A 133,663-nucleotide genomic window follows, 5' to 3' on the forward strand; every position below is an offset into this window, starting at 1 on the left:
GGAGGGAGGGCAGAATGTTTATTTGAACAAATTACAGCTGGGAACTTCCCTAATCTGGGGAAGGAAATAGGCATTCAATCCAGGAGGGACAGAGACACCCCCTCAAAATCAATAAAAAGATTGAGGTAATGATAAATGGTTCTCTAACCCCTTACTCTCAGTTTGGAGTTGTGTTTGGACATACAATAAAGAAGCTTGCAAATTTCAGATAAAGAGAAAAACCTGAAAGCAGCTTAGGACAAGAGGTCCATAACCTACAATGGTAGAAACATAAAGCTGACAGCGGACTTGCCCAGAGACCTGGAAGGCCAGTAAGGACTGGCATGATATATTCAGGGTACCAAATGAGAAAAATATGCAACCAAGAATACTTTTATCCAGCAAGGTTGTCATTCAGAATAGAAGGAGAGATAAAGAGTTTCCAGGTTAGACAAAAACTAAAGGAATTTTTGACCACTACACTAGCCCTGTAAGAAATATTAAAGGGGATCCTTTGAGGGAAGAGAACCCAAAAGTAACAAACAGCAGAAAGGAACAGTGACAATCTACAGAAACAGTGACTTTACTGAAAATACAATGGTATAACTTCGTACGTAATTACTTTGAATGTAAATGGACTAAATGTTCCAATCAAAAGACACATGATATCAGAGTGGATAAAAAACAAGACCCATTGATATGCTGTCTATAAGAGACTCATTTTAGACCCAAAGATACCTCCAAATTGAGCATGAGGGGGTGGAGAACCATTTATCATGTTAATGAATATCAAAAGAAAGCTGGAGTAGCCATCCTTACATCAAACTAGACTTTTTAAACCAAAGACTATAATAGGAGATGAAAAGGACACAGTATCATAATAAAAGGGTCTACCCAACAAGAAGATCTAACAACTGTAAATATTTATGCCCCTAACTTGGGAGCAGCCAATTGTACAAACCAATTAATAAAATTAAAGAAACACACTGATAATAATACAATCATAGTTGGAGACTTCAACACCCCACTCACTGCAATGGACAGATCATCTAAGCAGATGAAAAAGGAAACAAGGGCTTTGAATGACACACCAGACCAGATGGACTTAAGAGATATATTTAGAGCATTTCATCTTTTTTTTTTTTTTTTTAAAGATTTTATTTATTTATTTGATAGAGAACACAAGTAGGCAGAGAGGCAGGCAGAGAGAGAGAGAGAAGCAGGCTCTTCACTGAGCAGAGATCCTGATGCGGGGCTCGATCCCAGGACCCTGGGATCATGACCTGGGCCGAAGGCAGAGGCTTTAACCCGCTGAGCCACCCAGGCGCCCCTAGAGCATTTGATCTTAAAGCAACAGAATACACATTCTTCTTGAGTGTACATGGAACATTCCCCTGAACAGATCACATACTGCATCAAAAATCAGGCCTCAACTGGTACAGAAAGACTGAGATCATACCATTCAAATTTTTAGAACACCATGCTTTAAAACCTGAACTCAATCACAAGAGAAAAATTGGAAGGAACACAAATACATGTTGGTTAAAGAGCACCTTATTAAAGAATCAATCAGGAAATTAGAGAAGAACTCAAAATATACATGGAAACAAATGTGAAAACAGGATAGTTCTGAACCTTTGGGATACAGCAAAGATGGTCCTAAGAGGGAAGTATATAGTAACGTAAGCCTTTCTCAAGAAATAAGAGAAGTAGGGTGCCTGGGTGGCTCAGTGGGTTAAACCCTCTGCCTTCGGCTTGGGTCATGATCACAGGGTCCTGGGATCAAGCCCCACATCAGGTTCTCTGCTCAGTGGGGAGTCTGCTTCCCCCTCTCTCTGCCTGCCTCTCTGCCTACTTGTAATCTCTCTCTCTCTCTCTCTGTCAGATAAATAAAGAAAATCTTAAAAAAAAAAAAAAGAAAGAAAGAAACAAGAGAAGTCCCAAATACACAACCTAACCTTAGACCTAAAGGAGCTGGGAAAAGACCAGCAAATAAAGCCAAAATCTACTACAAAGCTGTAATCAGCAACACAGCATGGTACTGGCACAAAAACAGACACATAGATCAATGGAACAGAACAGAGAGCAGATATGGACCCTCAACTCTATGGTCAACTAATCTTCAACAAAGCAGGAAAGAATGTCCAATGGAAAGAAGACAGTGTCTTCAACAAATGGTGCTGAAAAATTAGACTGCCACATGCAGAAGAATGAAACCGGACCATTTCCTTACACCATCACAAAAATAGACTCAAAATGGATGAAAGACCTAAACGTGAGATAGGAATCTGTCAAAATCCTAGAAGAAAATATAGGCAGCAACCTTACCTCAGCTGCAACAACTTCTTGCTAGATATGTCTCCAAAGACAAGGGAAACAAATGGATAAAGATGAGGTATATATACACAGTAGTATTTTTATTCAGAAAGAATTAAATCTTATCATTTTCAACAATGTGGATGGAATTAGAGTATTATGCTAAGCAAAATAAGTAAGTCAGAGAAAGACAAATACCATATGATTTCATTCATATGTGGAATTTAAGAAATAAAAGAGATGAACACAGGAGAAGGTAAAAAAAAATAAAATAAGATGAAAATTGACAGGAAGGCAAACTGTTAAGAGACATTGAACTCTAGGAAACACACTGAGGGTTGCTGAAGGGGAGGTAGGTGGGGTGATGAGGTAACTGGGGGATGGGTATTAAAAAGGGAAACCGATGGAATGAGCACTGGGTATGTTATATGCAACTGATGAATCACTAAACTAATAATAATCACTAAGCCTCTGAAACTAATAAAAAAAATCTGAAATGTGTAAAAACGTTTTTTTTTTTTAGCATTTTCAAATTTATATAAAGTGAGATAATTATAAAATTATATCATGGAGATTTTAAATCAAGGAGATTTTTAAAAATCATAAAATAAAAATTAAATCAAGGAGATTTTTCTAAATAAATCACATTAGATTTATAGTTTCTTCACTGATTCTTTGTACTGAGAAGGGTATTTTCATTGTCCCCTTCATTCTTAAGACTAACAACAGACTTTTTGTACTCTTCAACTTCTTTCGTAGCAAGGAGCTCTTCTTTATTTACATCCAGATTTTTCTCAGCAGCTTTGATTTGGAGAAGTGTTTCCAGAATATTTTTTTCAGAGGAGCTATTGTTCCATACATACTCTTCCATGTCTGCTTCAGTCTTATCTTTCTCCCATTCTTCAGTTTTCTGAAAGGAAAAAAATGAGTTCTGAAATCTGAGAAATACGATCCAAAAACAAAGTTTTGTTTTTGTTTTAGGGAAAGAGAATCTGCAAAATGTGGAGTCCCTATGGATACTTTGTATGTGAACTTTGATTTCCCTCCCTTACAGCACTGCTATCCACCTGCACCAACTGTTTCAGGACCCCACACTCTATAATGTGACTACTACATTACCACTCACTAACTCTACAGAATTTATCTGGCTTGCAAATTCCACTCACAAAGCAACACTACTTCCCAAAAGAGACAGAAAACTCATTTTTTGCAGCTTTCTAATCCCTAAACTCTTAACACATCAACACTTCACATTTCTGAGGTTAATAATAAAGAGTTGAGAAAAGACTGTATTTATCTTTGTAACATGCCTGTGGGGATGACAAGGAATACCAATCATTACAATAAAATAAAAAATATAAAATACATGTGTAATACATGATTTTTAGTCCTAATGGCTTCATATATTCTGGAATTTTATTTTGTTATTATCTTTATTTTCTGTTCCTCTAAGGGAAACAATTTTTGTCACTACTTGTTTTCTCTTTTCTTTCTTTCTTTTTCTTTTTTTTTATTTAAAGATTTTATTTATTTATTTGATAGAGAGAGACACAGTGAGAGAGGGGAAGCAGGGGGGAGCGGGTGAGGGAAAAGCAGGCTTCCCTTGGAGCAGGGAGCCCGATACAGGGCTCAATCCCAGGACTCTGGGATCATGACCTGAGCTGAAGGCAGATGCTTAACAACTGAACCACCCAGGCTCCCCACTAATATGTTTTTTCTTACAAAAGTTACTACTATGCTATCTTAGGGAACACTGTTAGGTTTTATAGTAATATAATTCAGATTCGTGATTTAGATGAAGATGTAACAATCTGTGAAAAATCAAGGAACGCAGCTGATAAATAATAAGCCCTGGTTCAATGAAGTGCTGAATGCCAGCCACATTCTTTTCAAACTAACATATTCTAACATAATATAACATATTAACAATATTTATTTCCAAAATAAAATATTCTGAGCTATATACTATTATAGAATCATCCAATATTCTTAAAGCTTTTGAAGGTGGTAAACCCCGCAAATTAGAACATTTCTGAAGTATTAAAAGAAAGATTTGTAAGGCTGTCAAAATTATTTTATCTCTGAAAACTCCTCTTGAAAAAGACCCCAACTTGAGCAGACAGAGCTCCAAGTCTGTTCAGAATTAAGTGAGTACCAAGGAGTCGGTTTCCACTTCTGCCTCCCTCCTGTCCCCAACCTCACTATTCGAGTCCATGAAAAAAGAAAAAGCACAAGAGGGGTGCCTGGGTGGCTCAGTGGGTTAAAGCCTCTGCCTTCAGCTCAGGTCATGATCCCAGGGTCCTGGGGCATTAGGCTCTCTGCTCAGCAGGGAGCCTGCTTCCTCCTCTCTCTCTCTCTGTTTGCCTCTCTGCCTACTTGTGATCTCTGTCTATCAAATAAATAAAAATTTTAAAAAATCTTAAGAAACAAAAAAGGAAAAGAGAAAAAGCACAGGAAATGCATCCCTCAAAAGGTAAAGAGCAGGGACGCCTGGGTGGCTCAGTTGGTTGAGCAGCTGCCTTCGGCTCAGGTCATGATCCCAGCGTCCTGGGATCGAGTCCCACATCGGGCTCCTTGCTCCGCAGGGGCCTGCTTCTCCCTCTGACTCTGCCTGCCATTCTGTCTGCCTGTGCTCGCTCTCGCTTGCTCTTTCTCTGACAAATAAATAAATAAAATCTTTATAAAAAAAAAAAAAAAAAAGGTAAAGAGGAGCCCCACCAACTGCAAATAGGCCCCTGGATATGCCATGGACTCAGCTAACCCCATTTGGGTTAACTGAAGGCAAGGAAAGAGTCTCCTCCACAAAGAACCACAAGAAAAAGAAATCCTGTTTATATCCTTCAAACTAAATAACCTTTCCTTCAAGATAAACCAATAGGATGTGGAGTGTCTCCCTGACCCTCAAATTCCTTAGCCAAAAGGGCTATACTCACAACTCCCTATATACTGTTTGCCCCACCTCCCTATCCTGAATTTATAGCTGAGGAAAACATCTCAACTAACATTCTAGAAACATATTATCTGGTTGAGAATTAACTCTACACTCCTTTTTTAATCTGGCTGTGATTCACCCCATAGACTTGGCAAAGGGGCGGGATGGGTGAATAATGTGAAACAACTTCTTGTATCCTGTGCATACAAGCCTGTTGCAAATAACTTCTAACAGCTAAACTCTGAATTTTACATTACAAAGAAAACTGACAAAATCATCCTACCCTACCTACATTTTACTGTAATATTTGGGGAAAAAATAAATGTCAGACCCTTAAAAAAAACAAATGCCCTAAATTAAATGTATCTTTGGTCCTATCTACTCTTAGAAGTGCTTTAAATGATGAAACAGTGTCATAGTTTCTTCATAATTCTAACTTACAAATGAATATCCTTAAGATTCCAACAAATACATTATATAAAGCACTATGTAAAACAGTCAATCTACCTCTTACTTTAAAAAAAAAATTCTAACCTACTTCATTCTTGACTGCTAGAAGACAATTAAGAGATGAACAATTTAAAAAATTATAACTTTCACCTAGTTTTATGTGGATTTTTTCACCTATTCTGAAATAGATACTTAAAGAGGTAACAAAAGTAAATTCACTGTAATCTTCATCATTTCATTTATCTTCCGCTAATGTTTGGTGTACACAATTCTAGGCTGCTTTGTCAAAGTGTTACAGTGTGCCATGCTATTGATTCCCTCGGCCCTCAGGAGACCCTGGAGCAGCGGTGCACAAGCACCCTCTTCCTTCACTGATCTCAGGAAAGACTTTTCTCTGTGTGCAGCGACACAAAAAAGGTTAGGAAATACTGCACTAAGGGATAACAAACACTTACAGGAGAAAATCATACTGTGTTAAATAGCCAGTGGTAAGTCAAAGTGACTACAATGTGTAGAAGGCATAGATTCCTACTAATCCTACACAGACACAAAGCAGTGTTGGGCTTCAGCTGCAAGCTAAACAAAACTCATGTTTTCAACAATTCTAATAACTTTAGGATCCAAACTCTGCACAGTTGAATATAAATTCCAAGATAATGATAGTAACAATACCAATAAATTAAATACTTATATGCCACGGACCTTAAATGCTTACATACGTTAATTATTTCATATAATTCTTATTAAAACCTACTGGGTTTGATGTTAACATCTCTACAGAAAGAAAATAAAGTAATATGGAAGTTAAATAGGGGCCATAGCCACCTGGGAATGTTTCTGATTTCAGAATTTTTTACATTTTAGAAAATTAATACAGTGCATACACCATATATTTTGTTAACATTTCCAGAGAAGATCAACCACAGGATACCCTAAATCAAATACATCACCATTTTTGCAGCAACGTGTATTCAGTCACACTAAATGGGATAAACAAAGGCTGTAAATGTTTTTCATCCATTCAAGTCTCATTTTGCCACCAAATAAGTTATGAAAAAACTAGCAATTTCCAAAGCTTTGGGGGTTACAGAGTTAGGGTGTGTGGGTGTGTGATTTGCTCAGGATCGCACAGGGAGGTGGTATGACACAATATTTAATATGGGCTTTGGTGTTTTACGAACTCAGTTTACATCCTAGCTTCATCACTTACTACTGTGACAGACTTGTGTTACAGAAGAAGTGATTCCAAGGGCTGTTCTGTGAATTAAAAGAGGTAAGGAATAAAAATAAAATAAAATAGGTAAGGAATATCCATGCACTTAGAGCAACTGGCTCAGAGTAAACACTAAATAAATGCTTGCTACGAATAAAACATAGCTTATGAAGATGAATGAAAGAGAGTGGGATTCAAATCCTTGTTAGCCTACCTACAAAATGTGTTTCTATGTCAAGGGCATCACTGCCCCCATCAAACAATAAATAGAAACTTTCAGTGTAAATATAAACACAAACCAAATTGTTCGAATGTTCTGCAATTATTCCCACTCACAAAATTGTATCATTATTTTTATAATGTTTAGATAAAATAGTTAAAGAAACAAGAGGTCTTTATTTCTTATCCCTGATATAAAGGTAATGTTTTTCGTGATTCTTGTAACTTCATGTCTTCTTGATAAATGCTATCACTGATTAAATTTTCCCAATTAATTGCCTATTCTTACTAAGTTATCTCCAGTTTTCCTGCAGTCTCCTTTGGATATAGGCATTTTATGTCTAATCAGATGTAGATTAGAAAACACAGACACACACACACGCACACAAAATAGCATTCTTGTCAAGAAAAAGAAATTTACTTTTTTGAAGTCCTGAGTTAAATGGAAGAAAATATCTTTACAGCATCTTTAGAATGTCTCTGTTTTACAAGCAGGAAAAGTAAAAGCTAATTATTATCAATATATTTACTTTTTGCGGGAAATCTTTACTACTCATTAATGTATAAGCTTTCACAGATGAGTAACAACCAAATAGAGCTTGTCAGTGAAGAGAGAACAGAACTAACTAAAAGAGATGCTGTTCTATAAATGATATATTAGGAAGCTATTCTAAAACATCTTAATCTTTGTCAATGATATAAAGGCAGTAATACTGTCCATACTACTTGTCACGTTAGAATATTTTTCATTTCTAAGAGGTATAAATATAAAATCCTTGGGGCACCTGGGTGACTCAGTCAGTTAAACACCCAACTCTTGATTTCAACTCAGGTGATGATCTTAGGGTCCTGGGATGGAGCCCCCAGTAGGGCTTCCTCCTCAGCAGGGAGTCTACTTGGGAATCCCTCTCTTTCTGCCCCTCCCCCACTCTCACTCTTTCTCTAAAATAAATTTTAAAATCTTAAAAAAAAAAGATATCAGAGTTACAGAATCAGTGATGACTAGACGAATGTGAATTCCAGGCTGCAAGGATGTGAGAAGGATCCTTTTGAAAATCCTTAAACATTTTCTTTCCTGAGGGCATTTTCCAATTCTGTAAAAGACTGGCACTTGGCAAATGCAGGATTCTTCTTGGGTATAGAGGAATACGTGAAATTTGAGCTGTTACACAGGGCTCTATAAAACAGACTGGAAGTGAAGAATCCCAAACATGACTGGTTTTAGTTCTGGGGTTACTTATGGAGAAGCTGGGAAATCATAATCACACCTCTAAAAAGCAAAGTAAAATCCCCCATAATCTCAGAATGTTTAGGAGACAAAGTCGCACTAGAAGGAAGAAGTGTGTTTTAAATGCACAACCAATCACCCTTTTTTTTTTAAGATTTTATTTATTTATTTGACAGAGATCAAAAGTAGGCAGAGAGGCAGGCAGAGAGAGAGAAGGGGAAACAGACTCCCTGCCAAGCAGACAGCCCGATGTGGGACTTGATCACAGGACCCTGAGATCATGACCTGAGCTGAAGGCAGAGGCTTAACCCTCTGAGCCACCCAGGCACCCCCTACCCCAATCACCCTTTTAAAACATCTACCAGATTCTGTTTCAAGGTTAGAGGTTACCAAGCTAAGCTCAAAACTTCTGAAAAGTACAAATGACTCTACAGCAGATATAGAAGTTGATTAACCAAGTTCCCAATCAAAAGCCTTGAAGGCTATGCCTAAGGAAGAGCTGGATGGGATTAATAACAGTCTAGATAGAGCAGAAGTCAGAATTAATGAATGCCAAAACAGACCAACACAAAACTACATTGCTATACATATCAGATCTGTACTATGGGATTATAACTATGAGATTCTGAAATCCTTTTAGATTTTATGATATAACTCCAAGATTCCCAATGATTCTACTTAACAAGTTCCAACAAATCTTAACATATTTCTTATAGACTGAATGCTTGGGTCTCCGCCCCCCCAATGCCCACCCTAAATTCTTGTAGGAATGGAACTCCCAAATGGTGGCATTGGAGGCGGGGTCTTTGGGAGATGCATAGGTCATGAGGTGGAGCCCTCATGAATGAGATTAACACCCTTGTGAAAGAGCTTCCAGAGAAAACCCTTGCCCCTTCTGCCATGTGAGGAGACAGCAAAACGATAGCTGTTTATGAAACAGGAAGTGAGCCCTCACTAGACACCCAACCTGCCAATGATTTGATCTTAGATATCTCAAACTTCAAAAAAACAAGAAACAAATTTCTTTTGTTTATAAACAGACCAGTCTGTGGTACTGTGTTATAGCAACCTAAATGGAATAAGACAATGTCTTATACAAATAAAAATCAAAACTTATTTTTTAAGTTTGCAATAACAAATTTTGGGAAATTTAGTCTGGATCAATTTTCTTAAATAAGTTTATTTATTTATTTATTATTTTTTAAAAGATTTATTTATTTATTTGACAGATCACAAGCAGGCAGAGAGGCAGACAGAGAGAGAGGAGGAAGCAGGCTCCCCGCTGAGCAGAGAGCCCGATGCGGGGCTCGATCCCAGGACTCTGGGATCATGACCTGAGCCGAAGGCAGAGGCTTTAACCCACTGAGCCACCCAGGCACCCCCAATAAGTTTATTCAAAAGCGTATAATTTTCACCATCTAAAACATAATTTTTCTATAACTTCAAACTTAAAGAACTAATAGTGTTAAATTTCACAAAAATAATCTGATACCATAGACTTCCTGATGGAAGAGCACAATACTAATTACACAGTAGTTTTTAAAAAGTCAAAATAGAATCTGATGAAGCTCTAGATACAACTATCAACTTAAAAAATTATAGTATGTTGATACAATCAGCAGAATTCAAATGATGGGAAAGCCCACAGCAAACAAGAGCCCAAGATTTCTTCAACAAATAAATTGCAATGAAAGAGCTCAACAGACAAAACTCCCTTTCGGTCTGTGACTGCTCCTGCATACTCTTTCACAAAACATTTCCTGAGAACCCACCATGTGCTAGGCAGTACGGGGAGAAACAGGATGTCTCTAGGTACCCTGGCTAAAAATGAATGTTTTCATATCCAAGTATTTTAGAAAAAGGGTACCTATGCTTGTTCGTATTAGGCATCTGCTGATGAAATAAAAAACAGAAAAAAAAATCCTCATTATTCAAATACAATAATAATGTAGTGGAACAAAATCCAATTTTTTAAAAAAGATTTTATTTATTTATTTGACAGACAGAGATCACAGGTAGGCAGAGGCAGGCAGAGAGAGAAGCAGGTCCCCGCCGAGCAAGGAGCCTGTTGCAGGGCTTGATCCCAGGATCCTGAGATCATGACCTAAGCCGAAGGAAGAGGTTTTAACCCACTGAGCCACCCAGGCGCCCCCAAAATCCAATTTATAAGCTAATTCTTTTCTTTTCTTTTTTTCCTAATTCTTTCTTTCTTTTTTTAGAGAGAAAGGGCACATGCTAGCAGGGGGAGGAGCAGAGGAAGAGGGACAAGCCAACTTAGTGCTATGCACGGAGCCCAACTGGGGGCTTGATCCTATGACCCTGAAATCATGACCTGAGCCAAAAATCAAGAGTCCAACACTCAATTGACTGAACCACCCAGGCACCTCTAAATTAATCATTTTCTATGAGGCTAAATACATTTTGTTTTTGTGATTTAAAGGAGTCTATTACAGAGAATTTCAAACACATACAAAAGAGATAGCACTATATAAACTCTCACGTACTCATCAACCAGTCTCTCTCCACCGCACCCCCAAAGATTTTGTTTATTTATTTGAAAGACAGCAAGAGAAAGAGCAAAAGAGATAGAGAGCATGAGTGGGGTAAGGGGCAGGGAGAGAAGCAGACTCCTGGCTGAGCAGGGAACCCAATGCAGGGCTTGATCCCAGGACTCCGGGATCATGACCTGAGCTGAAGGGAGATGCTTAACCAACTGAGCCACCCAGGCGCCCCAAGAGTTTCTTCTTTTGAAGTGTAGCTGCAATATATTAATTTTAAAGTATAAATAATATCATCTTCAAATTACTGGGTGGCAATTAAAAATATCACTAAGCTTAAATTGATCACCATTTAGGCAGAGTTTGATTAACCTATAGACTCCTATTTTAATACTTCAACCACTAAACATTTATAATTTTAGCATTTAATTTGTATGAGTGTGTATATAATACATATACACATATCTGGGCTCTCTTTTTTCTTCCCTGCCTACAACGAGAGAACCTGCTCTGACTACAACCCTAGAGGAAGCAACCTTTCATTCTACACGATCTGTTCTCCTTTCTACAAAGCCTCAATTATTCATTTGCTCAATAAATCTTTATTGCACAACTACCCTGCCAGGCACACACTGTGCTGTCCTGCAATTGCCAGTCTAGTAGGAAACCTGGAGTTGAGTAGGAGCCAATCAAATGGAAGACTGCAACCCCAGCAGAGAAAAGAGCATCCAGAAAGACCTGGAGATAGCAAAGACCTCAGTATAATCACGGAACTGAATGGAGGCCAAGGTGAGGAAAGCAGCATGGGATGAATATAGCTATTAGAATACTTACTTTAGAATACTTACTACGTATGTCAGCACCATACATACAATAATTCACTTAACTTCCACAACAACCCTATGAGGTAGTACTATTACTATCTGCTTTATAGACCAAAAACTGAAGCCCAGACCCATTAAATAATTTGCCAAATCATACTGCTTTTTAGTGGCAGAACAACATATTCCAAGGAACACAGATACACTGTAAAAAAGAATATAAAGAACAAAAGAATAATTTAATTGCATCTATCACCTTTTTGTCCTCTTGTAAGCATAAATTCAATACAAAGAAAAACACTGCATTCCATGCATTGGTCAGTGTATTCTGATGTAACAGAAGGCAAAGAAATAGCTGTTCCACTGAACACACAAAGTTGTCACCTTTTACCATCTTAATTACAGCTCCCTTTGCCTAGAACATGAATCACAGTAATATTCCACTTCTCATGATTATAAGTAAGGCATTGTGCTACATGAGGAAAAAACAGTTTAAGCATTAGAAGAAAATTCAAGTTATTTGAAAATCATAAAAAATAAGAAGAGGTAAATATCCATAGTGGATTTTTTCAAAAAAGAAAGACTACTGCCAATTCTTTCAGGTACCATGGCCAAATGTTTAACTGAGTATGTCAAGGAACTCGATTTAATTCAGATTGGTTTTTTAAAAATTTACTGAATGCTATTTTGTCAGACATTGTACTCGGGGTTGGGAATGCAACAATAAATGAAAGATACGTCCTTCTCCTCAGTAATCTCACAGTCTAACAGGGTCAGTCAGACAATTACCATAGAAGCAATAAGAAGAATGCTAACAGGAGGAGGAGGAAAGGATACACTGATAACTTCTAGGACGGGCTACATCTGAAGTGTATTAAAAGATTCATATGAATCGGCAAGGCTGATCAATTTGAAAAAAAAATCATAAGCAGAAAGAACAGCATATGTAAAGTTATAAAAGAACACATTATGTTCATTACGGCTGAGATACAGAACTGGTAATGAGGTGGCAAACTGTTGTGAACAGACAGGCTATGTAGGTTAGATTTTATCCTGGGTAATAGGGAACCACTCACTGAAGGACTTTATAAAGCAATATGACACAATAGATTTGCTTTTTAGAAACAATTACTTTAACAGAAATCCAGAAGATAGACGGGATGGGAAAATCAATAAGGCTATTATAGTTAAAAGATGATGAAGACTCAGGGTGGTAGCAGTAGGCAACAGGAAGAGAAAATATTTTTAAAGGATGTAATATGATGTTTTCCCTGACAGCAAAGAGAAGTGTTACCTTAATTGTGCCATCATCCAAGAATACAGAACAGCTGCCTATTGCCTAACACATCAAGTCAAAAAAGTCTGTATCATGGACAAATTTTTTTGCCCTTCTTCTTTTTTTTTTTTTTAATGATCTTATTTATTTATTTGAGAGAGAGAGCAAGTAAGAGAGAGCATGAGAGGGTAGATGGTCAGAGGAAGAAGCGGACTCCCTGTGGAGCTGGGAGCCCAATGCGGGACTCAATCCTGGGACTCCAGGATCATGACCTGAGCTGAAGGCGGTCACTCAACTAACTGATACTAGACACATATACAAAAACCATCTTAAAAGAGATATACCAGCCTTCTGTGTAGTTTCTTTATTAAGAAGACTCAAAGATTGGGGAAATTATTCACAATCAGAACTTATATCAGACTCCTCTGTGGAGACTTTAAAATGAAACCTTCCTGAGTTTCACCACTAGAGATGTTAATTATGTAGAGTTCATGGATCCGTAATTTAAAAAAAGCTTCCCAGGTGAGTCTAATGCAACCACTACCTGAAAACAGGTTAGGGGGATAAATTTTCTTTCCTTTTTCTTTTTTTAAAAAGATTTTATTTATTTGAGAGAAAGAGCACAAGCAGGGGGAGAGGCCAAGGGGGAGGGAAAAGTAGGCTCCCCCCTGAGCAGGGCGCCTAATAGAGGGCTTTCCATCCCAGGACACTGGGATCATGACCTGAGCTGAAGCCAGAAGCTTAACCAACTGAGCCACCCAGGTGCCCTGGAAATAAATTTTCAACTGTCAATTGTTCAGTTTGAGAACATAGTAAGCTAGCAGCTAAAGTGCAGATTTGATTTCATCTCCTATTTAATAATCTGTTTTAATAGAAGTCAAAGTTGAATAACACTAAATATGATACCATGCGAAGAATATGAACTTTGAAGCTGCAGTTCAAGTCTCAAGTCCCTCAGCCAACAAACTCTGTAAACTTGAGAAAAACTATGTATCTCTCTAAATCTTGATTTCTCAATTTATATCATGAAGAGGTTGTAACAGATAAATCTGATTCCTGATCTTCAAAGTCAGTACTAATTTAAAATGGATGGACACACTAAACACTATTGTGTTCAGAAAAAAGACACCATTTTAAAGCACTTTTTAAAAATGGAGCTCCTCAGAGCACCTGGGCAGCTCAATCAGATAAGCGTCTGCCTTCGGCTCAAGTCATGATCCCAGGATCCTGGTATGGAGACCTGCATGCGGCTCCCTGCTCAGCGGGAAACTGCTTCTCCCTCTCTCCCCTGCTCATCATGCTCATCTCTCACTATTTCTCTCTGTCAAATAAATAAATAAAATCTTAAAAAAAAAAAATGGAGCTCCTCTCTCACTCCTCATCCCCTTTTTGGTTTCCTTTTTATTTTTATCTAGGGTGATCATTTGGAAAGCAAAGGTAAAAAAGAAAGAGACACAGGTGACTCCTGGAGCAAGACTAAAAATTTCTTTTAAAACGAAAGCCAAGGGGAGCCTAGGTGACTCAGTCAGTTAAGTGTCGAACTCTTGATTTTGGCTCAGGTCATGATCTCAGGACTGTGCTACCAAGCCCCACATCTGGCTGGGTGCTAGATTTGGAGCCTGCTTAAGATTCTTTCTTTCCGGGGCGCCTGGGTGGCTCAGTGGATTGAAGCCGCTGCCTTCAGCTCAGGTCATGATCTCAGGGTCCTGGGATCGAGCCCCGCATCGGGCCCTCTGCTCAGCAGGGAGCCTGCTTCCCTCTCTGTCTCTGCCTGCCTCTCTTCCTACTTGTGATCTCTCTCTCTCCGTCAAATAAAATAAATAAAATCTTAGGAAAAAAAAAAAAAGATTCTTTCTTTCCTAGAATGAATGAAACAAGATGGGATTGGGAGGGAGACAAACCATAAGTGACTCTTAATCTCACAAAACAAACTGAAGGTTGCTGGGGGGAGGAGGTTTCCGAAAGGGGGGTGGGATTATGGACATTGGGGAGGGTATATGCTATGGTGAGTGCTGTGAACTGTGTAAACCTGGCGATTCACAACCTGTACCCCTGGGGATAAAAATACATTATATGTTTATGAAAAAGAAAAAAAAAGATTCTTTCTCTCCTCTCTGCTCCCTCTCTAAAAATAACAATAACAATAATAAAAATAAAAATAAATAAAGGCCAGATGTGCTATTTGCCTGGAATCAAGGAAAAGGTAGCAAGTAAGCACTCTTTATTGTTACTGCTCTACAACAATGCTCAGACTCATCATGGGAATCCAATTAATGTATTTAGTTATTTTTTCTTTAATAAACACTGTAATATTAGTTTATGCATAATTAGATTACTCAGAAGTTTATGCATAAATACATTTCACATTGAAGAGATGTACCCTGTTACAGCAGCCATTATTTTTCTATAATACAGAGGATACTACCATAGTCAAATATAAATTAGCATCAGGAAATAAACTCATAGAAGCAAATGTTTGTGGAAAACTTCCAAAACAATAAGGAATTAAGAATACTTTGTAAATATTTGAGAAAACATAATCAAATGAAAAGCAAACCTAATCTACACATAAATCATACATCCATGAAAATTAAGTATCTCAAACTGTTGCAAAGATATTTTTTATAAACTGGGCACAATTATGATTGCTGATTATTAATAATTTTCTCAATAGATCATTAAGCTAGAACAGTAAGCTAATCATTGCTAACATCTAACAAGTATGCTACGTTTTTACTAAAAAGGGAGTTTGATATTTTGTCACCTTACTTTTGAAGACTTGTACTTCAAAAGGTTATGGAAATCGGGCACCTGGATGGCTCAGTGGGTTAAAGCCTCTGCCTTCGGCTCAGGTCATGATCCCAGGGTCCTGGGATCTAGCCCTGCATTGGGCTCTCTGCTCTGCAGGGAGCCTGCTTCCTCCTCTCTCTCTCTGCTTGCCTCTCTGCCTACTTGTGATCTCTGCCTGTCAAATAAATAAATAAAATCTTTAAAAAAAAAAAAAAAGGTCTATGGAAATCTAAAAGAATGGACGACTATTATTAAACATTCAGTGTTCTTACATAGCACTGACCTAGATACTATGAAGAACAAAATACAGTAAGGTTGGATATATGCTAATGAGGACCTTATGATCAGTCAGAAAGAGAAAACATATATGGAATAACAAAAACACACATGGGAAACAGTCAACTGTTTCCAGTCATACATGGCACAACTGTCTGTGGTCAAGGGCCCTATTAACCAATATAGATGAGACAGTATAACTTGCTATTTATGTGAGATAGGAGTTATGCAAAGAATAAAAGGCTCAAATTCATCTGCTGAATTAATATCCAAAATATATGAAGAACTCATAACAACTCAAGCAGAAAAACAATTTGAGAATGAGAAGATCTAAATACCCACTTTTCCAAAGACATACAGATGGCCTAAAAGACACATGAAAAGATGTTCCACATCAGTCACCAGTGAAATGCAAATCAAAAGGACAATGAAAGACAATGAAAGAACACTTCACACCTGTTACAATGGTTATTCTCAAAAAGACAAGAAATAACAAGTATTGATAAGGATACGGAGAAAACAGAACTCTGTGCACTGCTGGTGGGAATGTAAATTAGTACAGCCACTGTGGAAAACAGTACAGAAGTTCCTCAAGAAATTAAAAATATAACTATCACAAGATCAAGCAACTCCACTTCTGGGTATACATCCAAAGAAAAGGAACATTAACTTGAAAAAATACCTGCACCCTCAAGTTCACTGCAACATTATTTACAATAGCCAAGACATGGAAACAATCTCTGTGTCCAATGATGGATAAACCGATAAAGAGTTAAGTGTGTATGTATGCAAGCATACATACATATACACTATGGACTATTATTCAGCCAAAAAAAGGAACTCCTACCATCTGTGACAACATGAATGGCTCTTGAAGGCATTAAGCTAAGTGAAAAAAAGTCAGAGAAAGATATATAACATATGATCTCATTTATGTGTGGAATCTAAAACACCTCAACGTATAGCAACAGAACAAACTGGTGGCTGCTAGAGGCTAGGGTTGAGCAAAGTGAGTGAAGATGGTTAATAGGTACAAACTTCCAGTTAGAAAGCAAATCATGGGGATGTCATGTACACCATGGTGACTACAGTTAATAATACTGTACTGCATATTTGAAAGTTACTAAGAGTAAATTTCAAAAGTTCTCATCACAAGAAAAAAACATTTGTAACTATATGCAGTGATGAGTGGATGAATGTTAACTAGACATAATGTGATCATTTCATAACATATGTTATGGAAGCATTACACTTTACCACCTGAAACAAATATAATATTATACATCAATTATATCATAAAAAATAGGCTCAAAGCAGGTATCAACTGAAGTGTTGAAGGATATACAATAAGTAGAAAAAATTAAAAATTAAATAGTAACCTATACAACATCGTAAACTATATAACAACACTTTTGTAATATTTACTACTAAACCTTGTTTCTACTAGTGTTCCTCAATGGAAAAGACAAAGTCTTCCTCCTTATATATTAAACCCCATATGCAACAACACCAAGCAAGTAATAGGCAACCAGTAAACTTTTACCCCATCAATCAATAAACAGTTCATTTTAATGAAAGCACACCTGACATTTGCTATACGGATGGTTTACTATTTCATAAACATTAAAAAAGTGAAAGGGGTACTTTCTTAAACAACTAGTAAAATGCTACCTCAGCTCAATTTTGCCCTCTGGATACAATTTTACACTCTGTAAATAAGCCATACAACCTGTTCACAACCTGGCTCTGACTTGTTTTTCTGGTCTCAACTCCTTACCTCTGCCCTATCAGCCTTACACCCCGGCCACACCCAACTTCCGCCGGCTCTCTACATCCACAAGGCCAGAGTCCTTCACCCACTGCTCTACTGCATCTTCCTATTTATCTTCCAGAACCAGTCACCAGTTCTTGTGAAGCTTCCAGGGAGAATTAATACTCATCAGTGGCTCTCACAGCACCGTGTTCCTACCTCCGTTACTGAGTGAAACAGACTACGTTATAACTTACTGGTTCTCTCCAGAAATAAAGGTACCTAAAGGCAGAGCTCTTTCACTTTCATAGTCTGAGCAATACCTAGCACTGTACGTGGTACACAAGACAAAATTACTGCTGAATGCAGGAAAGAGTACACAACATTACAAACATCATTCAAGAGTTCTTTACTGGGGCGCCTGGGTGGCTCAGTGGGTTAAGCCACTGCCTTCGGCTCAGGTCATGATCTCAGGGTCCTGGGATCGAGTCCCGCATCGGGCTCTCTGCACAGCAGGGAGCCTGCTTCCCTCTCTCTCTCTGGCTGCCTCTCCATCTACTTGTGATTTCTCTCTGTCAAATTAATAAATAAAATCTTTAAAAAAAAAAAAAAAGAGTTCTTTACTATCACCTGGAAATATACGTGCATTCCATGTATTCCACACATCATAAGGAACTCACAGACCAAACATTAAATGGTGATGATGGAGCTGCAAAAGGACTCTTCATTATCAGATACATCTGCAATAAGGTCTGCTTTAAAAATGAACTTTTTTTTTTTAAACGATTTTATTATTTGAGATAGAGAGAAAGGGAGAAGCAGGATCTCCACAGAGCAGGGAGCCTAACATGGGGCTCAATCCCAGGATCCTGGGATCATGACCTGAGCTGAAAAGAGATGCTTAACCAACTGAGCCACCCCACTGCCCCTGAACTTCTTACTTTGACATGAACTCTTTACTTCAAAAATGAACTCTGAGGGGCGCCTGGGTGGCTCAGTGGGTTAAAGCCTCTGCCTTCGGCTCAGGTCATGATCCCACGGTCCTGGGGTTGAGCCCCACATTGGGCTCTCTGCTCAGTGGGAAGCCTGCTTCCTCCTCTCTCTCTCTGCCTGTCTCTCTGCCTGCTTGTGATCTTTCTCTGTCAAATAAATAAATAAAATCTTAAAAAAAAAAAAAATGAACTCTGAGTCTGAAATTACCCGACTCAGAAGTTTGTTATGTGGCTTTCCAGAACCAATTTAGTATAAAGCTAGATGTATTTTTGACTAGCAATAAGACTATCATGGAATCCACATAAGACAGTTGAAAATTCAAATTTAAAAAAGGAACTATTAGTAATTAAATATCAAATTATTCAAGAATCCTTGGAATTTGATTTCAGATCTCTATAAAGTAAGTGTTTTTTTCTTCCCCCAGTGTCTACCTTTTGTGCAAATCATTTTACAATGTTTCATCTGATCATTTCTTAACTTAAAGCTTGTGGAAGCTTTAAAGAATATCATGGCACGAAGTTAAAATCTAGGAAGTTTTGTTATTATCAGCATGTCAGAATGCTGAGAAGGATACCTTAGGTATTAAATACTCTGAAACTAGTTAAAAAATAAAGAAACAGATTAAAAGGGGGTTCTCTAAATATTTGATTAAATACCAGTTTGCTAACATCAATTTTAAGTCTGAATTCCAGAAAGGAAGGAAAGAGAAGGAAAAAAGAACTTCAATTCAATAAAAATTCTGTTCCACCAGCTCTGCAAAATTTCACGGCTCATCTGCATTCTCTTAAAGCTTCTTCATTGATGGTACTTATTTAGAAAGGATTAAGAGCCAAGTTTAATACAGAAATTATTTAATTATATCTGTTTAGGACAGATGTATGTGGCCACTTATTCTGGCATCAAAGTAATTAGCATTAAAGATCAAAGGCTACTTGTGTGAATCCAGAATACAAACTTGTTTGGATTCTATGTCATGGAACCACAGAAAGAATCCAGTAAGTCAACTTTCACTGAATTTATTTATGCCTGTCATTTCCTTTGGGGCAAATTCAATTTACAGGCTGCTGGCAAAAGAGACTCAAAAGTGGTCAGTTTTTATTGTTCGGTATTAACTCTTTCAGGATCAGCCATAGAGCTATAGCTAATTCAACCATGTTGCTGGTTCAAAAGAGAACTTAATTATATTAAGCCAAAGGCATTTATAAAATCAACTGACAGGAAAGAGAGATTAACTGCTATTATGATGTTGCTCCTGAAGCCAGGAACTAGAAAATCCGGATAAATTATGATAATTAGAATACCTCAGAAGAGAAAAGCTACCAGCTACTTTTTGTTCTTTAGTAACCTGGCAACAAAATTTCCTTTTCTTTTATTTTCCACTTAAGCTCTTGTGCTACAGTTTTACTGTTATTATGAAGAGAATGCTGTGAGCAGTCTGGAGAATGGTTGCATGTGTTTACTCAATTACAACAACTCAGGGATGGCAGGAGATTCCCAAGGGCATCTAATCCAACTATCTATCCAAAGAGAGTGATCCTTTCACCACCATATCTCCATTAAGTAGCCAAAGGATGGAACGTTCTCTACCAATTAAAAGTAGCACACTCCATCTTTAGAGGACTCTCTTAGAAAGTTTGTACTCAGTGACAAAGTCTGTTTCTCTATTACTTTTACCTTGTTGTATACCTAAAAGTCATGAAAAACAAATCTAACCTTTCTTTAATATGAAGTCCTTCAAACATCTAAAGAGAGTGACACTCTCCTATCTCCATTCCTTCATATGTTCCTAATAGAAAATACTACTGAATCCCATGTCTGTTAGGCAAGCTGCAAAAAAATTAATTTATGCATATTTTAAATTATTTTAATTTTTAAAAATAATATTTAAAACTTTGAGTTACCCAAACATATTAGATACCAACTTTAAATTAGTAAGTTGATGCTCAAGCAAAAACTTCCTTATAAATAAATGTGTATGCCTGTATTAAATCTCAAAAAACTCAGACACAAGACTATTTTTAATACTAAAATTAAATAAATAATTGCCCTTAATTGTCCCTGATGTAAACTAGGGAAATGTTCACACAAAAGGCTATGTGTTAACTAAAAATTTTAATAAATATTTAAAATACCTTTCTATAAAGTTTTGGGGCTTTGTTATGAAGTTTATTTGAACAGCAGGATGCATTCTAAATTCTTGAGTTATACAGATGAACTCCCTTCTATAACTTTGATAACTTTCAGCCAAAGTCAAACAAAAGAAAAAAAAAATTCAGATCTTCTAAACGAAGACAGAAACTCTGAATTTTAAAGGCATTTAGTATTTGGTCATCTGATTTCTGTAAGATGGAACTGAGATGGACTGCATAATCTATTTCAAGGTCCTCAATTTCAATGTCAGTAGAAATTATTTATAACATTTCATCTGTAGTTTAGTGGTTCATTAAATCCTCAACTGACTAACTGTCACAGACTGTTTTGAAATGTTAACACCATCTAAATTATCCTGACAAAATTATTAAACATTCACACACAATCACTTACCCAAGACTCATGGTATAAAACTGTTAGCAGATAGAGTGCATAATCATAATACTGTCTCTTTAAAGGGCACCTGTAAGAGAAAGAGACAGAAGAAGTCAAAATTTTAAAAATTCAGTACATAAAATAATTTGCAAAATATACAAACACTAAATACAAAGGATAACTTAGATTCAGGTATTCTCTATATTCAGGGAATATCCTACCTTTTATTTCTCTTTGTTTTCATCACTAATGGGAGTTATTTGTATCTGATAATAGTTTTACACTATTTTTTAATATGACTGTGTCCAATCTAAGTGCGCTTCACAATCTTGGGGCTAAGAGTCTGCTGGACAGTGTGATTGTATCTACAGAGTTCATTTTAAAAACAGAGATAGATTAAAGACAGTGGCTAATCAAAACGTTCATTTTGATTTCTCCAGAGCCAAGTTTTAAAAAAATGAGCTACACTATTCAATGCTATACTGAAGTTGTTGTATTTAAAATAGAATTAATGGGGACGCCTGGGTGGCTCAGTTGGTTAAGCAGCTGTCTTCGGCTCAGGTCATGATCCCAGGGTTCTGGGATCGAGTCCCACATTGGGCTCCTTGCTCGGCAGGGAGCCTGCTTATCTCTCTGCCTCTGCTGCTCCCCTCCCTACTGTTCATGCTCTCTGTCAACCACTCTCTCTCAAATAAATAAATAAAATCTTAAAAAAAAAAAAAATAGAATTAATGACCAAATACTACATAAAACTTCTATATATATAGGAGATAACAAATTAAGCTTTTAGAAATCATTAATTCCAATTTCTTGAAATATAAAATAAAATCATCATTTGACAGGAGCACATGGGTGGCTCAGTAAGTTAAGCATCTGCCTTTGGCTCAAGTCATGATCCCAGGGTCCTGGGATGGAGTCCCATGTTGGACTCTGCTCAGTGGGGAGCCTGCTTCTCCCTCTGCCTGCTGCTCCCCCTGCTTGGACTCACTCTCTCCCTCTTTCTGTCAATTAAATAAATAAAATCTTAAAAAAAAAAAAACAAAACCCATCACATGACAAGTCACTTTAACAGTACTCTGTTTATTCTATATATTTAGGTTTAATAGTTCTCTAAATAGTTGCTACCATAAACACACACACACACCCACCAACACTGGAAAACTTAGGGAAAAACTCTGTCAGATACTTACAGAATTTCAAAGAGCAACACTTTAAAAGTAATTTTTTAAGCTGCACAAACTAAAAACTCAACCTTATTTTACATTTTCTAAAGACAGTAAAAAAGAATATTACTAATATATCTCAAATCTATTTTCCCCCATACTATAATACTCTAAAACCAGGGTTCCCAAGTTTTTTCCACCCCACATTATTGCCTTCATTTATATATGCCATACTACTTCTTCTCACCATTAAGAAGGAGGACATAAAACTTAAATGACTTCCAAGAGCTTTGAAACTAGAATGGGAAGGGAGAGAAGATATCTGCCCACTTGCTTTTCTCTAAAGGCAGGTCTTTATATTTTGACATAATTCAGAAACAGCCAAATATGGTAAGATAAAAATAAAATAATCCTGGGGCACCTGGGGGCTCAGTCAGTTAAGTGTCTGACTCTTGATTTTGCTCAGGTCACGATCTTGGGGTCACAAGATCATGCCCCGTGTTGGGCTCGGTGGTGGGCATGGAGCCTGTTTAAGATTCTCTCTCTCCCCCTTTCCTTCTACCCTTCCCCGCCTTCCAGAAACAGAAATAAAATAACCCTTTTGTAAAAACATACCAATAACCCTTCTTCACCTCAAATAACACAATTTATAAATTCATAGGAGGTAAATTTAATACTGTTTTTATGAAGCAAATTCACTAAAATTCATATTTACAAAATTGCCTGGGTAAATTAAATTTCTGTATTTAATCATTTAAATTTTGAACTGAAAGATCTTTGACTTTGTAAAAATCAGTTTAAACCTTAATCACTAGCAAATCACTTTTATTCTCTTCTAACATCTTCCCTGAGTCTTATTCACATGGATGTATTAGAATCCAGACTGAAAAATAACAATAATAATTTAACTAGGCAGTTAGGCAAGCTTCTCCATGTCCATAAAGAGGACAGCAACAGTAGACTAGTGTGAAGATATTAAACACATGAAATGTAGGTGGCTGGGTGGCTCAGTTGTTAAGTGTTTGCCTTTGGCTCAGGTGATGATCCCAGGGTCCTAGGATGGAGCCCTGCATCGGGCTCCCTACTTGGTGGGAAGCCTGCTTCTCCCTCTTCCACTCCCCCTGCTTGTGTTCCCTCTCTCACTGTGTCTCTCTCTGTCAAATAAATAAAATCTTTAAGAAAAAAATAAAATAAATAAACACATGAATGGGACAACTTCACTGACCTAATACGTTAGTTTATGTTGATGTATAAGGCTACCCCGATTTTTTTTTATTGTTTTAATTTCTTTTCAGTGTACCAGAATTCATTGTTTATGTATACCCTGATTTTCAATGTCATTTCTTAAGGAAAGGACTGCCAGAAGACTGGAAGATAATAAAACAACACAATGACCAATAAAACAACACAATGACTGTCGGGAGCCGGTACAGGAGGCCTACTCTAAGAGCCGTAAGGGACTGAATATGATTGGCTGTTCATTTAGGTCCACTCTGGCAGGAGGTGCATGAGCACTGCATTGTGATTGGGTAACACTGCCTATATAAAAACGCATGCGCCAAGGGTAAAAGAGGGAGGAAAAAAAAAGCGATTAAAGAAGAAGGTTCGCCGCTACGTGAGTCTCCGAGTCGTTCTTGCGGGCCGAGAGCGACAGGTGGTGCTGAAACCCGGGATTCTCATCGTGAGAGACGCACGGAGTCGGCGACGATCAGGTAAAGAGTGCACCTATTTCTGTCTAGTGACAGGGAAAGTTCCTCAAGTCGAGGACGAGCGTAGAAAGCTTTCCGGGATGGGAAACGAGATGGCTGCATATAAAATGCTGGGGCCGCTAACTGACATTCTTAAAGCAAATGGGACCCCTTTGAAAAATAAGAAGGCTCGCTTATTTCTAAAAGAAGTGGGTCAAACCGCTCCGTGGTTCTTAGAGGAGGGATTGCTTAATATTCCCCAATGGGAATATCTAGGGGAGGACCTCAGGCGCGACCCGCGCACTACGCCGGGAACTCTCGCTGTTTGGTCCTTAGTGAAGGTCTGCTTACAATCATCCCGCGAACCCATATGCAAGGCGGTTCTACAGGGAGGAGAGATCTTAGAACAGGTAAAAGAGGAGTCTTGCAAAGGATCCTGGAGAGATTCCAGTTCTGAAAGTGAAAGCTCAGAAGAAACCTCAGACGAGGAAAACGCCCGTCTGGGTGATAAGAGAAAAGTGACGGGAGGGGGTCCCTCCGATGATCAGAGAGTGGAAGAAATGAAAAGAGAGCTTGCAAAAAAGGAGGAGGAACTAAAAAAGGCTATGGCGCAGCTCAAAATGCAGGGGGAAGTTATGGCGCAGCTGAAATTAAAAGTGAAAGAAGGAGCTATGGCGCAGTTACAAACAGAGACGGAAGTGGTAGATAACTTAGATCCTATGCCCACGCGCCCAGCCCCAACAGCGCCACCTTACGAGGGGCCTCCTCCGTATAAACCTTGCTGCGCCAAGGCCTGCTATTGTGCGAGCTGCACCGCACAGAATTGGAGAGAAGTATTAGGGCCAGAAAAAGGGTTTTTCCCCGTCATGGAAGATCAACATCAGCAAAGATATCATCAGCCCCTAGATTTTAAACTCGTAAAGCAGCTGAAGGAAGCAGTTATGTCCTATGGGCCTCAGGCTGCTTTTACGGTTTCTTTGGTTGAAACACTAGGTAGCCTTTACCTCACTCCTGAAGACTGGAGTAACTTGGCTAGAGCAGTTTTATCTGGTGGGCAATATTTAGAATGGAAGATTCAGAATCAGGACAATTGCCAGGACACGGCGCGAAGAAATGCAGCAGCAGGTAACCCACAGTGGAACCTAGACATGTTAACAGGTGCGGGACAATATTTTGGGTCACAGGCACAAAGTAATTATCCGCCAGGGGTATATCACCAGATAGCAACCGCAGCTTTGAGGGCATGGAAGACGTTAAGGGGTGCTGGAGATTTGCAAGGACAGTTATCCAAAGTGCTACAAGGGCCGAATGAGCCCTATGCAGATTTTGTGGACAGGTTGATACAAACCACTGGTAGGATGTTTGGGGACGTAGACCAGGCTATGCCCCTAGTTAAACAATTGGCTTTTGAAAATGCCAACAAATGGTGCCGAGAAGCCATTAGACCCTGGAAAGCGAAAGACTTGTCAGGTCTTATCAAGGTCTGCAGGGATATCACAGGACCTCTAGTTCAGGGCCAGGTCATGGCTGCTGCTTTTGCACAAGCGTTGCAAGGGGCAAATGGGGCTAGGACCAAAGGGTGTTTCTTATGTGGGCAAGAAGGTCATATGAAAAAGGACTGCCCACAGCGCAACAGCCAGGCACGAGGAGGAAGACAGAGTCAACCAGTCCAATTTGTGAAGGTGGAAGAGGCGCATCCAAATAAAGGTTATGGAGGACCGAAACCACAGCTATGCCCCAGATGTAGAAAGGGGAATCACTGGGCTAGCGATTGCCGCTCAGTCACTGATATGGACGGAAATCGGCTGCCACCAAATAATTGGGGGAGTTCAAAAAACGGGAAGCAGGGCCTTTCCCCCCGGGGCCCGAACGAAATGTACGGGGCGGTCATGGCGCTGCCGCAGAAGGCGAGACAGATGTTTCCCCCTGCAGACCCAGAAGAGCCACCACAGGCTCAGCCGGACTTGACCTGCGTGCCACCACCCGAATGGTCTTAACCCCTGAAATGGGTGTGCAGGCGGTGCCCTCGGATTTCCATGGGGGCCCGCCAGAGGGTACTGTGGGATTACTTCTGGGTAGAAGTTCCACCACTCTTAGAGGTCTCGTTATCCACCCAGGGGTTATTGACCCAGATTTTTCAGGGGAAGTAAAAATGTTAGTTTCCTCTCCAAGAGGCATCACCATTATCAACCCTGGGGATAGGATTGCTCAACTCCTAATCCTGCCCAGCCACCATGACAGATATAAGTCTACAGGAAGGTTGCGAGATGGAGGGCTTGGATCAACAGGAAATGACTTGATGTGTCTGACTATGGATATGAGCAACAGGCCCATGACAGTCTTAAAAATAAGAGGAAAACCCTTCTGGGGGCTGTTAGATACAGGGGCAGACAAAAGTATTATAAATTTAGCTGATTGGCCAAAGCAATGGCCCCTTGTCAAGGCCAATCAAACATTAAGAGGACTAGGAATTGCTCACAGCCCAGATGTCAGCGCAGCATCTTTAGATTGGGAAGATGATGAGGGTCATAAAGGAGTCTTTCAGCCATATGTTTGTTCTCTCCCTGTAACCCTTTGGGGACGAGATGTGTTAGAGCAAATGAATATAGTATTAACTACTGAGAATCATTATAGTGAAAATGCAAGAAACATGATGAAAGCCATGGGATATGTTCCAGGCCAAGGTCTCGGGCCCAAGGGGCAAGGGACCCCTAACCCAACACCCATGGGAGGTCAGGGTTTTCCCCAGCGGCCACTGAGGCAATAAAAATAGATTGGAAGGAAAGTACTCCACGGTGGGTGCCTCAGTGGCCGTTAACTACAGAAAAACTGAGGGCTGCTAGACAATTAGTTAGAGAGCAAGTTGAGGCAGGGCATTTACGTGAATCAAGATCCCCATGGAACACCCCTATATTTGTGGTAAAGAAAAAGTCAGGAAAATGGAGATTATTACATGATCTGAGACAGATAAATGATCAGATGCAAATAATGGGGCCTGTTCAGCTGGGTCTCCCCGTTGTTACTGCCCTGCCCAGAGATTGGCCTTCTATTGTTATAGATATTAAAGATTGCTTTTTCTCTATCCCGATCCATCCGGACGACATGAAGAGGTTTGCTTTTACCTTGCCAGCTGTTAATCATTCCGAGCCTGACCAACGGTATGAATGGACAGTGCTCCCTCAGGGTATGGCTAATAGTCCCACTATGTGTCAGCTCTATGTGGGCAAGGCTCTTTTGCCAGTACGGAATAAGTTCTCAGATGTTTGCTGCTACCATTATATGGATGATATCCTAATCTGTCATAGCAATACATCGGTTCTCACCTCAGCATTCACCTTTCTGCAGCAACAGTTAGCGATGTGGGGGCTAATTGTTGCTTCTGAGAAAATACAAACAGCAAATTTAAAGGACTATCTGGGCCTACAACTCACTGACTCCACAGTAAAGCCGCAAAAGGTTCAAATTCGCAGAGATCATTTAAAGACCTTAAATGATTTCCAAAAACTCCTGGGGGATATCAATTGGATTCGTCCCTATCTGAAACTGACAAATGCAGAATTAAAACCATTATTTGATATTTTGCCAGGAGACTCCAAATTGGACTCTCCACGGGCGCTCACGCCCGAGGCTATAAAGGCACTACAATTGGTTGAGGAAAGATTGGCTTCGACTACAGCAGATAGGTGCGATCTAGACAAACCAATTTATGCCGTTGTTGTACCATCCCCAGGTTCACCCACAGGAGTACTATGGCAAGGTGGGCCTCTTCAGTGGGTGTATTTACATAATAGTCTTGCCCGAATCATCACCCCTTATCCCATTGCTGTGGCAATAACGGCAGGCAAAGTTATCAAGACTGGCATACGAGTTCTCGGGAAGCTACCCGACTCATGCATAGTCCCCTATGACAAGAGCCAGCTATCCACCCTTGTGAACACTATAGATGAGTGGTCCATCCTGGCGACATCCTATCCCATATCATTTGACAATCATTATCCATCACATCCATTGATTGAGTTCTGTAAAGATACACATCTTATCTGGCCAAAAATTTGCAAATCAGAGCCCTTGGCCAATGCCATCACTATATTCACTGATGCCAGTAAGAAAGGAACAGGCGCTTATGTGGTTGAGGGAAAAGTCATAACAGCGGTAGTACCAGGTGAATCGGCACAGCGAACAGAACTATTAATCATTATGCTGGTTCTACAAAGGTTTCACAATCAAAACATCAATATATATTCAGATAGTAAGTATGCAGTACTAGCCGTTAGGCAGATAGAGACAGCAATTTTTTCAGCAAGCCAATCACCTATCGCCTCCCTACTAAAAAACCTCCAAGAAACGGTGCTGGCAAGGCCAGCCCCCTTTTATATTGGGCATGTAAGGGCTCATTCTGAGCTACCTGGACCAGTAGCATCTGGAAATAGAATAGCTGATAATAATGCAAGGTTTGAATTCTGTGGAGCAATAGAAGAAGCAAAAGATTATCACAGGAAATGGCATGTGAATTCATTAACGCTAAAAACAAGATTCAATATATCAAGAGCAGAGGCCCGTGACATTGTAAAAAGCTGTGGCAACTGTTGTGTTCATCTTCCGACGCCTTCCTTGGGTGTAAACCCTAAAGGCCTTATGCCCAACCATCTTTGGCAAATGGATGTAACTCATGTGCCCTCGTTTGGTCAACAACAATACTTACACCTTACCATTGATACTTGCTCCGGAATCATCATGGCTACCCCTTTAAGGGGTGAAAATGTAAAAAATGTAATGAGCCACTGCCTACGCAGCTTTGCGTGCTGGGGAATACCTAAAAGTCTGAAAACAGATAATGCCCCGGCCTATACCTCAAATACCTTTAAAAATTTTCTAGCATGCTATAATATCCAACACAGCACTGGCATACCATATAATCCCCTAGGTCAAGGAATTGTAGAACGAGCACACCTAACATGGAAAACTACCCTACAAAAAATTAAAAAAGGGGGAATAGGGGAGAGCTACTCAACACCTAATGACCTCACAAACCTTGTAAATTTTATTTTAAATTTTTTAACGCTAGATCAAGATGGTCTCTCTGCAGCAGAGCGACACTGGGGGCAACAAAAGCATACGCAAGCAATGGTAAAATGGAAAGATATACTTACGGGCCTATGGAAAGGCCCAGACCCGGTGCTTCGATGGCACCGAGGATCTCTTTGTGTTTTCCCACAGGATGCGCCATCACCCATCTGGGTGCCAGAGAGGCTCACGAGATTGGTGGCCATGGAGCCCATGGATCCTGTGGATGACATCATCTAGTCTCTCTTGTGAACCCCGACAACCTGCCGGTGCTGCTTCGACATAAACAAGACTTTGGAATAACAGCAGCCATTATTGCAGCTATCGCATCCGCCGCCGCTGCTACTGCTGCCGCGGTAGCGTTGACAACCTCGGTACAGACAGCCGCCATGCTCAACAACGTCACAGGAATGGTCGCTGAAGCATTGGCTACGCAAGAACAAATTAACGGACATTTGCATGCTGGGATCCTTATTGTAAATCAAAGGGTTGATCTTGTACAGGAACAACTTGATATCCTAGAGTCAATTGTGTCAATTAGGATGCATACATAATATGGCCGGACTTTGTATCACCCCTATAGCTCATAACAACTTATCCTTAGCAACTAACCTCTCTAGACAATTGGGAAGAATGCTTAATGGTACCTGGAACCGTCAATTTCAAAATTTAACTAAGCAATTACGAGCTCAAATTATATCCATATTCTACCAAAGTAACTATTGCACCTGTTAGTGAGTGGAAAAAATGTTACAGCAATCTGTTTCGTTCCTCAAACAGTGGGCCGGACTTGGTGCCATGGCTGTTCTCTTAATCACAGCTAACATACTAATGTTACGTTGGGTGTGTGGCTGTGTCCGTCGCAATCAATGACAATAACACCTCATGGTTCAAGCCATGATGGCTCCTGAAGCTGGTACCTCCCCCCAGATATGGCTAAGTATGCTAGATCGGTAGTCAAAGACGGGTAAGACTGATCCCACACCATAGCAACCTAAGACAGGGGCTCTTCGACCAGGGAGAGTACCCGATGACGGGTAAGCATGTGTGCTGAGGATTGGCAACCTAAGACAGGCACGATCTCAGCCATTATAAATAAATAAAAAAGGGGGAGATGTCGGGAGCCGGTACAGGAGGCCTACTCTAAGAGCCGTAAGGGACTGAATATGATTGGCTGTTCATTTAGGTCCACTCTGGCAGGAGGTGCATGAGCACTGCATTGTGATTGGGTAACACTGCCTGTATAAAAACGCATGCGCCGAGGGTAAAAGAGGGAGGAAAAAAAAAGCGATTAAAGAAGAAGGTTCGCCGCTACGTGAGTCTCCGAGTCGTTCTTGCGGGCCGAGAGCGACAATGACCAATTGGCTGAAGTTTTCTTTACCTGTCTGTTTTGATGGTAAGTACATCTGTAGTCTTGCAGCATCGCTCTTCCACAAGTTTAATGAGTTTCTTCTTTGCATGATCATCTAAATTCAAACTGGAAAGTTTAACATTAAAAATACAAGAAAAAATTATTTGAAAAGAATTATTTCAGATACTTTGTTTAGTGAAAAGAAAACCCCAAAACCCAGTAACAATATCATTTAATGTTAAACTAACCAAAAAGAAACTTTTGCAACCTGTACTGTTGTCTATGTAGAGTTAGCAAACGGCATGCATTATGAAGCCTGATCTTACTCATGGGGAAAAAAAAAAAAGGAGGAGGAGGAAACTGTTTTGAGTTGAAAGTTCTGGGCATTAGCACCTTTCCTGTTAAAACCAATAAGTCTCTTAAATAAATGATATTACAGCTTATGAGTAGCACTAAGAATTAAACTCAATTAGTATTAGTAAAGCTGGAATATAAGAATACTGGGATAAAACAAAAATGCTTTAAGATATTTCTACCACGCAATTATGAGACTTTTATCATTGCAACTTGCTTAGGGGTATTTATTTTAAAAGGTACAGGTATCTCATGGAAGATGGTATAGAGCATTCATGAAGGATCAAGACATTTGAAATTCAGCTCAACATTTCTCAAAATGTTAATACTAGTCCCAGAGGCTGTTAAGTAGAATTATTTCTCGGGGCGCCTGGGTGGCTCAGTGGGTTAAAGCCTCTGCCTTCTGCTCAGGTCATGATCCCAGGGTCCTGGGATCGAGCCCCACATCGGGCTCTCTGCTCAGCAGGGAGCCTGCTTCCTCCTCTCTCTCTGCCTGCCTCTCTGCCTACTTGTGTTCTCTGGCTGTTAAATAAATAAATAAAATATTAAAAAAAAAGAATTATTTCTCTAAAAAGGCTATTTTTGTTGAATATATTCAGATAATACAGAGTTAAACTGGGTTCTTTATAGAAGGACTTCTTAGAAGTGGTAATATGCTAATGAGCATTCTGAAATTTCAAGACGCAGGGTTCTTATGTAACAATTTCCAGATTTATCTGACCTCATATTCTATTTTTCAAGGGACAGTTCATGGAATTAGTCTTCCTTAAAACATATTTTGGGAAACACTGGACTACATGAACAGTTTTTAATTTGGAGAGAATTATGGCATGGATTGAAGGTATCTAAAAGAAAACTAGACTTGACATAGAAAAATAGGTTAGATATGAGAATACAGTTAAGTAAGGTAAGCCACACACTGTTTTTCCATGGACGGCATTAAGAATAAGAAAAATCCATAACTATATGAAGAGAAAAAAAGGCTCAATAAGATTTTACAATCACATCTACTTCTCGTTAGCTTCAATAACCCTGCACTTCCCTCAAGCCTTTATAGCAGAAGAGCTTATTTATTTTTCCATTTTTCCCACTAGCCTGCAAACTCTCCAGGGTAAGAACGGTATCAGTCCCATTTTTGGTGATGGCCTAGCACTTAAAGAACATATGACATGTATTTGTTGAATGAACACATAAATGAAAAAAAGAAAGGATACATGTTTTTTTTAAGCACTGTGAATTTTTATTTGAACTAAGAAAATATAGGAAATAAATAAATAAAAATATACTTTTAAAGAATAAATGCAGGAAAAACATTGACTATTAAATATCAACCTAACAGAATGGTCCTATGTGCAGGCAGTGCAAATTACCACAGTACCCTGGAAAGAATACGTATCAACAACCAGTTTATCAGCTTGAGGTATAAGAAATATAATTCTGATTATTAACGATAAGAATTACTTAAAAGGAAATAGTGAAATGAATGTACCCCTAATTATTAACATACTTGTACATATGCATGCATACAGATACAGTACAAAGAATAGTTTTTACGTTAGAATAAGAGAATGGAATGATTTTTTTCCTTTTAAAACTCCCTTCAATGTAATCATTTTCAACAATAAATTTAAAAATTTACAATTTAAAAAGTTTAAGTGTTCTAGCTTTTTATGTAAGAAGTAGTAAAAAAAAAATGGCACCAATGCAGATTATTGTAACTGCTTTAAAACTAACATTCACATTAACACTTTGAATGTTCAAAAATTATACAGCGTTTATGCCAGAAACTCCAAATATTTTAGAGCCATGTGGTACACTCATGCCACCTGCTAGCACTCAAAGGCACTGCAAAATTGTAGTCATTAAACTAGATGAACAGTCTGACTCTGAAATTGAGCAGCAATCATTACCATTCTTTTTCCAAAATTCCAAAGAATGCTTGGACTTTTCTTTTGCTACATTTTAAAGCATCAATACTGTATTAACATTATCCCCCAAAACAACACTGACATTTCACATCATAGGAGATCATGGTTTTATGTATATACTTTCAAATGCCCATATTTAAGAGTTACATAAATTGAGAAATAAACCTAATTGTGTGAAGTACCTTCTCTATTTAGAAGCATAGTACGTCAGTTAAAGAACTATAGTTATATACAAAAGACAAGACCTGGGTTTGATTTCTAGATTTGCAACTTTATTTGCTAAGTGACCTTAAATCACTTGATCTTACTGTTTCCTCATTTACAAAACAAAGTACTCACAGGATTTTTGTCATGAATAAATGAGAATAAATAGAAGAAAGCCATTTTTAAAGAAAAGTCCTACACAAATATTGTTTTTTTTTGTTTTTTTTTAAGATTTTATTTATTTATTTGACAGAGTGAGAGAGATCACAAGTAGGCAGAGAAGCAGGCAGAGGGAGGGGGGAAGCAGGCTCCCCGCTGAGCAGAGAGCCCGATGCGGGACTCGATCCCAGGACCCTGAGATCATGACCTGAGCTGAAGGCAGCGGCTTAACCCACTGAGCCACCCAGGCGCCCCCAAATATTGTTTTTAATTCAGCACTACCTTTATGACTATCAAGAAAAATATGATACCATCTTTCTTTCTCTGAATTTAAAAATTTGAGTATCTTTTTTTTTTTTAAAGATTTTATTTATTTATTTGACAGAAGAGAGATCACAAGTAGGCAGAGAAGCAGGCAGAGGGAGAGGGGGAAGCAAGCTCCCCACTGAGCAGAGAGCCCGATGCGGGACCCGATCCCAGGACCCTGAGATCATGACCTAAGCTGAAGGCAAAGGCTTTAACCACTGAGCCACCCACTGGCCCCGAGTATCTCTTAATATAGTACTTTATACTATTTGACTGGCTTCACAATATTACTTTAAATCATGCCAGGCGACACCTGGTTAAATATCTGACTCTTGATTTTGGTCATGATCTTGGGGTTGTGAGATCAAGCCCCACAATGGGCTCTGCACTGGGCAAGAAGACTGCATGGGATTCTCTCTCCCTCCCTCCCTATACCCCCGAAGAGAACTCAGGTTCTCTCTCATGTTCTCCCCCCCCAAAATAAATAAAATAAAAAAATAAGTCATACAGGAATGCACATGCTTTAGTCCTACTGTTTTACCTACTTTTACCCTTGAACTACATGATACCATTCAGGACACCACCACTGAGCTTTAACTGTCAGTGGGTAGAGTGAAGAGTCCGAGAAGGGCAGATGTGAGTTAGGAAAAGAACACAAAGAAGTGATGAAGGTTTCACATGGTGGTATAACACAAAAAGGAGACAGGAGGCCCCTGGGTGGCTCAGTGGGTTGGGCCTCTGCTTTTGGCTCAGGTCATGATCTCAGGGTCCTGGGATCAAGCCCCACTTTGGGCTCTCCACTCAGCGGGGAGCCTGCTTCCCCTTTTCTCTCTGCCTGCCTCTCTGCCTACTTGTGATCTCTCTCTCTATCTCTCTGTCAAATAAATAAATAAATAAAATCTTTAAAAAAAATTTTTTTAAAAAAGGAGACTAAAGTGGATGGCGGCCTGATAGGTAAGTGGTATCTTGTGGGATACTTCAAATAATGCAGTCGGATTATTTTTATGTAAAATAAAATAAACAAACAGAACAAGTAGGGAACCGGATATCTATTCTGGTACTGAAGATTAAGGCCCACAAAAAGTAAGGCAAAATTCTAGATTTCCTGATTCTGAGTTCAGAGATTTTTTAAATCACTTAACATGGAGCTTGACAACAGCTGGTTGTTATTATCATCATTATTATTAAAAAGAGGCAACATTTACTAAATTATTAAAAAAATATCAGGTATTAATTACCCCTAGGTACTTTTTAAAAAATTTTTTAAAAACATTTTTAGGTAATCTCTATACCCAACATGGGGCTCAAACTCACATCCCTGAGATCCAGAGTCACATGCTCCTCTGACTGAACCAGCCAGGCGCCTTACTCCCTAGGCAATTTATATTAACCTGTGGAATGTTGGCCAAGCATAATTTTAAGGTTTCCCCCCCTTTATCTAGATTTTCTAAAATTTATACAGTAAACATGTATTGTCTTTTGTGATTTTAATATTTTCAATTTCTCCAAACATATAAATGTAATGCTATGATATTTAAACTATTCTAGGGGGGAAAAAAGGCTGACGAGCTTTGTAAATTTATTTCATAAAGAAGGCACAATCCTGATACCAAAACCTTTCAAAGAAAGAAAATTACAAATCAAACATGGATATACCTCTAATAATATTTCTAGAAATTAAAGTTTATCTACTTGTTACCTTATAGTGTAAAAATGGTTGCAAGACTGTCAACATATTTTTGCAGTCCACATGGAATGTTCTTTTTCATTTTTTTTTTAAGATTTTATTTGACAGACAGAGATCACAAGTAGGCAGAGAAGCAGGCAGAGAGAGAGGGGGAAGCAGGCTCTCCGCTGAGCAGAGCCTGATATGGGGCTCGAACCCAGGACCCTGGCATCATGACCTGAGCCAAAGGCAGAGGCTTTAACCCACTGAGCCACCCACGAGCCCTTTCTTTTTCATTTTTTAAAAAGATTTTATTTATTTGTCAAAGAGACAAAGAGAGAAGGGGAGGGAGGGAGAGAGAGAGCACACATGAGCAGGGGGAGGGGTAGAGGGAGAAGCAGGCTCCCAGCTGAGCAAGGAGCCCAAAGTAGGTCTTGATCCCAGAACCCTGTGATCATGACCCTGGCCAAAGGTAGCCGCTTAACTGTCTGAGCCACTTAGGCACCCCAAACATGGGCTGTTCTGATTTAAAATAAAAACTACATGGAGTACAAAATCTAATTTTTTGAGTGTAAAAAAAAAAAAAAAAAAAGGAGTCTCTACCTTTGCTATAATATGACGAAATGGCACTTTACTGGTGAGGTTTTCCTCCCCAAAAATACATACCAGTCTAAGCATGAGAAGAAAATCAAACAAATCTAAAATGAAGTACATTCCACAAAATACATAACTAGTACTTCTCAAAACTGTCAAGGTCACTAAAAACAAGTAAATTCTGAGAAACCACCACAGTCAAGAGGTGCCTAAAGAAATCTGAATAGGGGCACCTGGGTGGCTCAGTCTGTTAAGCATCTGCCTTTGGCTCAGAGCATGATCCTAGGGTCCTGAGACAGAGCCTGGTGTCAACAGGGCTTCCTGCTCAGCGGCAAGCCTGCCTCTCCCTCTCCCATGCACTCCAACTCATGTTCTGTCTCATGAGTGCTGTTTCTCAAATAAAGAAATAAAATCTTTAAAAAGAAAATCTGAATAAAGTATGAACTTTAATTAATAATGTATCAATATTGGCTCATTGTAATAAATGTACCACAATAGTAAAAATGTTAACAACATAAGAAATTTGGTGTGAAATATAGGAGGATTCTGTGAACTATCCTTGAAAGTTTTCCATAAATCTAAATTTTTTTTAGTTAAAAACAAAAAAACAAATAACAAAAACCCATCAGGTAACTGCTCTGTGACTGCTGTGTGAGAAAGCTATGCCATGTGGATCAAGACTCTTACCGGAGAAAACAGTGGTTTCAAATACTAACTTGGAAGTTACTACAGCAAGACACTTGGAACTGCAATAGTATGTGACATGCTCTGATGGGTAGGAGCAGGGATTTAATGTTTCTCCAAGCAACAAACGATCCTAAAGAAAATGCTAACAGAGCAGATCCATAGGAAGGCAAAAGAATGATGTACTATGAAATAATCAGGGTTCAGAACACTTCAGTAAGTGTAAATACAACCATATAATTCATTACTACATTAATTCAAAGGAGATCATTTCAAAAATGCTATAGGACTAGGACACATCGTTAACCTAATAGAGGCTATTATCTCAAACTGAATACCAGTGTATACTTAGAAGCTAAAAGCCAGAGGCACATCCATTGTATAGAACAGCATAAAGGACTACATAAACATTATTTTAGAAGTTTCACCTAATGAAAAAGACAAAAAGAAAAGATAAAAATAAGGTATAGATATTTAAAAAGGAGAATTAAAACCACTCTTATTTATCACTCATTTCCTAAGAAATCTCTGAAAGAGTAAACAAAAAGCCCAAATATTCAGATTTTGGTCTCTTATTATATATAAGTGTTCAGCCTCAAACACTCTCTTAGCATAGAAAAGACCCTGATTTACGTTATTCTATGTAGCCATTAATAATATATTAAAGAGGGGCATTTGGCTGGCTCAGTCAGTGGAGGATGTGAGGTTTTGAGTTCAAGCCCCACCTTGGGTATGGAGATAACTTAAAAATAAAATAAAAAAATAATATTAAAGAGTGATAACTTTGTATGCTAACAGATGGTAACTGCACTTATCATAGTGAGTATATAATCATTACTAGCTTGTACACCTGGTATTAATATAATAATGTATGTCAACTATACTTCAATAAAAAAATTAAAGAAGGTTTAATAACCTTGGAAAAATTTTAATTCACATTGTTAAATAAAAAAGAGCAGATAACTAATCAAATATAGTATCATCCTATTAACATACACAAAGGTTGACTATATATATACTAAAATGAATTCCAGTAGTCAAGGTTATTTATAAGTAGTAGAATTAGAGGCAATTTTATTTAATACTTTAAAATTTTCACTGTTTTCCAAATTTTCTACAGTATCAGTTTTCTATATACAAAATGTTATTTTGAATTAATGTATTATAATAATTCTTATTTTTAGAAAAATATTCCTTACCCTCAAGGTTATTACTCGTGCTTTGGGGTTTCGGATAGATGGTCCTGCTGAAACATAATCAGTTGTGTCCACTTCAATGGGAAAATGCTTCTCACATTTTTCATCACTGTCCAGAGCAGCTGGCCACTCAGTGCAGAAATCTGAGAATTAAGAAAAATAATCTCAAGTATAATTTCGCCAAGTACATTCTCGTTGCAATGTGCGCTACCAGACCACATCACTGAGGGAGATGACTCTCGAGCTACATGGAATGAAAGAGCAGACTCTCTTCTGCACCTCACAAACACATCATCATCCTTCACCCCTTTTCTTCTCAGATGAATCCTCGTTAGGGAATGTGATTAAATGAAAGACTCAGATAACTTGGGTTTGGTGAGGAGCAGTAAGCTTGGTTAAAAGGAAGCTATGACTTGATAGAAGCTTATTATAGCTTTGCACATACCCAGTTATGGGGCACTTTAATCCCCCCTCACTCACCAACTAAAAGCAAACAGTTCATAGTGCTCAGAGTGTTAATTATTTTTGAGAAAAGCAACAGTTCATAGTAATTCATTCCCAAATGAAAGTTACTAAAGTTCTGAGGGGAACTGAAAAAGGCTCTGAAAGAGCTCTTAGAAGAGAGATATGGTCTCCATTCTCTCAGAAACTGAGCTGAATAGGGCCTCAAACTGAACAGGTACAGGCTAGGGCATTACTAAATAGATCCTTACAGTAACTCATGTTTCCTCTAGGTGACTTCTGTGCCAACGAAGCTAAATGGAAAAAGGAACAGACTTGTCCTCAGATTCAGGCAACACAACTAGCCTAAAGGGGAGATGGGACTGGCTGTGAGAAGTGGGCCACAATGGGAAGTTTCAAGCACTGTGACAAAAATGTGGTGCACCGTCTATCTCCACAGCACAGATCTCCACAGCACATACAAACTCAGGCCTTCAGTGGAGGGGTGGGGAATAGGGGAGAGGGGGCTGAAAAGAAAAAGAGCTCCTGGCATGTCCTACAGCTATCTGTATTGAGGGACTCCGTAAGAAGGTAGCTGATTTCATTTTGCCCTATTCCTATAAAATTAGTGAGGTAGAGGGCTCTCAGCTTGAGATATACTTCTGGCACTATCAGCCTCCCCTCCATGGAAATTTCACTGCATTCTAAGAATCTTCATTCATTCGAAGAATACCTAAAAGTAATTGGTTTCTTAGGTCAAACCTATTAAATCTCAGGGGGTCTGTGCTTTCTCCAAAAAGCATGACTGCAGGAGAGGCTGGTCACAAGCACAGGCATATGTGGAAACCCTTCCACGTGACCATTTAAGGGACAGTGAAAGGTACTTTGTCAATAACATTTCCTATAGTTAACAATTTTCTTTTTTTTTTTTTTAAAGATTTTATTTATTTATTTGACAGACAGAGATCACAAGTAGGCAGAGAGGCAGGCAGAGAGAGAGGAAGGGAAGCAGGCTGCCTGCTGAGCAGAGAGCCCGATGTGGGGCTCGATCCCAGAACCGTGGATCATGACCTGAGCCGAAGGCAGAGGCTTTACCCTAGTTAACAATTTTCTTATAGTAGGTACTATATTTAGCTCCCTTTATAGGCTTTAATACCAGTCAGCAAAATGCCACAAAGACTCTCCAAGATTTATAACTAAATATATGGTAACAAATTAAGTATAGCTCACACCATTCCCTGAACACCCTGCTTAAGAGAGCAATACTCACACACTTGAGGGGAAAGAAGTAGCTCCACAATTCTGACATTTAAATAAAATGGAAAGAGCATGATTACTGAAGTTAAATTTTATTCCCATCATGGAACAATTCCAATATCCTGCACTCTAAGATGCCACACTGCCAAGCACTTTATAAGAGACTAGTTTGGAGAATTTTATGAGTTCTTGGGTTTGTACTGACTCTTTTATTTTTTATAACTTTGAAGAAGTCATTTCAATAACCAGATGATAATTACAACTTTTAAATTACCGGATTATATGTCTAAAAAATACAGCCAACTGGAAAGTACATAATAGACCCCTATTCATCTGATAGGTAGAGCAATAGACTAGACTTCGAAAGACCTTGGTTTTTACTTAACTTCTACCACTGATTATTAAAGTTTGGGTAAATTACCTAACTTTCCTGTGCTTCAGATTTTCCACTTGCAAGTTAGATATAAAATCTGAACTGACCTACTTTAAAAGAAAATTGAGAAGAAATATTTTAAAAGCTTTTGAGTTATTTGGAAGATACAAGCTAAATCTAGAAGCTGGCAAAAGTGTAAAGACAAAATCAAAGAAAGATTAAACACTTAAACACTTAAAATATAATGCAACTTTTCTGAATGTGCTATATGAAAACCATTCATTTAAGAATTATGAAGTATTTTAGAAGTACCTCATTTAAAAACCCATTTCTACATTATAAATGCACATTCCAAAATAATGTTTAAAAAGGAAAAAAATGAGATTTATCACAGTGCAGAACATTCCTTAACTGGCTTCACAAAGGATCAAAAAGTGCTACATGGTTTGTGCCAAACAAGGAACAAATCTGGAATAATGATCAGTGACAGTCTATCACTAGGCACCAATATAAACAGAAACATACTAAAAGGATACAAATGCATTCTACTATCCCAAAAAGACCACATCCATGAAAGAAGATAGGAGAAACTGTTCTTCCTTCATGTAAGAGTAAAGTCATTCTTCCTACTTTTTGACTTCTTTATTTCTTCCTTACATTTCTCAATAAAAGGCCCTTCCAAAAGCTAAAAGTATATCATAATCATGATCACTATACTATTTCTCCTTCCAGCATTATCACGTTACCTGCGAAGAGCTTTTACATTTCATTTCTTTTCTGAAAAGCCTTAACAAGTGTACTGAGCATTTATATATCTCCTTTTTAATTAGCATGAAGAATTCATTCAAAGGTACTAACTCTTGAATTAAACTACACAACCAATCACTAACAGCTGTGAACCTAAAACAATTCTAATGTCCTTCTGTATGAAGTCCAATGCAAATGAGATGAGAAATTGAGTCTATGTATATATGAAAACATGCATAAAACTATGAAAAAAACATTCTTTGCCTTTACCTCCGTGCATGTGGGAAGGAAAAAGAATAAGTGAGTGAGGGCTATCTGGGTGGTGCAGTCAGTTAAGCCGACTCTTGGTTTGGTTCAGGTCACGATCTCAAAATCATGAGACTGAGTCCCCTGTGAGGCTCTGTACTCAGCAAGGAGTCTGCTTCACATTCTTTTTAATAACTAAATAATATCAAACACACACCCCACTTTTTTTTTTAAGGTTTTAATTTATTTATTTGACAGAAAGAGAGACAGAGAGGGAACACAAGCAGAGGAAGTGGGGGAGGGAGAAGCAGGCTTCCCACTGAGCAAGGAGCCCAATGCAGTGCTCAGTCCCAAGACCCTAAGACCATAACCTGAGCTGAAGGCAGACGCTTAATGACTGAGCTACCCAGGCACTCCCCACTTAGGTTGTTTCCATTTTTTGGTTGTGGTAAATAATGCTGCAGTGAACAGAAGAGTACAGATATCTCTTCAATACCATGTTTCCTTTTCTTTTGAAAAAAAAAAAAAAAATATATATATATATATATATATATATATATACACACACACACACACACACATATTCACACACACATACATATATATATCCAGAAGTGTGATTGCTGGATCACATGGGAGTTCTAATTTTTTTTTTTTGAAGATTTTATTTATTTATTTATTTGACAGACAGAGATCACAAGCAGGCAGAGAGGCAGGCAGAGAGAGAGAGGAGGAAGCAGGCTCCCTGCTGAGCAGAGAGCCCGATGCGGGACTCGATCCCAGGACCCTGAGATCATGACCTGAGCCCAAGGCAGAGGCTTAACCCTCTGAGCCACCCAGGCGCCCGGGAGTTCTAATTTTTTAAGGGACCTACATACTATATTCCATACTGGCTATATCAATTTACATCCCTAGCCATTAGTACAATAGGGTTTCCCTTTTTTCCACACCTTCACCAACATTTGGTATCCCTTGCCTTCTGGGTGGTAACTATTTCTAGCAGGTGAGAGGCAACAGCTCCTTGTGGCTTCGATTTGCACTAATCTTTCCACAATTAGTTATACTGAGCATCTTTTCACTTGTCCACTGATGATTTGTATGTCTTCCTTGGAAAGACATCTATCTATTCAGGTTCTCTGCCCATTTTTTAATCAAATTATTTGGGATATTTTGGTGTTGAGTTGTGTAAGTTTTTTATATATTTTATATAACCCTTATTAGATATATCACTTGCAAATACCTTCTCCCATTCAGTAGGTTGCCTTTTCATTTTGTTGATGGTTTCCTTCATTGCGCAAAAGCTTTTTATTTTGGTGGTCTCAAAAGTTTATTTCTGCTTTTATTTCCCTTTCCAAAGAGACATATCAAGAAAAATAGTGCTAAGATCAATGTCGAAGAAATGCCCATGTTTTCCTTAAGCAGTTTTATGATTTCAGGTCCACATTTATGACTTTAATCCATTCTGAGTTTATTTTTGTGTGTGACTTAAGCCAGGGGTCCAGTTTCATTCTTTTGCATACAGCTGTCCCATTTTCCCAGCATCATTTATTAGAGACTGTCTTTTCCCCATTGCATATTCTTGCCTCCTTTGTCACAGCTGAATTTACCATATAAGCATGGGCTTATATGGACTCTCTATCCCATTCCATTGATCTATATGTCTACTTTTGTCCTGATATCATATTGTTTTGATTACTGTAGCTTATTGTATATCCTGAAATCTGAGACTGTGTTATCTTCACCTTTGGTCTTGCTCAAGACTCTTGGTTATTCAGGGACTTTTGTGGGTCCATACAAATTTTAGGATGCTTCTTTCTAGTTCTGTGAAAAATGCTGTTGGTATTTTATAGGGATTATATTCAATCTGTACTTTGTTTTGGGTAGTATGAACACTTTAACAATATTAATTCTTCCAATCCTCTATTTATTTTTAAATTGAGTTGTCTGGGATTTTTTTATCACTGAGTTGTATGAATTCTTTATATATTTTGGATATTAACCTCTGACCCGAAGTTTGCAAATATTTTCTCCCATTCTGTAGACTGCCCTATCCTTTTGTCAATGGTTTTCTTTGCTGTGCTATAGCTTTATAGTTTGGTATAGTCCCACCTGTTTATTTTTGCTTTTGTTGCCTTTGCTATTGGTATCGAATCCAAAAATCATTGCCAAAACTCACGTCAAAGAGCTTACTGCCTATGTTTTCTTCTAATTTTGTTTTGTTAATGTGATACATCATTCTGACTGATTTTTATGTTGGACCATACTTGCATTCCTGAAATAAATACCATTTGATCTGACATGATCCTTTTAATGTACTGTTGAATTTGATTAAGTAATATTTTGTTGAAGACTTTCTGGGTTTTTCTTGTAATAGAGTTCTAGTTTTATACCACTGTGATCAGAAAGGGTGCCTGATAGGACTTCAGTATTTTAAAATTTGTTGAGACTTGTCTTTTGCTCTAACATATGATCTGTTCTGGAGAATGTTTCATATGTGCTTGAGAAGAATCTGTATTCTGCTTCTTTTGGATGCAACGTTCAGTAAACATCTGCTAAACCCATCCAGTCTAACATATAGTTTATATTCAGTGTTTCCTTACTGATTTTCTGACTGATCCATTTATTGTTGGAAATGGTATATTGAAGTCTCCTATTGCTATACTGCCATCTGTTTCTCCCTTCAGTTCTGTTAATATGTGCTTTATATACTTAGGTATTCCTATCTTAGGTGCATAAACTAAGATGCGTAAATTTAGGTGCATAAACAAATGTTATATCTTCTTGATGAACTGACCCCTTTATCATTAGAAATGAAATTTTTATGTTCAAAGTTATTGTTAAGTTCATATACTGAAACAATCACTTACCTTTAAGAGCTTCACAGTGCTTTTTAATTGCTACAGGAGTTAAATGCAGAAAATTGGGGATCTAAAATAGAGAAATTTAAAGGATAAATTCACCTACTACCTCAAAAACATAAAATAAAAATTTCATAAAACTAAATCCTAAGCACAACAAACCTTGTAATAAATAAAATCTAGTTTTTACAATATTAATTCTATGTCACATGTGTTATGAATTCAATAAATGAATTCTGGGAAATATAGATTCATGATGTATCTTATGATGACTGGCCGTTGTGGGGGGAAAAAATGCTGTTCTTATAGTACTCTTCCTGACAAAAATCTACAGGTACACATATTTTAGTTATAAAACTAAAAGCACTCAAGGACACAGATTATTGTTTAATCATCTTAATTTCCCTGGAATACAAAAAGACATACAAATTATTCAAGGTTCTACAGTCTTAACACTTTGGTTAACATCCTTCTAGACATCTCTTTAAAAAACAGATACATGTATATGACTTTACATAAATGGATTCATACTGTTCTAGAAACTGCTTTTTTTTTTTTTTGTCTATGTTTTTTTTTTTTCCCAAGGGAAAACCATTTTATAAACATATATTTTTATCCCCAGGGGTACAGGTCTGTGAATCACCAGGTTTACATACTTCACAGCACTCACCAAAGCACATACCCTCCCCAATGTCCATAGTCCCACCCCCTTCTCCCAAACCCCCTCCCCCCAGCAACCCTCAGTAGAAACTGCTTTTTAAAGATTTACTTATTTGAGACAGAGAGAACGTGCACATGTGTGCACACAGCTGGGAGGGGCAAAGGGAGAGGGAGAAGAATCTCAAGCCGACTCCGCATTGAGTGTGAAGCCCAATGTGGGGCTCGATCGCACGACCTTGAAATCATGACCTCACCCAAAATCAGGAGTCACTCAACCACTGTGCTATCCAAACACCCCTAAACTAAGTTCCCTTCTTTCATTTAAAGAAATGATCAATTTCTTCAATGTTTGTTTTCTTTTATCCCTTGAAACATTCAGATTTCCAAATTTCATTTACCCCTCTCTAGCAGCAGTCAACTCCTTCTCCATATTACCATCTCATTTTTTAACCACCATCTTTTAGCAACTTATTTTTTGTTTTTCGGTTTTTCAATACTAAACATATATATATGCGATGCATATAAAAGTAGCATATAAAAGTAGCATACATATGCTAAGTGAAGTACGTCAGAAAAAGAAAATACCATATGATTTCACTTACATGTGGAATCTAAAAACATAATGAACAAAAAGCAGAAACAGACCCTTAAATTCAGAGAACAAACTGGTGGCTGGAGGGGAAGGGACATGGAGGGATGGGAGAAATGGGTGAAGAGGAGTGGGAGATAAAGGCTTCCAGTTATGGAGTAAGTAAATCATAGGGACAAAAGGTAGAGCATAGAAAATATAGTCAATGATATTGTAATAGGGCTGTATGGTGACAGATGCTAGCTACATTTGTAGTGAGCACCGTATAGCACAAAAACTTGTGAAACCACTACGTTGTATACCTGAAACTAATGTAAAATTGTGTGTTAACTATACTTCCAATTAAAAAAAAGAAGAAAAAGATTCTCATAGAGTGGAAAACACAGTTTATGACAATTTTACCGTATATAACATGAACCATCTAAGATATGCCTTCTCAGGCAAAACATATTCATATTTTCTTTAAAAAGGTTATAGTTCATGGCACCTGGGTGGCTCAGTTGGTTAAGTGTGTGTGTTCGGCTCAGGTCATCCTGGGATTGAGCCCTGCATTGGGCTCCCTGCTCAGTGGGGAGTCTTCTTTTCCTTCTGCTCCTCCCCTCCCCCTGCTCATGCTCCCTCTATCTTGCAAAAATAAATAAATAAAATCTTCAAAAAAAAGCTTATAGTTCATAAATCATTATAGATGCTACCAACTGAAGCATTGAATATGACATATTTTGCTTCACGAAATAAAGAAGTTGAAGGACTATAACAATATTAAATGATATTCTACTTTTCTGGGCAGAAAGTTTTAGAATCTCTTTAAAAGTAGATTTCAAGGGTGCCTGGGTGGCTCCATGGGTTAAGCCGCTGCCGTCGGCTCGGCTCATGATCTCAGGGTTCTGGGATTGAACTCTGCATTGGGCTCTCTGCTCGGTGGAGAGCCTGCTTTCCCCTTTGTCTCTGCCTGCCTCTCTGCCTACTTGTGCTCTCTCTCTCTGTGTCAAAAATAAATAAAAATCTTTAAAAGTAGATTTCAGGGACACCTCAGTGGCTCAGCTGTTTAGGCGCCTGTGTTCAGCTAAGGTCATGATCCCCGTGATCAAGCCCTGCACCCTCTGCCTCTTGCCCCGTTGGTGTTCTCTTGTGTGCATGGTTCCTCACCCTCTCTCTCTCAAATAAATAAATAAAATCTTACCAAAAAAAAAAAAGTAAATTTCAGTCACAATTCTCAATCTCAAATTAGGTCATTTCATTTTTCTGAGTTCCACTTGAAAGATATAGGTAGAAAAAATACAATAGAAAAGAAAAAGCCAGAAAGGAAGCCATAGGATCAACTGGTTATATTCTTAAATGCTCAGGACTCTTTGAGTCTTCTCTACCATGGACAATCAGAATGTATCATCCATTATTACCTGAAAAAAAGTTTAAACTAAAATACAATACCTGCTGCTACATACCGAACCCTCAAGTACAAGGCAGGGTAGGAGTGGGAAGAGGACCAGCATTTCTTTAGAAATAAGTCTTAGCCAATGAATCAGCAATTGACCTTACCTTTAATAGTTCTAGATTTCCCTCCTTTGCCATGGGCACCCCCCTTTTTACTGGATAGCCCATTCGAATGGGAAGAGGTACAGCAGAAGGTTTAAATGGTGCTGCAACAGGATAAACACTAGGCCAATCTTGGTCAACAGTCATTTTCTCCGTCCTAGGAGGTAGTGCCTATAGAACATAAAATGGTTTAGTATTTTAAATATGAATATGATCTTTAATTTTAAAGCAAAAAACCTACAAAAAAAGAAACACAAGCAGAATTGCAACTGATGTAAAATCTGACCTCTTATAAAGCTGCTGGTATTCAAATGAAAAACACCAAATCTACCTAATATTTTTGCACTGTTTCTGCAAAGCTTCTGGTAAGGATCTTCTTTAATAGCACACTTCCTTCACTAAAAATTTCTGTGGATTTAGACTTTTAGCAAATTTTTTACATTTTGTTGAAGAGTAACAATGTATTTTGAAATACAGATCTTCCTCAACTTATGATGGGTTTATTGGACACTCTGTTTAAGTTGAAAACACCATAAGTTAAAAACGCTTTTAATACACCTAACCTACCAAACAGCATACCTTAGCCTAGCCTGCCTTAAATGTGCTCAGAACACTTACATTAGCTTACAATTGAGCAAAATCTTCTAAAACAAAGCCTATTTTATAATAAAGTGTTGAATATGTCATATAATTTATTGAATACTGTACTGAAAGTTACAAAAAAAAAAAAGAATAGTTATAAGGTACAGACTGGTTGTTAAGTATATTGGTTATTTATCCTCATGACTGTGGCTATACCTAACTGACACTGCCCAGCATCGCACAAGCTCATACCGCATAATGCTAGCCTAGGAAATGATCAAAATTCAAAATTCCTAGAACAGTTTCTACTGAATGTGTACTGCTTTCTCACCACTATAAAGTTGAAAAATTATAAGCTGAACCAGTGTAAGGTGGTGAATGTTTCCCAAGTTAAAATAGTTTTCAGAACTTTATTGATGGAAGTCAGTACAGGAGAAGACACTGATAACTGAGAACTAGAGGAAATAAGAAATAAATAATATGAACTTAGAAATAAGTAAGTAAAAAAAAAAAAAAGTAAAAAAAAAAAAAAAAGAAATAAGTAAGTAGGTTAAACTAACTGAATACATATATAATGAGAGATTATATGTCTCCCTAGGATGGATTAATGTAAAACCATTAAAAAATTATCCTCTATTGTTTTTAATAGGTACTATAATATTTAACCAAAGTACAAAATTACAGTAACAGGAATAACTGGGAACCAACACGACTGACTCTTGGTAAGCATACCAAGTAGAGCAGGGGGGTTCAGGTGTCCCAGAGTAGTGTGTGTGCAAGCATTCCTTGTGCTATGGACATCAATCAGTATTGTTGGGGGGTGGGGGAGGGTAATTGGCAGATAGGGACAAGTATTCGTGATAATCACCATTCTCATCTTTCCTGGCCTTTTACCATCCCATAACTGTTCCAAAGCAGAAGTACAGTGTGTTAAATGGACTAGTTTCCTAGGGCTGCCCTAAGAAAGTACCACAAATTGAGTGACTTAAAATAACATTTATTCTCTCACCAGTTCTAGATGCGAAAAACCCCAAATCCAGGTGTTAGCAGGAGAAATTAATAAAAGGAAATATCATTTAAAATGAAGTCTAGAGGCCAGATGAGGGAGCTCTCACATCCTACCACTAGCCAGCAAGTACAGACCCCACCAGGAACAGAGAGTACCTTGCAGGTCTTGCCAGTGGATACCAGTTTACTAAGCCCCGCAGGAAACAGCCCAGTCAGGAAGAGACTGTCAGGATTAGCTAAGGAAAAGGCAACATGCCTCAACAAACTCCCAGTTTACTCTCTAGGACTTTTCATCCATAACAGCCCCTCCCAACTCCCTTCTTTGTAACAAAGCAGTCATCTCATTTGTTCTCCATACATGCCAATGGTTTTGCTGTAGCATTCATGTCCTAAACTGCAAGTCTCTGCTAATCCCTAGTAAACTCATTTTTGCTGGTAAAATAATTGACAGTTTTAAGATTAACAGTTCCTTCTGGAAGTTCTGAGAATCTGTTTATGCCTCTCTGCTCACTTCTGATGGTTTGCAGTAGCTTGTAGATATATGGCTCCAATCCCTGCTTCTGTCTTCACATGGTGAGCTACCGTCTCCTCTGTTTTTAAAAGTACAGCCTTTTGGTCAGATGGGTATGGGGTTTGAATCCAGGCTCTGTTTTTTTGTGTTCTGGAGAAAATCTAACATTCTCTGAGCTTCAGTTTCGAGGAAAATGGAACCTTAAGATCTTCCTCAGAGCTGTTGTGATTTAAGTAGTTATGTTGCAGAAGGCAGAGTATAAATGGTGGTCATGGGGCCTCTGGGTGGCTCAGTGGGTTAAGCCTCTGCCTTTGGCTCAGGTCATGATCCCAGGGCCCTGGGATTGAGTCCCGCATCTGGCTCTCTGCTCAGCACGGAGCCTGCTTCCCTCTCTCTCTGCCTGCTTCTCTGCCTACTTGTGATCTCTCTCTGCTAAATAAATAAATAAAATCTTAAAATAAATAAATGGTGGTCATTGGAATTAAGCTCATGGTCAATACAGCTGTGATTTTTGTACTCTCCAGTTTGTATGTTCTAGGACAGTGAATTAATTACAAGACCTATACCATACAAATTTAGGGACAAAAGAATTATGAATCTTTACAGAATTACTTTATATTCAGGGATCTCTCGGTTTCTGAGCAGGAAGTTGAGACTCCTGTCCTCACCCTGCCCTCCTGTGTTTTCTTTTTGTCTTACTATCTCCCTAAGACGTTAGTGGACAGACATGACCAGAGTTAGAGGACCTAGAAAAATACTTACTGTTTTCCCAGACATCAAGTACAGTAAGGTTCCTTCTGAATTAAAAGAACTCATTTGCAATCCTGTCAGCAGGCAATAATATGTTTCATGCAGTGTAAACAGTAACACATGTACCTAGGGGTCACTAAGAATTACATAATTTTTCAGTTGGAAGAATTCTTAAAAGTGCAGTTGCTCACTTAGGATAAAAACTTTTTGTTCAGCTTTCTTACCAAATTATGGCCCTGCAAATTATAGCCAATGCTGCGTGGAATAATTTTAAATATTAAGGATTTTTATAATGGGGTTTTATTATATCTAAAACCCAGATTAATCCAGTGACTTTCTGTCAGAGAGCTACTTTTAGTTAAAACTTCTTCAAAACGTCTTAGTTAATAGCAAAATTCTTAATTCTTAATTATGCAAATTTCTTAAGCAAATTCTTAATTAAGCAGAATTGTTAATTAAGCAATATTCTTAATGTTAACTCTCCAGCAAACTGGAGAGAGTGGGTATGGAGAGAGGGTGAGACTCCCGAAGGCTTAACTTTCTGTATCTCCATACTTTTTTACAGCAGAATGCAGATTTTTAAAAAATACAATATTTTTTAAATCAGCAAAACCTTCACATTTTTATTTTCATGAAAAAAAGAAGACATGGTAAGTCTTTGATTTATATCTTCCAGTTGTTTAGAACATGGATATTTACAATTTGTACTAGAGTTCCCAAAATTATTGTTAGCTTGTAATTTAGTATGGAAAAATGTTATCACAAGCATCATCTCCTTCAAATTAATTGAACTCATCCCCATACCCTAACCACCTTCTTGATAGTTTCCTTGACACAGCATTGCTACAGATAGGGTCCACATATGCCAAGGAAACATTGAGTGTCAGGGTAGCTTCCAGGCTCATTCAAAGTGTGTGCCTTTATTTCTTCCCTTGCATCCTTAATATTTAAGATGTTTGGAAATACAGCATTAATTGTGGTAGATTTCATCCCTACATCCAATCATCAGCAAACGCTGTATGCTTTACCTTCAACTCTTTTAACAGCTTCCCAGCTGCTCCCATGGGCTCGGATTTCACTCTTTCCTCCTTACAGCCTAGTCGCCACCCAGTAATCAAGTGAGGTGTTGTTTTTTGTTTTAAAGATTTTATTTATTTATCTGAGAGAGAGAGAGTGAGAGAGCATGAGAGGGGAAGGGGTCAGAGGGAGAAGCAGACTCCCCGCATAGCTAGGAGCCCAATGCGGGACTCCACCCGGGGACTCGGGATCATGACTTGAGCCGAAGGCAGTGGCTTAACCAGCTGAGCCACCCAGGTGCCTAAGAGAAATTTTTTTTGAAGAGTAAGTCTGATCAATCTGATCAAGGCATGTCTGTCTGTCCCTTTATCACTCACAATAAAATTGGGTCCTCACAAGGGTGATTTGCTTGTTTCATTTGCTGGGTACTTCAATTTCAACTCCTATCACTCTCTCCCGGGCTCCCTGGACTCCATTCACACCAGCCGCCTCTGCTTTGCTTTACACACATTGACTCTGCTCCCATTTCAGGCTCTGCCTTTGCAGTACTCTAAGCCTAGAACATTCTTTCCCAGATCTCTCTGTACTAATGCTCTCCCTTTTCATTCAGATCTCTGGTCAATTATCCCTTCTCAGAGGTCTTCCTTAACCTAAACCCCATATATAGTAGTACCCCCTTCACTCACTATCCCTTTATCCGTGCTTTCACATAACACTAGATATATTTTTAAGATGCATTTTATATAATCATATATTTGTCAATTGTCAGTCTTCCATCATTAAAAGAGAAATCGCCAAGAGTAGGGACTTTGTTCTTACTACTGGATTGGAAGGGTGTAGGACAACACCTGACATAAACCTAGGCATTTACCAATCATGTGAATGAATCTTTCATTTACATTCCTAAGCACTTTTTGCTTCACTTAGTTTTCCTCTCTTTTACTACTCTTACAATTCCACCCAGGCTTTTAAGCAAAGATGCTTTTTGTAAGTGGATACATGTTAATCATCATTACGAGGGATTGCTATAGGGGTCACTGTTTATTTATTTTAAATGTTTTTTTTTTTTAAAGATTTTATTTATTTATTTGAAAGACGGAGATCACAAGTAGGCAGAGAGGCAGGCAGAGAGAGAGAGAGAGGGAAGCAGGCTTCCTGCGGAGCAGGGAGCCCGATGCGGGGCTCGATCCCAGGACCCTGAGATCATGACCCGAGCCAAAGGCAGCAGCCCAAACCACTGAGCCACCCAGGCGCCCCTATTTTAAATGTTTTATTTGACAGGGCGGGTGAGAGAGCACAAGCAGACAGAGTAGTAGAGGGAGAGGCAGAAGCGGGGAGCCTGATGTGGGTCTCAATTCCAGGACCCTGAGATCATGACCTGAGTTGATGGCAGATGCTTAATCATCTGAGCCACCCAGGCACCTCAGGGGTCACTGTGTTTAACACATAGGGAAAGTGGACACTTCAAGCAAGTCCCAAAGTGAATCCTACCAAGAGTCTCTGTGCGCAGAAAAAGCAGCTGGGGAGGAGATGGGATCAAGGGCAGAGCTCATAGGAAGAGAGGGAATGAGGTTTTGTTTAGGGGTCCTGAATCGGACTGGTGCTGTCAGTGTAATTAATCCCATTCTGTAGTCTCACGGACCAGCTTATCCCCCACCCTGCCACCTCCCACCCAAGCAGTAAAAATACATTTTACACTTTACAGTTCTAGACTTATTAAACAATTAAAGACTTTTTCTTAGCAAATCAAACTTCAAGGCTGACTTTCTTCTCTCCTCTCATTTTTATTATTGAATAAATTAATTTTCCCTGCAATATGAGCAGGGTTTTTTCCCCCCCTGTTGTCATGACATTATATGCTTTGATCCAGGTGATTATTTTCTTGCAATGGAGGGTGGGTAGAGAAAAAAAAAAAAATCCCATGCTGGGATGATGCATGTGGATGAGCTCGCTGAAATACTTTTTCCTTTTTGCCTTACAGTCTCTTTGCCCACGTCCAGTTCAGAGGATGCTAATATAAACCTTGCCCACCTCTCTCAGCCCATCTTTCTTACTCAGACAGTTCCCCAGCAGCTTCCTGATGGGCACACACTCTTCCGTTTCCAGGACAAACTGTGCCACGGCCTTCCGTCCTGGCAACTGGCCCCGCACGGTCTCACTTTTGACACTGTCCAGGACTACTCCTCTGATGTCTTTGGGCTTACCTGGCACCCCAAAGATGATAAACAGGCCCAGACAGTCATCTCCTATCAAGTGACAGAATTCTTCAAGCTTATCAAATCGACTTCTCTTCCTGGAAGACCCCCCTGCCCTGGATTCTGGAGGGGACATGTCACAGGGCTGAGATGCCACAGGAGGGAGGGAAGACATCTGCAGAGTTTGCACTGCCAGCTGAAGCCTGATCTGTTTGTCGGCTCCCCAGAAAGTCCAAATCCAGTCTTCCCCGAACAGTACAGCTTGGTGCTTGGTCATCTTGGTGGTGGTAAGCGATTCATCCACTCCCTTGTCTTGGCAGAAAGTGATGAAGTGGATTAAGAAGATCTCGTTCAGAGTGTTGGAAGCTGGGCACAGATTGCTCAGAGGATCTTCGAATCCAAGATACTCCCTCACTTTCCGAGCTGCATGGACTATAGCCTCGCTGACAACCTCACAGATGCTGGAATCCTCTTTGCTGTCCTTCGGAGGCAACTGTTGCGATGAGTTTTGCCCCATATTTCCTCTGCACCTGATCAATACTGCTTCTGGAGATCGAACGTATGAAGCTCATGCAGAATGACTTCTTCGGAGAAGTTTTACGGTGTTTTACAGTGAAGTCATGTCTGGTAATGCAGTCCCAGTTTTCTGACTCAGCATTGACGTGGCGTAGCTGAGCACATAGACACACAGCTAAACAAACATGCCCGGTCTCTCTGTTTGCCAAGGAGGTGTGTTGTATTCACACATTCCTGCTGGTTTATTAAGTTAGAGATGATTAACTCTCACCAAAACATCTGTTCTTCTCTAGCGATGTTCACTCCACTTCTAATATTGGGCAATCTCTTCCAAGATAGGTTTCCGCTTTTCAAATTTTACTTAAAGACAGTATTTAGTTCTTTAAAGGAATATACATCTCCTTCTAAAACAAACTTCTTCAACTTTGATGGCGAGTCATTTCCCTTTGCTTTTCTAATAACCCCTCTGCTAGGATTCCTTACGCCCCACCCAGTCCAGCTGCCTATTTCCTTTTGTACAGAAATTCCTCAGAGCCCTCAAATTTCTACCTGTCGATATATGCTATAACCCTCCCCCATGAAATTTATGGGAGTTTGCAAATGATAAAGCATCTGTGTCACTGTTCTAATAGGTCAGAAATAAAGCCTACTGGGTATTCTGCACAAAGGAAAATAAAGTCACAGAGCATAAAAACAGGAGACAATTATCAACTGACTTTATTTCTTTTCATATGTTAAAACCAGCAGTGCACAATGTTTTGTAAATAAAATATATCTCATCAAAAAAATATTTAACTTTATCACATATCATCAGTTATGTTACACTGCCCTGAATAAAGAATATTTGGCATCTCTAACAGTCTTCTGGCATATTTTTTTTAACCAGGTTTGAATAAGAAATTGTTTTTCAAATGGTGACATATGTTCACATTAAAAAAAATACTAGTATGTAAGAGTCCAATACAGTTACCAGACAATGAATAGTAGAGAGTAAAGGATTATTATTAGCATCAGATCATTTTAGTCACGAATAAACAGTAATTTGGTATTATAGGCCCTTGCTGAAAAGCTTGGTAACCTGCTAAGAACTTGCAAGATCACACCACTGATATTCAAATAGAATTTATAAGCAAATCCATGGGCACATACTGAACTGCCTCTCCCCACACCAATTTGTGACGTGTCTTTACCATGTTGGCTATCGTGGGAAGTGTAGTAGTGAATAAAAAATAGGTTATTTTTTCGACTACCCCTAAAAATAATGATAAACACAGTAAGTTTTTGCCACCGCTATTTCCTTTAGAAATAAATGTCATCTGGGCCCTGTGCTAAAAACATGAATTACGTTTTCTCATCAATATATAGCCATTCTAAAACTCATTGTGCAGCCTCAGCGTTACTGAACTCTGAGACGAAATGTTCAGATGCATATTCAGCTTAACATAAAAAAATCCCATCCACTGATAGCCTGAGAAATATACAATTAATAACAGTAGGTAGATGGTTAGTATTTTGATGTCATGAGATACTCAGCAAGAAGGAAAATAAGCAGCTTAATACTGTGAAGGTTTTTGTTTGGGTCTGATTTCTTCAGAAATTTCTACAAATTTGGGGGGGAACTTCTGAATTCATTTGAGTTAATAGTATTCAAATGTCCCTGGTGTTCTTCCTTTTGAGGCTAAAGGATCCAAGATGAAGGCTGAAACTTTCAACTCTTCAACAATTAACTGGGTGATGTGTCATCAGAGAAGGGGCATTTCATATACCCTAATTTAGTTGGGATGATCAATATTAACTCATTTTTAATATCATTAAAATTCAGCTTGGAGAAGGAGAGATCATCCCAACCTTTCGAGGACCACTTGGTATATGACTGTTTGGAGCACTGCATTTGCTTTTCATCATCTCCTGTATGTCACAAAATAAAAGTTCTATTTTCTATGTACTAAATATATACACGTATTTAGAAAAATATATAAAATAGGACAAGAGGTGGCAAGTGGAGGTAGCCGCTGGCATTTAGCAGGCACGTGGAACACTTGAGGAAATTCCACATACGGATTTTGAAAGCATGTGATGTCCTATGCTGACAGCTACAGTGTTGTCACACTGACGTGACGAGATCATCCACGCACTGCTTCCTGATCCCCAAATCCTGGGTACTGTTGAATGGGAACGTGAAACGCTACAGTAAAACACTCATATTAAATGCAACACTTTAAATATATCACAGATTTTTACATTAAATAGAGGACAGACCACTACACTCTCATTCACCAGTGTCTCATTTTTCATGGCGTCTTCGGAATAGGCACACGCTGTCCCCCGCAACCCAGGCCTCCGTGTCCATTTCCGAGAAGGTGGAATGATCAATTGTATATAATCTGTTGTTTGTTCTAGATTCTTTGAGTTGTTTGAAAAATCAGGTGGAGGAAAGCCAAGGGGCTCCTCATGCTCGTCCAAGTGCTCAGATTAAACATTGGAGTCCTCGTCAGTGATGCTGGCACTGGGGAAACGGGCGGCAAAATCCCGAAACATGTCGTCCTCCTTTAACTTGCGCTGGAAAACAAGGGGATGGGGTCATGAAACAGGAAGCAGGAGCTCGGCACGACACACGCTCCGTTAAAACATGCAGTCCTTTGGGGTTATTTTAAATATCTTTTTAGAATAACATTTTTATTTTAAACTTCTTCTCATTTTTAAAGATTTTATTTTTAAGTAATCTCTACCCCCAACGTAGGGCTCGAAGTCACAACCCCATCAAGAATCGCACGCTCCACCAACGGAGCCAGCCAGGTGCCCCTGTAGAATAACATTTTAACTTCGTTTTACAGACTTACCGTTAGATTGTTGATGCCTTCGGTGAACACCCGTATCTGTCTCACTGTGTCTTCTGAATCCTCCATCTGTAAAGAACACACCCATCATGTGACCTACTCGGTTGCATCATTTCAAAGAAAGGACAGCAAAATGAGAAGTCGAAGAAGAAATAATGCAAGTGATATGAAACGGGCTGGGAGCAACAGAACACTTCTGGGGATACCTCCTTTCGTTACAGCAACCAGAGGCTAAGAATGAGCCAAAATGTCCCTTTACTGGCACCTCTAGCCTAATGCTCTGATATTGACAATGACATCAAAGGATTGGTGACTAGGGGGCAATACTCAAATCCAGGACTTTGCATTGAAAAAGACTACATGAGCTGTGTATTTCCACTTGACTTAATACACAGATTTCCATAACCCAGAGACAGTATAACATCAGTGAGCAGCCCAGCCTGGCAGCTTGGAAGCCCAGGTCTTCAAGCTGCTCTTCTATCTCAGGTGAGTTACTCAGCTTCTCCGTGCCTCGGTTTCCTTCCCCCTACACTGAGGATGACAAGGCTCTGTCAGTGAAAGCTGACATACGTTAACTGCTGAGGATAGTGCCTGGGACATAGCAAGCAACTGGGAAGCTATTGACTATTATTTTCTTATTATATTTTCAGATATTAGAGAAAAAACTGATTAGTAGACACAGTGCATCAAGTTTCCATTTAGTGTTTCATGGCTGGAGGAACTTGAAAGAAAACAGGCATGTCCTATTGCCTTTACCTGCTCCAACCAGTCCAAATCATCTTCGTCATACAGACGCGTGTCCAATCCAGGTTTAAATCCCTTCTTAGAGGTACTTCCTGATGGATGTCCCAGTTCCATAGGGCAAATATATTTTTCCCTATCTTCCTGTCTCTTCCTTCTCAGTTTCCAAAAATTGCCGAAGGTAAGTTTCCTTGGCTTTAAAAGAAAAGCAAACATCCAGGGATTTAATAAAACTCATATGGCAGAGAATTGAGAATATGCATGATTCAAATATTCACTCCATTTACAGAGAAAAGCAATTGGATGATTAAATTGGTGTGACAAAAATAAAAGCACCCTGTGTGTGTATGATTGATGTGTCCAAATATAATAAATGATCCAGATTATGAATCTCAGAAGATTAAGCTTGTTCTACTTATTCACCCCAATTAGCTGCGCAGTCACGGTGATACGCAAAAAAATGCCAAGAGCCTTAGTTTTTGATTAAACGGGACTTAATGCAATGATATTTCTCAGGGATGAATCCAGTTTTGCAAGGTTTTCCCATCTCAGATCAGGAAAAGAGAATGGTCCTAACTGTGTTTTCTTTTCAGGGGAAGCTAGGATTATCCTGTATGCCGGCTATGCTTCCATAACAGAACTGAGGTTGCTAAAGGAATCTTCACTTGTTTGGAGAGAGAATTTCTAATGATACTTGGAAGAGAAACTCCATCTGAGTCACTGCATAGTCCCTGAGACTATCAGTTCAGCAGACGGTGATCAGGCTGATGGTGAGAATTTAAATAGAACAGAGTCTTTGAGAAGTTTCAAATCTGGCAGATCTCTTAAGAGAGAAAGGGAGCTAATGAGAAAGTGTCAGGCAGGTAGAGGAGGTAAAAGAGAGAGAGAGAGAAATATCTATATTTCTATATATAAAGAAATTAGTACAAATTTGCAGAAGAGCTGATAAACTCTATCTCCACATTAAGTTGGTTGAGATAACAGACTCATAAGAGTTCACAGAGAAATGATTAAAAAGAAGAAAATGTAATCTGAATTTGGTATGACCCATGAATCTGGGTATACCCAGAAACAGCCATTCTCTGTTGGTCTACCTTGAGTCATTTCTTAAGTATCTTTTTCTAACTTGCAAGATTGGTTCATTGCAAGCCAGACAAGTTGAATCTGTGTGAGAAATCTTCCTCTTCTGCTGGATTTATCCATAGAACAACTGCAATCAATGTTTGAGCCCAAGTCATGGACTCTGCATTGGCAATACATTGACTGCATCCCAACGTCATCCTCTTCATCACTGTTAACTCTAATAGAATAAATGTGAGCAAAGGTTCCCCCAGAAAGACACTTGCAAAAATGCATTTTCTTAATTACTCTTAAAGATGCACAGACCATTAACCCATCCACAAGACTCAGGAAACTCCAGAAAATGGGACAGTCAGGTCAAAACCAAGCCCCAGCTTTAGTTTTTGCTTTAACCAGTTATTAGAAGACAGAAGCCTAAACCAACCTTCACTTTGGCCTTGGCTGTCAGGAGTACATAATCTGGTAACTCCATGGCATCACGCTTTTGGTGCTGGGCCTCGGCCCCGATCAGAAGGTTGAAATGAGTAGCCAAATGTCTTCGCAAGAGGGTCTTACTTGGTGGGATGCTCAATAGCTGAGCCATTGTTTCTACATTAAAACGAGGTTCTAGAACCTATAAAAAAAAAAAATTCATTTAAGGCACTGTGTATCATGCATGTCTGCCCTGCGCTTTGTAATTGGGAAAGTTCCTTCATTTAGTCATCACCAATGATCCCGCAACAGCCCAGAGAGACCGAGCATGGACTTTGATTTTCAAGCTATAGATCTTTATTTTGCCTAAGCCAGTGAGAAGTAGAGCCGTTCCCAACATCCATGCATTCCAAAGTTAGGGCTTGTAGCTCCCCAAAGTGGAGCCTTTGGAAGGCGACTCCTTATATCACTGTGCAGAAATAGAATCTGGATGTGGCAGGTGTTTCACGCCTTTGGTGCTGCGCCTCACATGAGAACCGGTGGCCAGATGGTCACATAAGATAAGAGACAATGGATTGAAATCTGATCTAACCCTACATGATACAAATACATGATGGGGAAAAATACTCGGAAAGTAAAGACTCCCTAGAAATGGTTACAGGAGGGCTCAGTTTGATGGTGCTAGGATTATGACAAGCAAACTGATAATGTCCTAACTCATTTGACTGATGGAAACAAAATGAGAAGTCAGTTTTTCAATTAAAAGAGAGTTTTACCATGAGCCCACCATGGACACCACTGCCTCTGAGATTGGGGGCATATTCTGCCAAGTCCACGGAGCGCAGCCACTCCATCACCCGGTGATTGGTCCACTGCTGAACTTCGGACGGGGTGACGCTGTTCTGTGAGAACAAACAACCACCAGGAGCTTCAGTCATGAGAGACTGTGAGCTCTGAGAAACACACAGAGGGTTTTGGAGGGGAGGGGGGTAGGGGGTTGGGTGAGCCTGGTGGTGGGTATTAAGGAGGGCACGTATTGCATGGAACACTGGGTGTGGTGCATAAACAATGAAATCTGGAACATTTTATTTTTTTATGAAAAAAGTAAAACAAAATAAAAGGAGCGTTAGTCCATTGACTGTGGGATCCCAAACACTCAAACTGCACCTTCTACAAAGTCTGCCTTCTAGAGCACAATTCCCTCGACATCCCACTAAGTATTACAGAAAAGGGGACTGCTAATCTCAGTTTTGTTTTGAGGCATCCGTGCCAGTGTTCCAAGCTTTTTTCACAAACTCATGAAGCAGTGCTTTAGGAAAACAAGTCTCTAGAGTGATATTTAACTCTGTGGCTTAAGGAGGCAAGAAAATAAGAGACACCTGAGAAAAGGAGGGAGGGAAATTAAAACACAATCTTTGTGGTTACACAGGTAGAGCCATCACAATGGGGGGGATATAGGAAAATAAAGCCCGAGAAGGTAATGAGGCTGGACTTGAGGCTCTGAGGATGGCAGAAGCCTTCCCTGCCGGCCCATGAAGACTCGTGTGTCTGTTTTGCCCGCACAGCTGTCCCGTGCATGGAGAGCGCATGCAGCGGGAATCTCAACCTCAGGTGCTACCTCGTCAGACGGCCGCCTCCCCAGACAGTTCGGTTCAAAGTTATTGATCCTCAGGACCTGGATAGCCCTTTTGATACTGAGATGATGTAGCACACTCACGACCTTCAAAGACAGTAAGTCATCCTGAAAAAAAAACAAAACAAAACAACAACAAAAAGAGGAGTTCACTGAGCTGGCCTGGAGCAGGAGGACCTTCTCAGGGAAATTTCAGAAAACAAGTAAAACTAGGAAACCCCTCTACCAACATAGCGCTTGTATTTTCGAAAACCCTTTATTTGGTAACAGAACACTTTTTTTCCTGTTCCCAACAAAATCCTCTCCAGGACCCCAAATTAAAAACAACCACCAAAAAATTAGTGTTGTATCAACAGAAGCCAAGTTTCACCTGTTTCTCTTCCGGACACTTTGAAACAGGATCGTGAGACCCCACAGCTCTGTAGAGCACAGTTGGAAAGGAATTGGCTGGGTTACACTTTGATTTGGTGTGATAAAGCAAAGAGTTAAGAGCCCATGATGTTCCGTGAGGACAGCAGAACTAGGTTTGCTGAACTAAGGCACATCACCATTTGGGAGAAAATCAGAAAAGTATCTCTGTTATAGTATTCCCCAAGCCTCAAGGAATCTCTAGTTCTTGATTATTATGCTCTATCCAGCAGAGTCTGTGATCGATGAGAAGGTTTTGGTGAGAGTTAAAGAGAAAGGAGACATGAAGAAGTTATTAGTAGCAACATGTATCACCATCAGTTCCTTCCAGGTGTAACTTTCCTGTCTGTGGTTATTGGGAACATTTCAAACATACCAAACACACCAAAACAAATTATTTCAGAAGGTGATGTGGAGGGCAGTGTCAAGATAAGCACCAGTCTATTTCCAAACACACCCAGAAAATAAAACAAGAAAAATATCCATTTTAGACACACCTTACTGATAAACACATTTGTTGGTGGTGGGGGGGGTGATAATCTATTATAGAAATAGTTTTTAAATAAAAATATTGGACAATCAGCTTAAATTCTTAAAGCTACTCAGCAAAATTATTTCCTGAATTTTTTTTTGATCAATTTCTTTAAGGCACTTCCTTATGGTAAGTTAGAAGGCATTCAACACATTTTAATCTAAGATTGAGACACCCATTCAAAACATTTCCACGTGGGTCAGTTTCAACTAATTCAAGTTTTTCAGATTTAAAAAAATCTAAATACGTGATTACAATGTAAATACAATGCAAATTATTTTAGCTTGAGACATTTTTTTTAGAGGGCTGATTTAAATCAAAACAGATACTATTTTTAGATTTTTTAACAAATCTTTTGTTTTTTTAAAGATTTTTATTTATGTATTTGACAGAGCAAGATCACAAGTAGGCACAGAGGCAGGCAGAGAGAGAGAGGAGGAAACAGGTTCCCTGCTAAGCAGAGCCCGACGCGGGACTCAATCCCAGGACCCTGAGATCATGACCTGAGCCGAAGGCAGGGGTTTAGCCCACTGAGCCACCCAGGTGCCACCGCCTTCTTCTTCTTTTTTTTTTTTTATTTGACAGAGAGAGAGAGATCATAAGTGGGAGAGAGGCAGGCATAGAGAGAGAGGGAGAGGCAGGCTCCCTGCTAAACAGAGAGCCTGATGCAGGGCTCGATCCCAGGACCCTGAGATCATGACCTGAGCCGAAGGCAGGGGCTTAACCCACTGAGCCACCCAGGTGCCCCTAAAAAAATCTTTTAGGTAATTTTAATTTACCAAAGAGTTGCCAAAGAAGAGATAATAGTTCCATATATCCTTCACTCAGCTTTCCCTAATGGTTAACACCTTCTATAACCATAATGTAGTCATCAAAACTGAGGAATTAACATAAACAAAAAAATGGTAATTAAAACTACAGACTTTACTCAGATTTCATCAGTTTTTCCACTAGGTCCTTTCTCTATTCCAGGATCCAGCCCAGGATACCATGTTCAAATAGGTATTTTTGTGACTCAGAACTTTTGAGGTCTAATTGTCTAAGATGATTTACTCTTTTATAGTCACAAAATTTATGTGCACTTTTCTTGTGGTTTTAAGCCTGAATCTACTCACGTTCGTGCAGAAGCATACCTACCTAGACAAGCAGGCAAGTATTTACTGAATTTGTTGCAGGCTGAGCTATTAAGAGGAGGAATCTGGAAACATCTTGGGTTCAAACACCCTGTGACTTCTGACTACTTTCTGGCTGTGGAAACTTGGTTGAGCTACCCCATTTCTCAAGTTTCTCATTCCCTCACCTAAACACTGGGGGATAACAAGAATGTCACCTCAAGGCTTGCTGAAACTGGAGTATTCATAGGAGTACGGAGCTTGGAAGAGTGTCTGGCACACAGTATACATGCAATGTGCCACGCGCTCGTGTTATTACAAGCAGGTGCCCACCAAGGTACGGACTTTGGTTCAATGACAGAGAAGAAAATGAATCCCATGAAAGGAACCCCACAATTCTGACATTGAAAAATAAGCTGTTTGAAATTTTCAACAACTTTTTTTTAAAAAACGATTTATTTATTTGACAGACAGAGATCACAAGTAGGCAGGGAGGCAGGCAGAGAGAGAGAGGAGGAAGCAGGCTCCCTGCTGAGCAGAGAGCCCGATGCGGGGCTCAATCCCAGGACCCTGAGATCATGGTCTGAGCTGAAGGCGGAGGCTTAACGCACTGAGCCACCCAGATGCCCCAAATTTTCAACAAACTTAAAGAAGATACTTCTTGGGGTTGGTTCCAGAGCGTAGCTCACAAAAGGCCTTTTAAAGAAAAGAATCTAAATCAGCAGTGCACTAACAGGACTGCGGAATCTAGAACAAGTTCTCCTGGAAACCGTCTCTTCTACTGTTGTAAAGTCCTTCTACCTCTTAGATGGAAGGATAAAAATACGGAACAGTAATGCAGGAATCAGAGAGTCCACCTCAGCCTACTTCTTGCCTCTGCGATTACTCCCCTAGTGGAACGGGGCTAAAGAGAGAAAGGAGGCAGGTTTTGGGTAACATTCTCCAAAGCAGAAGGGAGGAGAGGAGACGGGTCTCTAGATGTCAGGTCAAAAGGGTGGTCTCTTCTGAGCAGTCACTGCATATAGGAATGTGTAACTCAGAAACCCCCAGGGCTTCGACACTCTACACTCTATTTTTTAAACATCGTTAGGAGAGGGGCGCCTTGGTGGCTCAGTCAGTTAAGTGGCTGCCTTCGGCTCAGGTCATGATCCCAGAGTCCTGGGACCAAACCTCACATCAGGCTCCCTTCTTAGTGAAAGTCTCCTCCTCTCTCTGACCCTCTCTGGGCTCGTGCTCTATCTCACCCTCTCTCTCAAATAAATGAATAAAATCTAAAATAAAATAAGACAAAGCATCTTCATAACATATAATTCGCATATAAAATTATGCGAAAATTTACCCCTTCAAAGCGTGCACTTCAGGGTCTACATTGTCGAATATACATAAAACCATCTTCCTGGAGAGCTGAGTTTAGATTAGCCTTCATACAGCTTAAATCCAAGTTTTAAATTTCCCAACGATACTGCAATCACCAAATCCTCTGACTTCAACTTAACAGAAACTCTTCTGGCTCTTCTCAAGTTAAGGCAACACCCTGAAACTCTGGTGGAATCATTGTGACAACAATGTATTTTGCTCACTATTTCTGTGTCTTTCCAGAGAAAAGCAATTTGACACTCCCCTTCCCCAACTCCCAGGAGCCAATCACTTACAAGAGTCATGTAATGGAGCATTCGACCATCTACCCGTCCTTCGTCAAACTGGGTCTTGTACTGGGGGAGACCAATGTCATCCAACCACCCTACAGGAGAGAAATCGGTGTTGTTAGTAAGCCACGCAACACCTGTACTTGTGATTCAAAAGAAAAAGCAGCTTCATTCATTTATTCATTCATTCAGTCAGTCACTCATTTACTCATTCATGAATGAGTGAATTTAAAATCTCTTACTAGTAACCCAGTTGAAATCCAGCTTTCCATGGTTGGTTTCTTCTTCAGACCCCACGGCTTGCAGTGCCAGCTGGAGCTTCTTTCGATGAAGTGAACGCTTAATCCCAAGTTCCTGAAATAATAAGCAGAAACACTGGTTTGACCATTCTGTCACTATGGGCTAGATGCCACTGGCAAAAGATGCCAGCTCCCCCCAAACGAAGCCAGTGTTAAAGACCCGACAATCCTGTTCAGTCAGCATGCCAAGTCAAGTTGGTGAAATGTTGCTGAACAAAAGGCCCCTAGAAAGCCAAGACCACAGCAACTAGTTTAGTGGGATGTTCCATTCCCTAGTAGGCTCCTTCCTCAGCAAGACTGGAATTCTATTCTTTCTGTACAAAAGGTTAAACAATTAGGAAATATGTTAAATAATTTGACGAAAGATGTAGGGCTCTTTCCTTTTCCTTTTTGCAAAGTAAAGTTGAATTGCATACATTACACTGAGAAGTTGGGCCAATGCTAAAGCCTCACAAAGATTCTGAGAAATATGAGCTTAAGGTTTATTATTATGTCTATACAATTATTTCTCATTAAAATAGCCAGTGGCTTACATGTTTCATAAGGAATCATTAAGATCAGGTCCTTCTTGTTAAATCCATGCGATTAAATTAAAAAAAAAAAGTGTGAAGCAGAAAACACAGTTTTTCAAGAGTACTGACTGGCTCCCCCCACTCCCCTTTCTGGAGTATAAAACAATTCTACAATCATATTCTCTTTCTCAGTAACCATTGTCTAAACAAAACAGAGAAGCAGTCACCTTCTCCAGATCTTGCTGAGAAGCCTGCAGAAGTGTTTGGCCAGATGCAATCCAGTGCTTGCCTGAATTCACGTAGGACCCCAAGCCCTGCTCCACAAGCCAATCGCAAACCTGCTCCTTGGTCCATTTGGCAAATGGCATATCCAAGTCGCTATAAGAAAACGAACAACTGTGTGAAGAACAATTCCAAGCCAGCCCTGTGGCTTCTCAAGGTTGACCAACTTATACTGAATGAATGTAGAAATTCCCTAGTAATGCCCTATTTGACCATGAAAAGCTTACTTTTCAGTCCATGTTTAGGGGAGGTGGTACTGGCATTGAAAGTTACCTCAAAAGGACCACAGCTTTCATTTTCAAATGAAACCACAAAAGATTCAATATGTTTGAGCAAGAAACATATTTGTGGAAGAAAAACAAGTTGAACCAACAAGTCAAGTCACTGTACTAGTTTCAGTCAACGTGGTTTGAAGACTGAATTTCTAAACAGAAAACACTAGGTTAGATGGAAAGAAATCAAGTCTAACTTGAACTGTAGCAGAATTATGGTTTCTCTCCAAATGGTTATCAGTGAGAAGAGCGCAACATGCCATCACTGAGTATAGGGAAACATAATCACAGTAATTTCTGGGTCAAATTTTCTACTTTGACATGTAAATCGTGTTCCTCTTTGGGGGAAAAAAAATGTAGATAAACAAAAATTTTCTTTATTTTTTTTTAAAACAGCACAAGGAGATCCTCTACTGTGTATAAAGAGAACACATGGCAAATGAGACCTTCATGTGTTTGGAGAAAGCCAGGGTTTCCTCCTTGATAAAACCTGTGCCCAGTCTTCTGCAAGGGTAGGAGAGACCATGTTCCAAAGACTAAGTGTAATGGTTTGTGCTAGATGTTTGCCAACCCCATCCTTCTCATGCTCAGTAGGTCAGTACAGTAATTTCAAAACAGCCCTCAATTGTGGTAAGGGTGTAGGAAAAGTTCCTAGAGTCTTAACAGATAAAGCATTACATAGTCCTGATAAATTCAGGATTATTTAATCCTGATTAAATTCCGTTAGAATTTGTGTCTTAATGAATTTATGTAGGTGCGTTCACAGAATCCATTAGTCATTAACGTTCACTGAACAGTTACTATTTACCAGATACTCAACGCATATTAACTCCTTTAATCTTCATAATTAGACTAATTCATACCAGGGGACACGGAGGCGTAGAGTATGGATGTAGTTGCTCAAAGGTCACCCAGGTTACAGGAAGCAGCCAAGCCAGCAATCAGATCCAAGCAGTCTGTCTCTAGAACCTACTCTTAACCGCTATGTTAGCCCATCTCTCTAGAGCTATGCTTTAGAGTACTTGGAGTAACTATTTTCTCAGTCAGATTGAAGTCAAAGAATCATTCTTACACAGATGTTGCTGACACTTTAGCTTTGGTTCCTCCCCTGGCTCACGCAGCCCTCATCTTCTGCATGATTTTCACCAACCACTGCCAACCCGCACTGCTCTAAAGATGACGGACCCCTCTGCCAGGCAAAGGGGTAAGCAAGGGATTCTACTGCTCAGCCCAGGGACAGTACTAACATTGCAAGTGCTCATAGCCTGGACATGTGGGTAGAGATGTCAAAGTCCATTCGTTCAGTTTTTCTCACCTGTTAGATTGTCCCAAATCTCGAGACCAACCCAGTCGTGGCCCTGCAGTTGCCCTTGTCCCTCCTCTTTTAAATTCAGGCTCAGACAGGTCATCTGGGTTGAATGTAGTTGACTGACTTCTCCTAAGTCTGAATAGAAGAAACAACATCACATTGCCTTGTAGAGACCTGAGGAGACCTTAGGACTTTAAAGTTAATGAGAACATTGCTTATGTATGGTCAGAAAAGATGTCTGGATTTACACTTTAACTGAGACCCAGTGAGTCAGTGCATCCCAGATCACAATCTTCCTTCCATCAAAGGAACAGCAAAGCCTTACAACTGCATACTTGTTTCTAGGCAATCTTCCATTTATTCCTACATTTGAGCAACACACAACACAAAGCCCCCTCCGGTTGTCTGCTGTGTTACTTACTTTCTAAAGAGTTTCGTGATCCCTCTGGATTTCTTTTTGGAATCCGGCGATGGTGGAGATATCTGCGAATTTTTCGGCTGGGAAGATCTACCAGCCAGATCTAGGTGCTCAGCTGTCTCCTTCTCTGTTTCAGCTATCCCAAGAACAGAATACATACTTGGTGAGTTTTAAAGTACGGAATGAACATGACTAGATGCTACCCTTCTTAACTTTAGCAACTCTTCACAAATTCTTCTTCTGTTGGTCTGTAAAGACCACCCTACAAATATTACAGATGGAACACAAATTTATGTTCTGCTTTACCGTCTGCTGTGTATCAGTGAATGATGTGTATAATATCACATATGATATTGTGCCTAAATTCATTAACTCACAAATTGCCACCTCTTTGAAGTTCAAAGGTGGGATAGGATTGCCACATTCTTTAAGTGATCTGAGATCACTTAAATTAATCTCGATTTTTCTGCAGCACTTGGTACTGCTGACATTCTTCCCACATTCTTCAAAAACATCATCTCCTTCATCTTGTTAGGACAATCTCCCAGATCTGTCATCTGATCGTTTCTTCTCTGCTATAGGACCTGTTTTCTCCTCTTCTTCCACTCCGAGATTCTGTTCTAGGCTCCTGCCAGCAGGATCTCTGAACAAGTTCACCCACTCCGTGCCTGGCACAAAATGATGGCTTCCCTCATTCATAAGCAGCCGGTATCACAATCTCTGGTCCTAATCTCTCTCCCCAGACTCAGGATCTGAACGTTTATGGATATTCCCAATGTGCTGTGCCAGGAACATCTTAGACTCAACAAATCCATCCAATTCTCAGAAGAATTCTCTTAGATTTTCTTATTTAATATTCCCTTGATACTAATTAATATTCTTCCTGTTACTCCCATTCACACTCTTTGGCATTTTCTTTTCACTCCCTCCTCTCCTTTGGCATTTACATCAGATCCTAGTCACCAAGCCCTGGCAGTCTTTTTTCAAGAGAGTTATTCCTATTTATAACTTGCTATGTCCTACTGAGAAAAGACTGTACTGGATATGCACACATTTTTCTTTTGATATAAAATCAGTGTCTGTTGATTCTGCCTTGAAAGAGTAACATCCAAATTTGCTACGCCCAGTTCTCCCAGCATTCTCTATTTCTTAATTCTTTTACCTGCCCCTTAAGACATGATCCCCCACTAACAAACACAAGCAGTACTGTTTCCTCAGTGTGAGACGACACTTTTACGGGAAAGAAAAAGTTGTACAAAAATCACAGAAATGGTGTTTCAGCAAGATACAAAAGTTGCAGAGGTTGACTTTTCTACGAAGCACAGCTGTGATTATAGGTTATAATAAGCAGCACTGGGCTCTTAGCATTAACAATGTATTTCTTCTAAGAAAGATGCAAAAACATTTGAAAATGTTGTCTGGATTTTATTTATCCCATGTGTATTCTAGAAATGTAAGACTGCAAAGGGAGAAAAGTAACCTGTGCTGACCCACATGAGTTGGTGTATGGGTATCTCAGGGAAAATCCAAAGGAACCTTTCCATCCAAACCCCAAAGCCATCATGGGTACGGGTATACCAGAAAATGTTGCCTAACTCACCCTCATTCTAAAAGCATCCTGTTTTCATTTTTTTGTTTTGAGGATGTTTCCTCCCTCCCATGCCCCACACTTTTAAAAAGGAAAACGGAGTTTCCCCTCTCCTAAAATCACTCTAGGGGAGGCTCCTTAAATATCCCAGAAATCTTCCTCCAGTGTCACTAAATGCCACTTCCATCTTCAAAGCAATAAATGTCAGAAGAACATTCCCTTAAGAAAAGTCAGTCTAAAGCAATCATTTGCAATGTCTTCTACAGACTTCTCGATTTGGCTGAAAACATTGCTCTCTGGGGATAATGGAGACATGGAGAAGGAACTGTCAGGACCTGGGAGTTAGTGTGAGACAGGATGCACCGGAAGGGTGAGAAAGCTGGAAGGTACGAGGCAGGAGAGTCCTGCCCTGGACTCTGAGGGTGCCGTGCGCTTCTGGGTCCTCCCAGAGCTCCTGGCAAGGTGTCATTAGCAGGGGTTAAAACAGCACGTAGGCTGGGAAGCAAAGACTCTCCAGAAAGTTCACTTTAGCAGCAGTTGGAAGGAACTCTCTGGAGTCGAGGACAACATTTTCTGATCGCTGCCAGCTTGCTTTCTAGAGATCGCAGATACCAAGAGCAAGGATTAGTCAGCCTGGAGGACAGCACTGGCGAAGGCTGGCATGCAGGGGTACGATACCTAGGGTGGGTGCACTGGCACTTCGTTTACGATCTTCAGATATCCCAACAATGCACACAATCACACGCAGCCCAATGGAGAGAACACAGGAGAATGACAAAATGAAACACAGCTCAAAGTCCTACTCACAAAATACACACGGGGGAGGAAAGGCAAGCACTGCGCTGTGCTTCCAACATCGCAGACTCCATTAGCAGGAACAATATGGGGTTAATTGGTCCACTTTCGAAACAGATGAGAAGCTGTTTACAATGAACTCAGAGAGTGTCAAGGGTTTTGGTCTTTCCTCTACACTTATACTCCAACAAGGAGAGCAGGGTGATGGCCTGCACAGAGCTATCTTTACCACCGAATTAAACCCAAGGGGGCAGTTTCTTGCATTCACCTTCATTTCCGAGAACGAGAAACGCACAGATCAATGAACCAGGGAAGGGAGGGGATTGACCTTGTCCTCGTCCTGAGTGAATTAAAGCAAAAGCACGCTGGCCATACGTACCCAAGTTTGGTGCACTTGCTGTCCTCTTGTTACTTTTTATTTTAAAAAAGCCACGCCCAAAGAATGATCTGGCTTTCCGAGTGCCAAAGGGGTTGTCGTCCACGGATGCATCACGCCCCGGAGCTTTCGGAGGGAGGCCCCTGAATGGGCTGCTTTCTACAGGAGCTTTATCCTAAAAGACAAGTAATAATAAATGGAACACAGCGTGGCTGTGCACAATTAGGAGTACACGCTGGGCACAACGCCTGATCTGTTACACATGTGATTTTATTTAAAAGAATCACAGAACTGATAAGTTGATTATGAACACCAAGCACCATATTACAATTTAGAAAGTCAGTTCTGAAAGCTACTTAGGAAGCAAGAGCAGCAACAAAAACATGTTCATCACTGACCTATAACCGGCATGCTTCAGATGTGAAGTATTTAGGACATAGAAATTCTCAAGCTTTATTTTATTTGCCTCATTCCCCCAATGACATGGAAATAAGGTACTGCATAACCAGAATACCAGCAGGCTTCCTATTTTTCGAATGGTTATGACATGGACTAGGTTACAATGCAGTTCACAGTCTTTGTACCGTAACTGCATCAGAAGCCCAGCGTAATATAATCACTGTGCAAAGTAGGCGTTATCTCCAAGCTTCTACACCAGCAGCAGAAAGAGATTCTACTCCAGTTATTTAAATATTCTACTCAAGGAATTACTAGTCAAATGAGGACACAACCAGTGACTGTTAAACATTTTGTTTTTGAGAGGGTGTTCTGAGACATATTCATTACCTTGCCTGCAAGTTACCCGACACAGATCACCAATTTTCAAACACTATGACATGCTTAATACACTTAACACCAAAACTAAACTTGTTATAATTAAATTTTTCTTCATCGATTCAGAAGATTCTTTGGCTGTCTCTAATAGGTCAAGGTCTTTATCGCGAAACTTAACTGTAATTAAGTTATACTTCTAAGTACTGTTGATTTTTTAGCTTTCTTGTTATTTGAATTAGCAGTTCCAGTAACATGATCTATTATATTGTTTTAGTAGGATCCAAAGATGCTTTGATTTGCATGCCCTCATTCCTCTAACATCTCCTGCCCTCTGTTTTTGTTTTTGCAGAGGTAGAGAAAGGGGAGAGGGGACACAAGCTTTGAAGGTGGTTATTTTATCCTCTGAATTTATTGCTCATCGTAACTACAAGTTTATAGATGCCACAGTTTAGTGCAACTATTACCTATGTCTCACCACAGATGTCAAAATCATTTAATCATTTATTGAATTGGCAAGACAAAAAAGGACAAAGGATGCCTGTAATTACAGCTGTGTGCACAGTCCATGCCTTATCAGGGACACCTACATTACAACTCAAGGCATTCAGAGCCAGCAGTCAAGGGAGTGCATCTGGAAGTGGCCTACCAGAAGGTAGCCTTTACAGAGTTAATGGTTGAAAATTGGAGGAAGAACGAGAGCCCTTGTTGATGAGGTCTTTAAAAAAAAAAAGACAAAAAAACAGAACACCAAAATGTTTGCTGTATACACAGTGGCTATATTAAATAAACAGCTGTTCTCGGGCGGGTGACCTAAGGATGTTTTGTGAGGTCTTAGGAAGCCCAAATATGATAATTAAGAATATCACTAGCCTGATTGAGAGTTGGGGGTTTTGTCTGTTTTTTGTACCTCCCCAACAGTTTATTGAGGTGAAACATAAAAAGTAACTGAACAATTAGGGGACATTAAGTACACTCACGGTGTTATATAACTGCCACCTCCACCTAGCTCCCAAACATTTCCATCATTTTGAATAAAACCCCTCACCCTGGAAGCAGTTTCTCTCCGTTCCTCCCTCTCCATCTCTGGCAACCGCCAAACTGGGTTCTGTCTCTATGGATTTATCTACTCTACATACTTCACATAAATGGAATCGTGGACTATCTGATCTTTCGTATCTGGTTTCTTTCATATAACATGTTTTGGAGGTTCTGAGTTTGGGTTTTTTGGAGACAGTTAAGCAATCCCATGTATCAGACATCACAAACATTTTTCCATTGTAATCTGGACATAGGAATGGCTTCATATATTCACAAACTGTTACACACAATTCTAGAAATTAAAATAAACTTTTATCTACTTCTAAGCTATACAATCTCAGTTCCATTTATTTCCAATAATGGCTAATTAGTCTTCAGTTGTGATTATATACACTAGTTTCAACTGTTCATATTCACCCTTCTTAATATTTACCATTAACTGTGGTATCTAATAGATCTGCATTAGAGAAACCTCAAACTCTTCTTGACAGTTTTCTTTGGAAAATGGGAAAATGTGAGGATCCCTAAATATTTGCGTCTCAGGGTAACAGACAGAGAAACAACACAGAACCAACCCCATCTGATGACTCTTTCTTCAGATTGCCCAGGCTGCTGGACTTTTGCAGACTTGAAGTTCTAAAAATAACAATAATAGTAATTAGGATTAATAATAAGTGGCTCTGGTGCCACTGTTTCTTAGGAGAATATCTTGGAAAGAAACTAAAACTGTGTGTGGGTTGAATCCTGGTCATAAAAGAAAATCCGGATTCAGGCAGTCACTTATGTGCTTTACTAAATTATAACATTGAGTTCTTTTAAAAGCAGAGGTGGTTAACTGTCCTGCCAATAACTCTAAATGTCCCACACATGTTAGAATAGCTGGAAAAACACTTAGGACTCTCCTTGTGATGTCAACATTTGAAAATAAACCAGCATTTTTCCATGGACCAGTGGTGTATCCTTTTATGTATACATTTAGACCAGGAACTTTTTTATTTTTTATTTTTATTTAAATTTTAGTTAATATACCAGGGAACTTCTAAAATACTCACATACTATTTATATATAATCCTTGTAATTAAAATAAAGCACAGAAGTGTTACTTTTCAATTCACAAAGGAATCCATTTTCTGAATCTGGCCAAGTAGTTCATTTTACAGTTCAGATCGAGGCATACAAGAAAAATCCCTCTGGCTGCCCATAATAATTTGTTTGCTATCCTTGCAAAGGTGAAGTGACACTGTAAACATCCAGAGATTTTTTTCCCTTTCACATAACTAGCATTCAAGTGTACAGGGCTGTCTTTTCAAAAATGGAAGTCAGGAATAGGTGACCAGTTTAGAGAGAGAAAAAAGCTCTAAGAAGCAGAGTAACACACATACACAAACTTTTAAAAGGCAATTCTCATGTACTCATGTGTACATAAGTTACTAGACTTGTCCAGTATCAAATAAAGTAAAAGATATTGGTGAGAAAAGAGAAGATCTCATCTTTGAATACTGCTCTGGTAAGAGATTTTCCTAATTCAGACTTGAACTTGGATAAACATAGATAATGGACCGGTTTACTACATGGAGAATGCAAAAAACTACTGCAGCCTTTCCAGCCATTACATCATTCTCTGTGACTCTTTTCTGCTAGGGTCAAAATGCAAGCCAGTGCAAACCTGAAATTCAAAGCACTGCACTTCACATGAAAACTGATGAAGGAAGGCTAAAGCCGTGCAAACACTTGGCACGAGATAATGGATAACAGTCCATGAGCAAGTATCTCTTTGTTAACTCACAACCTCCCCTTTCCCTGACATCCAACCACCACACCTGCATTAATGTATTCAGGCCTCAGTCATCCGCTTCTCACAGTGGTCACTGTGAGTTTGTCAGAAGCTTCCTCTCTCCCAGGTATCAATGACATTTTCCACATTCAAGAACATGACTTACGAAAGACTATCGCACGGCTGGGTTTCAACAGAAGCACCAAGGATTATTTTTCCATCACTAAAAGAAGAAAGAAAAGAAAAGGAAAAAAAAAATGGAATGTGTGTGCTACACAAGTAAAAGACCATATATATTCTAAGCAAGCAGAACTGTCAAAAAAACAAAAAATTGTGCTGGGGAAGCGATTTCTCTTTTAAAACAGTCATGTGTGTTTTGTTTTGTTTTGTTTTTAAACACAGGCTCCATGCCCAGCATGGGGCTTGAACCCACAACCCTGAGATTAAGACCTGAGCTGAGATTGAGTCAGCTGCTGAATTTACTGAGGATTCCCAGCTGCCCCTCTCTTTTAAAATTTTCTACTATATTTTCTTTTGTTAAAAATATATTTTACTTATTTATCTGACAGAGAAATCACAAGTAGGCAGAGATGCAGGCAGAGAGAGAAGAGGAAGCAGGCTCCCTGCCGAGCAGAGAGCCCTATGTGGGGCTCGATCCCAGGACCCTGGGATCATGACCTGAGCCAAAGGCAGAGGCTTAACCCACTGAGCCATCCAGGTGCCCCTAAAATATTCTATTAAATTTTCTTTTATTTGGTCTCATTATAAGGTTAAGTAATTGAGAACATGCTCCCTCAAAATTCTACTTGTTAATGGAGAAACTACTGTATCCCTGTCCCAAATCCTTCTTCCGAACAGCCTGGGCCACATGACCATTGCTATGGGGCTTGGGACCCACTGGCGGCTCCCCATGACTTAGGACATAAAACTTGAGTCCCCTAAAATCTCTCTCTAACCTGAACACCACACCTCCCTGGACTCCTGCCCTAGGACTTCTTGCTTCACACCCTTTATTTCAATAATCCAGAACTGACTGTAGTGATTGATTTACACTGGTCCCCTGGCACATGCCTTACAGTTTCTTGCCTCTCACAGTAAAACCTGTGTCTGTAAATAAAGTGCAATGCACTCTTGTGTTTGCTTGATCTACTCTGCTGAACATTTATATTGCAATGTTGGGTCATAAATGACATACCTTTCTTCGAATGAAGTCTCTGGTTGGGGAGGCAATTTTGCGCTTTCAGACGTTTCCAGGCCCTTAGATGTTGGCAGTAATGAAGGCATTGAAACTTGTAAGATGCTGGTGTGGAACTGTAATGTAATTAGAGAAAGTAAAAAATCCAATAAATAAGACAGAAGTCACAGAGATAAAATAAAAATAACGGAGACAATTACATGGTCCATCAAAAAAATTTCATACACCTATGTTTAAAAACACTATTCTTCTATTTATAAAATGGTCTCTGGATATAAACATCAATGACTGTTAAAGTCAGAGAAAACATTCTGGAGGAAGGTCATTTTTTTTTTTTAAAGGTTTTATTTATTTATTTGACAGAGAGAGAGTGATCACAAGTAGGCAGAGAGGCAGGCAGAGAGAGGGGGGAAGCAGGTCCCTGCTTAGCAGAGATCCCGATGTAGGGCTCGATCCCAGGACCCTGAGATCATGACCTGAGCTGAAGGCAGAGGCTTAACCCACTGAGCCACCCAGGTGCCCCAAGGAAGGTCATTTTTGAACTTGGTTCTGAATAAAACATAATACCATCAAGTAAGTCAATAGTTGATCCTGACAACGTTAAGCCCTAGTAAAAACTTTGGTTCTAACCTTATGCAAGTCACTTAACTGGGCACCAGTTTTCTCCTCTGTAACATGAGAATGGCAATGCCTACCTGACAGGGTTGTCATGATTTGAGATGAGATTTGGGTAAAGTGCTTTGTAAACACATCTGTTTTCACTTTATTTTCTATCACTAGTCTAATATAGAATGTTGTTCAAACCAGATTTTTTTTTTTTTTAAGATTTTATTTATTTGGGACGCCTGGGTGGCTCAGTTGGTTAAGCAGCTGCCTTCGGCTCAGGTCATGATCCCAGCGTCCTGGGATCGAGTCCCACATCGGGCTCCTTGCTCCGCAGGGAGCCTGCTTCTCCCTCTGACTCTGCCTTGCACTCTGTGTGCCTGTGCTTGCTCTCTCTCTTTCTCTCTGACAAATAAATAAATAAAATCTTTAAAAAAAAAAAAAAAAGATTTTATTTATTTGACAGAGAGAGACATGGTGAGAGGGAACACAAGGAGGAGGAGTGGGAGAGGGAGAAGCAGGCTTCCCACTTCCCTGAGCAGGGAGCCTGATGATGGGCTCCATCCCAGAACCCTGGGATCACGACCTGAGCAGAAGGCAGACACTTAACGACTGAGCCACCTAGGCACCCCCCAAACCAGTTCTTTGTGGATACCACTTAAAACACTTGGCTTAATAATACTACAGCAGCAACAACAAAAATGCCTAAAAACACCTTCCTAAACAAATGCTTTGTGTACCCTAAGGATGGAATCTATGGAACAAATTTTATACTCTGGGGTTAAATAATTTTCGATGACTGTAGAGCAGTATGGTGTAAGAGCCCATCATAAACTACAATACATGAATCACTTAAAAAATATTGTGATAAAAAAATAAAATTTTCCTCAGTGAATTCAGTCTGCCAGTCAACCAACCAATCAGTGACCGTCCCTCCTTCTGAAGTCAGCCAGGAAGGTAGGGACTTACAACCTGGAACACACTTCTAGATGCCAATCAATCAATGACAGTCTCACCTCTGTAACCACACATCCACAGCGGATGTCAACTCTCTCTAGCCTCTGAGAGTCCCTCAATCCCTGAGCTCCAAGCAACCCCACATGCCCCACATATGATCAAAGAGACTGTCCCTGACCAACAAAGTTCACCGAGGTAACTAAATAAGCAATACATTTAGCTCTGTGGTTTTTTGTTCCAGTTACTGAGCGGTGGTCTCATTCCTTGACACTAAGAGGTTATAACATGTGAAGTCTGTTGAAATAATCTGATTGGGCCCAAGACGGAGTGGTTCGTGTTAAGCTCCATGTCAGTAAACCCAAGCTTAGCTAAGTTTCCGTGCTCGGCACTCCCAGAAAAGGCAGACCTAGGTCAACCAATCGGCACTTGCCTGCCCTTAGTAAGTTACCTGACCCACCCTGCCCCGAGACTTCTCTTTGCTGCACATTAAGGAAAGTAACCCTACTTAACCAACCAGCAAATGACCAGCCTGATCCTCTGCTCCTGCTTCCTTCGGCCTAAAAAAGCCCTTCATTTTGTACAGATCCGTAGAGTTCCTTTCCATCTGCTAAAACGGACATTGCCTGATTCATAAATTGCTGAATAAAGCCAGTAAGATGTTGCAAATTTACTCATTTGAAGTTTGTTCTTTAACAACAAGTCTGATCTTGTTGCTTCGCAATTTATTATTTTTTATTTTTTTATTTTTTGGAATCTTTATGATTAGTTCTGGGCAATTTACAGAGCCATCATCCCTGTGTTAAAAATTTTCTCAGCTGAATTTTTTTTAAAGATTTTATATATTTGACACAGAGAGATCACAAGTAGGCAGAGAGAGAGAGGAGGAAGCAGGCTCCCTGCTGAGCAGAGAGCCCAATGTGGGACTTGATTGATCCCAGGACCCTGAGATCATAAACTGAGCCGAAGGCAGAGGCTTAACCTACTGAGCCACCCAGGCGCCCCTGAATTTTGTTCTTTAAGAAGTCCTATTGCTGTAAAATAGGAGATTACTTCACTCTCTTTTTTCTTTTTTTTTTTTTAATTTGAATCTTTATGATTAGTTCTGGGCGAATTATTGAGCCATCATCCCTTGTGTTGTCAAGTTCACAGTAGCTCCCCGGGTTCCTAACATGGGGAAGGAAATGGCCCACTAACAAACTGATCCATTTCCTTGATTTCGTTTTGAACTTAGGACTTTAACTCCCAACTCCAATCTCCCTTCTAGCTCTTCTTTAACAATATGGCTGAATACACTCAATCCTCATCAAATCATTCTGGTTCCAAACGAAAAGTCTCATTAAAGTACAATTCACATAGGAAAGACTTTTTTTAAAGAGACTATCTGGGCAAATCTTACATGTAACATCTGCCATTCTGTAAATAGGCAGCAAGCATACTCATTGACTGTCAAATGTTATTTTTCCCTTCAGTAGAAATATAATTAGCAATTAGGGGATTTTCCCCCTCTAACATATTTTTTATTTCCCCCTCTAAAATATTTTTTATTCCTTAACTAATCCTTTGCCTCTTTTTTCCAATTTTATTGGGATATCACTGACATGCAGTACCATATAAATTAAAAAGAAAAAAGAAAAGGAAAGGAAAAAAAACCACATTTTTTTCCTTGCAATGAGAACTTTTCGGATCTACAGTCTTAGCAACCTTCCAGCATACCAGACAGCAGTGTTAACTATAGTCATCACGTTGTACCTTATACCCCCAGCACACTTGTCTTATAACTGGAAGTCCGTACCTTTTGATCACCACCTTCCAATTTCCCCTACCCAGTAATCCTTATGACTGACATCTTTTAGCCCTCTCCTATAGTGAAGAGAGAAATGTTTCCTCCTTGAATTCATTTTCATGCAATTCAAATTTCATTTTCTCATTAGGTAATCAGCAGGAATAGATAGGAAAAGAAAAGATGCCACTTGGTTTTTTTCTCACTGAATACAGTAATATGTTAAAGGAAAGACGACCAAAGGGGGAATTGGAAAACATAAGGTAGTCAAGACTATTTAGTTAAAAAACAAAAACAACAATAACAAAAACAATTTTTCCCATTCCCAGTTTCTCTAGACAGTACACTGCACTAAAATTAAAAGTTCTAGGGCAAAGACGGAGGTGCTGTCAGGAAGCCACGGGTGTGCCTAGGTTAAGACCTCAGGAAGACTTAAGGTACAGCTGTCTCATTGAAACCTTCAAAAAGTTCGACAACTCTAAAAACAGAGGGATATTCCATAGCAGCCATACAGAAAACTTAAGACAGAGAAAGTCTTATGGTGAAGATAATTGTGGATATCCTTTACCTGATGGAGTGGATTATAAATTGATTCATAAGAAATGCCAAATGAATAAAATATTATACCAAATAGAACCAAGAGGGACAGAGATAGTAGAAGGCAGAAGGCCCTAGACCCGTATAGATACTTTTGCAGAAAACAACTCATCTGCAATTACAGGTTCTTTCTCCTGGAAATGGAAAGATGACTCCCAAGGAACAACCAAGAGCCCAAAGGTCTGGGCCCTGTCAAGGAACTGGCCACACGAGCCTGGCTGGATTTGGGAACTGCTACTGACTAATGATACGTGGGTGTCTTCCATGTCTATGTTCCCTCTTCTTGAATGGGAATGCCCAGTAGTTACTATGCCCATTCCACCACTGCATGTCAGGTGTGTAGGGGACAAATGACTTGACCTTGAATTTCCTGGTTCTTTACATGGAATGGAGTGCTACTCGAGAAGCCAAACCTGAGCAGCTGCACCTACATCTTGACCGGGTCTGGATGACAAGGTCTTGGGATGCGGAAGCCTGACTGGAGTAAGACCAAGAGGTCTTTGATGAGGGGATGAGGACATTTTGCATGGGGGACGGATATAAATGATTGTAGCCAGAGAGTGGAGGGCAGTTGTACTAGTCGAATATGGTCGTAGGGGTATATGCCATCCCATGTGTTCTTCTCAAATGTGATATTACTTGTCCATCAAGAGGTAGGGTCTTTGTTTCCTCTCTGTGAATGTGTGTGGGCCTGTGACTACAGGAGAAGAGATGCCACAGGGTTTCCGAGTCATAGCATAAAAGATGATATAAATATGCCCAGTCCTCTTATTGGGATGCTCATCCTTAGGATCTAAACGCTCTGCTAGAAGAAAGCCCGGGAGTCACAGGTATTTCCAGCTAGGGCCTCAGCTGAGGTCCTGTCCAACAGTAGTACCAACCAACCATGTGATATACAAATGGGTAGCCGTCGGATGACTCAAGCCTCCAGCCTTCACACCATTCCAACTATTGCCCAGTGGAGCGAAGAAGAAATGCTCCTGCTGAGCCTTACCCACATCACACATTTGTTAGCAAAACAAGTGCTGTCATTCAAGCCACAAATTTTTGGGGTGGTTTGCAATAGGTAATGGAAACAGATTTTGGCACCAGTCTGATGTGTGAAAGAAAAGTTAACGATGACTTCAAGACTAAATATTCCTGTCCAGCTGCTTTTTTCCAAGTCTAAAGAAGTCAGGGAAGATTTTAGACCAGAATTTTTCAGAGACAACATTGGAAGTGACTAAAACCAACTTCTTTATATAATCTCACGTTATCCCTCTTCATTTATTCCCTATTTGTTCTTTACTAATAAAGATTATTATTGTGTAGATTGTAATCCATTTAGGATGAAATCTTTCTCCCATGTTCTTCCTGAATTATTTAAGCAATTTTGACATTGCCCAAGGTATTTATTTATTAAAGAGGGGGGGAAAAACCAATCTTTCAAATAAAGTCCTAGCAGACTGAGTTTTGACATGAAAATTGCTAAGACTCAGTCAGTAGCCACACTGAGAAAAGATCCCAGGTCTTTCCTGCTGTCAACAGCATTTTAACCTTCAATGACACAGTCTCTTCACTACAAAGATAATGTTGAGAGTCTGTAAATACCTCTTCTGGAACACTTGTGTTAAATGGGTCACGACTGGGAGATCCCGTGACTGGTGTAGATGATACACTTTTCTCCAGGTCACTAAAACCCTGCGCATCCAGCAAAGTGGAGACGGAACCAGAAGTGAGCAGACCGTCCAAGTCGCCATCTTGGTCTAGGAAAAGGAGAAAAATGGCAGCTTTTCATTTACATTTCATTTTTGGAGGAAGAATACCAACTGAATATAAACATTTTTCCCATCCTCAAAAATCAAAAGTGAGTTTCCTTTGAAATCCTTAGAAAAATAACAAGAGGACCTCTAGGAGAAATGTTAAACTATGAGCACCTGGAGCCTGAGGGTGGTATTAATAGCTATTACCACAGACTCACAGCCTTGAAATCAGAAGTTCATTTAGTCCAACAACCTTCCCTAATTTTGTTTCAGAATTTGGGGCTTTACAAATTTCAGTTCAGAAACAACCAAGCTGGGGAGGAGTCAAGATGGCGGAGAAGTAGCAAGCTGAGACTGCTTCAGCTAGCCGGAGATCAGCTAGCTAGCTTATCTAAAGATTGCAAACACCAGAAAATCCATGGGCAGATCGAAGAGAAGAAGAACAGCAATTCTGGAAACAGAAAAACAACCACTTTCTAAAAGGTAGGACCGGCGGAGAAGTGAATCCAAAGCGACGGGAAGATAGACCCCGGGGGAGGGGCCGGCTCCCGGCAAGCAGCGGAGCAAGCGCGCACAAAATCAGGACTTTTAAAAGTCTGTTCCGCTGAGGGACATCGCTCCAGAGGCTAAACCGGGGCGAAGCCCACGCGGGGTCAGCGTGGCCTCAGGTCCCGCAGGGTCACAGAAGGATCGGGGGTGTCTGAGTGTCGCAGAGCTTGCGGATATTGGAATGGGAGAGCTGGCTACAGAGACAGAGCCGACAATAAGCTCACAGCTCGGTGTTACCTTGAACCGGTCGCAGGCTCGGTGAGCTCGGAGCGCGGCTGGAGGTCAGGCAGACGGGAGTAACTGGGCGCTGTTCTCTGAGGGCGCAGTGAGGAGTGGGGCCCTGGGCTCTCGGCTCCTCCGGGCCTGAGACCAGGAGGCCGCCATTTGTATTCCCGTCCTCCGGAACTCAACGGAAAGCGCTCAGGGAACAAAAGCTCCTGAAAGCAAACCCGAGCGGATTACTCACCCCGGCCCCGGGTAAGGGCGATGTAATTCCGCCTGGGGCAAAGACACTTGAGAATCACTACAACAGGCCCCTCCCCCAGAAGATCAACAAGAAATCCAGCCGAGACCAAGTTCACCTACCAAGGAGTGCGGTTTCAATACCAAGGAGAGCAGCAGAATTCCAGAGGAGGAGAAAGCCAAGCACGGAACTCATGGTTTTTTCCTGTGATTTTTTTTAGTTTTGCAGTTAATTTAATTTTTTCTTTTTCATTTTTTTTTTTTCCTTCTCGCCTTCGGGTAAATTTTTTTTTTTTAACTGTTACCTTTTTCTTTTTCAACGATTTTTTACTAGTTTATCTAATATATATATTTTTTCTTTTTTACATATTTCTTAGGTGTTTTCTTTTTTAAAAAATTCTTTTCTTTTTTAATTTCTTTTTTCTTTTTTTTTCTTTCTTCCTTTTTGAACCTCTTTTTATCCCCTTTCTCCCCACTCACGATTTTGGATCTCTTCTCATTTGGTTAAAGCATATTTTCCTGGGGTTGTTGCCACCCTTTTAGTATTTTACTTGCCCCTTCATTTACTCTTATCTGGACAAAATGACAAGACGTAAAAATACAACACAAAAAAAAGAACAAGAGGCAGTACCGAAGGCTAGGGACCTAATCAATACAGACATCGGTAATATGTCAGATCTAGAGTTCAGAATGACAATTCTCAAGGTTCTAGCCGGGCTCGAAAAAGGCATGGAAGATATTAGAGAAACCCTCTCGAGAGATAGAAAAGCCCTTTCTGGAGAAATAAAAGAACTAAAATCTAACCAAGTTGAAATCAAAAAAGCTATTAATGAGGTGCAATCAAAAATGGAGGCTCTAACTGCTAGGATAAATGAGGCAGAAGAAAGAATTAGTGATATAGAAGACCAAATGACAGAGAATAAAGAAGCTGAGCAAAAGAGGGACAAACAGCTACTGGACCACGAGGGGAGAATCCGAGAGATAAGTGACACCGTAAGACGAAACAACATTAGAATAATTGGGATTCCAGAAGAAGAAGAAAGAGAGAGGGGAGCAGAAGGTATACTGGAGAGAATTATTGGGGAGAATTTCCCCAATATGGCAAAGGGAATGAGCATCAAAATTCAGGAGGTTCAGAGAATGCCCCTCAAAATCAATAAGAATAGGCCCACACCCCGTCACCTAATAGTAAAATTTACAAGTCTCAGTGACAAAGAGAAAATCCTGAAAGCAGCCCGGGAAAAGAAGTCTGTAACATACAATGGTAAAAATATTAGATTGGCAGCTGACTTATCCACAGAGACCTGGCAGGCCAGAAAGAGCTGGCATGATATTTTCAGAGCACTAAACGAGAAAAACATGCAGCCAAGAATACTATATCCAGCTAGGCTATCATTGAAAATAGAAGGAGAGATTAAAAGCTTCCAGGACAAACAAAAACTGAAAGGATTTGCAAATACCAAACCAGCTCTACAGGAAATATTGAAAGGGGTCCTCTAAGAAAAGAGAGAGCCTACAAGTGGTAGATCAGAAAGGAACAGAGACCATATACAGTAACAGTCACCTTACAGGCAATACAATGGCACTAAATTCCTATCTCTCAATAGTAACCCTGAATGTGAATGGGCTAAATGCCCCTGTCAAAAGACACAGGGTATCAGAATGGATAAAAAAACAAAACCCATCTATATGTTGCCTCCAAGAAACTCATTTTAAGCCCGAAGACACCTCCAGATTTAAAGTGAGGGGGTGGAAAAGAATTTACCATGCTAATGGACATCAGAAGAAAGCAGGAGTGGCAATCCTTATATCAGATCAATTAGATTTTAAGCCAAAGACTATAATAAGAGATGAGGAAGGACACTATATCATACTCAAAGGGTCTGTCCAACAAGAAGATTTAACAATTTTAAATATCTATGCCCCCAATGTGGGAGCAGCCAACTATATAAACCAATTAATAACAAAATCAAAGAAACACATCCACAATAATACAATAATAGTAGGGGACTTTAACACTCCCCTCACTGAAATGGACAGATCATCCAAGCAAAAGATCAGCAAGGAAATAAAGGCCTTAAACGACACACTGGACCAGATGGACATCACAGATATATTCAGAATATTTCATCCCAAAGCAACAGAATACGCATTCTTCTCTAGTGCAAATGGAACATTCTCCAGAATAGATCACATCCTCGGTCCTAAATCAGGACTCAACCGGTATCAAAAGATTGGGATCATTCCCTGCATATTTTCAGACCACAATGCTCTAAAGCTAGAACTCAACCACAAAAGGAAGTTTGGAAAGAACCCCAATACATGGAGACTAAACAGTATCCTTCTAAAGAATGAATGGGTCAACCGGGAAATTAAAGAAGAATTGAAAAAAATCATGGAAACAAATGATAATGAAAATACAACGGTTCAAAATCTGTGGGACACAACAAAGGCAGTCCTGAGAGGAAAATATATAGCGGTACAAGCCTTTCTCAAGAAACAAGAAAGGTCTCAGGTACACAACCTAACCCTACACCTAAAGAAGCTGGAGAAAGAACAAGAAAGAAACCCTAAGCCCAGCAGGAGAAGAGAAATCATAAAGATCAGAGCAGAAATCAATGAAATAGAAACCAAAAAAACAATAGAACAAATCAACGAAACTAGGAGCTGGTTCTTTGAAAGAATTAATAAATTTGATAAACCCCTGGCCCGACTTATCAAAAAGAAAAGAGAAAGGACCCAAATAAATAAAATCATGAATGAAAGAGGAGAGATCACAACTAACACCAAAGAAATACAAACTATTATAAGAACATACTATGAGCAACTCTACGGCAATAAATTTGACAATCGGGAAGAAATGGATGCATTCCTAGAAACATATAAACTACCACAACTGAACCAGGAAGAAATAGAAAGCCTGAACAGACCCATAACCAGTAAGGAGATTGAAACAGTCATTAAAAATCTCCAAACAAACAAAAGCCCAGGGCCAGACGGCTTCCCGGGGGAATTCTACCAAACATTTAAAGAAGAACTAATTCCTATTCTCCTGAAACTGTTCCAAAAAATAGAAATGGAAGGAAAACTTCCAAACTCATTTTATGAGGCCAGCATCACCTTGATCCCAAAACCAGACAAGGATCCCACCAAAAAAGAGAGCTATAGACCGATATCCTTGATGAACACAGATGCGAAAATACTCAACAAAATACTAGCCAATAGGATTCAACAGTACATTAAAAAGATTATTCACCACGACCAAGCGGGATTTATTCCAGGGCTGCAAGGTTGGTTCAACATCCGCAAATCAGTCAATGTGATACAACACATCAATAAAAGAAAGAACAAGAACCATATGATACTCTCAATAGATGCTGAAAAAGCATTTGACAAAGTACAGCATCCCTTCCTGATCAAAACTCTTCAAAGTGTAGGGATACAGGGCACATACCTCAATATCATCAAAGCCATCTATGAAAAACCCACCGCAAATATCATTCTCAATGGAGAAAAACTGAAAGCTTTTCCGCTAAGGTCAGGAACACGGCAGGGATGTCCATTATCACCACTGCTATTCAACATAGTACTAGAGGTCCTAGCCTCAGCAATCAGACAACAAAAGGACATTAAAGGCATCCAAATCGGCAAAGAAGAAGTCAAATTATCACTCTTCGCAGATGATATGATACTATATGTGGAAAACCCAAAAGACTCCACTCCAAAACTGCTAGAACTTATACAGGAATTCAGTAAAGTGTCAGGATATAAAATCAATGCACAGAAATCAGTTGCATTTCTCTACACCAACAGCAAGACAGAAGAAAGAGATATTAAGGAGTCAATCCCATTTACAATTGCATCGAAAACCAGAAGATACCTAGGAATAAACCTAACCAAAGAGACACAGAATCTATACTCAGAAAACTATAAAGTACTCATGAAAGAAATTGAGGAAGACACAAAGAAATGGAAAAATGTTCCATGCTCCTGGATTGGAAGAATAAATATTGTGAAAATGTCTATGCTACCTAAAGCAATCTACACATTTAATGCAATTCCTATCAAAGTACCATCCATCTTTTTCAAAGAAATGGAACAAATAATGATAAAATTTATATGGAACCAGAAAAGACCTCGAATAGCCAAAGGGATATTGAAAAAGAAAGCCAACGTTGGTGGCATCACAATTCCAGAATTCAAGCTCTATTACAAAGCTGTCATCATCAAGACAGCATGGTACTGGCACAAAAACAGACACATAGATCAATGGAACAGAATAGAGAGCCCAGAAATAGACCCTCAACTCTACAGTCCACTAATCTTCGACAAAGCAGGAAAGAATGTCCAATGGAAAAAAGACAGCCTCTTCAATAAATGGTGCTGGGAAAATTGGACAGCCACATGCAGAAAAATGAAATTGGACCATTTCCTTACACCACACACAAAAATAGACTCAAAATGATGAAGGACCTCAATGTGCGAAAGGAATCCATCAAAATCCTTGAGGAGAACACAGGCAGCAACCTCTTCGACCTCTGCCGCAGCAACATCTTCCTAGGAACAACGCCAAAGGCAAGGGAAGCAAGGGAAAAAATGAACTATTGGGATTTCATCAAGATCAAAAGCTTTGGCACAGCAAAGGAAACAGTTAACAAAATCAAAAGACAACTGACAGAATGGGAGAAGATATTTGCAAACGACATATCAGATAAAGGACTAGTGTCCAGAATCTATAAAGAACTTAGCAAACTCAACACCCAAAGAACAAATAATCCAATCAAGAAATGGGCAGAGGACATGAACAGACATTTCTGCAAAGAAGACATCCAGATGGCCAACAGACACATGAAAAAGTGCTCCATATCACTCGGCATCAGGGAAATACAAATCAAAACCACAATGAGATATCACCTCACACCAGTCAGAATGGCTAAAATCAACAAGTCAGGAAATGACAGGTGCTGGCGAGGATGCGGAGAAAGGGGAACCCTCCTCCACTGTTGGTGGGAATGCAAGCTGGTGCAGCCACTCTGGAAAACAGCATGGAGATTCCTCAAAATGTTGAAAATAGAACTGCCCTATGACCCAGCAATTGCACTATTGGGTATTTACCCTAAAGATACAAATGAGGTATCCAAAGGGGCACGTGCACCCGAATGTTTATAGCAGCAATGTCCACAATAGCCAAACTATGGAAAGAACCTAGATGTCCATCAACAGATGAATGGATCAAGAAGATGTGGTATATATACACAATGGAATACTATGCAGCCATCAAAAGAAATGAAATCTTGCCATTTGCAACAACATGGATGGAACTAGAGCATATCATGCTTAGCGAAATAAGTCAAGCAGAGAAAGACAACTATCATATGATCTCCCTGATATGAGGAAGTGGTGATGCAACATGGAGGCTTAAGTGGGTAGGAGAAGAATAAATGAAACAAGATGGGATTGGGAGGGAGACAAACCATAAGTGACTCTTAATCTCACAAAACAAACTGAGGGTTGCTGGGGGGAGGGGATTTGGGAGAAGGGGGTGGGATTATGGACACTGGGGAGGGTATGTGCTTTGGTGAGTGCTGTGAAGTGTGTAAACCTGGTGATTCACAGACCTGTACCCCTTGGGATAAAAATATATGTTTATAAAAAATAAAAAATTAAAAAAAAAAAAAGAAAAGAAAAAAAAAGAAACAACCAAGCTGGAGAATATCAGTGGTACTACAAACTAATTCTGAACAGCAACACAGTCACCATGAGAAACTCAATATTCATCATTAATCATTTCTGTGTTCTTATTTTTTATTAATTTTTAATAAACTAATAATGTATTTTTATCTCCAGAGGTACAGGTCTGTGAATTGCCAGGTTTACACATTTCACAGCACTCACATCATCATTTCTGTGTTCTTAAAGCAAAACAAAACAAAACAAAACAAAAACCACATACATATAAAGAAGAAAAAACAACAATAGGCAATCTTCTGATTCCTTAAGATGATCCTTCTGTGCCATTTATTTTAAAGAAGAAAGAACAGCCTTATGGACAAATGCAACCACATACCCAGGAAAGCGGCCAACTTTGAGAACTACTTCTACATCTTCAGCAATGAAAAGGATTAGCTGCTGAACAACTATGTCAGATATTCTTTTTTAAAACCAAAAATTGATGCTTAAAACACTATTCTCTGAATAGTACAAAATCCTAAACTCATTTAAAGCTGTTAACTAGACTTACCTTCTTATATTTTTATTAGGCATTTATTCTAATTTCATTAAAATGTAGGTATTATTCGCATTCTCTAAGGACTAAGTAAATACAAATACTAGTTAGAAATCACTGTTTATAAACTATTCATTAGAACAGGACATAATTTTCAATGGTGGTTAAAAACTCCCTCTTTTTAATATACAAATGTCAGTAAGTACATGATAAGATGTCCAATACTTTTCATCATGAGGGACTTGTGACGAGAATACTTAAACACTAAACCAATTAAATCAAAATCATATCAAATGTACAGGATTGTGAAGTTTCAAATACCATACCAAGTGTTGGCAAGTGATACATTGCTGTTGGCAATGTAAAATAATACAACTAACTTTGGAAAAGAAAACGAAAAACAACCTCCTTTTTCTACACATTTTATATGCATTAAAAAAGATGAAAAAAAGTACAGGAGGGGTGCCTGGGTATCTCAGTTGGTTAAGTGTCTCTCTCTCTCTCTTTTTTTTTTTTTTTTAAGCTTTATTTACTTATTTGAGAGAGAGAGAGCATTGCATGCACGCACAGGCCAGGGGAGGGACAGAAGGAAAGAATCTTCAAGTAGCCTCCACCTGAGTGCAGAGCCAAGGTAAGGCCTGATCTCACGACCCATAAGATCATGAGCTGAGCTGAAAGCAAGAGTCGGACGCTTAACAAACTGAGCCACCCAGGTGCTCCAAACGTCAGACTCCATCTCTGCTCAGGTCTTGATCTCCAGGTCGTGAGTTCAAGCCCTATGTTGGGCTCCATGCTGGTCATGGAGTCTATTTTAAAACAAAACCAGATTAAACAAACAACAACAACAACAAAAAACCCCATGAAACTGACAAAAATGATCATGTCAGTGCAATTATGAAGAATACCTCTTTTCTTGATTTTCTTATGTTTCATAATTATAGAAATTAATGTTTTCCTTTGATTTTTAAATATAAAAACTACAGTATTGAGATTCTATAAAATCAAATACTGTTTTAAATGTTATGACTACAGGGGTGCCTGGGTGGCTCAGTGGGTTGAGCCTCTGCTTTCTCGGCTCAGGTCATGATCTCAGGGTCCTCTGCTCAGCAGGGAGCCTGCTTTCCCCTCTCTTTCAGCTGCCTCTTTGCCTATTTGTGATCTTTCTCTTTGTCAAATAAATAAATAAAATCTTAAAAAAAAATAAATGTTATGACTACGTAAAAATTAATCACTTGTTAATTTGCAATACTGTCTAAAAAGAGACACTCTCTTGAAGGCAGAGAAAATGCTGAGTGATGAGAATCGCTGTAAGAACACTGACAGAGGTTCATTTGCTTGCTCATTTGGATATTTAAAATTTTAACATACACTAAGTCCTGTGGAAAATAAGATGAAGATCCATTTTTTTTTCCCCTCTCAGAAATCCTCGTCTGAAGTAGGATTTTCTTTCTTTTTGAACTCATCGAAATTGAAATTCCAAAATCTGAGTATTTCACAAGTATCTCTGAAAAAATTTATTACTCATGTTTACTTTTAGAGCAAATAACCCCACCTTGCATTGCTAATGAATGAGAAAACTTCCAAAGTTCTTAACACTTTTGTTTTAAATGACCCCCAGAGATTTTCTACGTTTGAGGATGGCCAACTGAACCATGCACCTATAGAATAATACCACATCAAAAGGCATAACTATTTTATTAAGTTTTTAATTCTAATTAACATACAGTGTAATACTAGTCTCAGGTATACAATATAGTAATTCAAAACTTCCCAACATCACCCTGTGCTCATCCCAACAAGTGCACTCCTTAATCCCCATCAAAGCGTGACTATTTTTACTTAGATGTCTTATGGTTTTGGTTTTATTTTATGTTTTAACTTAACACATTCAAAGCTGAACACAACCCCCCTTAATCATTTCAGTGCGCCCTCACTAGGCTTCGCTACCTTGGTAAATGGAATCATCACACACCCACCCCCCACCCCCGGTCGCTTTAGTCAAAAACATCAGTCTTTCTTGATTCTTTCCTCTTCTTCACTCTCATCTAATTCGTCACACCACTGTGTTAGTTCGAACACCAAAATGTGTTTCTAATCAGTACCATTATTAACATTCCATTTGGAATCCTGCAAGAGCCTCTTGACTGGCTTCTCTTCTTCTGATACTGCTCCCTCCTCCCAATATGGTCCATTTGTTACGAAAATGCCGCAGACTTGTAAAAACCCTTCCGTGGATCCCTCTGGGCTCACAGAGCTGAATGCCTCACATTGCCTGACCTGGCCAACGCTAACTTCTATCCGCTCGGCTCATCTCCTCTCATCCTCCCCCTGATCACTTCCTTCCAGTCAGTCACAACGGTCTTTTTACTACTTAAATACACCGAGCCCATTTTCCCCATAGGCTCTTTTAATAAATAAACAAACAAACAAACAAATAAATAAATGAATGAATGAATGAATGAATAAAATTTACTTATTTATTTTTGAGAGAGAGAGAGAAAGCATAAGCAGGAGGGAAGGGTAGAGGGAGAAGCAGACTGTTTGCTGATCTGGGAGGCCAATGCAGGACTTGATCCCAGGACACTGGGATCATGACCTGAGCTGAAGGCAGATGCTTAACCCACTGAGCCACCCAGATGCCCCTCCCCCCAGGCTATAGAACACACTGTTCTGTCTAGAATGCTATCTGATGAACTCCACACAGAGGTTCTCCTTGACCAACCAGTCCACAGTATTCTCTTTGGCCTACTCACCAAGAAAGTGTGTGATATTGTTTCCTAATGATATTGTTGAATAAATGAATAAACAAACTATTTTGGAATAATGGATATTCCAGGAAAATGAAAACAAATGTTAAAGTTCATAGCCACTTAAAATCAAGTAAAGTAGAAAAACCTATAGAGCTACAGTACCTTTGTTACCTTGGGTCAGTATCACTGTATCTTGCATCTTCTTGTACCTATTCAGGCACTGTCGAAGATCTTCTATTTTCCGATCCTATTAATAAAATAAATTGTCATCTTTAAACTATGACTTTAAACAGTAAAAGTAATTGCAACACAAAGAATAGGGAGACATGAATTATTTACATTATTCAAGGAATATTTCTAAACTTTAGTAAAACTGGTAATATCTACATTTTACCAGTTTTCCTACGTACATCAGAGATAGAGAAAAAGTACCTCTAAATTTAGAGATCCTATCCTTCAGCTGCCATCTTTAAAAACAAAAACAAAACAAGGTAATAAGATACAAAACAAAAACAAAAACAAAAACAAAACAAGAAAAAAATCAACTTTAATTATTCTCCTCTCCAACTTATGGGCAGGTCTTGAAAGAAAGATCTACTACACCTGTTGTCTTTACCTGCTGTCATCAATCATAATCTGGCCTTTCTCTTCTCAAAACACTCAGCCAAAGTTGTACCAATTAGTCATCAGAGTCATCAGAAACTTCACATTTACTAAAAATAAGAGAACTTTTCATCCTTTTTCTAATTTGACCTCTGATACTTGATGGACCCCACTCTTTCCTCCTTTTTCCTTCACTTTTCTTTCCACTCTTTCTTTTCTTCTATTTTGATTTCTTAATCCCTTGACCAGATAGATATTCTACTTCCACTATCTACCCAGCCCAGTCTATAAAATGTTAGTGCTTTAAGATTTTGTCCTTTACCCCCACTCTGGTGGATCCTAAAAAAATGGGCTCCCTAGCTCTTCTCTCACTGGTTTTGGGCCTGGCCATGTGACTTGCTTTGGTCAAAGAGATATCAACAAATGTGGTTAGGGTTTGCCCTCTCTCTCTGCTCCAGGGAACCTTCACTATGTGAAGAAGCACAGGCTAGTCTAATGGAAGACGAGATATCATTTGGAAAAGAGACATCCCAGATGGGCCCAATCTACGCAAGGATGTTAATCACTAGACATGTGAGTCACACCAGCCTAGACCATCCAGCCCCATCCCACCCACCAGCTAACTGCAGAGATCAACAAAGCCAGCCCAGACCAGGAGAACCCCCTAATCAACCATCAGAAGTATGAGAAATAATAAATGTGATTTGTCATGGAGCAAAAGCTAATTTACATATCAACTATAGCTTAGTCTCTGAAAATCTATAATTCTGTATTTTTCCTAAAATGGACTGGGTTCACTCCCTACCCCATCTATAATTATACATTAACCCCCAAATTTAGATTCATTTTCCAACTTTCTATGAGAAATCTCCTTTTAAAAGTCCCATGAGCACATCGAAGTGAATGTCTCTAAAATTAAGCTCATTATTTGCCCCTGGTACTTGAGCTTAGATCCCCTTAACTCTTTGAGGGCACTATCATTCACCTCATTACTCAAACTAGAAACTTGTTCTCAAATCCCCCCAAAAAAAATTACTTCAAAGACTTTTACTTACTCGAGACAAAAAGAGGGTGAGAGAGAGAGAAGAAGAAGCAGGAGGAAGGGGCAGAGGGAGAGGGAGAAGCAGGCTCCCACAGGGAACCTGATGTGGAGCACAATCCCAGGACCCTGTGGTCGTAACCTGACCGAAGTTAGGTGCTTAACCAACTGAGCCACCCAGGAGCCCTCAAATCCAAAATAAGGTTTTCAAAAACCCTGTCAACCTGTGTAAATGTCAGCGTCATATACCCCTCTACCTTATCTCATTCTGAACTTTCCCAACATGCACTAGGCTGTGCCAAGTCTGGGCTTTTGAGACATGTTTAGTTCATAGATACTCTCCTTAGCAGCTTTCGTTTTCCTGATAAACAACTCTTGCCTTTCCTCAGATTTTGCTCAAATGCAACCTCTTTGAAGCCTTCTGGAACTACTAAAAACTTATGTCAGCGTTGGTGCTCCTAAAGCAGTTTGAATGTCTAGTAAGCCCTCAGTCAACACTGGGAGATTTGTTTGTTATTGATGCTTTTTGAGAGAGAGAAATTAAGACTAAATGAATTTGTGATTACTTTTTTAAAAGTAAAAGCTATGGGGGCACCGAGGGGACTCAGTCAGTTATGCGTCTACCTTTGGCTCAGGTAGTGATCCCAGAGTCCTGGGATCAAGCCCCATATCAAGCTCCCTGTTCGCTGTTTTTCTCTCAAATAAATAAAATCTTAAAAAAAAAAAAAAAGTAAAAACTACATGGGCCCCTTGCTAATGACTTTCCTTTTTATTCCACAGTGGTAAAGACTAGCAAAAAGAAACCTAAATATAGGTGGGTGGAGAGGGCAATGAGTTTATTTCCTAATAAAGAGCAAATAAAGAGAATGAACGGCAAAAATATAGAGTAAAACAGAGAACACAAGAATTAGAGAAAGAAACAAGCTGAGACAAAAAGATCAAGGCAAAGTTCTTTGGCAGTTGCTTGTTTTTTTACTTCCTTGAAATGACTCTTTTCTTGGGAAAATGCCTCCTTGTCCTATTCATTGAGTAACATGAGGTGTAAGAGTAGTTCTGATGATGCGAGCTGAACCCGACTGCTGCTGTCCGCTGGGTATATGGCTGATCAGGTAGGCCATGAAAAAACACCTTGCTTTAGAGGACACTGTTTCCCTGCTCTCATCAGAATGAAATCAGTGAAGCAACAGGAAAGAAGACTCTGGAGTCCCTGGCATTTGGCCAACAAAGCTAAAAGACAGCCTAGGGCCATATTTTATTTCATGGTACTGATGCCTCTGTTCTCGTATCTCACCTCTCAGGAGAACAGAGACAATCCCTCATGTGAAAGAATCCAGGAGTGTGAAGAAAATGATATGAAGAAAATTAACCTCATCGGGAAGCTAACAGTTGTCAGGGACCACCCCTTTCAGAGTTCATGCGAGCCCAGAAAGGATGCACTATGGACTGTATCCTTTCTCTCATTTCCCACCTGAATATAAAGAAATGATCTGAGGGCTTGAACATTTTTCCAGATTCACAGGGAGGTGGGAGAGGGAGATCTCAGTGGACCCAGTGCTGCCGGTCACCACTCTACCCACACAGTCACAATGACAACTGCCATCACCGAGAGCAGGCACATGAAGGTAGAAAGGCAGAACGGCTATCCCTCAACATCAGTAGTGTGTAGGGTTCTTCCAACCTGGCATATCTCAAGAAAACTCATGGAGTGATCAAAATGGTGGTACACACCCACATAAATACTTTAATTTCATCTAGATACCTTTTCTTCATTTGCTGCCATCAAAGATTCCATAGCCTTTTTCATTTTTTGCACTTCAATATCTGTAAATATCACAAGAACACGTCAGAAGTCAGTTTTGTTAAGGTGTGTGACAATAACAAGGGGCTAACTCTTCAGACTGAAGTGTTTTAATGAAATGTTTACCGTCCATATCCTCTTTTGGGGAAAATCTGAAAAATGAACACCTTCCATGTCGCCGCCTGAATAGTTATCACTCCAGAAAGCAAACAATATGGGTCAAAGCTAACTACCCTCTCTCGAAGCAATAACAAAATCCTCACGAGAACACGGAAGGTGAAATTTCAGTGCTACAACCATGAAAACACAGCTTTTCAATTAAAAAAAAAAAAAAAAAGAAACAAGAAACCTAGAAAGCAGTGGGCGAAAGCGATGGACGGTGTACACAATGGCATAAGCAGAGGACAGGATACTCAGTTTTAACCAAGATGGAGGCATGAATGGCAAGAGCCTGATGGAATGTGGCATCTATAGCAGTCATGCTATGAAGGTGGTTGTAGGTTCCATACAGAAGGATAAGTACTTTGCTTCATCTATAAACATCATTTATGACACTATTTTAAAAGGTAAATGTGATTTTCCTTAAAATTTGACAGTCAAATACAAAAGCACATTACTTTAATAATAAAAGAACCAATATTTTAAGATGAAATGTCAACCTAAAACGAAATCACAAATTAAAAAAATTCAAACAGAAAAAAAAATTGAGCTAAGGTTACCTGCTTCTGAGAAAAACAAACAAACAAACTACTACTTAAGGTAAGTTTTAAAATGCATCATTCATCACTGATACAACACTTTCAATATGAAGGTATATTCTGCAGAAATTGCCTTTTTTTTTTTTTTTTGATGCCCAATTCTCTGGGTGTAAGAATTCAACATCTGGAGGAAAGAGTTTATTAATTAATGATTTATCTCGATGAGGCTGGTTCTGTTAATCAGCCTGGGTACAATCTTGTCTAACACCAACAGGGTATGTTTAGTTCCTAATGTAGATCTCAGGGAAGAAGTGGGCTACAAAACCTTGAAAAGTAATTTTCTCCTCTGATACTCTGTCTCCCGAACTACAAAAAAAATTCTTCCTCCCCTCTGTTACTCTGGGTGTTCTGCTATACCCTGTGGAGCAAAAGGGCTGAATCGGGGGGGGGGGGGGGGGAGAAATCAGCAAAATGACCTTTTACTCCTTGTTTTTACTGTTTGTTTATTTACCCTCTATTTTGTGCACTCTGAAGAAATGGGGAGCTTATCGATGAAGCAACTTCACATCTTTGGTGAGATAAATGTTTTTAAAACACATGCAAAGAACAGTCCAAGTAGTACTTTTGGTGAATTTAAAGGCTGATGGAAAGACACCAAAAACCTTACTTTTGTCTTTGAGCTTCTTTTTAAAATTTTCATCTGTGCAGGAAAACCCATCGAATTGGAAGTTAGTATATACATTACAACAATAAATATTTTTAAAGTACTATTATTTAGTCTTTTGCCTAAGATAAAGAAGCTAACCCTATAAAAACTGAATATTAAACACTATTTTGTGGCTTTAGGAATGGTACTGCAATGCATGATGCTCTGTGTAAGGTTAGAAAGAGAATATAATTCATCCAAAGACCTAGATTTGAGTTCCTACCTCTGTCACTTCTTCTCTGTGAACCCTGATTTCCTGGCATATTAAAGTTAGGTCTGTGGAATACAAGCAGTCCTTATACTCTACGGGGTGAAAACACCATTAGTGATGTTTGGTTGTAACATTTCCATTACGGGTCAGCACATGGCTTTCCTGAATGTGCCCAGCACTTGGCTTAGGACACATGAACCTCATCACTCAAATTCAATGACTCTGACGTGGTCTACCTCCCGTTCAATGAGATGAGTCCACTGATCACGCAGTGAGATCTTATGCCAACATCAGATTGCTATGAAGTTTCTAAACATTGCTCCCGACTCTTGTGTTTATCGGGCTGTGTGTTGGCGATAAGCAGTTCATAGACCAGCGTCCGTCTTTGGGAACCACTACTCCAACACGTCCTCTAGCCCACAACATGATTCCATTTTATTCTTAAAACCCTAAAGGCATGACCTATCTGTGAACGTCCTTTAAAGACTACACAAATCTAGGGATGCCTTGCTGGTTCGTTCAGTCAGTATATAGTATGTGATTTTTGATCTCGGGGAGGTGAGTTCCAACCCCATGTTGAGTGTAGAGCTTCCTACAAAAAAATACAACGCCAGAATTCTATTATATGCCAAAATACACAAGGGGGGAAAAACCCTTCAATGGTTGATGAGTTAGCTTTCTGATCCATAGGGAATTACAACTACAGGGATATAAAGCCAGGGTATTCTAGAACCAAAAAAGACATTATAGGTAACCTAACTGAAGCCCTTCATTATTCAGACAGTGAGGTTACCGATGCTCACATAAAAATGTACTAAAGCTACACTCAATGGAATTTTTAGTTTCAAGAGTTAGAAGTTGCTTTGTAGTTTGCATGCCACAGTGATTTATAATAGCAAAGAAAGGTTAAATCAAACCTAGTGTTGTCAGGTGTTCTGTGCATTTATATTTCCAAATATAACATAAAAAACACATTTCATTCAAGTTATTTTCTATCACATATAACGTGTATTAAAAATGACAGTCCATACAATATTCAAGACAAACTTCCTCAGTTATGAGAAAAATTTTTGATAAATTCACACACGTTTTCAAAAAAGAGGATTATTTTTGCTTTCTAGCAGGTTGAGGGCTCAGTCCACCATAAGAAATTTTCCTTGATCTTCCAAAGATGCAAAGTCCTTTCCTCTCTTCTCTCAAAAGTGTAAGGAACGGTTTCTAAATCTCTTAGTTCATGCTGTTTCAAGTTCAGTTCAGAGGGAGATTAAACCTGGGACATGATAATGTTCCCTTTTAATGCTTTCTATCACTTCCTTGTACTGCCATCAGAACAAGAACTGTCTCAACAGAATTCACAACTTAGTAATGCATAATAAACACCGCATGAAGTACAGAGTTGCTCTCCTCCAGCTGCTGAAGAGGAAGCTACTAGATCCCCAGGCACAGGGAAGAGTTTCGGAGGAGGCCCTGCTGTCCTGGCCTCAGCTGGTTTCCGCTACCCTTCTCCTTTCTCTGAAAGGACTCACCACTGACACGGGGTTCTTTTGCAGGTGTGGGGAGGAAGGGAGGGCTGCACAGGGAGGTTTCTAAGAAAGTAAGAGAACAAATGTCAAATGTATGTGCCCACCTCGATCGAGAATTTCCACCCCTTCTCCTTTCATCTTGCACACCAGTTTTTCCTGTAGCCTTTTTACTTCAGATTCCTTCTCTTCCAGCTGTTCTTTTAAAGATGCCAGTTCGTCCTACAAATGATAAGCTCGTTTTACAACAGGGAATTATGACTAAAGGAGAATATTCAGGGAGCATGTTAACTCTTAAGTCAATAATGAGTTTTTGGGAATGAAACAAAAACGATAGGAATCTAGATGCAGACTTCAGAAACCAGACAGTGGCAAGAGGAAGCAGGAAGCAAGACAATTAATGAAGGTCAATGTCTAATAATTCTGGAATAAGTGTTTCAAGTTTCTATGTGACCAAATTAAAACAAAATGCTTTAAAGTGTAATTAGGACCTGAGTAGCCTAAGTTTTAAAGCTTATGTTAAACAAACAAAAAAAACCCTCCCCCAGTTAATCCAGGATGATAATCAAATTAGACCCCGAGTGTCATAAAAGCAAAATAAAATGCAAATTGGAAAATATATATCAAGACTTGACTGAGATTTATTTAGTATTTCAAGATGGCATTCATGTACCCTGAGCATGAACAAGGCAGAGCTTAATTGATGGGTAAGGTAGCAAGTGATGAACAATGTTAGCCAAATCATGGGACTAACTAATTCATCTTCATCACCAAAATAAAAGGACAGAGTCTCCCACAACAATGGAAAAAAGATTTAACAGATTTTAAATCCCCCCCTTCTTGTCTACTATGTAGCTATTAAAGATTCCAAGTCCAATATTCTATTTACTAATGTTAAATTTTCAGTTTAATTTTGGTGAAGAATTAGCTTTAGCAAACTGAAATTTTGCTGGCTGTATTTTAGCACAGAAAATAAAGCTCTGCAGTGCTAATAAGTGTATTTTTATAACTGATAAACATTTAAGTCTCTTAAGGTAGGTATTGTGTTTAGTATTATGAGAAGATCTCCAAAGACGCAAGAAAGCTGGCTCTATACTTTTTACTTATGATAGGCATGGATCAAGTACAAGGAATTTTCAGTAGCACTGGCAAAAAGCTTCTTTACAGCAGTAATTTCAACTCACTGTCATGATACAGTTAACCTGTAAGAAAGTCCCAAAGGAAGAAGCAGTCTGAGGCAAAATGGATATCTTTTTCCAGGTGCATTTTTACAACTATTTTACCAAGCTTGGATCTCAGGTACTCTAAGAGGATGAGATCAAATTTCTAAATGAATATTTTTATTTTGCCCATTTATTATTTTTCATTAATTATTTCATATGTTTCTGAAAACAACATCAGGGATCGCACTGGCCCTTCCATCAGCTTTTTTAAATGTATTTTTAAAAAAACAGATGACACACACACGATGAATGCACATGCTACTAAAAAACACTATCACGGCAAAACAGCGCAAGCCAGAAAGCAAACAGGCCCAGGACCCCATTACCCAAAGTCTACCACACCTTCAGTGACTCCCATTTTTGTTCCATCCGCTGCTTTTCATACTGCATCTGACCCACCTTGATTTTCATGCTAGAAAGTTTGGCCATTAAAGACTGGTAGAGAGACAGAGGTGTGAAAGAAACCACAGATAGAAAAAGACAAGCCTAAGTATCCAAGAAAATAGTATCGGTTTATAAAGGAGGTTAGGTTAACTAACAGAAATAACAGGTTATGTTTCACTAGATTAGTTAAAGCCCCAATTTTTAAAAATTCAGAATAGTGGTGTTCAAATTCAAGAAAGTCTCCAGCTTGGGGGGAAATTTCATTCACTTGTAAGATAACTTCTTTATCATCTATTGAGTTGAGAACTTGTATTATGGATCATAGGTAAGTGAGTCAGGCTGTTTACAAATTTTTGCCATTGAGAAAGCTTACCTTGGTTGATTTCAGCTTTTTTTCATACTGAAGTCTTTCATTGTCCATTTCACTGACTCTTAACCTCAAATCATTGATCTCTTGCATTAGCCCCTGTCAAAGGAGGAACAATGAAACATATCAGGAAAGCAACAACACACCTATGTAGGCCAAAATAGCAGCTTGGAAACCTAGTCAACAAGCCCCTGGGTTCAGGTTGTAGGAATTGGATCAGACAAATGGAAATAAATGTATCTCCCTGAGGCCCAAAGCATCTTTCTAGTTAAAACACTATTTTAAATTCTCCATGCATCTGGCCCACAATCATGAGATTATGGAAATCAAAGGTAATTCTTTAAAAATTAAATTCAAATAATTAACATATAATGTATCATTAGTTTCAGAGGTAGAGGTCAGTGATTCATTAGTCTTATATAACACCCAGTCTCTTCACATCACTGCTCTCCTTAATGCCCATCCCCCTTACCCCATCCCCCCACCCCCCACCCCTCCAGCAACCCTCAGTTTGTCTCCTATGCTTAAGAGTTAAAAGGTGACTTTCAATTTTGATTAACAAAGGTAGCCAATCGCATACATCAATCATCAGCTATTTCTGGACTAAAAATCACCATATAGATTCCGACTTTAAAAATTAACTAGAAAAATTTTCTTCAGTAAAGCCATTACTTTTAGGGCCTTTTCAGTGATCTGTGGATTATTTATAAAAATATTTTTACAATTTCTTCCTTTGTCTAACAAAACTATAGATTGTTCATCAACCCAGTCTGGGAGAATGGAATGGAATTTAAATCCTTTTATTGTTTTTTTTTGAAATGTAAACCTTTTAAACCAAGGATTCTCAGCTTGAGGGTGGATGAGGGCCCTGTAATTTACAAATACATTGTCATAACATGAATGTTACATTTGGAACAGAAAAAAGAAAATAATCCTAAGGTTTTCATAATACAAATACAGCCAGAAGCTTTTCTCTTTCACATTAAAAAAACAAAACAAAACAAAAACTAATTTGCTTGTAAAACTTGTCTAAGTGTTCTAAGAAACAGTAACATATTTTTGTCTAGAGCCCAGACAGTAGGAAAAGGGAATCAGAATGCCATACAATACCAACTTCAAATACTGTGGAAAGGATTTCTTTTTTGATTACAAACCATCAAGACTCCACCAATGCTTAACATGTTTTTATTCCTCATTTTACAAGTCCTCTACTCCTGAGCCACAAATAAACAGATGACAGAACTATACAAAAATGCCATAAAAAAGAAGCAATACCATAAGAAATAAAACTTTCTTACTAAACTTCTATGAGTAATGATTCACACATAGGGAGAGGGATGCCTTTCCTAAATTACTTAACAGTACTATATAATAATTACTCATTAGTTATTATTATAATTATTTTTTCTTTTTTTTTTTTTTTTCCTAAAGAGAAGGGAAGAAGGAGAGACGTTTCAAGCAGACTCCCGCTAAGCATGGAGTCCTAGGCAAGGCTCAATGAGATTCTGACCTGAGCCAAAATTCAAGTCAGAGGTTTAACTGACAGGGCCACCTAGGTGCCCCTAGTACAGTTGTTATTAGTACAGTACCTCAGTAAGGGAACAGCTGTTTCCTCCTTTCACGAATGAGGTCAGGAACTGTTTGACATCATTTAATAACATTTTAGCTGTGATTCCTTATCTACAGGTTCGGAATTCAAGTCTAAGGAAAAAGTCAGTTTCTCCCATTTATTTATCCCCCATTTATTAATCATTCTTGCATACTAGAATTCTTAGTGACCTTCCTTCATCTCCTGGTCTTTTTAATATATATCTTGCCACTTTTTCATGGCTAGCAGCTTTGAATTCCTATTTGGTATTGTCTTATTTTAACTCTTCTTTTAGAAACAGTGACAACTTGCAAAAAGAAGTAACTAAAAAAACCACAATTATAAATTGAGATAATTTTTCTGTTAAAAAACAAACAAACAAACAAACAAACAAACAAACCCTACCCGAATTTCCCTTCTGGCAACACTAAGTATGAATGTAAATCTCCAACCTGAAAGAAGTCCTGTTTTTCCACAGTCAGTCAAGCTGGAAAATCTGGAAATAGCTCAATATAAGACTTTAAAATAATGGAATTCAAATTATTTCCAATTCAGTTCTTTATAAAAAGAAAACCCCTGTTACTAGTCCCTTTTCCCTCTCCGAGAAACTTCAGGCTCCGCAGAAACGTCATTTCTGGCATCTGTACTCTTACCAGAAGGGGGCACTGTTGAATAGTGTTAAGCATCTCCTATCAGCCATTCCAGGCAAGTCTTCAAAATTCCAGGATTTCAAGACTTTTACCCTTAATCTTTCAGAAGTGCCTGTATTTCTTCCCCACTCCAATATTTTCTTAGAAATTAATCTCCAAATAATCTAAAATTCTAAGACAAAGTTAAGGAATTTTGGATTCATGAAACAGCCAGGGAAACTTTTGTTTGTTTTTAAAGGAGGCTCCAGACCCAATATGGGGCTTGCACACTCTACTGACTGAGCCAGCCAGGCACCCCCACCAAACATTTTATTAAGGGAACAAAAATAGGAAAGAGCATATTCAATTCGGTTTTAATTTTGAGGACTATTTTATTTGTTGTTATATGTAATGAGGTTGATCAGATTATAGTTTATAATCTCTAGATATGCATGTGGTATTTTACCAATAGTGTTAAATATCTTAGAAAAAAATCAAGGATTGAGTTTACTGAAAGTCTGATGACAGGATCACTTTGTTTATGATTGAAAATGCATGAGTAATGAGTAAAGGAAGGATGCACCAGGAAAAAAAAAAAAAAAAGTTTTATTAAAAAAATGCAGACACGGCACCTGGGTGGCTCAATTGCTTACATCTCTGACTTGATCTTCGGCTCAGGGTTATGGGATCGAGCCCCACGACAGGCTCCTCACTCAGCACAAAGTCTCTTGAGATTCTCCCTCACCTTCTCCCCCTGCCCCTCCCCCCGCTCACACGCTCTTTTTCTCTCAACTCAATAAAATCTTTTTTAAAAAAACGCAGACAAACTCAAGAGATGTGACTACTGCTCTGGAGTCTTACCAAAAAATCCTAACACATCCACTTCTATTTAGTCCCAATGCTTGGTTAACATCCCCGATCCAAATTAACCAGTCATGCAGGATGACTCCCCCTCAGCTTTATGGACACAAGGGAAAGGGCCAACTCTTGACCAGAACACTGCGACGTCTTTCCCTGCACCAGAGTAACCTCCATGGCACGCAGTCCATCTGTTGACTGAACTCTGTCATGTTATGCAGCAAGTGTGGAGTCAGGGAATGACAGAGAGGAAATAGAGGAAAATATCCAAATGGATTTTTTCAAGAAAGCACAAAAGGGACAATTTTAGAGAAACTGGATGACTTTCTCAGCTCTGTTCTAAGAGCCCCAGCCTCAATCAAGTGAGGAACATGCTCATATAGGTGACTGACAAAGAACTTTTGAAGATTGAACGTGAACTAAGTTGGGGATTTCCTTTTGCTGTTGAGGAAGTAACACATACGCCAAGACCTTCCATTACAGTTCCATTTTGGCAGAAAATTGAATTTGGAAAATAGCAATGGAGTAAATCTCACTAAAGCCAGTCTATGCGGGACTTGCCCACAGCAAGTACCTAAGGGACCCCGTTATCATGATGGTACAGAGTTGGCTTCAAAGAAACGTGTGCAAAGAAAACAGAGGGGGAAGAATACTTAAATGAGTTCTCCTCTCCGCTTCTTGGGACGCAGTTTCTAATGCAGTATGACAACTTTCCATACTCCAACCGAGGAAACAAAAGAGAGAGAAAGGAAGAGATTCCCTGGGAGATAAGGGAGTCCTGCAGATCTTCAAATTTTTTCCAAATAAACAGATTTCAAACGGATATGCTCTCTTTTCCCAACAACAAATAATAAGCAAATAAAAGACCCAGATTAACAATAAAACAGCCCAAAGAACAAAACATGTTTAGCCACAAAAATGGGTACTTCAAGTTGTAGAATCTATCCCAAATTTCACAAAAGTATACTGAGCTTTATTTAATTGGTATGATTTATGTGTGGAAGAGACCAAAAGTAGAAGGCCAAACTAAATAAACTCTAAAAATCTGATTTTTATGATTATATAATAAAAGCATGTTCTCTGTACATATTTTCAAACCTACTTATTATATAGAAAATAATCAGTAAAATGTAAAAATGGCTATTAGTAAAGTGATACACTTAAACCCATTATTTCCATAATGAAGAAAACCACTACAGATGGACAGGAGGACGGACAGGAGGACAGACAGGCAGACGAACAGAGAGAAGCTCCAAATGTCACAAAGTGAAAAGTTCTTTCTAAAGACTAATGAAAGCATTAAAATTTCATATCAAAAGTCTCACAATTTAAAAAAAGGTACGAACAACAAAAAGTCTCACAATAAATATTGCCATGAGCATTTAGTGATTAAAAAGTCAATGTAAAAAAAGCCAATGTAATTAAAGATTATTCCTAAAAAGGAGCACGGATGAACGAGAGCACGTAGCAATTAACTACCTCCCCCTCACGCCTACAAGGAATTTCAACTTGCTCTGGAAATATGTGTATGACATATACAGACGCACACGCATATGTATGTTAAGGGGGAGGGTCTCACTTACCTCCGTGTCTCTGAACCTGTCTTCATAATCCAATCTATCCTTCTCCACAGCGGTCAGTTTAAGCTTCAAGTTAGATATTTCAGCCATCAGATCCAACTTCTCAGTTTCTAGGGATGTCCTACTCAGAAGCTCCTATTGGAATTTAAGAGATACACTCAAAACTTGTTTTATTACAAATCACCACATATGATTGTGTCTTACCCTGCAAAGCAGTAACTATCAAGTCGGGAATGTGGTAAAGATTAATCACTAAACAGATAAAATTTGAAAATATTATCTGCTTCTGTGAACCTTCATGGAGCAGAACTAAGTGTGCGCTTACTTCCTGGGGAGACGTACATGCTCTAGATATGCAGAAATCTTAACTGCTTCAAAGCCTGATGAGAACACTGATGCTGACAGGGTCGCTCTGTGTTAGGCACTGTTCTGATGTGGTTCGATCCTCAAAACAACTTTCTAAAGCAGAAACTCCTACTAAAGATAACTCAGGAATTATCTGTGTTCAACAAATGAGGAAGGTGAGGAACAGAGAGGCTGAAAACCTGCCAAAGGTCATACAGCAAGGATGTGGCAGAGCAAGGACTCAAACTGAAACAGTCTCCCTCCAGTACGTACCCTACCCGCTATATTATAGGCCCTCTCGTCTACGAGCACTGTGTGTGTGTGTGTGTGTGTGTGTGTGTGTGCGCGGTGTATTACAAGTTTGGGTTTGTTTTCTTTTCCCCATAAAAGTCACATATGGTACGTATCTTTTTTCTTAATCATAAAATATATGCTCATATCTGGGGGTTAGGAAACCATATGCAAATTTAAAGAAGAACATTAAAACTACCTATAATCCTATCAGTATTTTATTCCAGATTCAAATTACATGAACGCTTTCTATGTTATGCATGTGTTTTGAGACCCAGTTACCCTCGGTTTTTGCTTAAACTATGCCAGTCTCGGTGAATCATGAACTTCAATGCTGCGTCCGAGGGGACACAACAAACAAGTGCAGAACTTCAAACAGGCGAGCAAGAAAACCCCACCTCAGTGACGGCTTCTGAACATACCTGCTGCAGCATTTCCTCTGTGGCATTCAGCTTCTCCCGGTGCTCTTCAAGACAAAATTCCAAATCTCGAATCTTCTCCACCTCAGCATCCACCTGGTCTGTTAACACACTTACCTGTATATAGAGCAAAATACTGCAATAGATTAGGAAGGATTTGGGTCCCACTACAAACTTTATTTCTCTAAATAGAACAAAAACTGGAATGATGTCACTACCCATTTGTTGTAAGGGGAAAAAAAAAAACTGTCAATAAGACAGCAGTCCTTTACAATCTTATCTAAGTGATGCTTCTTGACCTGCAGACTCCCAATTTTTAAGGAGGTTAGGGCTGATTGGGGATATGCAATACCTTGTAGTTATAGGTTAACTTCATTTCAACCATTTTATGCGAGAGTGTATGTGCATACATCATCATTTTGGGGGGGTTGGAATGGGAGTGGGAGGTAGTATTAGAGATTAAGAGAGGAAATGGAGTTATGTTTGAAAGAGAAGCTGTCAAGGACTACACGTGAGTCTTTCCCCACGATCACCAATCCCATAAATACACTGCAATTTACTTAACTCAAAATACCAAAATAAAAATGTTTGTCGTGCATTTAAAACATTAAGAAGAAGAAAACTCAAATTTAGCCACGAAACCAGAGTCCGCTACTCACTTCTGTTCTGTTCAGCTCACAGGATCATTTTTAAAATTGAAAATTAAATAGATTCAGATTCAAAAACATTCAGGTTTATGAAAATCTGTGGTATAAAATTGCAATTTATGCTGTAAATTAAAAACACCAGATTAACTAAGATGACAGATCAGATCAGAAAGTCAGCTTAGATGACACTGTGGCTGTCATCAGAGGAGCCGAGGCTGCTCACTCTAGACCGGGGAGGCACACCTTGGTGCTACCACAGTCCTCACCACTCCCTATTGTGTGTACGTACTTATTTCTATCAGCACTTATTTCTATCAGCAATGCGGCTCCCAAGCATCTGAATATGCCATCCCAATTTAAAATGGTCTTTGTAAATATGTTGTGGAGGAAGAATAGCATTGTTAAAAATCACTTGCCTGAAGAACGAGAGATTCGTTATCATTCTCTAAACGTACTAGCCTTTCTTGATACACCTCTCCGTTTCCGGGCAGGTGTCCATTTGTCTGAAAAGATGAAGGAGTATGTGTAAGGCTTGACTCTCTTTAAAACTGAAACGACTGTGAGCAAATAAAATGGCATACATTCTTAATCCAAGGAACCTGAATAGAATTCAGCCAGCTGCTGCCACCACTGCTAGAAAACACGAGTCTAAAACTTGGTCCATTTGCCTCAAAATAGGTAAAATGGGCATGGTAGGCATGTTATCACCAAACCAGACAAGTTCCCATCAAGCAGAAAAATCATGACCTAAAAGGAACAGTGGTTACTAACATGCTCGCAGGGACGCATAGCTGGGTCATACGAAGTTTCGCGAGTGTGTGGGCAGGCAGAAATTACTTATGCCGCCTGAATGATCTGTGCTATTTCTGGGTGGGGGCACTGGGAATGTCCTGGGCTGCCCTTATGTGCCTCCCCTCTCCTCCCAAGTTGCAAACCCAGAACTGCAAATGCCTGTCTTTACAGAGGAGGCCTTGGGGTCAGCTCATATCAGCTTCCTCCCTGTTACTCAGGACCAAATCTCAGGGCAAGCCTTCCCTTTGTCTTTGAAGCAGTCCACAACTACTTCCCCCAACCATCCCCATCCACACCTTACCAGGAACTTTATTAGCTCCCATTCTGACTTCACTCTTTGTGACTTTGCTCAACTCTATTAGGTTACGCCAAGCTCCTGCAGAGCCTGGAAACAGGTATCATCCTGCAACCACAGCACTGGCCTGGGGCTCTGCTTAGATTCGTGCTCACTTTCTTCACCTCCCTCCAGCCCCGCACGTTTTTATCAGATTCGGACATGTCTGTGCATGGTGTAAATGCTGAAGGAAACACCGATTGGGAAAGCGAGTCACATTTTTCTTTTTCTCAGCTGTCTCATATATAAAAGCCATTAAGGAGATACACAAAAAGGCTCACGGAGAGCACACAATATAAAAACATCATTTTGAAATACAGCAGTATATCTGATATGTCCCTTGTTATCTCATGTAAGTAGCTCATAATCATATGACGGGTAATCCCAATAGAAATTCCTGATTCCTCATTCAACTACAACAGAAATAAAAGCCACTGGAGCTCAAATTAGTTAGATAGGGCCATCCAGAGGTCAATGAAGAAAGCAAATAAATTCAGGGGCGCCTGGCAGGCTCAGTTGGTTAAGCATCTGCCTTCGGCTCAGGTCATGATCCCAGGGTCCTGGGATGGAGTCCTACATCAGGCTCCCTGCTCAGCAGGGTGTCCGCTTCTGCCTCTCCTCCCTGTGCATGCTCTCTCATTTTTTCTCTCTCTGAAATAAATAAAATCTTAAAAAAAAAAAAAAAAAAAAAAAGAGCAAATAACTTCAGGTTTAAACCAGAGAAACACAAACTCAACCTTATCGTCCAAGAACACAGCAGATGTGACATCTATTATTTTTCAGAATTAACTGGTATTCTTATACTACCTTTCCAAATAATGCAGTTTCCCATATAAATTCTGGAAGTAATAAAAGGCATGTGTTGAGCGCACACACACACGTACATGCACATGCTAACAAAAAAGGAAATTGTAGCATGTTGCTTCTAAAAACTTAGATGCACTGGATACATTGCCCATGAGGCCACAAAAGAATCAGAAGCTAATGGAGGAAGGCTGCAACATGTATTTAGAGTGGATAAAGTTTTTTAACATCAGCTTGACCACATACCTGCCCTATAACCATTGCATAATTCTGGTCATATTGTAAACCGAAGAATCCAAATACATTACAAGTTGTGGCCTGAAAGACTTCCAACCCCAGGGACTGCCATGAAAATGAAATTTACATAATTTCTTAAGGACAGTTTTTTGGAACAGAGCCAGGATGTATGATACATGTTCTCAATCTGAAGCAGTACTCAGACTGGCCTTCTACAGCTTTGAATTCCTCATTCTGATGATGAATGTTAGCAGGCATCTGCTTTTAAAACCCCACGTGCTTTTATAAACAGATACATTTCATGAGGTAGAAAAAAAAAAGGTTTCTGTTCACTGAGGATAAAAAGTAAAAGTTGTTATTTCTTCCGATGGAAAGATTAGAAATGCTGCTATAGCAAGTTCTAGAAGGGTTTCACGAAGCTACTGCATTTGAAATGGAAATCAGATGTTCCAAAATCAGTATCACAAAACGATCTTAGAATCAAAATACTAAAAACTGACTCACTATGAGCATACATACTCACACTTCTCGAGACTAGTGATATTTACAAGAGTTCATAATGCTCAAGGAGTTCTTTTTTTAAAAGACCACAGGTCACCACAGCAAAACAAAGCCAAAGTTAAGAATCACCAATGGAGTAGTTAAATACTTTTCAAGGAGTGCACTGACCTAGTCAAGCAGGTGAAAGTCTAGTCTCTTCACACATTTATTTCTATTTCTGCCAATTCTGTTACCTTGGACTTAAGAATCCTTGCAGGAGGTAAATTCCATTAGGCAAATACCTTACCACCTCTGTTTTTCCTCCAACTCCCAAGCTTTACCAACCTGACCACTCAAAACCTCCCCACGTGGCATGCACTCTCGAATTCTATTCCTTTGGCGCGGGCCGTATTTCCCACCCTTTCCTCATCTTTCCTCGCTCTATGTAAAGTCCAGCTCAACCTGGGCTTGGCCTGTGAAGTGTTCCTTGAGTTACCTGTTCACTCATAGGCCAGTTAGAGATTCCAGATTGTGGAATCCTCATCGTGGCAGGCAACACACTGAACAGATGAGGTTAGACGTGGCTACATATATGTTCCCCTCTTCCAACAAACTTCCTTCTTTGTGAGTAGGTTTGCCTTTGCACCTGGCACACAGTGAGTTCAAACCAAATGACTATGGAATGAATAACGAATGATAGGTGTTCAATAACCATCAGATGAATACAGGATGAATGAACACTTGGTTGCAAGTTGGCCCTCTCACTTCTCACTCCGTGGTTGACCTGAAGCCTGTACTCCCTCTTGCTACCATGTTTAGGAGGTGTTTTCAGAGCCTTTTTAATGGACTATACTTGAGACTATCTTGCATGAACTCCCTTACATACTATCTTCTCCAAAGCAGAGTATATATGGCCTCCGACATCTTCCCTTTCTTCCGCCATCTTGGGGGAATTGAGTCTTACTTCCTGCTCAAAGCTCATTATTCCACATAACCTTTGGATCCTTAATTTCCTGCTTCCCTGAGACTTACAATTACCACCTCTACCCATACTATTCTCAGTTTCTTCCTCCTAGTGAACTTTCTTCCACTGGCCATTCCAACATCTACTCCAAGGCTGTGTGTCCACCACTATACTCACTCATCATTCCTCTCGGCCTCTACAAATCCATTTTTCTTAGCCAGTTCTCACCTCCTCCTTCTTACCTTATGCCATACTCTCTTCTGCCCCTACACTGGTTTCCCTTCTCTGTCTTGTCTTGTCCTTCACCACTTAGCTTTTCACCATATTCTGCCATGGATGGCTTCCTCATGACCTTACAAGAGTTGGTCACTTATTCTCCTTAATGATCCCACAAGGCAAAACTACCTTACATTTCTTTTGATTCTCCCAAGATTCTTATAAAATCATGGGCAGAGAGTTAAAAATACATTGAGTATCAACTCTTGTTGAGTCTATTTGACATCCAAAGCACTGAACACCAGCTCAAATTACTTTACTCAAAATCCCAGAGATGCCTTCAAAATAACTCTTCCTACTTTCACTCATGATGCAACTCCATCCTGACCACATTCGATACAACTGAAAGTTTAAGTCAAAATCAGCATCAGCTTGGGGATTTCAATAGTATTGGAGCCAACTAACAGTGCGTGTGGAGGAGGGTATGGGACACTTGGGAGGGAAAAGCAAGGCAAGGGATCCAGCTCGAATGCAACAGTGATACTTTAACTAAGGAACTTGTGGTGTTTGCCGGATATTCCTGGCACGACGGGTAAAATGTCTAAATGGCTCTATTCCTTACAGAATTATAGAGTCCAAAAGTTAGCCAGCAACCACCCCTGGGAATATGAGTTGTCTGAATTCATGGAGCAGATGCTCCATATAATGCTAAAGGCACAATATACCTCACCCACAGTCATCTAGATAGAAGCTCTTCTATTTATATTATTTTCCTTTTAATGGTCAAGTAGACCCACGATCAAGTATAAAGATGTAATAAATGTTAGCATCTTGCTTCCCATGCCTCCCTTTCAAAAACTGTTTTATTATACAAAATTTCATTTGTATCTGAAAGTAGAGACCTTAAGTACCCAACACACAACAATATCAACGGTTACTACTTCAAGGTAGGCAGGAATGTTTTGCCTGCAATGTTCACTTAAAGTATCGTGCTATATTTTCCTTTAATTTTCTTAGTTCTGTTGGTTTGCACTTGTCTCCAGTTGACTACCCTCTCTCCCCAGCTTCGTTTTGCTTTGTTCTTTCCAGAGCTCTGCTGTCCTGTCTAAATCCCAAACCAACAAGCAAGCAGTGATTTGCCACAATTACACTTAACTTCTGTTGTAACACAGAACTCAGTTTGAATAGAACATTCCCAAATCAGAGTGCTGAGTAGCTAAATGACAATATGGAAAAGAAAATCAGTTCCATTTAATAAGGACAACAAATGTTAAGAAACAGTTGGACTGCTGCTATAACACAGATACACACACACAGACACATACACACACACACACACACACACACAGATACACAGTCTCCACCAAAGTCAATACACTTATTTTTTTTTTAAGATTTTATTTATTTATTTGACACAGAAAGAGAGATCACAAGTAGGCAGAGAGGCAGGCAGAGAGAGAGGAGGAAGCAGTCTCCCGACTGTGCCGAGAGCCCAATGTGGGGCTCGATCCCAGGACCCTAAGATCATGATCTGAGCCAAAGGTAGAGGCTTAACCCACTGAGCCACTCAGGCGCCCCTCAATACACTTATTTTTTAAATTAGTTTTAAAAACTGCCATCCAGTTTTTTATTTCATGATGACATTTTTCAAAATTCTGTATCAAGGAAAAAAAAAGGAAGGCGCAGCCCTCTAAATCTCCTTTGGTTAAATTTATCTCCAGCCACTCAAAGAACCCTCTCACACCAGGGCCTCGTGCACCCTAACCAGCATTACCTCTCTACTGCTGCGTGCAGACATTTGTTTGCCTGCTCTCTACCAGATACTGGAGTAGGAGGAGAAACGGAGAAAGACAGGAAGGCCACGAACACCACAGTCACATTTCACCAGGGCCTACCAGCACAAGAAGGAATCTCATACACTGTTGTCCAAAGAATAAATGAACGTGATGGCAAGAGCACTGGAAGTCAAACCACCAGGCAACAATACTCCACTCTCCTGTCCTCTCTCCAAGTGTGATGGAATCAGGGCGGTGAGGCTCTCACCTTGTGCCGTGCATAATGATCTCAGGGCAACAGCACTGCCACTGGGAGCTACTGGAGCATCCCCACTGGAGTGTCCCCACTGATTGGCTGATGACGCTATGTACTAGCAGGTCTGCCTCCATCAATCTTGAAACACACCATTTATTGTCTCCTCTGAAATTTCTGTTATGACTCTAAAAAATAAATACGAACCCGGGGCAATACAGACAATCTTTCCAGGAAGATGTCTATTTCTTCCAAAATCTCATCAGGTCTGCTCAAAAAGAAATCCAAAGGGAGAAATCCATCTCACATATACAGCGTCACACCCAAAAAGCCCACTCATGACCCTCTCCTAGAAAAAGATGCCTGTTTATTCAAAGTCGCCAGAAAGTGCTTCAAAGCCCGAAGCTCAGGATAAGCCTGAGTACCTCCTGTACTTTCCAAGTCAAGAGAGCAGATGTGGTCAAAATCAGAAATATGGCTTTTATTTCTGGCTTGTAATTTTTCTCAGTGTTTGTTTTCCAGAAATAGAACACATCTTCTTCACTCAATAACCAACGGGAGCAAGAAACAAGTGTTCTGGGGGTGAGAAGCTTTCACGTGAGCTAGGATGTCTCAGTGAGACACTGCTGAACTCAGATGATCTGTGACCCTGTGACCCAATCTTAAGATGGGCCTTGTTTGCCAAAGCTGGAACAAACATTCCCTGGAGACACACATGAAAAGGGAAGCTGGGCAGAGAGCAGTGGGGGATTCTGGGGACGGCGGGCCTAGAATGGGTCATGTGGCGGAGAGTCAGGGACTGGAGAGAATGTGCCCCACGTCTCACGTCATGAGTATTTTTATTTTTATGAAACTTGTTCTAAAAACTTTTTTAGAAAATACACTTGCAATTAATAGGACCTATTTTTTAAATGTAGGAATACGATGGAAATGTATTGTGACTTATCAGGTCAGAAGCCAGTGAGGCACACTTCAATTTATCTTATCGGCCACGATGCCGATTTGAAGTTCTATCATCGCAGTTCCACTCACTTTGTCAAAAACTGCACTTTTGTCATTTCTGCTGATTTTGCGAATGCCTCATACTAAAGCTGCTAAGCAACTGGTAACTTGTGGGATTTTATGCCCTGATCAAGGTCATGATCCTCAACGTCTTCTATTGGGAAAAGCATAGTATGAATGTTCTAGGCAACTCATAGAGTTAGACCTAAAGCAAACAGAAACTGCTTGCTTGGCTCAAATAATTTGACATATTTTTCTGTTTGCCCTCTTGAACTTAGAGCTTGATAAAGCATGTAATTCTCCACCATTAATATCTCTATTAACAGGATAATACTTGTATCTCAGTACTTGACCAAATACGGCATACTCAACAGATTTGGGTTTTTGTTTTGTTTTAACCACAGGAGAGGAACTTCGGAGTCTTAAACTTGTCAGTGTTTAGAAGGTTACAGCTATAGCTACTTTATTCAAACAAATTCATTCTTAGTGATTTAATATCCCCTCACAAGTAACAAAATATTAATGTGACTATTTTCTTTCTTCTGAACCAGCTTCTGATCCTATGAAAGAATGATACAGCAGAAATCAGTAGGGAAGGAAGACGCGACACCCGACAGGAAACCAAGGGGTCTCCTGGCCCAGACAAAGTAATTAGAACTGCAAAGGGCCAGTGGCATTAATGAGAAGATCGGTATCAGTCTTAAGGACATGGACTCCCAAGGTGGCTATCATTAAACATAAATGAAATCTTAATTATGTAACTGAGAAGAAGTCTCTAAAATATTGTAAAAGCTTCTCCATAGTCTGAAAAATGTCTGTAGTCTTGTAAAAAAGTGAACCATGTAGGAGTGACACGGAACTGGAGCCAACACTTTCTTTCCCTCTTGGCAGATGGACCCCGTAGTTTCCCCTCCATCCTCTACAATCTCTTCAGTGTTGTATTTTCGACTCGTCTACCAGGCGCACCGACAAGCACTCATAAGTTCGCTCCCGGCACTCACACTCCCGTGCGGCAGAAGCTGTTGTCCCTGTTTCACAAACGAGGAAACGAGACAAACAGCTTAAAAAATCTCCCCCAAATCATGCAAGCTTCTAAGAATCAGCCCCCAAATTGAAATTCAGGTCTGTTGTCTCCAGCACCTGCATTGGGAAATGCCAAGATACAATCCAACCATCAGTTTTATCACAGTATTAATGTTCTCATTTTGGGTGGTGGTAAGATATACCCAGAAAATTTGTCACTTTTACCATTCTTAAGCATATAGTTCAGTGGCATTACTCGTATTACAGAAAGAACACTTTTTCTATCTTCTTCTCTCAATATTTTTAGTGGCATTCTTTAGATTTTATTTGTTCCAAATGTATTAAAACCATGGTATATACCAATGTGTTCAGGGAAAGGGCAGATCCTCCACGCCATCTGTTTTTGAGACGGATGCCTAGAAAGGGGCTTCACTGTTCCGGGAAGAAGAACGCGATTGGAAGCCCAATTCTATAGCTTCCCTCACACCCTAGAACTGACATGACCCCCACAGATCACTAGAGGGCACTTCCTATCAGATACTGCAGACCTCTGCCTCGCTGCCTTTGGAGGTTCTATTCACTCTGCTTCCTATCTGAACTGCTCTTGGTCCTTTTACAGTAAATTTTCCAATAGTACTGAGAAAGCATCTATTACGTGCAAGGTTCTTTCCTTTACAGGACTATTTGTTCTAGGCCACAGCAGGTCATCCAAGAAAGCGAGTCCACCTTCAGAGGCAAAATCAGGTGGTGGGCTGGAGCCCATGAAATGTACACTAACATTATCCTTAAAGGGAACTGGGATGCATTAAGGGATAAAAATCACAGTGAACCTGCTGCCCTGTACTTTTTTGTTGTTGTTGCTCTAATCAGCTACTCTATGTTCTAAATTTTGGAAGAAGCCACAAGAGATTCCAAGCGCAGGATCTGTAATGTGCCATTATCTACCATTTGACTCTGAAGCCATTTGACGAGTGTTTCCGCTGTTGAATCTGGGATCTGGCATCTCAACCCTTCCTTCTCATCTGTGTCCATCACCTCCAACAAGCCACGCAGGTCTTCCACAAGGTGCAGAGTTCGCAGGCTTCCCATGAATCCCGGGGAGGTGGGAGACTGGCAATCAAAAATTCCATTGGAATATTCCAGGGCCTTAGAACCTAAGTTTAAAAAAAAAAAAATCACAGAGAGAACAACAGGGTTTATATTACATAATGTCCTAAAGCTGAGGGGGGCAAGCAAGTCCAGTCACAGTGAGGAATAATCAAAATAAGCAAAAAGGAAAAGAAAATAAAGGAGTCGTGTGAATCTCTCCAAGTCATAGTGATTCGGTGCAAAAATAAAATCCATATAATTGATGGTAAATATCAATCACCAAATACCTAACAGGGACGTCAACTGTGTATTATGGTAAGAACATAATGAATGGACTTTGGTGAAAGATGTGCTGACCTCATGGAAATAAGGGCTAAGAAGGTAGAGATCAGTGTGGATAGAGCCAAGTACTCCCCAAAATATAAATTTAGGTACCATAAGATTTTGAGAAATTCCCTGTAAAAGAAGTTGCACAATTTGGTGGAAACCGCATAGCATAATGTCAAGGGTAACAGGACTGGCTTCCGGTTAATTTACCAGAATTTAATCTTTGGAGAATTTCAATGAATTACATGTATACATTTGTGTATGTACAGGAGTGTGTGTGTGTTAACATTTTCTCCCATGATTTTGTTTGCAGCCTAGCATCAAAAACTCTTGCTAATATCAGCTTTAAAAAATAGTTTTACAGCCTTTCTTTCCCTATTACTTATAAGGGAAAGCGTTTTATGACTTGAATGTACATAACTAACCCATTGCCTGCTCAGAAATCACTCATATATACCTCTTCATCTCTTTGATTTTTATTTTCTGGTCTATCAAATATACATATTAATTAGAAGTACTAACTTTAAGTGTCAATAATTATGATATTTTGACTACCACCTCATTAATCTGAGGGTCTTATAAAGGGAAGAAAAGTGTGAACCAATGTGTAAATTCTCTCTCCAGTTGCCACACAGCTTGATCAATTCCAACCATAGGGAGAGGCATTTTCCTTCAGTTAGTCCATTCCACTGACCTTCCAAAGAACTAGACCAAATGATGAGGACCCAAATCTGCCAAACTGTAATAATGGTAACCACTGATATGCTAGGCCCAATGTTAAATACTTCCCATGATCTTCCCCTCAGGAACCATATAAGGCTGAGAGGAAAATCCAGAAAAATAGAAATTGAGGAGAGTATGTCCGGGAAAGGGAGGAACAGTAGAGCATTTTAAAAACAAAACAGGCTAGGGGCGCCTGGGTGGCTCAGTGGGTTAAGCCTCTGCCTTCGGCTCAGGTCATGATCTCAGGGTCCTGGGATCGAGCCCCGCGTCGGGCTCTCTGCTCAGCGGGGAGCCTGCTTCCTCCTCTCTCTCTGCCTGCCTCTCTGTCTACTTGTGATCTCTCTGTCCAATAAATAAATAAAATCTTAAAAAAAAAAAAAAAAAAAAAGATGATAAAAACAAAACAGGCTATCGTGTCCTATTCCAGTAGTTTAAAGCACTACAATCACCTGATAATACTATTCACAATAGATGTACCCACAATAACCTTCTACTCTTTTAAGTCTCCATCACAAAACAAGGTGAGGGATAGGGGAGAAATGCATATTTAGAAAAACTCCTCAAATATTTGCAATCACATCTCCCTCTACCTTAGGTGGAGAGCTACTGATAGTAATTTGAGAAAATAAAGCCAGGTCCTACCCAAAAAGCTCCTGACTGCGTCAGTGTGAGCTGAGACCCAGGAAGTCTTGATTTTCCGAAGAACTCTCATGTTGGTCCTGAAGCCCTGCCAGGGCTAAGGAACAAATATACTCATCTAGTAGAGTATGTAAAACGTCAGTCCTCAACTACTGTCCAGAAACATCACTTGTCTTGACTACGGAGTTCCACTAAGAATTTGAGGTTATAACCTCTGATAACAGCCTAGGATCTGGCTCTGGTTCTATTTTCCGAAACTGTGACACAGTAAGTCCAATCTCTTTTCCACGTAATAGTCCTTCAACTGTGTGAAAGTATCTATCATGCCCTGAGCAAGAATATACTTGCTTACCAAATGAAGTTGTTTCTTCGCCTTCACGGTCACCTCCTCTTAAGTTTTACCAATAACCTCTTTGAAACGGATATTCCAAGAACTAAACACAGTACACAAGATGTGGTCTAATCTACAAAGGAGGTCAAATTAAAATCTGGTCTCGGGATATACAAGTAGAACAAAGGAGGCCAAACTTTGACTTGCCATGGCATTCAAGGGAAGAACCTCTGACAATGAAAACACCTGTAGTTTCTTCAAACCACTGAAACAGAGTAGGGTCAAATTTATGACCAGAAAAGATAAGCAACAGGGGCTAGGTAGCTAGAATGGAGGAGCAGTAGATGCTACCCACACCTCGACCCTGACCATCAGACCATCAGATGGATGACAACCCCACCCACTGGCCCCTTCAACCTTTCTTCATGACCATGGGTTCCTAAATACATAAAGGTACTTCTCCTGTGACAAAACGCAGAATGTGACATGAGACCTTAAGGAGCCACTACCCCTAGGAGAGCACAAGCATCTGAAAGGGTTTACCTACTGTTCAGTCCCTCTGGTCATGATGAGAAAACAAGCAGGTCATGATCTACACTGTTTCTGCTCTACTTCCATAACAGAGAATCACTCAAGATTCATAATAAGGGAGGAATACGACCAGATCTGTGTTTCAGAAAGAAAATTCTGGTGGTCTAGAGAATGAGGAACTACAGCGGGAAAGCAAGAATGCCAAGAACATCAAGGGAGAGGGTTGCCAGGACAAAGCACGGCAGAGCACAGACAGGACAGACTTCAGAGGGGAAAAAAAGGAATGGCTAAGGGGCACGTGGGTGGCTCAGTCATTAAGCGTTTGCCTTTGGCTCAGGTCATGGACCCAGAGTCCATTCCTTTTTTCTTTCTGTGATGACATGGATATGCATATAGGCTATTTCAAAGGAGGTATCTGATTGGCAGTTAGAGACCCAAAGCTTAGCAGAGAATTGAGAAAGTAAATAGAGGTGAGAGTTACTGGTGGCAAAGTAAATGTCAAATTCAAGGGAATAGATCAGAATATCCATGGATCCTAGGTAGAGCAGTATCTCTCAAAGTGTGACCTACAGCTACTACCTGCACCGAAATCCCATGAGATGTACTTACTTACTTTTTTTTGGGGGGGGGGGGTCGGCAGCAAGGCAAGGTTTATTGGGAGTACAGTAAAGTACAGATAGTACAAAGCTCCCGAGGAGGAAGGGAACCCGAGAGCATTGCCCGAGAATACTTTCTTTCTCCTTGAGTCAGAACTACAGTATGGAAATGGAATTAGACATTTTCAAACAAAGTTTGAGAATGATACTGGTATAAAATAGAGAAGAGGGGCTAATGTGAAACCACGAGGAATCTAAAGGCAACCAATAAATGAAAATAAAGTGGAAAAGGTAATAAAAGAGTTGGAATGAAAAAGCCAAAAGTGCAGAGTAAATGTCATGATTCCATCTTTCAGAGGACGCAGATTACCTGCTGTAAGCCCATCCATCTGCTCCAACGCCACAGCCAACATATCACTTGCGTCACTCATCATTTTGTGTTTGTCAAGGGCAAATTCCAACCTAGATCTGAAAAAACAATGATGTTACCATTATATCCTTTTAAATGACACATGCTTCCCAGCAGGTGTGACAGCTCAAGGCCAAATTACAACCCCACTTAGACCTCAGCTAGGGAAGAGAAATTTTCTGAACCGGCAGAGCTGAATTACCTCAGTCACTTAACACACAGTGGCCGACTGTCTACCTAACTGCAAGACCACACACTCCACCAGTTAATAAAATGAGTTTCAGATCTTTCACGCAAGGTGACAACAGATAGTTATGTATTTCTTCTCTGTTCCGTTCAACGAGCCTTTCAAATGCTCTGACACGGAGGTATGAGAACCTAGACCATGGTTTTCAGACTGGTGAAGAACCATTGTTTTTTTAAAATTTCCAAGCACTTGTTTAATAAGTGACAATATGAAATTGCAATAAGCAGGGGTGCCTGGGTGGCTCAGTTGGTTAAGCAACTGCCCTTAGCTCAGGTCATGATCCTAGAGTGTTATATAAACACTCTTTTCAGTGTTATATAAACCTGCTTGACAGGTATGAGGTTTATCTCTAAAATTCAAACAATGTATTTTACAGGCCTTTACAACAAATGTTCTTTGTAAGAAACAGAATTTGAAATATTCATTGGGGTTATCATGCTATATCTCAGAAAGCAAGTCAAAGTGCTTAAAAACAGGAAATATTTCATTATCTCCTCTTCATTATGGTGTCAAATATGCTATGACGCTATTAGCTACATGTTAAACTACGACCAGGTTCTCCACTTTTTGTCACACACATGGGGCTGGGGTTAGAGGAGGCCCATTATACATCAAAAGGACTGAGACTGAGAGCAAAATGGAAGTGGTCCCTGGAAGGTCCTACCTTTGCTGTGATCTTAAGCTTCGAATGACCGCACTTGCCAGACACACGCTAACCGAAATAACCAAAACATTTTGGGATTCCCATTATCATAATATCCAAAACTAAAACAACTCCTTCAAGTGAACCGCTCAACCTTGAAACCTACAAAGTTCAGCTAGTTGCACTAGACAAGTGTTTGTTACCTTAGATACTCATATTCTAGAATCAATAATGTCATAATGGGCCAAACTGTCGTGAAAACTTACCAAGCATACATAGAGAGCATTCAGCTTTCTCCACACACAGAATTGGAGAGATTAACGTAAATTTTATTGCCCACCCCATGTCAATTTTTTACTCAGTAGGATCCCAATGAGAGAAAAAAGTATGTGCGCCGTACCAGCAAAACAAAATCATTTTCTTCAGACTTGCTTACATATTTGGGCTTACTTTTCAGTGTTATATAAACCTGCTTGACAGGTATGAGGTTTATCTCTAAAATTCAAACAATGTATTTTACAGGCCTTTACAACAAATGTTCTTTGTAAGAAACAGAATTTGAAATATTCATTGGGGTTATCATGCTATATCTCAGAAAACAAGTCAAAGTGCTTAAAAACAGGAAATATTTCATTATCTCCTCTTCATTATGGTGTCAAATATGCTATGACGCTATTAGCTACATGTTAAACTACGACCAGGTTCTCCACTTTTTGTCACACACATGGGGCTGGGGTTAGAGGAGGCCCATTATACATCAAAAGGACTGAGAGCAAAATGGAAGTGGTCCCTGGAAGGTCCTACCTTTGCTGTGATCTTAAGCTTCGAATGACCGCACTTGCCAGACACACGCTAACCGAAATAACCAAAACATTTTGGGATTCCCATTATCATAATATCCAAAACTAAAACAACTCCTTCAAGTGAACCGCTCAACCTTGAAACCTACAAAGTTCAGCTAGTTGCACTAGACAAGTGTTTGTTACCTTAGATACTCATATTCTAGAATCAATAATGTCATAATGGGCCAAACTGTCGTGAAAACTTACCAAGCATACATAGAGAGCATTCAGCTTTCTCCACACACAGAATTGGAGAGATTAACGTAAATTTTATTGCCCACCCCATGTCAATTTTTTACTCAGTAGGATCCCAATGAGAGAAAAAAGTATGTGCGCCGTACCAGCAAAACAAAATCATTTTCTTCAGACTTGCTTACATATTTGGGCTTACTTTTCAGTGTTATATAAACCTGCTTGACAGGTATGAGGTTTATCTCTAAAATTCAAACAATGTATTTTACAGGCCTCTACAACAAATGTTCTTTGTAAGAAACAGAATTTGAAATATTCATTGGGGTTATCATGCTATATCTCAGAAAGCAAGTCAAAGTGCTTAAAAACAGGAAATATTTCATTATCTCCTCTTCATTATGGTGTCAAATATGCTATGACGCTATTAGCTACATGTTAAACTACGACCAGGTTCTCCACTTTTTGTCACACACATGGGGCTGGGGTTAGAGGAGGCCCATTATACATCAAAAGGACTGAGACTGAGAGCAAAATGGAAGTGGTCCCTGGAAGGTCCTACCTTTGCTGTGATCTTAAGCTTCGAATGACCGCACTTGCCAGACACACGCTAACCGAAATAACCAAAACATTTTGGGATTCCCATTATCATAATATCCAAAACTAAAACAACTCCTTCAAGTGAACCGCTCAACCTTGAAACCTACAAAGTTCAGCTAGTTGCACTAGACAAGTGTTTGTTACCTTAGATACTCATATTCTAGAATCAATAATGTCATAATGGGCCAAACTGTCGTGAAAACTTACCAAGCATACATAGAGAGCATTCAGCTTTCTCCACACACAGAATTGGAGAGATTAACGTAAATTTTATTGCCCACCCCATGTCAATTTTTTACTCAGTAGGATCCCAATGAGAGAAAAAAGTATGTGCGCCGTACCAGCAAAACAAAATCATTTTCTTCAGACTTGCTTACATATTTGGGCTTACTTTTCAGTGTTATATAAACCTGCTTGACAGGTATGAGGTTTATCTCTAAAATTCAAACAATGTATTTTACAGGCCTCTACAACAAATGTTCTTTGTAAGAAACAGAATTTGAAATATTCATTGGGGTTATCATGCTATATCTCAGAAAGCAAGTCAAAGTGCTTAAAAACAGGAAATATTTCATTATCTCCTCTTCATTATGGTGTCAAATATGCTATGACGCTATTAGCTACATGTTAAACTACGACCAGGTTCTCCACTTTTTGTCACACACATGGGGCTGGGGTTAGAGGAGGCCCATTATACATCAAAAGGACTGAGACTGAGAGCAAAATGGAAGTGGTCCCTGGAAGGTCCTACCTTTGCTGTGATCTTAAGCTTCGAATGACCGCACTTGCCAGACACACGCTAACCGAAATAACCAAAACATTTTGGGATTCCCATTATCATAATATCCAAAACTAAAACAACTCCTTCAAGTGAACCGCTCAACCTTGAAACCTACAAAGTTCAGCTAGTTGCACTAGACAAGTGTTTGTTACCTTAGATACTCATATTCTAGAATCAATAATGTCATAATGGGCCAAACTGTCGTGAAAACTTACCAAGCATACATAGAGAGCATTCAGCTTTCTCCACACACAGAATTGGAGAGATTAACGTAAATTTTATTGCCCACCCCATGTCAATTTTTTACTCAGTAGGATCCCAATGAGAGAAAAAAGTATGTGCGCCGTACCAGCAAAACAAAATCATTTTCTTCAGACTTGCTTACATACTTGGGCTTACTTTTCAGTGTTATATAAACCTGCTTGACAGGTATGAGGTTTATCTCTAAAATTCAAACAATGTATTTTACAGGCCTCTACAACAAATGTTCTTTGTAAGAAACAGAATTTGAAATATTCATTGGGGTTATCATGCTATATCTCAGAAAGCAAGTCAAAGTGAAAGCAAGTCAAAGTGCTTAAAAACAGGAAATATTTCATTATCTCCTCTTCATTATGGTGTCAAATATGCTATGACGCTATTAGCTACATGTTAAACTACGACCAGGTTCTCCACTTTTTGTCACACACATGGGGCTGGGGTTAGAGGAGGCCCATTATACATCAAAAGGACTGAGAGCAAAATGGAAGTGGTCCCTGGAAGTTCCTACCTTTGCTGTGATCTTAAGCTTCGAATGACCGCACTTGCCAGACACACGCTAACCGAAATAACCAAAACATTTTGGGATTCCCATTATCATAATATCCAAAACTAAAACAACTCCTTCAAGTGAACCGCTCAACCTTGAAACCTACAAAGTTCAGCTAGTTGCACTAGACAAGTGTTTGTTACCTAGGATACTCATATTCTAGAATCAATAATGTCATAATGGGCCAAACTGTCGTGAAAACTTACCAAGCATACATAGAGAGCATTCAGCTTTCTCCACACACAGAATTGGAGAGATTAACGTAAATTTTATTGCCCACCCCATGTCAATTTTTTACTCAGTAGGATCCCAATGAGAGAAAAAAGTATGTGCGCCGTACCAGCAAAACAAAATCATTTTCTTCAGACTTGCTTACATATTTGTGCTTACTTTTCAGTGTTATATAAACCTGCTTGACAGGTATGAGGTTTATCTCTAAAATTCAAACAATGTATTTTACAGGCCTTTACAACAAATGTTCTTTGTAAGAAACAGAATTTGAAATATTCATTGGGGTTATCATGCTATATCTCAGAAAGCAAGTCAAAGTGCTTAAAAACAGGAAATATTTCATTATCTCCTCTTCATTATGGTGTCAAATATGCTATGACGCTATTAGCTACATGTTAAACTACGACCAGGTTCTCCACTTTTTGTCACACACATGGGGCTGGGGTTAGAGGAGGCCCATTATACATCAAAAGGACTGAGAGCAAAATGGAAGTGGTCCCTGGAAGGTCCTACCTTTGCTGTGATCTTAAGCTTCGAATGACCGCACTTGCCAGACACACGCTAACCGAAATAACCAAAACATTTTGGGATTCCCATTATCATAATATCCAAAACTAAAACAACTCCTTCAAGTGAACCGCTCAACCTTGAAACCTACAAAGTTCAGCTAGTTGCACTAGACAAGTGTTTGTTACCTTAGATACTCATATTCTAGAATCAATAATGTCATAATGGGCCAAACTGTCGTGAAAACTTACCAAGCATACATAGAGAGCATTCAGCTTTCTCCACACACAGAATTGGAGAGATTAACGTAAATTTTATTGCCCACCCCATGTCAATTTTTTACTCAGTAGGATCCCAATGAGAGAAAAATGTATGTGTGCCGTACCAGCAAAACAAAATCATTTTCTTCAGACTTGCTTACATATTTGTGCTTACTTTTCAGTGTTATATAAACCTGCTTGACAGGTATGAGGTTTATCTCTAAAATTCAAACAATGTATTTTACAGGCCTCTACAACAAATATTCTTTGTAAGAAACAGAATTTGAAATATTCATTGGGGTTATCATGCTATATCTCAGAAAGCAAGTCAAAGTGCTTAAAAACAGGAAATATTTCATTATCTCCTCTTCATTATGGTGTCAAATATGCTATGACGCTATTAGCTACATGTTAAACTACGACCAGGTTCTCCACTTTTTGTCACACACATGGGGCTGGGGTTAGAGGAGGCCCATTATACATCAAAAGGACTGAGACTGAGAGCAAAATGGAAGTGGTCCCTGGAAGGTCCTACCTTTGCTGTGATCTTAAGCTTCGAATGACCGCACTTGCCAGACACACGCTAACCGAAATAACCAAAACATTTTGGGATTCCCATTATCATAATATCCAAAACTAAAACAACTCCTTCAAGTGAACCGCTCAACCTTGAAACCTACAAAGTTCAGCTAGTTGCACTAGACAAGTGTTTGTTACCTTAGATACTCATATTCTAGAATCAATAATGTCATAATGGGCCAAACTGTCGTGAAAACTTACCAAGCATACATAGAGAGCATTCAGCTTTCTCCACACACAGAATTGGAGAGATTAACGTAAATTTTATTGCCCACCCCATGTCAATTTTTTACTCAGTAGGATTCCAATGAGAGAAAAAATATGTGCGCCGTACCAGCAAAACAAAATCATTTTCTTCAGACTTGCTTACATATTTGGGCTTACTTTTCAGTGTTATATAAACCTGCTTGACAGGTATGAGGTTTATCTCTAAAATTCAAACAATGTATTTTACAGGCCTTTACAAGAACATTTGGTTTCATTAAACACATGAAGTTGACCACCGTACCCAAACACCAATGTAGAAGGTAAAAGAAATGGTTGCTAGGTCTCTCTCTCTCTTTTTTCAATTATTTATTACCCCAAAAAGCTGGCAATTATCTTATCTTTACTGGAAAGTCATGAGGGAGAGGCACTGGGACTAGCTCCACAGGGATAAAAACTTGAGGGCATTAAAAAACAAAAAAGTTCACTGCGTCCCATGCATTTCTCTTGGTCACTGCCTCTCCTTAGATGCATAAACACAGCACCTGTACTGAGTTCAACAGTGGCTCCCTCAAAGATATGCGCTTTCTATGCCTGTCAAATAAATAAATCAAATCTTTTTTAAAAAATAAAAAATAAATAAATTTCTTTGGCCAAGAGGTAACTCGGACACAAGTGGGGGAGAGGGATAAAAGGCAAGACACACTTCTATCTGGTGGGCCCCACCGCCTCCTAACACAACCAAGTTTGTCATTATCATGTGAGATGCTATCTACCAAGAACAGCAGTAAAAAACCTATTGGGAAAACTTATTTCCAAATTATCAATGCCAAATGCCCACCAAAAACAGTACAGCTTAATAAAAAGCACAACCACCTCCCACCTCTGGTCAGGAAAAAGTTCTCTTATATTGTTGTCTTTTGTAATCCTCTTACACTATGTGAACAACAGCCTTGAGCTGAGCTTCTGGAAACTGTCTGATAGGTTTGTGCTCAAGAACGAAGAAAGTGAAAACACAGATCCACAAGGATGTTCTGGCCCTAAATTCCATAGTGTTAAATGTGTTTGGAAGAAGGATGGCACTTACCCAGTCCAGTCACAAGACAGCTGCTCACAAGGCTGGGCTTCCAGAGCAGAAAGAAAATACGTATTCTCTTGGGGCACCTGGGTGGCTCAGTGGGTTAAGCCACTGCCTTCGGCTCAGGTCATGATCTCAGGGTCTTGGGATCGAGTCCCGCATCGGGCTCTCTGCTCAGCAGGGAGCCTGCTTCCCTTCCTCTCTCTCTGCCTGCCTCTCCATCTACTTGTGATTTCTCTCTGTCAAATAAACAAATAAAATCTTTAAAAAAAAAAGAAAATACGTATTCTCTTCATCACATCCTCTACCCCATTCAATTTTCATGCTCACACAAAGGGATCAAAGGTCCCTTCTGTCCAAAGTACCCTTGTAATACTCAACTCTCTTCCTCCCAGATATGCAAATGTCCAGTATATAATGTATGAAATTACAATATGTACATCAGAGCATTTCCCCAGGCTGCCCAAGCTCACGTGGAAGAGGATCACTTACTTGGCCCCTTCACTTACCTCTGGTCGTATATCCTCCAATGACATAAATTTTCCCCTTACACTCACACGCAGAGAACTCGGCCAGAGGGTTTGGTAAGGGTGCCACAAAATTCCAGGCATCCTGCTCGGGATTGTAACACTCAACATTAGAAACGGCCTGCCCACCAATGGCATAGAGTTTTGAATTAACAGCCACAAGTTTGAAGTTAGACCTGAAAGAGAGATACAAAGGCCCAGAGAGTCAGTTTTCTTAACCATTAAGAAGGCAAATGGCATCAACTGCTAAAGCAGACTGAGGAATGTGCTGGAGATCTAAAGAAAATTAGCTCTCCAAGCTGGGTGCCATTCTGCCTGGGGACAGAGGAATGGCCAAATGACACCTCAAATTTCACTCCTATCTCAGAATTCACAAGAATGAAGCATTTTTCAAATGTTAGCAATTAGAGATAAGCAACTCAATATAACCAAGAGTAGTCTTGCTTAGCCTTATGCCAAGAACCAAAGATATTTTAATAGTAATATTAATTTATTCATATTAACATTAAATAATAATTTATATTAATATTTAATATTTTAATATTTCTTTCAACAGCGGGAGCAAGTGTTAAGGGAGGAACGCATAACCTCCCTTGTCTCTCTACTCAGCATGTTTCCAATTCTTCCGCCCCATTGAGGAGGCTCCATGTTAGGTCACACTAGCACCTTCTATGGTGCATATGCTAAGGGTGGGTGCTAGAGGGTGGTTCAAAGACCCCTTTACCACAAGTGCTCCTGGCAGATCTCTCGCCCCCCCATCCCACCGCTCCATCCGAGGGCATCTTATATACTGTTTCACAACACAATACAAAGGGCTACATAAGCACCAAACTAAACATATTTTGATACAGCACCCTTACGGGGGCTTCCGTATGTTAACAAATACTTAAATCAACAAATGCTCATTTATCATAATAGAAAATAATTTTAGGGGCACCCGGGTGGCTCAGCTGGTTGAGCGTCAGCCTTTGGCTCAGGTCATGATTCCAGGGTTCTGGGAGTCTGCTTCTCCCTCTCCTTCCTGCTCATGCTCTCTCTCACTATCTCTGTCTCTCTCAAATAAATAAAATAATTTTAAAAGGAGAAGACACTGGTTTTAAGCCCCATATTCAGTAATACAATCAAATACTGCTCATCAGCTTCAGATGCTACATAAAAGTCTTGTAACTTTTAACTTCTGAATTGAAAAGAAAAAACTAATTTGTTCCAGTGTAGCGCACAGAAATTAATGACTCCTTGAAGGCCAGATGGGATACACATTTGGGTCAGTCTCCCAGATTGGTGCTTGGTCTCAAGTTTACAGGAGTGTGAGCAGAGCACAATGCAACAGAAAGACCTGAAGCAGCTCTCTGACCCTAGTCCAAACACGCCAATTCACTATTGCTGGTATGGGGATAATACTCATCACAGGATGGTCAAGACATTACAGGCAACAGTTTCTCAGGAAGTACCACACTGAGAGAAGATACTACCATTATCATTTCTTAGTTTTCTAGTGTTTGAAATAAAGTAGTAAATTTAGAGACCACATCTACCACTAATACAACAATGTCTTCAAAATTAACAATATCCTAAGAAAGAATGGGGAGACCCACATTTGAAAAATGCAGGTAAGAGGGTAGATGAGGAAGAAACAGGGAACAAGTTGGCCATGTGTGATCTCCTAGCAGGAGTCTAATCAACACTGATGTACCATGACATAGGACATGTGGGTAATAGCCACCTACACCTACTAAAACAGTAAGATGTTTTCAAAGGTGCCTGCAACGTGTCCGTTTAAATGAGTCTTTGTTTTGTTTTTCAAATGACAAAGTGAACAGAGTACTCTTCAGCAAGAACCTCACATTGTCCATTACACCTAGCCAGCCAGTCACATTTTATGCCAACCGACTTCACTGGGGTGGCAGCCACCGGGGGGGTCTCTACTTCATGTTGCTTACTTTTCCTGCTGCCAATGGTCCTTAAAATCTGACCATGATGCCCTCTCTGTGTGTGCAAATTTGGGGAACCAAAGGAAATAAAGCTTGCAAATAAGGACTAAATTTTACCAGTCTGCAATTTGTTTTTGCTTCCCAAAGGTACACAGATAGTAAATTTTCTAAGATCAAAACGGTTTTTAATATTCATCCAGCATAAGCATTTGTCCTAAGTAAACATGTAAGGGCTGAATGAGTAAGCAGTTAAAAGTAAACAATTCCATCTCTCCAGACCCAGCATGCTCAAATTCACTTGAAGAGAAGACGCTTTTCAATATTGAGTTGAAGATGAAACTGCCACCCCAACGCGGACCACTTAGTGAACACGCGTCCTGCTGAGGATTGTGAGCCCAGGCTCACACGGGGAGATCTTAGCTCCACCACTCAATGGCTGTGTGACCTTAGATAAGTCACTAAATCTCAGTTCATCTCGTCCTCAGTTTCCCCACCTGTGAAGTGGAGAAAGGAACATATATCACACAGGAAGAGTTGAAAAGGGGAACACCTGCAGAAAGGGGTCACAAGAGGGAATGCTTTTTCTGGGTGTCATAAGACTAAATTTCTTAATTCCGAGAGGATCTCTTTGTCATTTGTTAACTGCAACAGTCACCGGCTGGAATGTATTCTGGAATTACATACAAAGTGCTCTCTCATCCATAAATTCTCACCATGAAGCACCTCATTTCCTACTCTTTGAAAGTAACTCTTTCACTCTTCACCTACTGGAAGGGTGAAAGTATGAATCCAAGCTACGGCTTTAAAAAAAAAAAAAATCCATCTCTAGTGTTTTCTTAATATTGATCCCTGACATACTACCTTCAGGGGGTAAAAAGAATAATTTTTAAACCAAATAATGATGTGTTGTAGCTACATCCTTGACTGACTTAGAAATAAAGGGGAAAAAATGCTGATTTAATTACTACTTCACCTCAAGGAAATAAAGAGCCCAGCAAATCCTTAAAAACTAAGTGACATGAAACATGCTTAACCCTGCTACACAGATCAACAGTAGCTGTATACAGCTGTAGGGCGGCCGGTGACACAGAGGTGGGAGCGGCTTCGAGTGCTGGCCCTGTAACCATGCAAACTTATGAAACTCATCCTCAATTTCCCCTTGGGAAGATGGAGCCAATACTACTAAAAAGAGATTAAAAAGATCTAAAAAGAGACTACTCCAAAGAGATGCTGTGAGTGTGAAATAGGAAGTGACATCTAAAACAGTGTCTACAACATGTAGCCCAGAGTTAAGAGCTCAAGAAATAGGAACCATTGTCAAGGTTTGCTACATAGAAAAGTTTGTTGCCATTGGAGTAAACATCAGAGAGAAATGGCAAGATCTTTTCTCAACCACACAGAAAAGACATATAGTTTGTGGAGCATTCAGGTCCTTGTGTCCCCTCCTCCTCCTCCTCTTGCCTACCTTCTGCCACTTCCCTATGGATTAACCTCCCCTGGGGACCAGCAGGTCGCTACCTACTAGGTGTCTGAGAGACTGAAGCACACGAAGCAACTACTGGACAAAATCACAATGAGTGGGGGATGAACAGACATATAGTTTTCTTTCCTTCCCACTATTCTCGGGCTGCAACCTTAACTAGAAAGGAGACCAGAAATGCCCTAAAATACTAAACTTTGGCCCAGAGAAAAAGGGAACAGCTAAGGCTGACGACAGTAATTCCGTCTCAGCCAGGAAACTTGTATAACTCTCTCCCGGCTTTGTATTCACACACAGAACAACTGCAGAGCAAAAGTACAGGGCAATCAGAGAGACTAGAGATGTTAGAGACGGAGAAATGAACGACCAGGATTGCTGCAAGCAACAGTGGCCAGTTCCTGCAAGTTATCACCAATGGAAGCAAGGAGGGAGGGCAAGCAATGTTGTGGGTACACAGACTTTCGCACAGATGTCCTGACAACTCCTGAGATCAAACCCACATGCAGACCACTGGGCAGTGGGGCATCCCTGGACTTCAAAGCAGCCTCTCTGCTCTGCTGGTACTCACACTGCCATTTTCAAGTGTGGCGGCACAACACTAACATCTCTTTCTTCCTTTTTGGGCGGGGGGTGGGGATGGGGAACACTACTGGTCACATGCACCATTTTATCCAGGGTGCAAAGGGCTTTACAGAATCTCTCAAGCTAGGGTTCCTGCCTGTGCCATACTATTTAAGATTCTGAGATCACCACCCTATTCAGTTGCTGAGGAATGTGGGCTGCTTTGCATTTGACCACTTTGTCAAAGTAAAACAGTAAAGGTACTGTGATGTAAAGGTACATCACAGAGGCAGTGAATCAAGCCAGATGTGAAATGCTGTGTAATCACAGGGGCTGAAATCTGCTTTTCCTCAAGGTTCTAAGTTTCCTCTGGTGTTTCCAGAAACTGTATTAGATACATTATCCAGAAACAATCCCATTCTAAGTTTCATTTTTACTTGTTTCATCATCTAAAGTCCTTGAGGACAGGAACCATGTTGTCTTTGTTGTTTGCCCAATAGTGACTAGAAAGATGCTAGACATGAATGAAGGCTGTGGTGAAGCTCAAACACATGTAATGAAATTTTTAAAAGCAGCACAAAGCATCTGTGCTCCACTTCTCTGAAGAAAATAATTTTTAAGAAAATTAAAAAATGCACATGAAGATGGTCACTGCCAGTCTAGAAGCCAAACTGTAAATACTCTAAATGGTTATATCTATTCAATGGATATTTACATTTTGGTTACTCTACTTACTACACATCTTAGCAAATTACTTACTTACAGTTTCTGACTGTAAAATGGGAACCTGCCTGATACAGTCTTTGTGAAGAATAAGTGAGATAATACATGCAAAGCAGTAAGAACAGTACCTAGCACAGAGTAAATGTTCAGTTAAATGTTACCTAATATTATTTTTCTGCTATTCTAAATAACGACAGTGACTGTTACAAGATAAAAATATTCACAATATTACATTTAAAAAAATAAAATAATATAGTCACTTTTATTACAATAATATATGATATAGTTCATAATTCAAAAACAATGGTGCATTTTGAGCATCTATGAATTATTGGATACCACATTAGCAGTAGGGGCACACAGAAGCAATGAACTGGACCTGACTGGAAGGGAGAGAAGCAGACATAAGCAGAAAACTTCAATTCGAGGTGGAAAGTGTTCTAGAGAAACAAAGAATTTGAATATTTAGCCTAACTCAGAGTTCAGAAAGGGACATCCAATTGAGCTGACCCTCAAATCTGAGTCAAAGTATGAGAGAGATAAAGAAGGTTACAAATTCCAACATGGCACCCAATTTTAAAATTTGGTGGAAAAAAGTATCTGGGTAGAAAAAAAACAGTAGCTCGGGGTTGCCTGACTCACTCAGTCAGTGGAGCACGCAACTCTTAATCTCAGGGTTTTGAGTTCAAGCCCCACCTTCGCCCAGAACTTACTTAAAAAAAAAATAAACAAAAGTTTTAAAAAAAACTAGAAAATTCCTGAGAATAGCTGCAAAAAATATACAGACTATACAAAGATCATAAACCTTTCCTGAAAGACCAAAAGACCTAAATACATGGAAAAACAATTTTTCTATCTGCAAAGTATTATGAAACTATTAATCCTCCTCCAACTTAACTGATAAATATCAATCAAAACTCCAACAGAACTTGACAATTGGATTCTAAAGCTTCTCTGAAGGGGAAAATGTACAAAGAATAGCTAAGAGAATAAAAATAAAACCAAAAAGGGGTGCCTGGGTGGCTCAGTGGGTTAAGCCTCTGCCTTTGGCTCAGGTCATGATCTCAGGGTCCTGGGATCGAGTCCAGCATTGGGCTCTCTGCTCAGCAGGGAGCATGCTTCCCCCTCTCTCTGCCTGCTGATCTGCCTACTTGTGATGTGTCTCTCTCTCTCTCTGTCAAATAAATAAATAAAATCTTAAAAAAAAATAAACAGAAAAAAATGGGTCTCTATTCCACGAGACAACAGAATAGTTTACCAAGCTGCAATAATTTAAAAGTATGCTATTGGAAAAAATAAATAAATAAATAAATAAATATAAATAAAAGTATGCTATTGGTAAAGGAAAAGCCAATATGTCAATATGGAAACAGGAAAATTATCATCTGATAACTGGTTGTGCAAATCACAGTGAGGACTGAGGCCACTGAGACATTTAGGAAACATGCTATAACCTTACATTATACTTTACATAAAAATAAATCCCAAACACATTCAAATATAAATGTAAAAAGGCAAAACCATAAAATAGATTATAAGACAGATGAATATTTGTATATTCTTAATTTGTAGACACCTTTCCTGTGCAAGATTAAAAGCTAATAGTATATAGGACAAATTTGACTCCCCCAAAATTTAAATTTCCTCATGTAAGAATACGTGATACATTTGTATAAGGAGATCTTTTTAAGATTATAATGAAGATTAGGTATTACATATTAAAGATTTAAAATTAAAAAAAAAAAAAAAAAGAATACATGATAAACCTGATGTCCAAAATTGGAGGCTCACAATGCCAGTGTTGTCCTACAGTTTGTTTGGTCTGCAAGGTTTCTGTTATTGTTGATGTTGGTTTTTTCAATGCAGTAAGTTGCCAGTCTTTAAAAATCAGGGCATCTGGCTATCTGGCAATGCTTTCTATACTTGGAGATAGCAACAAGCTGTGGGTGACAGGGGTGGGGCCCTCTTGCGGTAGGGTGACAGCTCTCCGATTCATCATCACTCCAACCCACCCCTCTACTCATTGACTTCACCAGCCTAGTCACTTTGTGGATTTTTATTTTGGAGGCCTTCCAGTAAAATAAAGGCAGGGGGAAAACAGTGCAACATTACCTAAGAGACAAGAGATTGATTCTACGTATGTAAACAGAATTTCTAAACGGAATAGGAAAAAGATAAACCAATTGTATTTTTCATTGGCAAAGGCCACTTATAAAATATATACAAAGTGCCAATAAACATCTGAGAGGAAAAATTTATCTCCCAAGCAGAAAGATTCACATCAGTGTTTGCCAACTGGATTGGTAAAAATATAAAATGATGATAATATCCTGTCTTGGCAGGAGTACAGGAACTGGCAAGCTCAGACACTGTTGATAGGAGAGGAGATCTGAACAATGTTCTGATGGGCAATTTGGCAGGGGCTACCAAAATTTAAAACTTATATATACTTTGGCCCACCTATCCAGAGATTCCAGGAATTTGTTATTTAGGACTACTGAAAAATGCCTGCTAAGAGAGGCACATCTATGCCAAGATGTTCAACATAGCATTTTTTAAAAAGATCTTATGTATTCGAAAGAGAGTGAGCGAGTGAGAGAGCACAAGTGTGGGGAGGGGCAGAGGGAGAGGGAGAAGCAGACTCCCTGAGGAGCAGGGAGCCTAACATGGGACCCATTCCAGGGCCCTGGGATCATGACCTGAGCCAAAGGCAGATGCTTAACCCACTGAGCCACCCAGGCATCCCATTATAGCATTGTTTATAAGGCAAATAGAAGCAACTTAAATGCTCACGAGTAAGGGATGGGCTGATTACATTACCATACAGCCAAAGGCTAGAATACAGCTCTTAATGAGTGAGACCGCTCTATGTATGTTGATATTTGTTGATACAGAAAAAACTCTCCAAGTGGAATTGTCATAATAATCAGCACAGCCTAATCAACCTATGGTAAAAATATATAGAAGATGAACAGACACCCCTACATGTACACACATACAAACATTTTCCCCTAACAATTATTAACATACTTATGTTTATATAAATGTACATTTATAACATATATTTACAAATGTATAATATATAAATATAAATCAGTAGATACACATATCTTCCACTCTGTGGTTTCTCGTGTCATTTGTAATTTTTCTAAGCATGTATTTACGAATTACTTGAATACCTTTTTTTTTTTCCCCTGGAGGACATAAAGAATATTCCTAAAAAGAAAAAGAAAAAAGAAAAACGACTATCAAGGATTTGTAAAGAAAGAAAAGGGGGCACTGGAGTGACTCAGTTGGTTAAGGATCTGACTTGATTTTGGCTCAGGTCATGATGCCAGCATCATGAGATCAAACCCTACGTCAGGCTCTGTGCTGGACACGGAGCCTGCTTAGGATTCACTTTCCCCCTGTGGCCTTCCCCGCTTCTCTAAAAAAATAAGAATTCTGTGAGGTGTTATGTTAGAACTCAAGCTGGATTTGGGGGTGGAGGGGTTCTGTTGAGCAGCAGTTGATACAGCTGGACACACGTGTGTAGAGGTGACAGACAACCGGCTGGGCCTTCCACCCCAAATCTGAGCACCATTCGTAACCACTGAATGTCCCTTTGTTACCTCAATTAAAGCTTGTAGAATTTGCCTAAAAATAACACTTCTGATACCAAACCTTAAATACAGTATCATCTCAGTGGTATAAATAATACACTAAAAAGGGCTTGGAAGAAAACATGCCAATCTCTACACAGTATTGCCTCTGTGAGGGAGGGAGCAGGAGTGATAGTCTTTCTGTTTCTTGATTCTTTTCCATTTTCCACTTTTCTAAAATAAGTATGTATTATTTTTATCACCAGAAAAAAAAGAACACTTTCCAAAATAAATTTCATGTTAGAGTAGAAATAAAGCCACTGTTCCCCCCACCCCCCTAGGCTGGGGTACCCTTAAGTCAAGTATGTATGTATAATGGTCTTCCCATTCCAGTTACAACTTTCTTTGCCTGTGGTGAGTCCCCCAACTACTTGTTCCACACTTCAGGGTAGGGCCCATGTGGGGGTTGAGATGGATACAAGAATAGCAGAAAAAAGGGTATCCTGTCCTTTCGTGGATCATACTGATTGATTCTTCTCCCCACTTAAGTGTGAATCGCTCTGGGCCATCTTGAGTCCTTCCATCTTTCTTTCCTACCATCTCTTCCTGTATCTGCTCTGCTCTTTTTTTTTTTTTTTCCTTCTTCTTCCTTTTCCTTTCCCACCTCTATTCCCTACTCTCCCTCGCCTCCCCTCCTGTCTTCATGTCACCCAAGGGCATGTTGGGAGGGATTTGAGGATGGGAGGGGGAAGGTTGGGTGCACTAAAACGTTCTAATTTTGTAGGTGACCACTGCCAGGCTCAAATTTTAGAACAAAGACGAAACTGTCTGGGAAGGAAGGGAGATGCAAAAGAG

The 133,663-nt window shown here is 39.6% G+C and overlaps 2 protein-coding genes and 1 pseudogene across 3 annotated transcripts; all 3 read right to left on the reverse strand.

Moving 5' to 3' along the window:
* Window positions 1-2,923: 2,923 nt before the first annotated feature.
* Window positions 2,924-50,243, reverse strand: LOC309870274 (small ribosomal subunit protein mS35-like; the record flags this gene model as incomplete). The annotated part of the gene is made up of 7 exons (XM_082742452.1): window positions 2,924-3,205; window positions 21,286-21,355; window positions 30,564-30,673; window positions 37,628-37,767; window positions 43,556-43,616; window positions 46,332-46,499; window positions 50,208-50,243. 7 exons carry the CDS (start codon window positions 50,241-50,243, stop codon window positions 2,960-2,962), a joined length of 831 nt encoding a protein of 276 aa, XP_082598578.1. The 3' UTR covers window positions 2,924-2,959.
* Window positions 50,244-52,142: 1,899 nt separating this feature from the next.
* Window positions 52,143-53,512, reverse strand: LOC309868408 (rab15 effector protein pseudogene; annotated as a pseudogene). The gene has a single exon. The product of its transcript is annotated as a rab15 effector protein pseudogene (transcript).
* Window positions 53,513-53,602: 90 nt separating this feature from the next.
* On the reverse strand, window positions 53,603-112,644 carry LOC309870275 (liprin-beta-1-like; the record flags this gene model as incomplete). The annotated part of the gene is made up of 29 exons (XM_082742453.1): window positions 53,603-55,466; window positions 55,748-55,813; window positions 56,501-56,680; window positions 57,990-58,178; window positions 58,753-58,878; window positions 59,595-59,717; window positions 63,314-63,402; window positions 63,550-63,661; window positions 64,346-64,496; window positions 65,988-66,116; window positions 66,403-66,535; window positions 68,666-68,698; window positions 69,162-69,333; window positions 71,537-71,606; window positions 72,911-72,967; window positions 73,940-74,055; window positions 79,467-79,621; window positions 89,768-89,852; window positions 93,007-93,068; window positions 94,411-94,443; window positions 96,288-96,402; window positions 97,746-97,838; window positions 98,161-98,253; window positions 102,813-102,944; window positions 103,868-103,981; window positions 104,928-105,014; window positions 106,688-106,783; window positions 112,326-112,396; window positions 112,617-112,644. 29 exons carry the CDS (start codon window positions 112,642-112,644, stop codon window positions 55,380-55,382), a joined length of 2,997 nt encoding a protein of 998 aa, XP_082598579.1. The 3' UTR covers window positions 53,603-55,379.
* Between the last annotated feature and the right edge of the window lie 21,019 nt (window positions 112,645-133,663).

The sequence above is a fragment of the Mustela nivalis genome, assembly GCF_964662115.1.
Source record: "Mustela nivalis genome assembly, chromosome: 7".
NCBI classification, from domain to species: domain Eukaryota; kingdom Metazoa; phylum Chordata; class Mammalia; order Carnivora; family Mustelidae; genus Mustela; species Mustela nivalis.